Source organism: Spermophilus citellus, assembly GCF_964194105.1.
Source record: "Spermophilus citellus genome assembly, chromosome: 4".
Taxonomy (NCBI): domain Eukaryota; kingdom Metazoa; phylum Chordata; class Mammalia; order Rodentia; family Sciuridae; genus Spermophilus; species Spermophilus citellus.
The window spans coordinates 226,150,360-226,294,538 of record NC_138185.1 but is presented as its reverse complement, the minus strand read 5'-3'; the positions used below and the strand labels follow the sequence as shown (position 1 = coordinate 226,294,538).

At 45.5% G+C, this 144,179-nt stretch overlaps 5 protein-coding genes across 9 annotated transcripts in view; 3 read left to right on the top strand and 2 right to left on the bottom strand.

The window, feature by feature from the left end:
• The window catches only part of ASPG (asparaginase), a gene marked incomplete at both ends in the record, with an annotated part of 22,675 nt that extends 11,120 nt beyond the window's left edge, over positions 1-11,555 (bottom strand). For both annotated transcript variants that reach the window (XM_081290846.1, XM_081290847.1), the window contains 6 exons: positions 121-247; positions 1,136-1,219; positions 2,862-2,987; positions 4,401-4,512; positions 5,209-5,317; positions 11,474-11,555. In XM_081290846.1, coding sequence (XP_081146972.1) covers positions 121-247; positions 1,136-1,219; positions 2,862-2,987; positions 4,401-4,512; positions 5,209-5,317; positions 11,474-11,555 — 640 coding nt within the window. The remainder of the gene's footprint in view (positions 1-120; positions 248-1,135; positions 1,220-2,861; positions 2,988-4,400; positions 4,513-5,208; positions 5,318-11,473) is intronic.
• A 23,033-nt stretch (positions 11,556-34,588) lies between these two features.
• Positions 34,589-139,523, bottom strand: TDRD9 (tudor domain containing 9). 4 transcript variants are annotated; one of them, XM_081289637.1, is made up of 36 exons: positions 137,840-139,523; positions 111,777-111,883; positions 105,853-105,950; positions 104,294-104,515; positions 103,658-103,780; positions 100,410-100,490; positions 97,383-97,547; positions 89,745-89,848; positions 82,765-82,829; positions 80,444-80,498; positions 80,213-80,297; positions 79,345-79,402; positions 76,844-76,948; positions 74,278-74,375; positions 72,700-72,831; positions 71,632-71,797; positions 71,489-71,552; positions 71,353-71,416; positions 70,515-70,559; positions 69,601-69,654; positions 67,294-67,410; positions 66,207-66,314; positions 64,092-64,192; positions 60,263-60,475; positions 58,307-58,418; positions 57,098-57,310; positions 56,776-56,865; positions 56,024-56,284; positions 54,835-54,990; positions 54,146-54,216; positions 52,601-52,710; positions 51,992-52,088; positions 44,489-44,627; positions 40,549-40,667; positions 36,185-36,257; positions 34,589-35,294 (listed from the first exon to the last, which is right to left on the bottom strand). In XM_081289637.1, exons 2-36 carry the CDS (start codon positions 111,856-111,858, stop codon positions 35,193-35,195), a joined length of 3,948 nt encoding a protein of 1,315 aa, XP_081145763.1. In that variant the 5' UTR covers positions 111,859-111,883; positions 137,840-139,523; the 3' UTR covers positions 34,589-35,192. The 4 variants fall into 4 exon arrangements, with proteins under 4 accessions (XP_081145763.1, XP_081145764.1, XP_081145761.1 ...); XM_081289638.1 differs by having other exon boundaries at positions 138,909-139,523; XM_081289635.1 differs by lacking the exon at positions 137,840-139,523 and adding an exon at positions 131,857-133,390 and having other exon boundaries at positions 60,263-60,436.
• On the top strand, positions 91,423-91,880 carry LOC308647389 (protein yippee-like 5; the record flags this gene model as incomplete). Its single annotated transcript, XM_081291434.1, has 1 exon — positions 91,423-91,880. The coding sequence occupies exon 1, from the start codon at positions 91,509-91,511 to the stop codon at positions 91,878-91,880; it is 372 nt and encodes a 123-aa protein (XP_081147560.1). The 5' UTR covers positions 91,423-91,508.
• RD3L (RD3 like) lies at positions 120,890-123,977 on the top strand. Its single transcript, XM_081289639.1, has 3 exons — positions 120,890-121,342; positions 121,462-122,297; positions 122,652-123,977. Exons 2-3 carry the CDS (start codon positions 121,999-122,001, stop codon positions 122,947-122,949), a joined length of 597 nt encoding a protein of 198 aa, XP_081145765.1. The 5' UTR covers positions 120,890-121,342; positions 121,462-121,998; the 3' UTR covers positions 122,950-123,977.
• Positions 139,524-139,568: 45 nt separating the features above from the next.
• Positions 139,569-143,293, top strand: ATP5MJ (ATP synthase membrane subunit j). Its single transcript, XM_081289640.1, has 4 exons — positions 139,569-139,713; positions 141,592-141,715; positions 142,423-142,446; positions 143,119-143,293. Exons 2-4 carry the CDS (start codon positions 141,592-141,594, stop codon positions 143,151-143,153), a joined length of 183 nt encoding a protein of 60 aa, XP_081145766.1. The 5' UTR covers positions 139,569-139,713; the 3' UTR covers positions 143,154-143,293.
• The last annotated feature ends 886 nt before the right edge of the window (positions 143,294-144,179 follow it).

Below are 144,179 nucleotides of genomic sequence, written 5' to 3'. Positions count from 1 at the left end.
GTGCCCTCTGCCAGTTCAGGGAGCCCTCGCCAAAGCCCAGCATAGCCTCCCCACAGCAGCCCACACAACCCCCATCCAGGGAGCGCTGCGGCCAGAGGCCCTGCCCCCGGATCTGCTCACTTGTGATGTCCACACCCACCGTAGCTAGTGGGGGCAGGTTGGGGGAGCAGAAGGCTGCAAACCTCCGATTGTCCACCTTCGTTGCCCGATTGCCCCGAAACAGTTGATTCTGGAAGAACAGGCATACCTGCAGGACAGAGAGGCAGCAGCTCGGAGCTGGGGGGACTGTCTCCTCCCAGCGCTCCCCACCACACTGCCATCCGCAGGGATGCTCAGACCTGGGGGCCAGCAGAGACCTGCCCGGGAGCAACCTCTGCGGATGGCTGCTCCCCTCAGGCCCCTTCCTGCCCCACCAACTACCCATGGGAAACAGCAAGCCTGCAGGGCCGGGCAGCATGCGCAGAGGGTGAGCAGGGGCTCCAGCTGGCTTCTCCCCCAGGAATGCAGCCCACAGGGGCACGGGGCACAGGGACTCCAGATACCCCTTCCAGGGCGCACAGGGAGCTGCCCCGCCTCTGAGCGGCTCAAAAGCTGCCCCCAAGGAGGGGCTGGACCAGAGTGGGCAGAAAGATGGGCCTGGAGATGCTACACTGTGGAAAGGCCCTACCTCTAACCCCACCTGCCCGGGGAACCGCTCAACAAAGGCAGCTCCTCATCCTGGCCCCAGAGGGACAGGGAAGCCTGCAGTCCTAACACTGTGGGACGGGAGAGGTGGCCACCTGGGAAAGGGACGGACTCCCGAGCTATGCGGGGAGCCCTCTGTGTTCGTGGGAACCCACACACACATCTGCAGCACAAGAATGGATGCTTGTGACAAAGACTGGAAGCACACGTGCCAGGATGATGACACTAATGTCTCTGAATAGTGACTCTGGGTGATGGTCTCCTCCAAGGCTCATGACTTGTGCTTCTTGGAACATGAGGTAAACCTCTAGAAACCTACCCGGCCCCTGGCCTGCAGGTGCCGTGAGCGCCGCACCACAAGCCCCTCTCTGTGCTCCTCAGAGCTCCGGGGCTGCCTCACCCACTGTCCCACCTTTGACCTAGGCAACCCCACACCAGGCCAGGCAGGTACCTCTGGGATGATGTACTGGCCAGCCATGAGCAGGGCCCCCAGTAGGTTCTCCCGGCCATCGTTCCACAGTGCATGGATGGGCACCTGGGGAGAGCCACAGGTTGGGGCTGAGTCTCAGGAAGCACAGGGCCACCTGGCCCCCCTCCCCAGTCAAAGTCCTCCAGCCTAGGGGAAGGAGAAGAGTGGGCAGGTGTGGGCTGGGGGCAGGGACCTCTGGAGAGGAGCAGCCCATTCCATGTCCACCAGCAGTGGTTCCTGCTACAGTGCCAGCCCAAGCCTAGGCCTTGCTCCACATAGATCAGATGCCCAGCGGGTAGGGGACACTACAGCTCCTGAGGACACTGCAGCTCCTTGCTACAATAGGAGCCATGGGTGGGAAGGAGCCAAGGGTGGTGCCCTGGCACAGTCCAGCTCATCCTTGAGCTGCCAGAGTCTACTGTGGACAGTTCCTGGGGGACTCTGAGCAGTGCCCAGCTCCTCACCACTCCTGACCAGTAGTAGGTGGGCAGGACTGTTTTGGGGTGTGCAGAGGCCAAGGTCTGCTGGGGTGTGGTCATCTGGGAGTGGTCAGCACAGGGCCTTTGGAGGGAGAGACCACTGGCCCAGGGGATGTATGGCTGTGGGTGAGCCCTGCCCAGAACCTCAGTTTCCCCTCCAGTACTCCAGGGACATAGATGCCTCACGACAGGCTGGTGTGAGCCTGAAGAACATGCTGGGTGCTCCTGGGGCGGCAGTGCTGTCCAACCCTCCACACCCCGAGAGCTGCATGGCACTCACCCCCTGGTCTAGGGAGCAGCTAGGCAGTTGGCCCAAGTCCCATCTGCCTAACAGGGATCCAAGCTAGGGACCTAGTTGTGGAAAGGAGCCAGACAAGAGCAGAAGATGCCCAGCAGCCAGAAGGTGTGCTCAGTGGCCTGGGGCCTTCCACACAGGGCACCAGTACCCCAGGAAGCCTCCGCACAGCCAGGGAGACCAAGCTGGGGGATGGCAGAGTCACCTCAATGGCACCTGGCAACCCTGGCAAGAGGGTCTCCCTAGAGCTTCATCAGGTTCTGCTGACAGGGACATAGGGACTGGCTCCCAAGCCCAGGCCTCAGCCTCCCAACAGGGACGGATGCTGAGGGGCTTGGCTAGGATTGGCCCCAAGAGCCACTGGGGCTCCCTCTTATGAAGCCATCTAAAGGCAACAGGGACCCCCAAGTCAGTGTCTAGCAGGCCCCAATGGAGGTGCAGACCTCCTCTGTTCCCTGACCTCAAATAGAACCATTTTCCAGAACATTCCATCAGCCTTGGCTTTGGCGGGGGTGTGCTAGCTTAGGGTAACAGAGGAGGGGGCACCCTATGTTGGGTCCATGGTAGCAAGAAGGAAGAGAAGAGCAAAGGCTGGGAGTGGCCTGTCCTTGGAGTGGCCACCATGCTGAGTGGACAGCAGACTTGAAGCCCATTAGCAAAAAGAGAAAAGGCTTCATTGAGGGCAGAGCTGTTGTGGGTGGGCTCTGGGTGCTCCTGAAGCCTCACAGCTGGACAAAATCACCAGCAGGCCATGGACCTCCAGCCACAGGGACTGCTGAGATGGGCCCCCGGAGATGGAGCAGAAATAAATGGGCCATGAACGGGGCACATAGGAGCAGTCCAGGGAGCTGAGCAAGAATGCTGGGTTCCAGCGGGGCCTTGCTCTGTGGCCTCAGGAGGCCTGGGCACAGCAGGACCTCAGGCCCTAGGTTACCTGGGCACCAGTGAGGATGACGGGCTTCTGCAGGTTCTCCAGCATGAAGGAGAGCACAGAGGCAGCAAAGGCCATGGTGTCAGTGCCGTGGATGACCACGAAGCCATGGTACTGGTCATAGTGTCTCTGTGGGGGAAGCAAGCTCAGGGCAGGTCCAGGCCTTCCCCTGTCAGCCCTGCTCCTGGGAACAGGTGCTCAGGTCAGGGCGGCAGCCTGTCCCCTTCAACCTGGGAAAGAAAGGAAAGGGCCCAGAGGCAGGAAGGACTCAGGGAGATACCAGATGACCACCCCCTGCAGGCCCAGAGGGCCTTTCTGGAAGGCCAGCCCTGGCCTGGGCCCTGGCTTGTGGCTTGCCTCAGAGCATGGGAGAATGTGGGTCCTAGGGAGCCCTGGACTTTCCCTAGACTCCAGTTAGCATCTCCCCAGGCAGGGCTACCTCAGAACTGGGCTCCCTAATCCTGAGTGCTGGCTGAGGGCCCGCTGCCTCCAGGGCCACAGTGGACCTTGCTGCTTAGAGAGAGTCAGCATGAGCACAGACAACCAACACAAGGCCCACCCGACCCTGGGAGCCAGCAGGTGGTTGGGAGGAGCGGACCAGTTAGGCAGGCAGGAGGCTGGTGGGCAAACGACCAGGGAGGGCCTTCTAGGCTTAGCAAAGGTCAGAAGCCCTCCCAAGCACACTGGCCACTCAGCAGGAGCAAACTGGCCACGAGGGGATGCCCTGCAGAGGGCAACTGCCCAGGCTGCGGCTGCCAGGGGCACAGCTCTGGCCACACAGGGCCCTCCTGGCCCACTAAACAGGAAACGAGGCCAGCCTAGGGATTGCAGAGCGGCTGGGAGTGGGGCGGGCGCCCTCTGCTGGCCAGGCCAGGCTACAGGACTAGGAGGCCTTCCTGAGGCTGTGGGGTGCAGAACCTCGAAAGACCACAGGGCACCATCTGGACCTCAGCCCAAATCAGGCCTGTCCCCAAGGGTGCTGCAGCCACAAACAAGGGACACGGTCTGGACCTCCACAACCTAGACCAGACGTGCCCATTGGCAGCCCCTTTCCTGGAATGGGACAGACCCAGGGCCACATACTATACTGAGCAGCTCGCAATTGGTGGGGGTCAGGGTCCTATTGTGCTTCAGATAGAAGGAAACAAGCGTGTGACCCAAGTGACCCCACACAGGGGACCATGGGCTTCTTATGGGAGGCAGGTGAGAATAGGGACTGGTGGGATGGCAAGACCCCAACCCAGGGAGCCCAGGACGTCTTTGTGCCAGGAACTGAGGCTGTGATGATGGGGAAGAACAGACCTGGGTTGTGACAGTGTGGGGTTGTTCTGGCCTCAACTCCCTCACCAAGAACATGGACATGGCCTCCATTGCAGTGGAGTGTTCTGCGAGAACCTGTCCCACTCCGGGGGCTGCCATTCCCTGGTACCGCCCGTCTCAGGCTGGGCCTGCCTACTCCACCATACAGCCCCTGTCCTCACCTGCCCAGAGTGCTCCTGCAGGTGGGCTCTGCCCACCCCCAGCCCCGTTGGCACTCCCTACCTCTATGGTCTGGGCGATCTGAACCCACTCGGTGATTGTCATGTCACTGGAGTCGAAGAGAGGCTGGCACTCCAGCACAGTGTAGATGATCCTCTGGTCCGGGCTGACAGGGCTGCAGGAAGCAGAACTCCGGCTCCCACTCCGCCCCTCTGGATCCTGACCTGCTCTGCTCTCCTCTGGCCTGGCACTGGCCCCTGCACCCAGCGACATCTGTCCGCGGGCTCTGCATATTGCTGAGGTCCCAGTGACCTGAGTACAGGGTGCAACCTTCCTTCCATCTGGAGTCCCCAGAGGAGGCAAGGATGTGGCCCAGGACAGGATGCCCCCAACAGGATCACCTTCCCATACCAGCTCGGAGAGGCAGGCTGGGATCAGCCCACCAGCAGCCAGAGTCCATGCTGGGAGAGTCGCACTCAGGGAGACCAGCCACCACAGGGAACTCCCAGCTCAGCCTTCCAGCCACGGAGGGCTCCAGGCAGTCAGACTGGAGCCAGGAATAGAAGGACCGCCACGCCCGGGAGGGAGAAGTCACTGGGCCAGCCATGAGACAGGGGTGCCCCCATGCTCAGTAACCCAGTGGGCTGAGCAGGCACCAGGAGCAGGCTGGGGAAGGTGGCTCCGTGAGCCCAGGGCCCAGGCTCTCCTGGAAGGCAGCCCGGGCAATTGTGAAGCCCGCAAAGCAAGGCCAAAGACACCTCGTGCAAATGGCAGGTCACTGCCGGGGAAACCAGAGCCTGCTCCCTGGCCCCCGACAGGCACGTCCAGGCTCAGGGCCGCCCTCCCTGTCCCCTGGAGGACCCATACTCACGGCAGCACCAGCGTGTCGTTGGGGAGGCTGCAGACCTGGGCGTGCTCCTGGTCATGGAACATGGGCAGTGCCCTCAGGATGGTGGCCAGGCCTCCCCCTGGGACAAGCACTGCAGGTGGAGGCCAGGCAGAGTGGGGTCAGGGCTGGCGTTGCAAACAGCCCTCAGCCCACACCCTCCCCTCCTGAGTGCCAGGCCCTGGGCAGGATCAGAGAGCAGGACCAGGGTTGGCCCAGGAGGCCAGGAGGACCCGGACATAGCTGCCACTAGAAACCTTGGGAGCATGGCAGCTGGCAGCTGGAGCCAATGCTGATTCCTTCTTTGGAACCCAGCCCCAGGGCCTCTGCTGCCACTCTGCCCAGGTCCTATCTCTACTCATACTCCACTGAAAATATATCCACTGACCCCCACTGAGCTAGGCCCTCTCCTAAGGCAGCCATGTGTGCCCACCCAGGTCCACCCCACCTCCACGAATGCCCAGGATGCTTTGCTGGTGCTGCCTCAAAGCCCTGCCCCAGCCCCACTTCTCACCCAGCAGGTGCTCTGAGGCCCAGCCCAGAGTATCACCTCCAGGAAGCCCTCCTCAATGCCAGGTAGTGTGCCCTTCCCACAGGCTGCCCTGCTGGTCCTCACACTCCCTCAGGGCATGCAATGTGTGACTCCTCAGGCTCCAGCTTCCAGCCTAGTCCCTGCCCGTCCCAGTGAATGGGAGAGCCTGGCACACAGCAGGTGCCCAACAGGTAGGCCCCACCAGCAGCCGTCCCTGCCAGCAGCTTCTGCCTCTCAGAAATGTGCACCTAAAGTGGCACTGTGCAGAAACGGCATCCTGTCCTACAAGGTCACAGGTATGTTTTCTGAAAACAAAGGCTCCTGGCCAGTGCCCCGAGCTGCTAGCCCTGTGTCCTTGGGCAAGTGAGCTGGCTTCTCTGGGCACGTTCACTCCTTATAACAGTCTGTGAGCCTCCCCTGTGCCTGGGCACTGGGACACATTGGCAAGGACAACAGGGTCCTCCAGAGAAGCCTCCTTGACTGAGATGTGAGGTCAGGAGGAATCGTGTTCCTGGGCATCACCTGGTCCCTGCTCTTACCCTCAGGTGGCTGGACAATTCCCTGTTGCTAATCACACATGGCCACAAACAGGGTGCCTTAAACAGCCTCCCTATTATCTCCAGCTCTGGGGTGAGAAGCCGGGCAGGCTCAGGCATCAGCAGGGCTGTGCTCCCTGTTGGAAGCTCTGGGGAAGACACTCGGGGACCTGGTGGAACTCCATCCCATGTGAGGGACAGCAGAAATGCTGCATCCCTGGGGCTCGTTCGCAGCACACTCCCCGCTGTGGCCCTGCGCTCCGTCTCCAAAGCCAGGCCTCTCTTTGGCCTCACCCCCCTGGCTGCCTCCTCCTTGGCCAAGGGAGGAATCCTCTGGCAAGGGCTGATGGGAACTGGCAGGCCCCCCCAGTCAGCCCCATTGCACCTCCCATCACAGAGTCAGGACCTTGATCACACCCTGCTGTCCTTTTGCCATGGGAAGGTCCCCACTCACAGGTGGGGGGTGAGAATGTGATTCAGTCACATGGGACCTTGTGGGGGGACAAGAAGAAGGAGGAGCCCCCATCTCTAGCCCCTGGAATGGACCACAACAGGCCTGGGGTCAGTTGGCCCTGGCCTTCCTTCCATGTCCCACGCCCTGACCCTCCACTGCCTTCAGAGTGCTCTTGGTCATTCATTCGCAGGAAGTGCTGCTGGCACCCACGGGGCACACAAGGAGAATGACTGGCACCCCAGCGTCCCCTTAAGCAGCTCACAATCCCACTGGTCTCACAGAGTGGAAGCCTTGCCAAGGTGTCAGGGTCGGGTGCCAGCCTCAGTGCCCCCTCCTCCGATCGCTGTGACACGGAGTGCCCAGCCTTTCACCCAGCTAGACCTGGCCCTCTCTCCCCCATATATAGCTCTGGCCACAGACACATGCCCCCTCCTCCCCCAGCAGCACCTCCCTCTTCCAGGCCCAGCGCTGCCAGCCTGTCACAAATGAGCAATGGACTCAACTGATCCACAGCGCCCCAGCTGGGAGCCAGGAGCCTGGCAGGCTTTGGAACTGGCGGCTGCTCCTCATCTGCCCCACCACAGCTTTCTCAGTCCATTCACATCTCCTGCCAAACCTCTGGCCCCAGCCCGGCCCCTCCCCGGCTCCCAGGCCCGGAGGCCTGTGGGGTGTGTGGCGCCATCTTTCCCACTGGAGAGGAGCACTGGCATGGCTCCTCGCCCACTCGCTCTCCTGGCCTGGCCCGCAGCCCTGCAGGCCCCAGGCAAACTGGCCGAGGTGTGGCTGCTTGCGAAATGTCACGTGAACAAGCCTAGCAAACAGATATGGAAACCCCGGCCGGTGAGTTCATCAGCCCTGCTGACGTCCGGAGACACCTCAGGTGTAACCAGGATGTGGCCTGCCGCCACATTCAGGGGACACTCTGGCCACCAGCACTGGGGCTCAGTGTCCCTGTCCATGTGTGGTGGGGTTGAAAATGAATCCTATGAATGTCCTAATCCCAGGGCCTATGGATGTCATCTTCTGTGACAAAGTCTGCAGGTTCCATTATATCAAGGATCTAGAGAGATGATCCTGGATATTTCAGGTGGGCCCTAAATGCCACTTCAGGCGTCCTCATAAGAGGGAGGCAGAGGGGGACCAGACCTATACGGAGCAGGCTGTGTGCTGGTGGGGAGACGGGAGACGCTGGCCTAGAACACAGGAGGGATGTGGCCCCCAGCAGAGGACCCCACAGCCACCAGATGGTGGGGAGGCCGGAAGCTCCTCCCTGGAGCCTCAGGAAGAAGTACAGCCCGGCTGGTGCCTCAGCCCGGCCTCTGAAACAACTCAGTCTCTCCCCTCCAGAGCAGAGGCAGTGGACTCAGGGGCTTTTAGCCACTTGGCTTGTGGTAACTCGTCACAGCACCCACAGGAACTAAGGCATCCCCTCTGACGTCTGGAGACACCCCAGGTGTGACCAGGATGTGGCCATCTCCTGTCATGGCACCATCCCGTGGTCCCATGGGGTGCACCATGATGACATCCACAGTGGGGAAGGTGAAGCAGAGGACACCTGGCATGGGTTGGTGGGAAATGCTCACACAGGACAAAGGGAAGACCTTACAGCCTTTCTCTCCAGGCAAATTCTGCAAATGCGCCCTTAGGCTCTGAGAGCCAGAACAGGCTGCCAGGAAGCACCGTGGAAAGGAGCCTGGAAGGCAGGCCTGGGGCTTACTGGGCCACGCTCATCTCTGCATTCCAGGGAATCCCTTCTGATCTGTAAGTCGCTGATTTCCTTACCACTCTAAGTCAGTATCGCTCTCACCCCCAACTGGGACTTCATAAATCTAATTTCTCTTCTTGCTGAGGGTCTCCCAAGAGTGTCAGGCCTGGGCAGCCTGGGCCTTGCCCCTGCTGGCCCTTCCTGTATGGCAGGCACGTGACTGACCTCACCAGAATCTCTGGGCTCCTTCCCCACATGTTCAAGTGGGGATGGGGTTTGCTCCCAGGGCAGTGGGGATGGGGTTTGCTCCCAGGGCAGTGGGCCTGCTCAACCACCCAAATGTGAACTGGAACACACGCAGCCACCAATGGGAGGGAGGTCCAGACCGTGGCTACAGATGTCATGCTGCGGTGACCATGAAGCTGTGGGCATTGCCCCAAGGCTCAGCTGCGGCCAAAGGTGGCCACAGGGCAGGATGCCACTTATAGGGATGCAGCCTTGGACCACTGTTCCCTGGAGCTTGGCTGTCCCCCTGTGTTCACAAGGAGCCAGCTCCCAAGTGCAGCAGGTAAAAGGTGCCACAGCTGGACATGGGAGCCTCTGGGTTCCCCTGTGGCCTCTGATGCAGGCTGGACCGAGGCTAGGGTTGCTGGACTATAAAGCCTCTTGGCTAAACTATGAACAGAACTAGATACAGGGTGAGCACTGTACCATCACCTCTGCCGTCCCAGAACTCTGGCAGGGCTGGGGAGCGTGCTCTGCCCTGCAGGACATTGTGTACACCAGGCGCAGAAGCTGTTACAACAGCGACAACCCAAACAGCTTGGCTGTGGCCATGCCCCCACTCCCACCCATGCCCTTCGTGAGGCCAGGGCCCAGGTCAGCAGGGCTGAGCAAGTTAATCATTGGTGCTTGTGGGGCCGCGACTCCAGGGCAGGCAGGCGGGCAGCTACCAGTTCAACCCCTTCCTCGCGGATCAGAAAAGGCTGGGGCTTGCCTGAGGGCTTCTGCCCAGAGCCCCTCCAACTGTCCCCACCTCCCTGGCCTTGTGAGTGCTACCTCATTCCTGGAAGTCTTTCCACTTCATACACATTTTTAGGCAAAAAAGCCAAGGTGCCCAGTCACATCTGTATGTCCCTGAGGCCCAGAGTCCAGGGCCTGCTGCAGCGCCCTCTAGGGGTCACCAGGGGCCAGACCTCACTCTCTTCCTCCTCCTCTGGGGCGAAGCTCCCTAAAGCCTTTCTGAAGGAGAGTCACAGCAGCAGACCCTGGGGCTGCCAGAAAGGGGGGGGTCCTTTCTGGAAGTGGCTGGTGTGGGGACCAGAGCCCTTACCGCAGTCAGAACTTCCCTGCCACCTGCCTGCATCTTACCAGGGCTCCAGAACTTGGTTCAGGCAGGACGGGCCACTGCTCTGAGCTTGCAGGGTGGGGTAGGCCCCCCAGGAAGGGGTTTAGAGCATGGGTATGTGTCTGCTGGTCCCCCTTTATCACCAGGCCTTGAGGATCCCAGGGCCCAGAGCTCCTGGGAATCTTAACAGACTTTTACCTGCCCGAAAATCGACACCTGCTATACCCCATCTTTCGGGCTTCAAAGTCTGGTTCACCTCCAGAAGTGTGGCTTCATACCTCCTGCAGAAATGTAGCATGCTCCTGGGAACAAGCCCATGAGGCTGCCAGATGGGCACAGGGAAGAGGGTTCCTTCAGGACTGTGCCTCAGCTTGAACCACAGGATAACCATGTGTTAAGCTCCAGAGAACTGGAACTGGCACGTGTGAAGCCTGGAGAGGCACACCAAGGCAGTGGACAGTCCACAGGGCCAGCCCTGCTGCCTCTTCTCTGCTCTAGCCCCTCACACTGCAGCTCCTGGCCTGGCTGGTTCACACCCTGGCCCAGGGGCTACTCCTCCCGCATCCCTCGTGCCCTCAGAGGGGCCCTCTCCAGCAGCCCCAATACAACTCGACCTGCGACCCACTGGCAGAACCCAGCCCTCCTGGGTCAATCTCCCATATGTGTGTCATGACTTTTTTTTTTGTACCGGGGATTGAACTCAGGGGCACTTAACCGCTGAGGCACAATTCCAGCTCTTTTTTATATTTTATTAGAGACAGGGTCTCACTGAGTTGCTTAGGGTCTTGCTAAGTTGTTGAAGCTGGCTTTGAACTCACAATCCTCCTGCCTCAGCCTCCTGAGCCACTGGGATTACAAGTGTGCATCACCACACCCAGCTGAGTGTGTCATGACTTTTAATGTCAGCCTTGCTCTTAGTGCGAGTAGTGATCCCTGTCACTCCTTGTCCCTCAGTGGCATCTGCCAACCTGTGAACCATGTCCCTGGTGCCTGAGTCCCTGGGGGATAGGCTCGACTCAGGTCTGTGTCCTGGGGCCTGACACAGGAGGGGCCTTCAGGGATGTCCATGGATTCTGCAGGGACAGAAGACTGAGAAGCAGCTCTTGGAGCCACTGGGAGAGGGACAGTGGCTTCTGAGTACCCACTCCAGTGGAAAGGGGTAACCAGGAGAGCGCTGAGTGCCCAACGGGCAGTATCAAGGTCTTATAGAGAAAGGCACTGAGTGCCAGGTGTGTGGGCTGCACCTGAGCTGCAGGCATCAGAGTGGACCCTTTTCCAGGTAGGGGCCTGGAGCTGGCCCTGAGGGGCCAGTGATGAGGGAAGGCTGGAGCTGAGGAGGCAACAGAGGCTCCTTGGGGAGAGCGAGGCAGGGGGCAGGCCCAGGTGCTCTGAGGCTGCAGGGTGGTCCCAGCTCTGGGAGGGACACTCACAGGGGACACGTTGTGCCCCAGCTAGCGGTGGCAGCGAGGTCCTGCGGGATTTCCCTCTCTTTCCTCTCCAGGTGGCCGACCCTGGGCCTCCCGAGGCCTCTTGGAGCCGGAGCCCGACCCCTATGCACACATGCCGCACAGCTGAGCCCTCCACCCGCGACTTCTGCCAGGACCCTTGCGGGCGGGCAAGCAACCCGAGGCTCCCAGTCCAGGCTCAGGACTCAGGGCGCCAGGCCGCGACTCACCGCCTTGCTCGCTCCGCATGCCGATGGTGCCGCCGGTATAGACGGCCAGCACCCGCCGCTCGGGCCCCGCAGCGCGCGCCATGCTAGGACCGAGGGCACCGCTGGCGCTGGGGACAAGTGGGGGCGGCAGGATGGTGACCGCAGGGGCGGTGGTGGCGAGGGCATGTGACGGCTGGTGTGGCCTGGGGGCGGGGGCGGCGCTTTCCGGGGCGGGTCCTGAGCAGCCTTGGCTCCACTCCCGGCGCCCAGGCTCTGGTGCAAACGCCGCCGCGAGCCTCGCGGACCCGAGCGCCCAGGACCTCCACAGCCCTGCTGCCCCGACGCCCCGGAGCTCCCCAAAGCCCGCACCTCCGACCCGGCCCTGGGAGGCTACTCAATGGCGAGCTCGGGAGCAGGCAGAGTCCGCCAGCGCACTGTGCAGGAAAAGAGCCGGGACACAGGCAAGTTCAGGGTATCATGAGGTCTCCAGCAGCAGGCTAGGTCCCCGATGCAGAGAAACCTACCCTGGCTGTCTTGGGGATGGCAGGCTTGGACTGCTGAGAACAGAGCACAGCACTGTCTGCAGGAAGAGCCCCTCCAGCCTCTGATTCCCAGGGGAAATCATGGAGAGGATCCTGCCACTGACAGGCTGGGGAGCCCAGTCCCATTAGCACTCTGTGCTTATTTGTTTGATCTACCCAAACATGTAAGGAAATACCACAGCCTGCAGGCTGCAGTGTGAGGTTCACCTGTATTCCCAGTGAGTAGGGAGGCTGAGGCAGGAGGAATGTAAGTTGGAGGCCAGCCTCAGTAACTTAGTGGTGCTCTAAGCAACTTAACAAGACCCCTATTTTAAAATAAAATAAAAGGGCTGGTGATGTAGCTCAGTAGTAAAGCATCCCTGGGTTCAATCCCTAGTACCTAAAAAGAAAGAACAATTTCACAAGCTGGGTGGCTCCAGCATAAGGTAGTGTGTCACAGTGCTGGAGGTCAGAGGTCCTAGATCTCAGTGGCAGCAAGTCTGGTTCCTTCTGGCTCCTCTCCTTGGCTAGCAGATGGTGCCTCTCTGTGTCCATGTTTCCTCTTTTATTATGACAGCAGGCATACTGGGTTAGGGCCACTCTGTGGGCCTGATTTTAATTTAATCATCTCTTAAAGACTATTTCCAAATCGTCACATTTAGAAGTTCAGGAGATTACTACAACACAGAAACTTGAGGTTCAACAAGTAGCAGCCACCCCCTGAACACCCAGGTTGGCCTCCGATGGCCCATCTTTGACTCTCCAGACCTGCCACTGTCCATCTCAGGCTTCGACATTGGCCTCATTCTGACTGGAATACGTGCTCATTCTCCATTTGGGCAGGCAGCTTTGCATCCCTGTGACCAAATACCTGACGAAAACAACTTGGAGAAGGAAAAGTTTATTTTGGGCTCATGCTTTCAGAGATTCAATTCATGCTCAGTCAACTCCTGTGGTCTGGGCCTGAGGGAAGCAGAATGTCAAGGCAGAAGGCCTAAAGGAGTAGCTTTGCTCAGCTCAATACAGCTGGCAAGGAGGGGTGGAGGGAGGGGTGGAGGCCAGCCTCCACAACTTAGTGATGCCCTAAGCAACTTAGCAAGACCCCTATTCCAAAATAAAAGGGGGAGGAGGAGGGAGGAGGAGAGAGGGAGAGGGGGAGAGAAGGGGAAGAGGGAGAGAGTAGGGGGAGAGGGGCGGCCAACAGCTTCTCCTGTGGCACCAGCTGGTCCTCGGGCAGTTCTGCTGTTCCGCTTTGTGTGACACGTGCACCTCCACCCCAGGTGTTCTCTGGTTGCCCAGCCATGCCGTGGGCATTCTCAGACCTGCTCTCCTGGTCTTTATCCTCTGGCAGGGAATCTCTGGCAGAAGAGAAATAGAAATGCTAGTGTCTGGTAGGCTCAGTGGCAGAGGAACAACAGGGAACAGTGACAGATGGAGGTATCTTCAACAGGGTGGCCTGAAGGGCCCTCTGAAGGACTGCATTCCTGCAGAGCCAGGGCAGAGCACAGGTTGCCAGGCAGAGAGGAATAAGTACCCAGGCCTGAGCCAGTCCACACGGCGGTCAAGTCAGCAGGCAGGACATTTGCAGGGAGAGTTCACTGGCTAAGAAGCCATGGGGCCAGCCAGAGACTACGACTGTAACCCTGAGAGTGACTGTCAGTCCCTGGAGGACTTTGGCAGGTTTGTCACAACCTCTGACTGCTATGTGGAGAGAGACGGGGCAAAGTGCAAGGCTGACCCCTGTGTTAGTCAGCCTTCTGTAACTGTGACAAAATACTTGAAATAAATCAACTTAAAAGGCAAAAACATTGTTTTGCCTCGTGGTTTCAGAGTTTTCAGTCCATAATTGGCTGGCCCTGTTGCTTTGGCCCTGTGGCATAGTGGAGGAGGCTGTTCATCTCACCGTGGCCAGGAAGCAAAGAGAGAGAAAGGGGTGGCAGTCCCAAGTCCCCACTGAGGCACACCCCTGTGACCTAAATTCCTTCCATTAGCCCCCACCTCTTGAAGTTCCCACCACCTCCCTCCCGATAGTGCCAGAGGCTGAGAAGCAGACCTTCAATTCAGGGGACATTCCAGAGCTAAAATTTAATAGCTCTTAAGTCTTTTTGGCTAGAGCACCTGCTTGAGAGGACCAAGTTGAGAAAACCTGGGCAATAATTTGCCCCACTGGTCCTGCAGCCCTGTCTGCCTGGCTCCCTCTCCAACCCACTTTCTTGAGCTTGGAGTGCAGGCTCAGGAGCATGAAGTGCAGCCCCTGGTACAGCAGAAATACAAGAACTTGTGGAAACTGCAGAATGTCCAGGCCCTTCCCCAGGCCCCTGCCTCAGCGACGCCAGCAGGCCCAGGAGCGGATGCTCTGGCACCCTCTGGGTGATTCTGACACAGCTGTGAATCTGAGAACCAGGGCCCAGCAAGCTGTGGCTCTGGGGAAAACTGGCCCTGCTGTTTTGTAAAGAAAGTTTCATGGGAATAGCTGTGCCCGCTCCTTTGTGTTCTGGGTGGGGAAGCCCAGGTGATGGCCAGTGTAAAGGACCTGTGGCCACGTGGGTAGAGAGTGGAGCGGGGCAGGGACACTCAACACACCCAGTGTATGTCTGCACAGGCAACCTTTGTCCCTAGGGTGTCATCTCTGCCTCGAGGCTCAGGTCCCACTGGTCACTAGCAGTGGTCTGGTGGCCCTGCTCGATAGGGTCAGCCCACAGAGACTCCATGAGGCGTGAACTGTCCACACACACACAGCTCCCTTGTGGGAGTCCCTCATGAGGCACACACAGAGGTCCTCTGAGCTGTGGCTTCTTCAGGCAAGCTCTTCCTCCTGCTGTCCAGCTTCTGTAGAGCCCCTGGGGCCAGGCACGTTCACAGCATCTGTGCATGCTGATTCCATCACCCTGTAGCCACTGTCTGGCAGGTGAGGGAGCTGAGGCCCACAGAGGGCTCCACAACACTGACCGGTGAGCTGGGCTCGGGGACCCACAGGGGTGCATAGTAGCTGTGGGGAGGCCAGGTTGCTGGGTCCTGGGCTGGGATTCCTGTGTCTGGAGGGGAAGCCAGGAGAGGTGGCAAGGAGGGAGGAGGAGGGCCAGGGGCGATGGCCGTGCTGGGGACCCAGTAGAGGGAGGCCTAAGAACCCGAGTGGGGGAGAGGGCCTAGGGCCAGGCAGGGAGCAGAGAGTCTTGGGCTGAAGGCTGGCTGGCAAGGGCGAGAAGAGCCCCCAGGTCTGTGCAAAGAGACCTCCGTGCTGCACCTCAGCATCTTAGAGGTCACGGTGGGCACAGAACTGAGCAGTCAGGGCAGCTGCTCTTTAGACCTGGACTTGACCACCCACTGGAGGGAGGGCAGGCAGCTCTGGAGCAAGGCCACCTAGCCTGACCATGACCTCAGGGCACTCTGAGATGTCTCACAGCCTGGCAGTGCCATGGCCTCTGATACTAGCTTCCTCTGAAGGTGGGTGAGGCACTGTCTCTCCAACAAGAAAACCTCCAAAGATCATGACAACTGAGGGCTGCTGTCCAGCAGCCCCAGCAGCAATAGGACACTGTCATTTCTGGGGGGAGCCGGAGGGGCACCACGACATCCACCATACCACTCAGCAGCAACCGGATGTCTTCTCAATAAATGGGGAAAGGGAAGCCTCACCCTCACCTCTCCAGCATGGCTGGAGCCTGAGAGAGGTCCCAGCCCAAAGGGAAGGCCAAAGCCATGACATTTCCAGGAGAAAAGAGAAGATTTCAACCAGAGAAGACAAAGATTTCTTAGTTAGGAAACTCTGGTCACCAGCCATAAAACAAAATTTAAAAATCAACAAAACAGACTATTAAATCCCAAACTTCTGGCCAGGAATTGTGGCACATCCATAAGCCCAGAGATTTGGGAGGCTATAAAACGGTGGTCTCTGGGGCCAGGAAAAGCAGGGAACAGGGCTGTCCCACGGGCACTGTCCCACAGGCACTGTCCCACGGGCACTGTCCCATGGGTGTGCGTGCAGATCCAGGTGTGCCAGATGGAAAGGATCTGGAAATCCTTTTGCAACGACTAGAATACACTCAACGCTAGTGAACCACACGCCTAAAAATAGTTAAGGTGGTCAATTTTCCATTACACACAAAAAAGTGAATAGGCAAGGCTGGCCCGGGAGAAAATATCACAAAACACGTATCTGATGAAGAACTTGAATTCTGAATAACTCCATAATGAAAAGGCAATGAGCCCCCAAAATGGGCATAAGACTTGAACAGACACATGGCAAAGGAAGACGTGGGCGCGCTTAGATACAAAGAATCCTTAACTAGCGACGGGGAGAACTGTGCAGGGGGAGAACTGTGCAGGGGGAGAACTGTGCGGGGTACAGGCCCTACCTCTAGGACCCCTTGGCCGGACAAAGCCCAGGAGGACCGGGGTGCTCCTGGAGGCTGAAGCCCCCTGCGGGCAGAAGGCACAGGGCCACGAGCCACTCCCTGCTCTGTTGGCAGACCTGACACTGCTCAGCGGGCAGAGGAACACCTGCAGGGCCAGCGCCTGCACACTCATGGCCCAGGTGGACTGGGGGCAGAGAGGGCAGCCCCAGCCACACAAGAGCAAGCCTGCAACACGCAGAAAGTCGGCAGTTTCCTAAGAAGCTAAGTGGCCACCTGCTCAATGGTGCAGTGACCCTATAGCCCCAGGCATTCGCCCAAGAGAAGCCAAAGCGCGCACCCTAAAGGCCAGTTCAGGGCAGCGTAGGCGGAACACGCAGAGTGGACTCATCCAGCTCTTCAGGACCGAAGCCAGACCAATGGCCAAGGACAGTGAAGGACAACCGACTCACAGGGGCCTAAGGAACCTTGGGAACCCTGCTGGGCACTAGCATCCCCACATGGACATCTGGCTCCCGCCACACCCAGAACACTCCCACAGAGACCGCAACCCCTGCAGGCCTTGTGGGGACAGGGGACCCTGGTGGGGAGACCACCAAAGCTCTGCACTGGAATTCAGGTCTGCTCCTGCCCTGCCTGGAAGTCACACCTCAGATGATTTTAAAGGGGGTGGGGACTCAGATTTTTCAGTGTTTCATGAAAAAAGAAGGGGATGCCAGAAAGGCCAGCCATGCTGCTGTTGTGTCTCTCATCCTGGTGGCATCTTTTAGTTTCATATCATCCCAAATCGAAGTGGTTTTATAAGCCCAAGCAACCAATAATACCAAACGACAACCTGAACTCAGCACCACCACCCACCCCCCCCACACACACACACCGACCCTGCACCCTGCCCTGTAGGAAGGCCTGGCGCTCTGCCTGCTGGGGCCACCAGGGCGGAGGCAGGGCCTGCGGTTCCCGGTGGAACGGGCTAGATGGCAGTGCTGTGCTCACTGCCAGCTCCGTCTGTGAGGCAGAAATTGTTCCCCAGTCAAAGTGGTTCACAGCAACTGGAGCCTGAGTAGCTCTTTGTGAAGCACAATTTCAGCAGAAACGCAGAAACGTCGTGTAAGCGACAGCATGCCAGTTTCTAATTACAGGTCTTCAAAAGCACAGTCTAATTTCAGACTCTTCTAGAGCCTTTGTCTGTGGTCTTTTAATATTACACTACTTTTCTGAGGTTAAAATGGTAATTTTCTCTTTTACTTACAAAAAGCCTTTTCAAGTTAATGTACTAAGTAAGATAATTATTCCAATACAGAAGTGAGTTCAGAAATCATCAAGAACATGCCCAAACGCAGGGTACATCTCTGTGCCCTTTCTCACCACACTGTGTAATTACCTGCTCTCTCACTGGGCTGCTGCTTCTTCCTGAGCCCCACACATCCTTTTTGTTCCCTAGAGTAGTGCAGCTACTTCATGGTGGGGAGAGAAGGCGCTTAACCTCAGCTTGCTCAGATCTGCGTGACCTTGAATGGCATGGAGACCCACTGTGCTTCTAAAGGAAGCAAGCCCAGACCTTTCCGAGTGGCCAGCTGGTCTGGGTCAAGAATTACTTTGAATTTAGGTGAGTCTGAATAAATAGCCTACAAGCATGTGTTCATGGCCACACTTCATCTAGGATATATCTATGGGCTTTGGTGTCTAGTTTTGACTCTGAATATTCTCTCTGCAGCGTAGCGCTTGTTAATTGAGCACAAATCCTTTTACTCTCTCTCTCTTTCAGTACGTACTCTATCAAACAGGATCTATGAGTGATGGACTCACCTATCAAAAATAACGAGGCAAAGGCTGGGGATGTGGCTCAAGCGGTAGCGTGCTCGCCTGGCATGCGTGCGGCCCGGGTTCGATCCTCAGCACCACATACCAACAAAGATGTTGTGTCCGCCGAGAACTACAAAATAAATATTTTTAAAAAAATTCTCTCTCTCTCTCTCTCTTTCTCTCTCTCTCTCTCTCTCTCCTCTCTCACTAAAAAAAAAAAAAAAAAAAAAAATAACGAGGCAAGCCTGCAGCCAGGCAGCCAGCGCTGGCAGGAACTGGCTTCTGCTATCAACTGCGAGTGGCTTCCATCCTCCAGCTCCCCTTGGCTGGTTTCAGTCAGCTTTCTGACAAGAACAACTCAGAGGAGGGCAAGTTTATTTGTGACTCAGTTTCGGAGGACTCAATCCATGGATGGCCAAATCCACTGCTCTGGGCCAAGATGATACCACACATCATGGCAGAAGGGCCCAGCGCAGGGAAGCTCCTCACTCATGGTGGGGTCAGGAAGCACAGAGAGCCCCACAGGGTAGATGTACCCTTCCAGGCAAGCCCAAGGGACCCGCTCCTCCAGCCACACTCCAGCTGTCTACAGTTAAACCAATCAGTCCACTTCCAAATATTCCTGCACCAAAAGGAGTTTCAGGGACACCTCATATCCAACCCATAACGTTCTGCTCTGGCCCCCAAAAGTTCATGTCCATCTCACAATGCAAAATGCATTTAGTTCAACTCCAAGAGTCCCTAGTCATAACAGTTTCAGACCTGCCCAAAAGTCAACGTTGAAGTCTTTTCTGAGACTCAAGACAAAACTCCTGGCTGTGAGCCCTGTAAAACTCAAAAACAAGTATATATATCCAGTGTACAGCCACCGAGGGTAAACAACCTCTCTCCAAAAGGAATGGGGTCTTGGAAAGAAAGGGTGCAGCCAAAGCAAGGCCAAAATCCAGCCAGGCAGATATTATTTGTAGCTCCACCTCTGCATCTGGGGCACACGGGGGACAATGTGCTGTCCAGGGAGCCTGGGCAGCCCTGCCCCTGGGCCTTGCTCTCTGCAGTGCACACAGGCTTCTCTTAGCCTGGTTCTCTATGTAGCCAGCAGCTTTTCTCAGCAGACAACATGTTACTGGCCTCACTTAATTCCTGGGGTCTCCATTTTGGCTTCAGCTTCACCTTCAGAGTTTCATAAATCACCCTCTCGGCTGACCACAGAGACTCTGACCCTACACTTTGCCTGGCCTCCCAGGCCTTCCTCTGAAATCTCTGTGGGAGCCTTCATGCTCCCTTAACTCCAGCATCCTGGATCCCTGCAGAACCAGCACCATGTGGAAGATACCACCGTCTGCCACCAGCTCATCACCCCCAGAACCATGGCCGCAGTGACCTCCGAGTGCCGGTGTGGCTCTGCCTGTGAAAGCAGGATGCCCAGAATCTCTTAAAGGGATCTTCCCTCCTACATCCTCGGTCCTGCGGTGGGTACAGTCTCATAAATTGCTGAGATGCCTTCAAGGCAAGGCCAGCACCCTTCTAGCTACTGTTGACAAGCTCATCACCAAGTGTCAAAGGGCTCCAGTTCTCAAAAGTTTTTGAGGTGAATTATGGTGCCAGCCTTCACATCTCCACACATTCATGACCAAGAATGGGATCTCACTGGTTGACAGTGTCTGAAAGGACAGGAAACAATCCATTTCCTCATGGAGACCACGGGAGCAGGGTGCAGTTTTCTGATACTGTCTCCAACAGGTCTGCCATCAAGTTAAAAAGCCAGCTTAACTTTGTACCTTTGGTTCATTTTAAGAACTGAAGGCTCCTGATAGTTTTGTGGCCTGGGAGAGGTGAAGCAGAGTTTGAGTTCTCTGTTTTCTCAAGACTATGAACCTGTCTGATGCTCTGCCATTTCTGGTGGTGGGATTGTGAGGCCTTCAGCTCATCTTGTTTTTTGTCTTAGATCTGACTTATAAGAGGCTTATTTTTATGGATGCAGCTTTTGGACTTATTAATCCTGATAAATTTCTTTTTCTTGATGCTATAGGTACAATACATTTCTCCTCTAAAGCCTTTGTTTTCTGATTTGTTATGAGTACCTGCTGCTTTTTTTCTCACAGTTGTGGTGTGAAGTTCTCTTTGCTGCCTTGGGGAGTTCATAGTTACACTCTTATTTTCTTCTTTGATCCAAAAGATGTTCAGGAGCATTTTTTTTTTTAACTTTCAGGAGTTAAAACTTGGAAGAGGGAGGTCAACTCAGTGGTGTCATTTTAATGAATTGTGATCATAAGTTTAGCCTTAAAGTACTCTTATTTTAAAAATGTATCTCTTTGTAGTCAAGCACCATCTATTTTGTGAATTCATCATAAACTAGAAAAACATGGCTGGGTGCAGAGGTGCATGCCTGTAATCCCAGTGCTTCAGAAGGCTGAGACCGGAGCATTGTGTGTTCAAAGCCAGCCTAGGCAACGGCGAGGTGCTAAGCAACAAAGTGAGACCCTGTCTCTAAATAAAATACAAAAAAGGGCTGGGGATGTTGCTTAGGGTTGAGTACCCCTCAGTTCAATCCCCAGTACCCCCCACAAAAATAATATACTTTTAATTCAAGAGAAATTGACTTCTATTGCTACATTATATCAGCTTTACTGACTACAGCATTCAATCCCTGGTCCTAAGTGGGTCTTATAAGGGAAGAGAGGTGCACACTGAGGTCACCCTTATCCCTGTTCTGCGCAGTCCTGTGTTTCTAGCCTTCTGTGTATGCTGCTCCTCACAGGCTGCTTGGCACACTGGTGTTCCCAACAGGAGAGGAGAAGTGATGTTCAGAGCTGGGGTGTGCAGGATCAGTTCTCAGGGTGAAAGTGGGTGGTGCAGGGCAGACGAAAATGTGCTCTCCACCTATCAGCTTCCCTGCCTGTGGCCCACAGCCTGATACCCTGACCACAGCTCGCAGAAGGGCTGCAGTGCCTGGCCCTCCCCAACCACTCCTTACCTGACCCTCTTCGTCCTTCAGAGGTCAGATGAGACGCTAAGTCTCTTAACAAAATGCCCAAGAAAGGTTCCTATACATCCTACCCCCATGGAGGCAGAGACCAGGCCATGGTCAACAGCCCTATGGCATGATTTTTGTGTGTCTAGGCAAGAGGCTCATTTCTGTCTCTAGCATTTGTCCAGTAACCCAGGACCCAGCTGATATTCAATTATTTACAAAGTTTTCCCCTAAAAATATTTACATTTATAGTAATTTATTCCTGCATTTTGAGACTCAAGTGCTGTCATTCCAACTCAGCAATCCATTTTACATTTAACAGGTCGCTCTCACATCTGAAAGCAGCACTTTGACATTGCCATAGCAACGAGCCCCATGACAACCAAGGGGCTGGGGTGGGTGTGCAGGGTTGAGAGGCCTGGGAGCAAGGCCTACTTTTGCCCCCGTGGTGGGGTCATGCTGTTCCCCTTAACTCCTAGGCTCCCGCCCCTCCACTCTGGTCAGAAATCCTCCAGGCTCTCAGGACACACATCCATACAGACCAGCAAACCCCTTCCCAGCTTCTGAGGATGGATCTATTCAGACCATATCTGAATATCAATTAGGTGTCGGGTTCCTCAGATTCAGAAATTAACAAATTGAAGATTCAGCCCTCCAGAGACCTACACAGCATGAAAACCACTATCTCAGGAGGCTTAGCCCCAGCCCAGGGGCTGGGACACTCACCTAGAAACCCTGCTAACCATAGAAAATGCTTGGTGAACAAATGGATTGATCAGCACACACAGATTGTACAACAGGAAAGGGGTGCTTCTTTCTGTCCGGAGGCCCAGAGCAGTTGGCAGAAGTGATCCTTCTGGGGGCTTGAGGAGGAAGATGAAGACTCAGGAGGGGAAGAAGTCCAAGTGCAAGGGACAGAGTGTGCAGAAAGGAGCAGCTTGCGGGTACCAGGCTGGCAGGAGATGAAAGGCAGCCCCAGTCCACCCTGCCAGCTAGAGCAGCCTTGTCCATGCTGCGGTGGTGCTGGCCTCATGTGCACCCAGAAACAGGACAGTGGCCACAGAGCAGTGGGAGGGAGGGAGACATGCTTTCAGAAATCAAGTTGGAACACTTCAGCTACAATGTGTCCTGACTCCAAAATTTCCACCCTGCTATTTTAAACAAGTGATATATTTTAGAATATATCAAGTGGTACTATATCTATAATAATGAGTTTTCACTGAACAAGTATTTTCTGGAATGAATTTCACTAAATCAGTATAAGTCCTTGTTCAATTTCCTAAACAAAATAGCTTCTGCTTTTTTTAAAAAATATTATACCAGGGATTGAACCTAGGGGCGCCTAACCACTGACCCATATCCCCAGACCTTTATTTAGAGACAAGGTATTGCTAAATTGCTTAGGGCCTCACTAAATTGCTGATCCTCCTGCCTCAGCTTCTGGAACACAAGCCCAGTTAACTTGTTTTCACTTTATGCTTAATCTTTTCTTTTGTTCTATCTCCTGCTCCTTCCCTCCCTCTCATTCATTTATTTATTGGTTCCAGGAATTGAACCCAGGGGTGCGTTACCATTGAGCCACATTCCCAGCCCTTTTTATTTTGAGACAGGGTCTTGCTCAATTTCCCAGGCTGGCCTTGAATCTGCAATGTTCCCACCTCAGCCTCCTGAATCACTGGAATCATAGGCATGTACCACCACACCCAGCTTTTCTTGGCTTGAATTTTCTAAAACATTTTCATCAAAGTTAGTTCTCTTCCAGACAGGTTTGGGGGAGTGGTTCTCCCTGTTTTTGTGGATGAGAACTCGCTCCACCGTGGGTTTTTTTTGGAGCCACTGTTTTCCCAGGCAAATGTGACACAGTGGGTTCTTGTTTGTCTTAATACTAACATGGTCATGAAGGTGCTTTTGGATGGACTTCTTCTGCCAGGTGAGCAATGAGTGTTTCCACTACCACTGATCAGAGACGACCCTGCAGTCCCATCTACACTGCTGTCTTGTCACATGCTCTACTGACAACACTCACTCTAGCTTTCTCAGCAACGGTGCTGCATTACTTCCCAGCTGATCTGCCAGTGGGCTGTGCCAGGTGCCAAATACAAGGTGTTTGCTACCTTCAGCAGAGCCAAAACTAGGGCGCCTGCAAGTGGGTTCACCACCTGTCCCCACAACATCCCCCTGCCAGCCAAGCCTGCTCTGGAAGAGCTGTCATTGTGCAGGACAATAGCGGGGGACACCTGGCCTCCAGAGCTCCAGGCTGCAACCACATGCGTTCTTTTCACTCACAACCTTAGTTACTTAGACAAGATCAGGGGCTCATGGCTCCATACCTCACCACCAAGTGTATAATGTCACCACCAATCCTCATCCACAAAAAACCTCTGGCTGAATTATGACACACAAATGCTGTTTTGAAAAACCAAACCTACACTGGCACCAGTCTGTGCTCCAGGAAGATGCAGACCCTGCTCCACGCTCTCCCTCATCCTGGTGGGTAAGGATAGCCACCTCACCAGCACACTGGGGCAGACGCAACCCTGGAGCCACAGCGCAGCCAGGCATCGTGGTACCCAATCTTCTAGGGTGCTGTTGGCTGCCATCTGCCAGCTTTCACTGGGGACTTCTCCATCTCGGTCCACGGAGGATAAACAGTGTCTGTCTGGCACAGAACAGCTCAGGATGGGTGCCTGGAAGGGACGCAGCAGGACTGCTGTCAGTTCCTCTTAACGCTTTGCACGGCCACCTATTCCTGACTCTGGTGTGAGGTTCTGACCAAGGATCCAGTTCTCTTTTCCTTGCTACAAGTCTGTTGAGATTTTGTTTCTTCTTCTCAGCATTGGCAACTGTGTTCCTGAAATCTGTCCACATCACCTGTTTTGTCTAATCTGTTGGCATACACCTTCCTGGCATCTTCTTGCAGTCCTGGTAGTGATCCTTATGGGTGGTGGAAAGGCTCCCATTAATTTCTGATTTGAGCTATTCACATCTTCTGTTTTTCTTAGTCTAGTTAAAAGTTGGGATCCCTACCTCATCCAACAAAAATTAGCACAAAATGCCTCAATATAAAAGCTAAAACTATAAAACCATTATAAGGAAAAAAAAAACAGGAGTAAATCTACATGACCTTTGATTTGGCAATGAATCTTATACCAAAAACATGGATGACAAAGGCTAGATGAATTGGACCTCACCAAAACTAAAGAACATAGGTGTACCAAAGGGCATTATCAAGAAGTTAGGCCTGGTACAGTGGGACATGCCTGAAAATCCCAGCAACTCAGGAGGCTAAGGCAGAAGGATCATAAATTCAAGGCAAACCTCAGCAACTTAGCAAGGTCCTAAGCACTTAGTGAGACCCTCCCTCAAAAAATAAAAAATAAACAGAGCTAGGGATATAGTTCAGTGGTTAAGCACCCCAGGTTCAATCCCTGGTACAAAAAAAAAATTTAAAAGACAGGAGAAAATATTTGCAAATCACATATCTGATCTGTTTCACATCTAAAATATATAAAGAACTCCTGACACTCAACAAAAACACAACCCAATTTAAATCCACAAAGAACTTATTTTTTTTTTCTGTCACGATAACAGAGTAGCACAATCTAGGTAAATTATAAGATTTTTAGCTCATGGTGGAAGGTGCAGAACCTCCTGGGGAGAGATGCACCTGGCTGGGAACTTGGAAGGGCAGGGGCAGGACAAATTGTTTAGAGATTAAACCTGAAACCAGGAAATTTGGGGTTTGAAAGTGACACAGGGACTAAGAATTGCATCCCCCACCACGAGTGGAACTCAGGGGAGATCACTGGGGTACAGTCTTCCAGTGTGGACCAGCAAGTACTGGGCACTAGAAGTGTGCTTCTTTAAAATCTCCAGACCAGTTAGCATTCAGCAAAGAGCCTGGAGCCTGCCTAAGCTTAAACCCTGCTTCCAGGAATTCCACCTATGGAATTACTTTTCTCACTCCAGGAATCCTGAGGGTGGAACGTGGCACTCCAGGAGACCCCACCTAAAACTGCTGAGAAGAGAAGCTGAGAATATTTTGATTTCCAATGGAAAGAATTCTTTAACTTTTCATCAGGATTTTTTTTTCTTTTTTAAAATTCTTTTTCACTGTTTAATTGTGACCTTAATGGTACATGGACATTTATTACATTTAGTTTTTTTCTTATCTCTAGCATCTTGAAGCCAGTTATTTTACATGGATTAGTTTTTTGTGAACTAGGATGTTTTAATAATATATTTTAGTTTTTTTTAAATTTTTTGTATCTATTTTTAATTTAAAATTTTTTTTTAGTTGTAGTTGAACACAATAACATTTTTTACTTATTTTTTATATGGTGCTGAGGATTGAACCCAGCGCCTCAATATCCTAGGTGAGCACTCTATCACTGAACCACAATCCCAGCCCTGTTTTTAATTTGTAAAAAATTTTTGCTTTATATATATTTTTCCTCTAACCTATTTCCCTTGATTTTCTCTTTTCTTCTGCTAACAGCCAATCTCTATTGTTCTCTTTCACTCTTAATCTTTTTCTTCTGTCTTCTCTCCTAATAATCATAATCCCTCATAATCATCACATCCTATATCACTTCTGTTTTCTCCCTGTCCGCCATTTGAAAATGTAAACCCTTTCACAAACTTGCCATTTTATTATAGGCAATAACTGATCATATCATTTCTGTTTATTGTGATAATTAACATTGTAGACATCATAGTAGGAACTATTTGGTTTAATGCTGTAAATTGTTTGCATTGGTTGCTATTATTTGTCTCCCTCTAAACAGTGATGTACTGGAAACCTTTAGGGACACTATTAAGTCCACAGGAAAGAAACTCTACTGCCTCAGATTCATACTGTTAGATGGGTAGACAGACAGACAATATGAAAAAGCAAGGAAACAAATCACTCCAAGCAAACCAAGATACGCCAATAACAGAATCCACCAACACCACAGTGGAAGAAATGTCAGAGAAGGAGTTTAGAATGTACATAGTTAAACTGATCTGCAAAGTAAAGGATGATGTAAGAGACCATATACGGGTAGCAAAAGATTACTTCAATAAAGAGATAAATTCTGGGGGGGGGGAAAACCAGAAATTCTTGAAATGAAGGAAACAGTAAACCAAATTAAAAATTCAATAGAAAGCATCACCAACAGACTAGACCACTTGGAAGACAGAACCTCAAGTGATGAAGACAAAATACAAAATCTATAAAGTGGACCACGGACAGAAGATATTAAGAAACCATGAACAGAACTTATGGGATAGCATGCAAAGACCGGATTTAAGATTTACTGGGTTAGATGAATGCTCAAGAGATAGAAACCAAAGGAATGCACAATCTTTTTTGATGAAATAATACCAGAAAATTTCCCAAAGCTAAATAATGAAATGGAAAATCAAATACAAGAGGCTTACAGGATGCCAAATGTACAAAATTACAACAGACCCACATCAAGGCCCATTATAATGAAAATGCCTAAAATACATACAGAATAAAGATAGAATTTTAAAGGCTGCAAGAGAAAAATATCAGATTATGTGTAGGGGGAAACCAATACAGCTGATTTCTCAATGCAGATGCTCCAAACTAGGAAGTCCTAGAATAACATATTCCAAGTTCTGAAAGAAAGTGGATGCAAACCAAGAATACTATATCCAGCAAAATTAAGCTTCATATTTGAAGAAAAAATAAAAACCTTCCATGATCAACAATTAAAGTAAAAGGCTACCACAAATATTCTCAACAAAATATTCAATGAAGATAAAAATGGAAAAAAAAAAAAGTGAAGACCAGCAAAGGGAGAAACTAGACTAAAGGAACAGCCAATAAAAGGAGAAACTAGGGCTGGGTATGGCTCAGTTGGTAGAGTGCTTGCCTTGCATGCACAAGGCCCTGGGTTCCATCCCCAGCACCAAAAAAAAAAAAAAAAAAAAAAAAGGAGAAACTAATTCAAATTAAAAATTAAAAATAAGACAAAATGACTGGGAACACAAATCATATCTCAATAACATTAACTGCCAAAACTCATCAATGAGAAGACACAAAGTGGTAGATTGGATTAAAAAACAAGAATCAACCATATGTTGTCTCCAAGAGCCTCACCTCATAGGCAAAGACATCCACAGACTGAAGGTGAAAGGATGAGAAAAAATATACCACTCAAATGGACCACATAAAAAGCAGGGGTTTCTTTCCTCATATCAGATAAAGTGGACTTCAAGCCAAAGTTAATCAGAAGGGACAAAGAAGGCCATTTCATACTGCTTAAGGAAATTATATATCAACAAGACATAACAATCACAAATATTTATTCCCCAAACAATGGAGCATCTAAGTACATCAAACAAACGCTTGTCAACTTTGAGAATCAAACAGACTACAACACAATAATACTGGGTGATGGGCTGGGGTTGTGGCTCAAGCGGTAGCGCGCTCACCTGGCATGCGTGCGGCCCGGGTTCGATCCTCAGCACCACATACCAACAAAGATGTTGTGTCCGCCGAGAACTAAAAAATAAATATTAAAAATTCTCTCTCTCTCTCTCTCTCCTCTCTCTCTCCTCTCTCACTCTCTCTTTAAAAAAAAAAAATACTGGGTGACTCTGACACAACTCTCTCACTACTGGGTAGATCTCCCAAACAAAAACTAAACAAAGAAACTCTAGAACTAAATAATACAATCAATAATTGAGACTTAACAGACATAGAATATTTCATCCACCAATGGCTGAATACACTTTCTTCTCAGCACCCCACAGATCCTTCTCTAATATAGACCACATTATGTAAGCTATCACATATGTTGACATACAATTGTAATATCAATATATTTTTAGCATTTGTAAGGTTACTTTGATAGCTCCCTTTCCAATGATATTAAATTTTTGTGTTCTTGCTTTTTTACTAATTAGACTTGTTTATCAAATTTTAGCTGTGTTATTTCTTCTCTGTTTCATATATTTCTGCTCCTACTCTTATTTCCTTCCTACTACTTAATTTAAAAATAATTTGATTATTATTCTAGCCTCTTTCTGATATAAGCACTTTAAGTTATAAATGTTCATCTAGTACTGTTTCATCCCGGGGATCCTGATATTTTAAGCTTTTATTATCACTTAGTCAAAAGCACTTTTTATGTACTTTTCTTGTACTTTATTCCTTGACCTCAGGGATATTTATAAGTGCACTATTTAATTTTGAAATAATTGACATGTGGGGGGTGGGTTCTATGAATCTTTTTTTTTAAAGAGAGAGAGAATTTTTTAATTTTTTTTTTTTTTTTTTTTAGTTTTCGGTGGACACAACATCTTTATTTTATTTTTATGTGGTGCTGAGGATCGAACCCAGCGCCCTGCGCATGCCAGGCGAGCGCGTTATTGCTTGAGCCACATCCCCAGCTCCGGTTCTATGTATCTTAAAGTGATTTATTTCTAATGTAATAAATCATGTAGGAACATAGTCTGCACGACTTCAAATAAAAAAGTAATAGAAATGCTTTTTATATTGGTTGTATTGGTTACATGTCAAAACTGATCAAATTGCATAACCTCAAATATGAGCATTTTATTGTACTTTGATTTTACCTCAATAAAGCTGTGGAGTAAAAAAACAAACAAAACAAAATATATAAAATCAAGAAGTTAAGCTTCAAGCTGGGAATGCAGCTCAAAGGTGGAGCACGTGCTTCACACACGCCAGGCCCTGGGTTCCATCCACAGCATCTGTGCACATGTGCTGCACACACATGGAGAATTTAAGCCTCAGTTTTAGAAAACCAGAGAGAACAACAACAATATAAACCTAAAGTAAGCAAAATAAAAGAAAATAAAAATTAGCACAGAAATCATAAAATTTAAAACAGGCAAAACCAGAGAAAAATCAATGAAACCAAAAGCTTGTTCTTTGAAAAGAGCAATAAAATTGATAAAACTCTAGCCAGTCTAACCAAAAAAAAAAAAAAAAAAAAAAAAAGGCATGGAATATAAATTATAAAAACCAGAAATGAAACAGGGGCCATCACTACTGATGCCATGGACAGTAAGAAAAATTTTAAAAAATAACAATCCTGTGTCTATTTGATATCTAAGATGAATTCCTTGAAAGACATAACCTGCCATGACTCATACGGGGAGAAACAGAGATACTCTGTTTATGCCTATATCTACTAAAAAAATGGAATAAATAGTTAACAACTTTCTTTTTTTTTTTTAAAGAGAGAGAGAGAAAAAGAAAATTTTTTAATATTTATTTTTTTTAGTTTTTCAGCGGACACAACATCTTTGATTTGTATGTGGTACGGATCGAACCCGGGCCGCACACATACCAGGCGAGCGCGCTACCGCTTGAGCCACATCCCCAGCCCAAGTTAACAACTTTCTAAAACAGCAAGTACCAGGCCCAGATGGTTTCAGTGACTTCACCCCAGCATTTAAGGAAGAAATGGCACCACTTGTTTTTATCTCTTCCAAAAAATAGAAGAACACTTCCTAACTCATTCTATAAGGCCACTATTACTCTAATAGCAAAACCAGACAAAGACATCACAAGAAAGGAAATATACAGACCAGTATCTCTCAAGAACACAGATGTAAAAAAAAAAAAAAAAGTAGTATTACCAAACAGAATCCAACAGTGTTTCAAATATCATACACCATGATCAAGTATATTTACACTAGGTATGCAAGACCACTATAACACTCGAAAAACAAATAATACATACCATCACATCAGTAGGATCAAGGAAGAAAAATATCACACAATCAATAGATGCAGAAAAAGTATTTGACAAAATCTAACACATTCATGATCAAAACTCTCAGCAAACTACAAATACAAGGGAATTTATATGGAAAACATTCATAAAAAATACATTTAACATTAGACTTAATGGTAAAGGACTGAAATTTCTGTCTCTGAGACCAAACATGAGGCATGGGTATCTCTTCTCACCACTATTTCACATTGTACTAGAAGTCCTAGCTAATACAACAAGACAAGAAAAGGAAATAAAAGACATGCAGCTTGGGAAGGAAGAATTAAATTTGTCTTCATAGATGTCATGATTGTTTATATGGAAACTCCCAAAGAATGCCCAATTCCAGGAAAAAAAAAATCTCCTAGAACTAATAAGCAAGACCATAGGATGCAAGGTTTATAAACAAAATTAAATTGCTTTTCTATATTTTAGCAATGAACCATTAGAATTTGAAACTTAAAATATACCACCATTCACATTAGCACTGCCAAAAAAGAAATTTTTAGATTCAAATCCAACAAAATACGTATAAAATCTACCTGAGGAAAACCACAAAGCTCATTAAAGATCTAAAGAAACATAAAGATACTACATGTTCATGGATAGAAAGACTCAATATTGTTAAGATGTCAGTTCTTCCCATTGTGGCCTATATATGGAACACAATCGCAGAGTTATTTCATGGATATTAACCTATTATGGAGAATAAAAAGACCCAAAATAGCCAACTCAACACTGAAAAAGAACAAAGTTGGAAAAGTGACACTACTCAATTTTAAAACTTAATATGAAGCTATAGCAATCAGTACCATATGGTACTGGTGACAGAACAAATAGATCAATAGAACAGAAAAGAGGGTACAAAAATAAACCCACACGGGCTGGGGATGTGGCTCAAGCGGTAGCGTGCTTGCCTGGCATGCGTGCGGCCCGGGTTTGATCCTCAACACCACATACAAACAAAGATGTTGTGTCCACTGAGAACTAAAAAATAAATATTAAAAAAAATTCTCTCTCTTTTAAAAATAAAATAAAATAAAATAAACCCACACAAATATTCAATAGGGAAAGAATATGATTTTGAACAAACAGATGGAAAAACCAAGTCTCAACTTCATGTTAACACCCATCTCTCCCTCTGAAACAAATGTGGAAAAAATAAAACATAGAACTTGAAATGGATTATAGAACTTTTACATCAGTAGTGATGTAAAAGCTCAAATGAAGCAGGCAGGCAACCTGTGCAATCTTGGCTTGGCCAAAAATTTCTCATACAGGACTTGAAAATAACAAACCATAAAATAAAAGTCAAATGTCATCAAAATAAAAAAATTTTAGTCTTCAAAACACACCATTAAAAAATGTAAAGATAAAAATGAGAAATTATATCCCATCTATGTATGACATATCAAAGTATATAAGTGCATTCTACTGTCATGTATAGCTAATTAAAACAAATAAAAAATAAAAAAAAAAATTAAAGATAGGTGTGGGGTTGTGGCTCAAGTGGTAGAATGCTCGCCTAGCACATGAGGCACTGGGTTCGATCCTCAGCACCACATAAAAATAAAATAAAATGGGGGTAGGAAAGATGGTGGAATGAGTTAGACATCACTACCCTAAGTACATGTATGAAGACACGAATGGTGTGAAAATACTTTGTGTATAATCAGTGACTTAAAAAATTGTGCTCTACATGTGTAATATGAAATGAATTGCATTCTGCTGTCATATATAACTAGAATAAATAATTTAATAAAAATAAATAAAATAAAGATATGCGTTCTTCCTAAAACTAAAAAATAAATACTTTTTTTGAAATGAAAAGATAAGCCAGACTTGGAGAAAATATCTGCAATGTACATCTTTGACAAAGAACTTCTGCCCAGAATATCTAATAAACTCAAATAACTATAAGACAGCAACACTGTTCTAAAAATGAGAAGACTTAGAATAGACCCTTTACAATAAAAGTTATACAAATAATAATCACAAAAAAGGTGCACAACACCAGTATTCATCAAGGAAATGCAAAATTAAAATCAATAGGATACAGTCACCCAGTATTTTTGTTCAAAGACAAAACTCCAAGACTGCCAGTACCAAGTGCTGGGGAGTCTGGAATAACTGGAAGAAACCCAAAATGATTGCCAGGCTACTTGGAAGGCTGATGCAGGAGGATCTCAAGATTGAGGCCACCTTCTGCAATTTAGCGAGACTGTATCTCAAAATAAAAAATAAGAAAGGTTCGGGGTGTAGCCCAATGGTAGAGTACCCTAGGTTCAATATCTAGTATTGAGAAAAAAAAAGGGGGGGTGGGGGAATGAAATATGACAAAATGGTGCTGTCACTCTAGAAAACACCTGAGACTTTGTAAAGTTAAATACTCAGTTGTCATCTGACCCACAGTTCCATTCCCAAGAGGAATGAAGGATGTCCACACAAAGATCAATACAAAATGATTCAAAGCCACTTGGTAATTAAGGTATACCTGAAAATGACCCAGATAACCACTGAGAAGTGAATGGATGACCAAATTCCAGAACCATGCTGAGCACAGGGGTCCAGAGGCCATGCCTGGGGAAGTCCAGGGACATATTGAGGGAGGTCACTGCTGACACCGAGAGGGCAAAGGCCAGGGGTGCTGCTCATACCCATGGGGCATAGCCTCCCTGCCTCTCTCTATCTTCTGTGGCAAATGGCATAGCACCACACAGTGGGTGAGTGCAAAGGGAAGAAGTTGGTTTGGGCTCTCCATCCTGGTCCAAGGTCGGGAGGAGGACACACCTGGTGATGGTCGTCCAGCCAACAGTCTGCATGTGGTGAAGGCATCATGGTGGCACGCTCTGTCTTCCCAACTCCCCACTCTGGTCACTCCCTCTTCTCATAAAGCCATCAGCACTCAGCCAAGTCAGGGCCCACAGCCTACCTGTGAATGCCATCCTAGATGGCACCCTGCAACCCAATCACGAGGTGAGCACACCCAGCCCAACAGCGCCAGATAGCACCTTGGCTCTGGAATGACAGGAAGCAAGCCAGTGGTCCCTAGTTGCTGTGCTAGGGGCATGGGGCCAGGGTGGGCATGGGGAACTTTGTAGGCAACAGGAGTATGTACTTCCTTTCTCATGGTTTCCTGGGTGTTTATGATTGTCAGAACTCACACTGACACTCAAAATGTTACTCAGTCACGTGCAAATGAATGACAAAAAAGAAGCTGAAGGGAACAGGCTATTTATACTTTGAGAGTCATAAAGGAGGCACCAAGTTTGACTCCACGGGAGGGTAAGAGTTAAAAGGCAAAAAGAAAATGTGATCAGGAAATTGCATGGAAATGGAAGGTGATCCTCAGGGTTATACAAAATTACATATAAGAGGAAGTGAGGGGTAAGAGAAGAATAATACAAGTGGAAGAAATGATTTATAGTAGAGGGGGTAGAGAGAGAAGAGGAGAGGGGAGGGGAGGGGAGGGGAGGGGAGGGGAGGGGGGATAGTAGAGAATAGGATAGACAGCAGAATACATCAGACACTAGAATGGCAATATGTAAATCAATGGAAGTGTAACGGGGTAAAAATGGGAGTTCATAACCCACTTGAATCAAACTGTGAAATATGATATATTAAGAACTATGTAATGTTTTGAATGACCAACAATAAAAAAAAATTAAAAATAAATAAATAAATAAATATTTTTTAAAAAATTCTAAAAGACAAATGACACAAACTCAGCACAAAGAGCTGCTCTCACATAGAGCAGTTTCAAAGCACATCTGGGCCCCGAGTTCCACCCCCAGCCCTGGAAAAAACAAAAATAAAAACATTAGAAGATATTCAAGGGGCTGGGCTGTAGCTCTGTGGTAGAGCACTTGCCTAGTATGTGTGAGGCACTGGGTTCAATCCTCAGCACCACATAAAAATAAATAAATAAATAAATAAACAAATAAATAAATGTATTATGTCCATCTACAATTAAAAATTTTAAATTTTTTAAAAATAATAAAACATTTAAATAGTACCAAGAGGTTAACTATTTGCAAGGAGCAAACAGCAGTGGAAACACCTGCAGCCTGTGCAGCTGTCCTTTTGGAAAGACATGAACCCTTATCTTTGAGGCCAGGTGCTAACACAGTGCTGCCACCTCCTGCCTGAGACTGGGAAGCACAGCCCCTGAAATCCCCAGACCCCAAGGGCTCTGTTAGAGCAAGATGGGGACCCGAGAGCAGGCAGGAAGCAGAGGCCAGGCCAGTGACACAGTGACATAAGCCTGTGGCAGCCACAGTCTGTTTCAGCCTCTTCATACAGAATCCACTGGCTTCCTGAGCTGGCCCCGCTGACCAAATGGGGCAAGGCAGCTGCAGACACACGACGTGGCCCCCATTCCACGGATGCTCCCCCACAGGGCACTGCTCACCTCCCTGCGAGCTCTGGAGCCCTCGCAGATGCCTGAGCACACACACTTCTGCTTCTATCTACTCAGCTCCTACTCAGCTCCTAGGTGTGGCCTTCATGAGGTAGCCAGCAAGGGCTCCTGCTTCCTCCAGCGGTCCTCTCCACTTCACTTCAGAGCCAACGGATGCACCAAATCCCTCACACAGGTCTTCCTCAGCTTCTTCTGACAAACCCTGACTGATGATGAGTTGAGAAGCCCACATGGGTCCACTAGGTTATCAACTCAACTCTTTATGGCATGACGTACTTACTAATCTCTAACGAAGGACAGTCAGAAACATCGTCTAAAGTTTTTATTGTTTGAACACAGGTATACCAGTTGCCAGGTAGGTCATCTCTCTGACTCCTAAAACATGAGCTAAGAACTATAACCTAACTAAAAAAATTCTAAATATACAAAACTGAAGTTTTCCAAAATTAGGTATTCTCCCTCATGGGGAAAAAAATGAGAAAACAGCATGTTTTTAAAGAACCACACATAGTCCCTGTGATTAACTGGCAATCCCGCTCTTTCCTGCCACAGGACAGGGCACACAGCACGCTCTGGAACCTGGTATATAAGACTGGTCACTCACGTTTACCTTAATACATTTAAAGCAAAACACAGCTTTTTCCAAACAAAGTCTTCTTTCAGAACAACTTCTTCCAAAATAGTCAATACAGTGATTTTTCTGTTTCTAGAAAAGACTAGACTTCCCAATCCTTCCCACCTGAATAGAACACCACCCCCCCCTTCTCCTAAGAGAAGGCAGCAGGAAGGAGGAGACTCTTCAGGGGCCACAGACCAGGATGGCAATGCTCAGGCATGGGAAGAGGGTTGCAGGGGAGCCCTGACTGGGCTCTCACGGCTCCCGCAGGGCAACTGGACACAAGCTGCCTGCCTCAGGGGCTGAGCACAACAAGCTTGTGCAGCTGGTAGAGAAAGGTGTTCTTCCCTCGGCTGCCTTCATGGTCAGCCTGCTCCATGACCAGCTTTGGATCAACCTAGCAGGCAGACAAAAGAAACAGTCAGACTTGCAGTGAGCTTGTCCAGAATTACAGTAAGTAAAGCCATGCACATAGGTACCAGGCACTGTAACAGCCAGTCAGATGCTTCTCCACATTCACACTTTGTACAACATGAGCTTTTAAATTCATGTTTAATAACAGGGTGACCTTTACTTGGAAAATCCCCACACTCTCCTACATAACTGTGGATAGTGACTTCAGTGGAAGTATTCATGTAAACATATAAGTTTTCTAAAACACAACCTCAAAATGAAATTCTGCTTTCAAATGACTTCCTGCTGTTTTATAAACCCCACACCCCCCAACTGTCTGACAGGTACAGTGGCTGCCTGCAGTGACAGCCCAGCGGGAGCCAGCTGGGGCAAGTGGGGAGTCCTGCAGTAGCTGGGGATGGGAACACAGGCCTGGGAGTGAGCAACATCACCTCAGCTGGCTTAGCATTAAAACCTAAACCTTCTCCTTGCATTCCTTTCCTGAAAATACCTCTTACTCAATTTTCTAAGTCTTACAGAGAAGAAATGTCACTGGCCGAGATGAGCCCTGCCCTGCTTCACAAGGGAACTGTGTCCCCCAGATTCCTATGCTGAAGGTAGCTGGGTGGGCCTGTGGAGATGACTTGGCTTGGCTGGCACAGTGAGAAGATGAGCACCACAGCCAGGAAGAGCCCTCGCCAGGACTTCCAGCCTCCAGCACACAAAAGATCAAGGTCGGCTGCAGCTAACCCATCCCTGGCAGTCAAGGCGACATGGCCTAAAGCCAGCAAGCAGGTCGTCCTGTCCACAAAGCCTCAAGGCTCTGCACCCTCAGCCACTCTGCAGCCTTGCCCTGGTACCAGCAGCAGCTGCCCACACATGGCCACTTCTCACCTGATTCCACTCATAGGGCTTCTTGTGCCACTTGGGAACAGTCTTCTCCCTGGGCTTCAACTGGCAGAACAAACTAAAATTGAAAAAAAGATCAAGTTATCTTAATGATACATTAGTAACTTAAAATACTAATGTGATTCTTTTCAAAAATATTTAAATCCTATATATTTCCCTTAAAATTAGAACTACAATAGGTTTTTAAAAGGTCAAAATTTATGTAGTTATGATCAGGGAATAATTTATAACACATTTAAAAGCAGAAAGAAATGGAGCACAGCAGACTTGGATGTTATTATTTACATTATCTAAAATGTCTAATTTTTTTTTTCAAAAATTCAGGAGACCTGCAAAGACACAGAGACATGTGACCCTGCTCAGCACAAAAAGAGCAGCTGACAGAAGCTGACTGAGTGGCCAGGGGGGCTTAGCATGCAGACACCTCAAAGCAGCCACTGCACACATGCTCAGAGAATCAAAGCAAGCCATGTTTAAAGAATTAAAGGAACATCTGGTGGCAATGACCCAAAGATAATCTCAACTAAAACTAAAAACTATTGGAAATTCTAGAATAGAAAAGTACAATAACTAAAATGGAGAATTTCCCAGATAGCAAAATAATCAGTAATAACAAAGACTGATCAATACAAATTATCCAACCTGAAGAACAGAGAAGAAACTGAAGAAAAATGACCAGAGCCCAAGAGACCAGGGATGGCATTGTGTGAATCCATGAGCAAGGCAGGCTCAGGAACACATGTGACACGGAGCAGAGAGAACATTTAAAGAAGTAAAAAAATGCAAATGGGTTGTAAGGAAAAAAGAACAGAAAAAGGTATGCCATTCCAACAGTAACCAAGGAGGGTTGGAGAGGCTATAGTAGGAATCAGACAAAATAGGCCCTACATAAGAACTGTTCCTAGAGATGAGGAAAGACACCTCACATAACGATAACCACCCTATACACAGGAAATCCTAAGGAATGTACAAAAGCTACTAAAACTAATCCATGAGCTCAGGAGGTCACAGGGTTAAAAAAACAATAGTCACAAATCAATATGTGACAATATTTAATAATGTTCAATATCAAATGAACAATTCACAACTAAAATTGAGAAAACAATTTCATTCACAATAGCACCTAAAACACTCAAATATATGGAAATAATTCAACAGAAGTACAGGACCTGCATGGTGAAAACCAGAGCTCAGAATGAAAGGACACCCAGAAAGACAGCATTCCCCCTCACAGAGGGGTGGCTCCACGTGTAGGTGCAAGTGTCCCCAAGTTCACATGCAGGTTCAGCACAGCCCTGCCACCCCTGCATGGGGCTTTCTTTTTTTTTTAAACTTTTTTTTTGAGAATTTTTTAATATTTATTTTTCAGTTTTTGGCGGACACACATCTTTGTTTGTATGTGGTGCTGAGGATCGAACCTGGGCCGCACGCATGCCAGGCTTGAGCCACATCCCCAGCCCTGCATGGGGCTTTCCGCTGTAGCTGACATGCTGGCACTGGAAGGGATGTGAGGAGGAGAGAAAGGAGAGAAAACAGAGGAGTGAGATTCCCGGGAAGGGAGTGATCTCCAGACACACCCTTCAGCCTTGCACAGCTGGAGAGCGCACAGGCTAGGCCGTCAGACCCCACACCACAGCCAGCTGGTCTGTGGCCCTGGTACTTCAGCAATTCAACAGGGGAAGGGAAGACGTTTGAGGGGATGTGGAAACCATAAAGGGTCACACACAGGAGAGTAACCCTTCAACTCTCACACTGCACACCACACACCCAAGTCGCCTCGAAATGGCTCCACACCTGCATATATAAGAGGACAACATTATGACCTTGGGTTCACAAAGACTTTTTCAATTGTAACACAAAAGCATAATCCATTTGGAAAAAGAGAAAATAGATTTCATTGAAATTAAAAACTGTGTTCTGTAAGCACTATTAAAATGAAAAGACAAGCTGCACAATGGGGAAACTATTTGCAAATTACATACTAATAGAGGTTTGTATCTAGAATTTACAAAGAATTTCTACAACTCAGTAGTGAGAAGACAAACATCTTTAAGTAGGTAAAAGATCTCAACAGATAACTCACCAAAGAAAGAAAAAAGATACTGGGAACATAAAAGGAGACTCCAGCCATAGTCATTAAAGAAGTGCAAAGTAAAGCCCCAGTGAGAGGTCACCTCACATGGGGAGGGGGGGGCACACCAAGACAGCACCCACATGTGGCCCATGGGAACTGCCAAGGTACAGCCAGACTGCAAAGAATCTGGCCCTTTCTTTGAAAGTCAATGCAAGCTGGGCGTGGTGGTGCATGCTCGAAATCCCAGCGGCTAGGGAGGTAGGAGGATCTCAAGTTCAAGGCCAGCCTCACCAGCTTAGCAAGGCCTTAGCAACTTGGTGAGACCCTGTCTCAAAATAAAAAATGGCTGGGGACGTCAACCCAAACCTGGCACAACCTACAAATTCCAACCTGGATATCTAGTCAAGAGAGATGGAAATGTATATTCACAAGAAGAGAGAGCACGGGGATTCTTACAGCTTCATCATAATGGCCAAATTCTGGCAACACCCCAAGGACCTTGCAACTGTTGAGGTGACAGAACAAAACATGACACACAATACAGCAGGACAACATCTAGCAAAAGGGAATGACCGTGCTACAGCATGCAGGACCCTCAGAAACACCAAGCCAAGCCAAGTAAGCCATCTTTTAAAAGAAAAATGTCTGTGTACACACAAATGTCAAACAAGGCAGGTCTACTACAGAAAGCAGCTCAGCTGCCTGGGTCAGGATGGGATGGGAAGTACTGCACAGGGGCAGGAGAAGCTTAGGTTTTTACAAACAGCTTTACTGAGGTAGAGTTTACAAACCATAAAATGTACCAATTTGAAGTACAAATTTAATTAGTTTTAGTAAATTTATAGTTCTGCAAACATAACCACAATGCTGTTTATAAATATTTGTCAAGCAAGTGGCATCAGAGACCTATCCTCAGGAGCCCCTCGTGCGCACTGTTTTGGTCTCAGAATGGTGAAGAAAAACCCTGGCCAAACACTGAAACAAAGCTTCCTGCACGCAGAGAAGGGTCAGGGCAAGATCAGCTGCAAGGGCAGGTGTTTGTTCCCATGGTGGTGGGGGGTGGCCCGCCACCTGTCTTCAGGTCCTAGCACAGAGGCCCTCCCGCTTCCTACAGTGTGGGGCTGCCACACACAGTGCAGGCTGTGAGCACTCAAGATCCCTCTGAGAAGGCACGCCAGGCCAGGCCTCTCCCTGGGCAGACTGTGTACAAGACCACTTCCTTGTGCCACGTAGAAGAGTGGACTTCTGAGACAACAAGAGCACTATAGTGTTGAGTTTGCTGATGCTCTGCACAACTCCACAAATTCACTAAAACCACTTGACCATTTAAAAACACAAACACAAACCACCCATCGCTGGCCTAACACATCAGGATAGCTACCCTTGTTGGGAAGCCAGGGTGACAGTGGTTCTAAGGAGGCCCAGGGACCATCAGGTGACTGGGACCACTGCTCATGACCTGGGGGCTGGCCCCATGGGCTTATGGTCATGTACTTTATGTACACTAAACTTCAACACAAACTTCACATAAAAATATTTTTTATAAAACTGAAAGTAACTAAAATTTGCCTTTCCCACAATCTCTAAGTCAGTTTCATATATTCAATACCTTTTTGGAGGTGTTTGTTAAACTAAGGAAAACCCTTCCCAAGTGGGTGGGACTGTGTGGTACCAGCTGTACCTGTTCTTATGCAGCTCCAGCTCCCAGCCAGCACAGGACCACGGGGCAGCAGGGATTGGCCCCTGGCCTAGGACATTGACTCCAAGACCGGAGCAGCCCTGGGTGTGGGACACATTCTTTTCTCCCTTTCCAGGTGTGCCCACTATTCCCAGCCTTCTCCAGGCTCCTCAGGCTGACTTCAGCCCCTGGGCTGCACCAATGGCATCCTTACCCTCTTTACTCTGGCTGGGTTTGGCCATGCAGAGTCCAGCAGGAGGAGAAAGGGGCAAGGGAGCTGCAACCAGGAGACCCGCCAGCCTCTGAGGCCCAGGCACACTCTCCAAACTGGTCCTCCTGTGCCCACTGGTGATGGGACACTGCAGCACCACTGTAATGACCCTCTGCCACACCACTTCTGGGCTACCTCTGCCACTGCACCCTCAATGGCATGGGGGCACAATGCTCATGGGCCAATGCCTCCCAGGTGCCTTAGCACTAGTGTCCCACTTCAGGTGGTCAGTGTGGTACGTCTTCTGAACAACTCAAGACATCCATGATCCAGGCGGCTGGGAAAGCCAATCGGGATTAAAGAACCCGTGTCACTGCACAGCTTACCCGAGAAGTTTCTGGCGAGCATTATCCTGTAACTGCACGATTCTTTCTGGCCCAAGATACTTGGATCCATTTGGCCCATCACACACTAGTTTATTGATGGCAGCCCGGAGAATATTGATCTGTAAACAAATGGGGACATAAATACTGACATGGCTCCATGTAGCTGAGTTTCATCTCACATTGAATAATTCATACATAGCATTCAGAGTGACACTCTGTGACTATCATCAGTATGGTTTCTAGGAGGATTATTAAAACAACATGAATAACATCAATAATCATTACTATCATTTAAGAAACACCAGCAGAAGAAAAAAAAATGAAGAATCACTAAGAAACACACTTCTTCCACCACAGTCTTACTTCGTGGGGACACAGCTGTAACACAAGTGTGCATCCTCCCTGGCTTTTTAATGATGCTCCTAAGGAAGCCTGAGAGGCCCCCACCCACGGAACCAATGCCCTGCTTCATCACCAGCCTTTGTCACAGTTATTTAGAAAATAAACTTTAGAAAATAAACTTGATTAGTTGTTAGGTTTACCTCAGAGTTGCAAAGGCAAAACAGGCAACAGAACGGGCAGTTCTTGCAACTCCAGCCAGTCCCCCTTACATTTGTCACAGTTGAGAAACCTACTCCAGGCGTTGCTATCAGCTAAACTCCAAGCAGTTTCGATGTGACCATTTTCCCATTCACATCCCACTTCTACTTCGGGACCCGGTTTCCAGGCACCACACTGAACTTGTCATGTCTCCTCTGCGAAGAGGGCTTCTCAGCCTTGTTCTTTAAGACCCCAGCAGTCTGTGGAGTTCTGGTGGGGTATTCTGTAGAATGGCGCAGTTTGTTTTCTTGAGACAGGAGAGGTGCCCTCTCATTACATCCTACCATGCGCCTGCCACGATCAGAACCTATCGCTGGGGTGTGGATGCTCAGCTCAGGCACACTCTCCCAGGCTCCTCCGCTCCCTATCCCCTACTATTCCATGGTTCCCCTGCCTCTCCCACACTCAGGGGCAGAGAGCACCTACCTACCTGCACTCTCGGCAAGTATGTAAGGGAGAGACATCTTTTTCCCATTTGGGTATTCAGTCATTTATTTCTAACCATACAGACACATGGATATTTTACACTCTGGGCTATAATCCAATTTTTGTGGCTCTAATTGTGCTAGCTCTGGCCACTGGGAGCTCCTCTCATTGGCACCCAAGTCCTCTGACTCATCCCCTCCCTGGGTGCTCAAGCTGCCCTAACTTCCTGGCTCTGCGCAAAGCTCCAGACTCATCCTGTGCACTTCCTGGCCCAGCCTTGGCCCCAGGTGTCCCCCCAGGGAGCCCTGGCTCCTCAAGCGAAGGACCTTGTTAGACACCAAGACATGGGTGCTGGGCATGTGTGCTGCTCCTGGGTGTCACTGTTTCCCGCCCTTCCCAGAGCTAGACATAATCTGTGTGGACAGAAACCTGTGTCCACAGATTGGAACTGCTTCTTCTTCTATCTATCCCTAGGCATTAGCTAACCGTGAGTTCACGCTGCAATCAACTCCATTCCAACACCACAGGGTCACTCTGGCCTTTCTTTCATGCTTATTTGTAACTCTTCTCCCACCAAAGGAGAACCTGGCTCCCGCATCTACTCCCTCACTGTTCAACACCAGGAGCATGTGAAACAGGGTCAGAACTGTTGCCAACTACAGGTCCACGTTCACATGCAGCTCTTCTCTGTAATCTTACTGTGCCAGCCAAAACTGGTTTAAGCTCTTTTCCTCCTCACACCTTTGGGTAAACATGTACCACACCAGAACACAGATTTGGGGGGCCCTGACACCCTGCTGGGGTGTCTGTGTGGGTGGTGTGCATCAGCACCCACTCTTTGGGCACAGAAAGTCTGTGGGTCTTGGCAAATGCAGTTGTGTCTGGCACCTCTGCCCACAAAGAAGAGCTAGCTCATCTCTCCCAAGCCCGCGGGTGCTCTCTGCCATCATCCACTTCCTCGCCTCTAGCAACCACCCATCTGCTTTCTGTCCGGAGTGTCATATGAATAGCAGCACACACACACAGCCCAGGGTCCTGGCTTCTTTCATGCAGAAAATGCACTTATGATGCACCCATTCTATTGCATGTATCAGCCCCTCCTATTCCCTGCTGAGTAGTGTCCACTGTATGGCCACACCAGGTGGCTCACTCATTCTCTGGCTAAAGGACATCTCCATTCTTCCAGTTTTATAATCATGAATAAGTTGTAGCTGATACTCACACAGGCGCTCCCTGAGGGTGCTAAGCCTTTAAATCTCTTAGACAAACACCTGTATGGTGGGATTTCTGCAGCCACCCAGTGAACTGAGGATCCTCAAGCAGCTCCACACTGGCCCCACCATGGCCATGCTCCTGGGTGTGGTGGTGCCTTGTGAACCTCAGTTTGCACTTTCCTGTGCTGAGCATGTTTGTGTTCATTCTTCATTGTCACCCGTATGTTCATCTAGTGGCTTATTTTTTGCTATTGAGCTTTAAGAGTTCCCTGCGTATTGTGAATATAGTCCTATATCAGATCTATAATCCACATATATTTTATTCCAAGATGCAGCTTTTCTTTCCACCCTCTTAACAGGATTTTTTTCATCTTTTTAAAAAAATTTTATTAGTTATTGATGGACCTTTATTCATTTATTTGTTTATATGAGAATCAAACCCAGTACCTCACACATGCTAGGCAAGCACGCTACCGCTACCACAGAGCTACAACCCCAGCCCCCCCCAATTTTTTTTTTAAATACTAGGGATTGAACCTAAAGGAGCTCTATTACTGAACTACAACCCAAACCCTTTCTATTTTTGAGACAAGGTCTTGCCAAGTTGCTCAGGCTGGCCTCAAACTTGCAATCCTCCTGCCTCAGCCTCCTGAGTCACTGGGATTACAGGTATGCATTTTTAATTTTTGTAAAGTCCAACTTATCAAGTTATCTTTCACAGATTGTGCTTTTGGTGTTACATCTACAAATTCATGTCAAACCCAAATTCGTACAGATTATACAGATTTCTCCTATTTTTGCTTACAGAATTTTATATTTACAATTAGGTCGGTGATATAAGGAGTATTTTCAATCCCTTAAGCCCTTTCATGTGAAATGGTAGTTAATACTTAACAGCTAAACTAACAAGTCAAAACGCCTGGGGCAACCAGGCCCTGTCCTCGGCCTGCTGTCCAGCAACTCCTTACTCCCTCTCCCCTGCTGCAGTGTCAGCCTTGCCTACTTCATGGAGCTTCTGGAGGGAGAAGAGTCTGAGTGCTCTGGAGTAGCGCCCTTCAGACTATCTGTGGTGAAGAGTGGGTTTTTCCCACTTTGAAAAATGCAAAACAACAACAATAACAAAGAATCACTAGAATAATGAAGGATAAAAACAAAAACATACAGAATACAAGCACACATTTTTCACTGTTAGATTCAAAAGACAAACTGGTTTGTTCACGAGTTTCGTAAAAGTCCTGAGAAGTCTAGCCTGAGCCTGCACCTGCCTGACCCCAGTGGTGCTGGTGCAGCGCTGGACTGCTGTTGAGTGTGGTCCCCATGTACCATCCCTGGGCCCAGCAGGGTCAGCCAGGACAGGCAGGGGAGTGGTGGGGATCCTGCTTCCTCATTTCCCTTTGTGAACCAGTGAAGAGGTGATGGGAGAAAGACCCATGGCTCCTACTGCCCTGGCGTTTCATCTGACTGCCCAGAAAAGCTTCCCATGCCAGCAGATTCCAAATGAGAGTACCAGTGATCAGGAAGTGATGTCCCTCAGCAGACACCAGCAGGCCAGTCGAGGAGTGCTCCTTCTGCACCCTCCAGCAGTGCGGAGGGCCTAGGAGCAACAGGCACCTCAGAGACCAGGCATATGTGTCTGTGGGCATGGTGCCGCGGCACACACCACAGAAACACTGACGCTGTAAGGAACACGCTCTGCTCACCTCCACAACGTCCTCCACGTTGAACTGCACATCAAAGGCCAGCTCGATGTCGTGCTCTGGCAGCACAGGGGCCTCTGTGGTGGGGTTCCAGCCCAGGCCACAGAGCACGCCTGTGTAGCACTTCCCCTCCCCATCAACTCTGCAAGAAACATTGAGGAGGAGTCGATTGACTTTTTTGTATTAGAGAATCGACGGATAAAATTAAGCCAAGTTCTGCCAGCATTTGTTTAGCAACTTGTCTCATTTGTGCACTTATTCCAATTGTCACATTAGAAATACAGACTAAACATTGTCATAAGATAAAATAAATATTTATGTTAATCACATTAACCTTCTAATTCTCACTACCATCGACAGGATAGCGAATAGCTCATTCATGTGTCATTCTGAACTCTTTCAGTGGGTTATGTTCTTACCAAGGAGATTCTAGAGAAAGGGTCATTCACATCTGTGACCATGACACAAGGCCAGCGCTGTAAAAGCCTGAGAGTCTGTCCTGCCTTCCCACCCTACACAACCAACACACAACAGAGGCAGAGGGCTCTGCACCTCAGCTCTGTCCCAAACTCCCCAACCCCACCCACAGCGCATCCCAAATCCACCACTCCCATCTCTCATCTTCCCCCCAAATCCACCCAGCTCCCCACTCCTGGTCCACAGCCACTCTGTACCTAGCCACATGCCAGAACTTTCAGACCAAGCTCCCCAACTCTACCCTGCTTCTGCCAATCTTTTTCCATGTAGCAAACAGTGGGAGCTTTTCAAACAAATCCAGCAACGTGACTTCCTTGTTTAAGGGCTTCTGTAGTGTCCAGCCACCTCTGCACACCACTGGGCACACAAGCCACAGTACAGCCCAGTCTCTGCTCCGTCCTTCTATGGCACCTCCGGCTGACTCCTCTCTGTCCTCCCTGCAGGCCTCTCTCCACCTAGGAACATGGCCTCCAGCTGCTTCTCCAACACCAGCCCCTCCCCACCAGCCCAGGCACTAGTTTAAATGCCAGTGCCTCCACCCACAAAAGGCCCAACAAGTAATTACACGACACACACATGCACGTATACATGTTAGCACTGAAGCCTTTAAAAATGCTTTGCTAATTTTCTTAACGCTTCACTCAAGACTTTTACCATCATCAGAATGGATTAGTCTTTTCCAGCTTCACATGGTATAATTGACAAAAATTTCATGTATTTAATTGGGGTGCACAAGATGTCTTGATGTACGTGTGCTTTGTGAAGTGAAGCACAATCAAGTCTATAAACACCCCCGCCACACACACCTTTTCACCTTTCTTGTGTGTGGTGAAAACTCACAGGATCAGCTCACAGCAAACCTCAAATAAACAACACAGTATTATTAACCACTGCCGTGGTGCTGTTGTGCAATAGGTCCCTAGCACTGACTCGACTTGTAACTGCAAGTTCACAGACCAATTGAATTAATTTTCTAAGCTGGAGCCTCACTGTTGCCCAGGTTGGCCTTGAACTCCTGGACTTAAAGTGATCCTCCTGCTTCAGCCTTCACAGTAGCAGGGACAACAGCTGCATACCATTGCACCCAGCCTAACTGAGTTTTGTTTTACTGTGTGTTTTGTGTTTTTTTGTTTGTTTGTTTGGGGGTGGTCTTTTTGTATTGGAGGTTGAACCCAGGGGTGCTCTACTCTGAACTATATCCCAGCTTTTTAAAATTTTGAGATAGTCTTAATAAATTGCCCAGGCTAGCCTCAAATTGTAATTCTCCTGCCTCAGCCTCCCAAGTAGTAGGATTATAGACATGTGCCACCATACCTAGTTCCCTCTTCCCTTTTTCTATTGAGTAAAAGTGAAAAAAAAAATCCTGTTTTTAAATAGACTCAAAGAACAGAGACATGGAATTCAGACTTACAAATTAGTTGCTGAGTATCTACTTTACAAAACAGTCTCAAAATGTTTCTTTTTTATTTACTAAACTCCCAGGACTACACTATTAAGATAATTCACACTGCTGTGAGCTCAATTCCTTTAAGACCCTTCTAGAAGATAAGTGAAGGACATGAGAAGCTATCTCATCACTTCTAGTGGCACAGCACGGCTCCTCGCCCTTGCTCTCTGGCCACGAAACAAGCCGGCTGCTTCAGCGAGGACCGTTTGAGGATGTGCCTTGGACGGATCTGTACAAGGATGTGGTCCGCTTCCCATCAGCTCTAAGTCCTAAGTGGATAAGGCAATCTAAGCAGAGTGTTATGGTTTGAACCCAGGTGTCCCTAAAGGCCACATGCTGAAGTGCCTGTGGCACTGCTGGGAGGGGGTGGAACCTTAGGACGCAGGGACTTGTGGGAGCAACTAGGTCACTGGGGACATGCCCTTGATAGGCATGGTAGAACCCTGGGCCCTTTCTCTCTTTCTCTCTCTCAGCATCCTGGTCCCATGAGGTGAGCAGCTGTGCTCCACCACATGCTCTCACTGGGCCCAGCAGCCAGGACGGAGACCTCTGAGACTGAGTCGGAATGCATACTTCCCCCTTATAAGCTGATTGGCCTCAAGTGTTTTGTCACAGTGGTGGAAAGCTGAACGACACACAGTGGGTCCAATTCTCTCTTAAGGACCCTGTGCGCTGTGAACTGAAGAAACAGCCACTGAGATCATGGAAACATGTTTAATTCATCTATAATACCTGCTTTCTACTAAAGCTAAAACCACAAAATCACGACAGAAACAAGAGAAGCAGGTGCCATGCAGAGCTCAGCAAGGGCAGAGTCCGAGCAGCCAGCTCCTGTGAAGGAGGAGGAGTGGTAGGCACGAGCTGACTGCTGCGTGTTTGGAGAGTGACTTCTCAGACACTCAGGTTGAAGACAAAGCAAGAGAGAGGAGGAATACCCACTGCAAACTAATAGGTTTCCCTGCTGGGCTCAAATAAGGACATACACTTCCTCCAAAGTTAAATGCTGTTCAATCTGAAACAGCCATGTGAAAAAGCCCCATTAACCATTCAGAAACAGGCGTGGATTAACCTGCCAAAGCTTCAGCCAGCAATCTCTGCGAGAAGTGGTAAAGCACCTCCTGACTCTTCTCTCTCCCCTTGAGGCCGCAACACTTGGGCTAGCACATGCACAGGAGCAGGGAACAGCTCTCTCAACCCCCACAATAGCCCTGGAGAGCAAAGGAGCTCTTTTCCACAGCTGGGAAGGCCTCCAAAGCTAGAGGTGGCCCCACCAGTCTCTCACCCAGCAGGACTGACCTGCTCCCATGGTCCCCAGCCATACTTAAGGGCATCCCTCCCCCAGCTCCATTTGCAACAAGGCACCTTTGCATTATTCTTGAATTTTGTCCAAGTTTTTTTTAAGACACAGGTTCAGGTCAAGGCTTTTTAAACTACAAAGCAGCACATGAATGCACTGTGAAAACTTCAAGCAAACAGGAAGGCAGTGCACAGCTGGACAGATGGTCCCTTCCAAGGAGCAACAGCACCCACTCCCACCCATACTCTGTCCTTATGGCAATGGTGGGCTCTATCCAGGACCATTGGGGTCAAGGATACTGCACCTTGCTGCTAGGCGGGTGGTGGCCATGGCCAACTCACTGTGTGACACAGCTTCCACCTGGCTCTCAGAACACCGACCCTTGGCACCAGCCATCATGCTGGGACATCCAAGCTAGCCATGGAGAACCCCCTGGGGGAGTCCTTGGCAGAGACAGAGGCGCCATCAAGGCATGGGGCAGGGCCAGACCCCTCCCACCCCTACTGAAAGCCTCCCTACCTAGCCTCCTGCCCTCAGGGCAGAGGCTGCTGTCCATTAGGACTTGTTTCAAGGCCTCATTCATAGAGCAAATTATGGTTGCTATACCCCCCTCACTTGGGATAACTTGTTTCTAGCCATAGTTGTTGGAACATCTGGTCAAGCAGTGGAAGTCAAGTTACTCATTTAATGTGTAACTGCTTTAAGGTCAGAATTTTCTGTTGTTGCCGTTTTGAAAAATCTCTTTGCCCTGCAGAACGCATTGCTCTAAGCCTGCACCCACCTAGCACAGTGTCCCCACAGTGCAGACAGAGGGCGCTCACGTGGCTATACAGTCACACCATTTACTCAGGTGTGCCCTTCCCAGAACACTTTCTCACCCAGGAGGACACCACCATTAAGTACATAGTAGTGACACCACTGAGCTGAAGCTGACACTACAGGCAGCTCCTGCTTTAGGGAACACACTGTAGGAAAAGGGGACTGAGAGAGGAGTGAAGCCCAGGTGGTAGGATGGGGTGGGCAGGGCCAGCTCCCAGGGCAGCTCCCCCAGAGGACCCATGGCAGGGAGCTTGGAGGGGTGCAGCCAGGCAGGCCAGGGTGAGAAAGGCCTAGGGCCTCTACTTGGATTTCTTGGCTTGCCAACGGGGCGGGAGGGGGGAATGTATGCCCCCTCCTCCTCAAATAGAAATAGGTGTACTGGGTAACAACCCAAGCCTGGATGCAAACTAACTAGGAACACTGTCCTGAGAGTAAGTGCTTGGGAAAGGGAGAGTCTCCTCCGGTTTCTAGTCAGGGGAACTGATCTAACTACTTTCCTTTGAAGTGTGAAGGCCCCTGTGGAGGCTCTGGCCCAAGGCTAGAGATGTACCCAAGGCCTTATAAAAGGAGCCAGTTCCTCCCCTTACTCTGCTGCTATAAACATGCTTCTCACTTAAAACCCCATTATCATTTAGACTAGAAAAATTTATGACACTAGATAACCTATAAACATTTGGAAAACTGGTGAGGGGAGCTCACAATCTGGAGTCTGATCTCCTCTGGGCCCACCAGCGTAAAATCAGGTTTGAGTTCTCCCACTCTTCAAGTGCCACCTGCCACTTCTTGCCTGATTTTCACAACAAAGGCAAGAGCTTAATTCTTCATTTATCTTATCCTCCTCCCACTCTTGTACAGGGAGCAGTTCAAGGTGGCAAGATATCAAATCTTGGAGTTGGAATCAGCTATGATAGTTCAGGATGGATGTGGAGGCAGAACAGAATAAACAAGAGACACGAGTCTTGTGCTCTGTTTCCACAAATGGTCCTGGGGCAGTCTATAGAGTAGCAGCCAGATGCCAATCTGAACAGGGGAGAAGACCCCCCTGCAGGTGGAAGAAAGGGATGCAGGTGGCACACAGCATTCTCTAGGAGCTGAGCTCCAGGAGTGCCTTCTCCAGGGAGTGTTGCAATACAACTCATGAAAGGTCCCGCAAGGCCAGAGATCCCATCCTGCTGCCTGAAAGACACCCTGGGGTGACGGACAAGGAAACCACTCTTCTCAAACTTAAGGCCTCCCTCACCTTTCAAAAGTCTCTCAAAAATAGTTGCTATGGACTAAACAAATGGGCACCTCTTCCCTTCCTGATGGCCACTTAGCTGAGCCTTTGGGTTCAAAGACTACAGATGGTCCCTGATGTAGGAGGTTCCACTTGGGATTCCTCAGCTTTCACTAATGCACAAGAAGTATGCATTCAGTAGGAATCTACTGTGATTTTCACCTCTCCTCACACCAGCACGGTGCTACAAAGCCACAGGTGTCAGCCCCACCACCATGAAGGTAACTACTGACACCGCTAGCACCCTGTGGCTGAGGTAGCATGTGAGGCAGGCTTGGGGTACTTGATGCACTTTCCACTTACAATGGGTTCCTCGGGATATAACTGCAGTCACATACCCTGTTCCACTTCTGGCTCATTTCACTTAAATTTAACAAAATGACTATACATCATGATAGTTTACACTTTCTTAAGGTCTGCAATAAAACCACTTGGCTCTGGAGATTAGAAAGTAATACACTGCTATTTAAGTCCTCAAAAAGCTTTCATTTAAAAGAAAAGAGCTAAAGCAGAAGCATGGTCTAGCTAAAGGGATCTCCAGGCATCCACCCCCATACAGGGTGTGTCCCTCAGGTGCCTGCATGGCGCTGTCTTACTAACAATTACACTCTGTCCTAGGGCCTCACCTATCTCCTCTACAAAACTCTGAAGATGCCTGATTTCAGAGTCATTACTACAAATAAGGGCAAGCCGTACTCCAACTGAAGGGACCAAGTCCTGTTTGGACAAGTCAGAGCACACAGGCAAATCCAACAGGGTAATGTCTGTCTGGTCACTAGACACCCAATCTGTGGTGTATGACGCAATTACCAAAATGGATGTTACAAAGATATAAAATAGGAGAATGCTTCCATATGGGTGAAAAAGTTATGATGAAAATCTAAAATCAAAATACAGTGTTTATAGAATTTGACATCATATGTAAATAGTTAAACATATAAATAAATTTTAAAACAATGGTGTTAATTTTCTCCCATTCAGCTTTTTTCTACATAGCATATATTTTAATGCAGAAAATAAGATACACAATTATTTTTACAACTGAAAATAAAATACTATTCTAAGGCTACGATGTTAAGATTCTGAGCAGGTGTCATCACAGAGGGAACCAAGTAAAAGGCAGGGACCTTGTGGCTCCCTTCACCCAACTCAGCCAGCTCAGTCTATCAACTGAGTCCTATGGTCAGCAGAATAGAAGGGACAGAAGGGGAAATACCCACCCATGTCCCCAGAGTGCCCTGAGGCCCCTGCTTCAGTGCCTGTCAGGGCCGATTCCTCTGGCCCACCAGAATATGGGTCCTGGTGCCCAATCTCCTTCTTCCCCAGCCCCTAGCCCCACCCACACCTGTTAGTACTTCACCATCAATGAAGGCTCTGCAGCTCCTTGTGTTCAAGCTCTCCGAATTAAAGTCTGAGAGAGAAATCCTGGTTTGATCTTGGCACAGAAGGAGCTACAGTTTGCCAGACGGTCCATCTCCTGGCCTTGACTTACTCATGGAAAAGGTGGCTAATGAGGTTCCCCAGAATCCACAGCCTGGACAGCAGGATGTGGCCAACATGCTGCTATGGGAGGACCCTAGCCCCCCTGTGATATGGTGTGCAACTTCCCAAGCCCTCTGGGCTTCCCTCTGATGTAAGTCCAGCACATGTACAGGTATCCCCCACTTTCAGAGCTCCTCCACTCTCAGCCCTGTCAGCACCCAAGCTGAAAGCATCCCATGTCAAAGGCCCGAGCAACCTGAACTACAGAGCTCAGCTCAGCAACAGCAGGACAGTGGGGCTCTTTGGAGCTGCCTAGCATTGCCAGAGGACCAGGCTGCATGTCACTAGCTCAGGGAAACACCAAAGTTCAAGATGTGCAGTGTGAACGGGCACCTCTCACACCACTATGAAGTCAAAAGCCAGAAGCCAAAGCCAGGGGAGGTGGCACAGACCAGTAGTCCCAGCTAGTCAGGAAGGCTGAGGTGGGAGGACAGTGAGCTGGAGACCACCTGAACCTTATCTCAAAGGGGTGGGGGGGAGATAAGAAGTGGGGTTCACATCAGTGACAATCAGGTTGAGCACACTGAAGAATAGAGAAGGCTGAGCACAGTGGGGCCGCCGCCCACCTCTTTGGTGGATGCTTTCTTTCAAAGGAGCAAGGAGATTGCAGAAACCCGTATAGGGACACAACAGAGGCCCACACCCTACCTTAACTCCATCACAGGCGCAAACAGCATGCTGAGGAGTGCTGGGAGGCCAGGGATGGGAGGCATTAGAGAGGTCTCTCTCAGAAGCATGGTAGATCCTGTTGCACATTGGGATGAAAGTCAGCGTCAGGCCCACCATCTGCTACTCAGGGTACTGTTCCTACCTTGCTGGTCCTACTGTTCACAGTGCCTCTCTTCTGCAAAGAGGTCCCCACAGAGCCCCCTAGGGAAGCACTTCCCCCTAGGGAAGCACTGCCTGTTTCCAGTCCCCAAAGACACCTCATGAGGACATGTAGGTGTTCAACTCATTCAGTTGTTCTTTTCTTCTCTCTCCTCCTCATTATATGATCAGGTTTTCCAGGGCTAAGAATTGGATTTATTTTCCTTTGTAGCCAAGCATGGAGGAATGAGGGAATGATGAAAGTATAGGTTAGTTCCCACATTCCCTGTACAAAGAGTGATAGTGCTCCATTTCTTAAATGTGCATCAGTCAATGTACCCAGAAAACAGTCTAAAACTAACACATAAGGAGCAATTGTTCCTAGCAACCAAAGTCAAGGAAAGGAGAAGAGAGGAGGACCACAGATGAACTGGTAAGCCCTTTGCTTACCAGTTGCATTGACTGAGAGTGAGGCTGCAACTAGCATCCTCTGGTGCAGGTCTGCAGGGGCGTCACTGATGATCACAGAGTTGATGCTCTCCTTCTCAATCCAGACACACCTGGAAGAAACATGGGCTCTGGACCAAGCAAGGGAGCATGCCCAGCCTACAGGAGTGCACCTCAAACAGATGGTCCAGCACTCGAGTGTGACAATCCACGGGTGCGTCATGCAGGGCTTCCCAGGCTCCTGGCCTGCTTGTCTGGACCCTTTCTCCCACTAAGCCTTACCTTCTTCCCACCCCCCACGTGGTCCAGACCTCTCCTTGGCATTAATTACCATATGCATGTCCAAACGTGCTCCTACATCCAGAGTCTGTCCTGCACTCCAGCCCACATGGCTGTCACCTGTATTCTAGCAGAGGGGACACAATGTGGTCCACCCCATTCCTCCTGTCGCTTCTCCAGAAGCCAGCCCCACTCCACAGGGAATCCTGCATTCCTCCTCATCCTTCGTCATTGGCCCTAATCAAGCTCCATCCTGCTGCTCCCATTCCTGAAGAAGGTGTTTATTCAGCTGCCCTGGCCTTGGCTACACCAGTGACCGGCATCAGAGGTCTGCTCCTGCCTGAGGGCTCTTCTACTTGGAAATGCAGTGGGCTCTTCACATGGGGCTACTCAAAACTTCAGTGCACACACAGATCTCCTGGAGAGCTTGTGACAATGCACTCTTCCTCTCAAATCGGGATGGGCCTGAGCATCCTTATATCCATTAGCTCCCCAGGGATGCCCAGCTACTGGTACTGGATGAACTTACAGAGGCTTGAACTCACCCAATGTGATCATTTTAGAATGCACATTGTAAGGCTTCCCATCTGTGTTTGGAGATGAAATCTAAACATGGCTTATGAAGCTTGCACTCCTCTGCCACAAAGTCTGTAGTCCCTGCCACCACCACCCCCCCCAGCCACCAATTCTCCATCATATTAAACTATTCACAAGTACAACCCCTCAGATTTAGGCCTATGCACTTATTACTAGAACTATCCCTAACCTTCTTCTTCCTACCCCAAACACCTGTTCCTCTGCAGTCTTCTGGTGTCAGATTTCTCTGGAAGAACTCCATGGCCTTCAAAGCATGGCCTGGCCCCAGCCACTCTGATGATGTTCTATGGCCCCTATCAAGACCTATTCACCCGATGTTGTCAATGTCAGCCCCCCACCCCCACTGAACATAATAATCCTGGCAAAGATGACAAATGTATCCTGTTCATCACAGTCCACTAATTCTTACTCTGTTCCTGGCATAGAGTGGCACTCACAGACCTGCTGAGTAACGATTAAAATGAGAACAGAAGAAATGAAGTCTGATGAAAGACACTCAAAAGTGTGATCAGAGAATGGCTTTCATAGAACACCTCTGAGATGGAGCTAGGAAGGAAAAGAGGACAAGGTAAAAATATTCTAACAGTTTAGATATGAGGAAGACTAGTTCCTGATGAGGGCTATAAATAGAGGAACCGAGAAAAATTTATGGGAAAATTAATTCAATCATACCTGAACTTGGATATTCTGGTCAAACTATGACACTTCAGTTCGTAAGGGTTGAAAGGTCCATGGAGCACCGCCTGCACACACGAAACAGTGTGACCAGTAGCCAAAAAAAAAAAAAAAAAAAAAGTCCCAACCTCAGCCCATACTTTAAAAGAAGCTCAATCCAACCATCCTCATGTTTCAGTAAGGAAAACTGTGCCTTGAAGGAACACAACCAAGCCCATGTGTGATGTGTGAAACACTCCAAATATATTGGCAAAAGTTCTTCTTTTAATGGCAGCAGACCAGTGAGTAGGTTGAGTAGGCAGGCCTGAGGTCCTGCAGGGCAAAGGCCAGGGAAATAGAAGTGGAGAACCTGAACAAGGAGGGGACCTTCCAGCCAGCCCTCTTCTGCAAATGGAATGGGCAGCACCAGCTCTAGTCCAAGCAGATGGGCTCATGAGCTTCAGGAAACCTAGCCTGGCAGCTCACTCAGAAGCCAGCACCACATGCCTCAGCCCAGTGGGAACCAGCAGCACTGATTCAGAGGGGGAGGTCAGCACAACAGAAGCCAGGTGGAGCACTCTCTGCACCTGCCCAGACTACATGGGGAAACCAAGGTAGAAAGCTACCGGGGCTGCCGCTGCAGCCTCAGCCTGCAGTGTGGAGTGGCACAGTGTCCAGATCATCTTTTACTAGCTCCTGAACATCACCTTGCAGTTGGGGGCACCCAGTCTGTTGGAAGAAAAGCTCTCCTGCAAAATCCGGATCAGGTGCTTCTCGTCATCCTTCCCAGGAGAGGGAACAGACGCATCCACCACATTTTCTGCTGATTTGGAAAAGAGACCCTTGAGAACTTCATGGCTTTGCTGAACAAAACAAAAGAAAAAGTTTCTTTTATTAAAAGGAAAAAAATCATACTAAAAGCACCCTATTCCAACTTAACCAAAACATTTCATGGACATAAGATCTGTACTATCATTAAGATACAGGGAGTGTTCATCAAATTCATTTTCAAATTTAAACAAATAAGAAAGCTTTTACAAAAATCAGCCATCACAGAATACTTCTTAAAAAACAATTTTAAAAAATTTTTTTAAAAAACAAATTTTTGATGAAAAATTTCAGTTTTACATGATGAATATTAACACTGTTTCTGTTTTTCACATATTAAATAATGAATTTCAGTGAATTCCACCTTTATGTATGTATATCTATAAAGTACCAATCAACAATAAATAAATGAGTGAAAGAGAAAAAACAGAGAATTTAACTGGATCTTTAGTTAATATTTTGCTGGATTGTTTGTTCTTTCCAAATTCCCAGCATCCTTCATCCCCAGTAGAATTATAGAAGTTCAATGCAAGATCTCAACATCAGACTCAAAAGTGACCTCTTTGTGACTGATTTTTGAAAGAAATAGTTGGAAGAAATTTTAAAATGCTTGAAATATTTGAAATAAATATTTTGTTAACTACTTCCATTATGGAAAATAATTCTTGAAATTCATTTTAAAAAATCTAGAACATTTTCTTTTTTTTTATAATTTTTAATATTTACTTTTTAGTTCTCGGCGGACACAACATCTTTGTTTGTATGTGGTGCTAAGGATCGAACCCGGGCCGCACAAACGCCAGGCGAGCCCGCTACCGCTTGAGCCACATCCCCAGCCCAAATCTAGAACATTTTCTAATCTAATTTTCAATTTCAAAAGTAATAGCTTGAGTAGGAAACCAAGAATAATAATACGCAGCCACCATAATTTAGTCTCAAAGGAATCAAAAGATATTTTAATCACCACCACGGAAAAAGAGCAACTCCTCCCACCCCTAGCCCCCTCTGGGGACCTCAGAAGGGAAGAAAGGGCCCCTCCTTCTCTCTTCTACAGCAAGAGGACTGTACCTTTGACTCATAGGACTCCTCCGCGAGTTCCGCATGACCCTCTCTGATGAGGACATCTCTGATGTTGACGACATCCTGCGCCCCTGAGTAGCAGTATACGTCCACGTGCAGGATGCTGTGCACAACTGAGAAGACCTTCACCAAGAGGGCTCGGCCACTCACGAGGGAGGCAAAGCACCCACTGGCTCCACTGCTCCAGTGCTCGCCACAAACAAGAGACTTTGAGGAGGGTCGCATTTTGCAAATCTTAAATTCCAGAGCCTACAGGACACAGATGCACACTGAGACAGTTTCATCAATGAGCGAACACTCACCCAGATATGTGACCCTTGTTTCTGGACCTCATTAAGGTGTGCACCAGGCTTTCCCAGCTGAAAAAAACTCGGCTCTGCTTTCACCAACAGCAGAAATGTGGAGTGATTGAGACTGCACTCACACAGATGGCCCCCTTACACTCTGCCTGGTGCCAACAGAAGCCTTAGCATACACCACTCAATTACAACAACATGTTTCTTTGCTCAGCTTAAGATCCTCCATATATATTAACTCACTCCAAAAACAATAATGGCAAAAACACCTATGGTGTTGGACCTTTTGTGAGTAGAAACCAGGTTTGGCTAGTATGACACAAGTCTCTTCCCCACTCTGGGCTGTGGCTACCCTATGGTAAGCTGAAGGGCAGGGGCCCCATGACCTCCAGCAAAAGCCCTCTAGCATTCAGTATTCATGCCTCAGAATCTTCTCTACCTTACCTGGAATGGAAGCTCAAGAAACTGACAGGGAATCTCCATTAGAAGATCTAAGTCTACATGAGACCTATTGCCATAGTCTACAAAGAACACCTACAAGATAAAGAGAGCAAATGCTCAGACACAGTGTCCACAACATCATCTGACTTGATGCTAGCAGCACAGTGGTCTTCTCTAATTCTCTAATCATAGAATACCCAGAGCAATCTGTTCTAGTTGTAATGATTTCCCATTTAATTTCCACCTGTAATTACCAGATAAGCTTACAAAGTAGTTTATAGACTATCTCCTTTCCCTTTGAGTGATTTGTTATGAAAAAACATACCTCAGCAGAATTTCCAGAAACATAAAGGATTTGAGCTCTAAAGTAGTTTTCCTTATCAAAATCTGCAAAGGGTGCGAGGCAGACCAAGTCTGGGTGCGGGTGAGCGGGCAGGGGTGCCAATTCCAGCTGGTTCATCTCAGCAGTCAGCTTTCTCAGAAGCTCTGCACTCTTTTCATCAGTCCTGTACCCCCAGAAGTGGCCCACTTCCACCACCTGGAAAGCAGGGAGGGCAGAGGTGAAGCCTGGAAAGTTCCAGCAGGTACCTCCCAGCACTCCTGGGTGCATGTGCTCTCCATGGGTTTGTGAGGAAATAAGAAGGGTTCTGGCTATCTGCAGTGAAGAAATGTGTGTGACACAGCTACTCTTGGAGGCACAAGACTTTCCAGCATGCCCAACTACTCAGGGCTCTGGGAGGCCACACGAGAGGAGTATTCCTTTGTCTCCAGGTCATCCAGAGGAGAAGCCACACACAGGCCTTGGATGCCCCCAGGCTCACCTGGCAGGTGCACAGCCCACCAGCTGAGTAGCAGCAGGTGGACCTCTGTCAAAGGGCACTGCTACACAATGTCCACCACTGCTGCCACAAACCATGAGGGCCCATGACCACTAGTGTTCCAGTCTGGCTGGAATCCAGACTTCCATGTGGAATTTCCCAGCGAGGAGTGGCTGTAGACTGGCCAGGAAGCATGCAAGTATTTTAACTGAAATTTTATTTTTCATTTATTATTTATTGCTGTACTGGGGATTGAAACCAGGGGCTCTCTGCCACTGAGCTACCTCCCCAGTCCTTTTAGACATAGTCTTACTAAGTTGCAGGCCTTGAACTTGCCTTTCTCCTGACTCAGCTTCCCAAGTCCCTGGAATTACAAGCACGTGTCGCCATGCCTGACTGGAATTTTTTTTTAAAGAGGCAAAATATATACCCAAATAATACTGTTGCCAACCTATTTTGTGGATATAAACTGAATTATACAAGCACATATCATCATGCCAATTAATATTTTAATGTGTCTTTTTAAATGTCTGTTTATATTTGCTTCACTTTCCACCTTAGCCACATTCCAATTTAATAAGAAGAGTAATTCAAGCTTGGCCACAGTCACTAGATGATGAAGGTGTACAGTCAAGTGTGAACTTACTTCCTGTACACACATGGTGTCTGTGGGTTCTGAGGAGAGAGGCTCTCATGACTCATCACACTGTGCTTACCTCTGTGACATCAATAGTCAGAAGGAGATCTGCCACTGTCTGGGACCTGTCCAGGGTGCTGAAGGAGACTTGCATGGGGTCCACTGTCTGCTTCTGGAAGTCCACATTCACCCTACACAACACATGTGTTGTGAAAATACATAAAAATCAAGTGTCCCTCAAAATGTTTTCACTTCACCTATTCCTATATTTTACAAGAAAAGAACATTTTTAAAAAATATCTAAGCCAGCACTATAGTTTTGATCTTGGGGCGGGGAGTACTGGAGATAGAGCCCAGGGGTGCTCTACCACTGAGCTATATCCCCAGTCGCTTTTTTTTGGTTTTTTTGAGACAAGATATCACTAAGTTGCCCAGGCTGGCCTTGAACTTGCATTCCTCCTGCCTCAGCCTCCTGAGTCCCTGGGTTATAGGCCTTTGCCACCACACCTGGCTTATAGTTTGGATATTGAATGTCCCTCAAAGGTCCATGTACTGTAAGGCTTGGTCCCTCCTGTGGCAGGTGGTGGAACCCCTAGGAGGTGGGGCCTAGTTGGAGGAAGTTATGTTCCTAAGGGAGGGCATGCCCTTGAAGGGGAGCACTGAGCACAGCTCCTCTCTGTTGCTGGAAACCATGAGGTGAACGGTCTCCTCCACCACGTGCTCCTGCCATGGTGTACTATGCCTCCAGATCCAAGCAACTGTGGGCTGAAACCATGAGTCAAAATAAACCTTTCTTTTGGAAGCTGATTACCTCAGGCCTTTGTCAGAGGGATGGAAAGCTAACACAGCCAGAGATCCTGAGTTTGATCTCACCATAGAAGTCAATTTCTGGTGGCTTTCTGAATAACCCTGGAAGGGGCGCATGCCATAATAATTATGTACCACCCTGGGAATATATTCTAAAAGCCAAGAGTCTTACAGAATATCTATTTTCAAGGGTATAAATTCTAAATCTAAGTAGGACCTGCTATGGTTCCTACCTTGTGACTTCAGTAGTGGCTTTAACTTTAAGAAGCTAAGAATCCATGCGTGGTTCAATGCTGAGTTAGAGCACACACACACAACTGTCCAAGAAGCCCAAGACAAGTCACTCATCATTTAGGGCAATAGGACAGCAAGTGCCAAAGATCTGGGACATGAAAGACAAATTCAATACACCCAAGACTTTCCTTTTCTAATACCTGGTATTCTAAAATGAAGGGAAGAATTATAAGACAGATCTGATCCCACTCTTTTTCCTTTACTGGTGTTCAGGTACTAATGGACTCTGATAGAGCAGGGCAGTATTCTCTAAGCAGAGGATGGAACCCACCATGTCCCCATGTGTTCAGCAGCCAACACACCAGGCACTGGACGAAACCAGCTGAACATACACCCCTTCTTTCACCAGCACTCAGATCATTAACGAGCTCCACCAGTTAGGAAGGCCACAGTGAGAAATGGTGGGACTTCCTGCCCAAGTGGCAGTGAGGAACCATTGCAAACACTAGAAGCTGTTTTAAGAAGGTCCATAAGCCTTACTCTGAGCCAATGGATATAAAGCAATCCCTGCCCACACCACATGGCTGGAGGGAAGGACACCACTGGCAGCTGGCACTTCAAGCAACAAGTGCTCCCAACTGCACCTCCACTATGTCCCACCCTCTCTCCACTAAAACAAAGAAAATTCCACTTGGCTTAAAAGAGAACTATCACAAGGAAATGCACATGCCTAAAGAGGAAGAAAGGGAATTAACATTAGGTTCAATCTGTACTATTTAAACTGAAAGCCTAATACAATGGGTGTCATACCTTTTAAACAGATAAAAACATGAGGTATAGAGAGGTTAAGTAATGCGCCCAAGCACACACAAGGAAGTGATGCAACCAGCATTCAAACCAAACCTGCAGCATAAGCTACAGCACACACCAGGCTGCACAGCCCTAGGAAAACATTATCTGGAACCTGAGTCCAGGCAAAGTCTTTGAGAAATACCTGGTGTTCCTGAGCTTCGACACCGTCCCTCCTTGCACCTTCCCTTCGATCTCCTCAGCAGCATGTACACTGAGCTCCAGCGACACTTTCAGCTGGGACATCTTAACTGCCATATACACTGCAGGAAGGGTTTTAAATCTCTCTGTCGGATTCCTCGAGAACTCCACAAAGGCTCTGCTCCCCAAATATAAAGCAAGTACATTCATCAGGCATCTGGTAAAAAATAATCACATACAATTTATCTAGAAATTATGTAAAAATTCTCACTGCACAACTCTCCTCTCAACACCAGTGACTCTTCATTCTAATTAATCAATAAGAAGTACTAGATGCAGAGTGGAGTGACACACACCTGTGATCCCAGTGGCTCTGGAGGCTGAGGTAGCCTCAGTAAAAGCAAGGTACTAAGAAACTCAGTAAGACCCTGCCTCTAAATAAAATACAAAATAGGGCTGAGGATGTGACTCAGTGGTTGAGGGCCCTTGAGTTCAATCCCCATTACCCACCCCAAAAAAAGAACTAGATTGATTTAAAGAAAATTTATTCACTAGGGGAAATAAAAATTACAATGATAAACCATTACACTGAAACCAGGTGTTATCCTTATATAATATAACACAAGACCATTTCACCCAAGAAATCTTTTTTAAAATAATTTTTAGCTACCAGTGGACCTTTATTTTATTTATTTATATGCAGTACTGAGAACTGAACCCAGTGCCTCACACATGCTAGGCAAGCACTCTACCACTAAGCCACAACCCCAGCCCCAAGAAATCTTAATTTTCAAAATGATAACAAAATGATTTTTTTTAACTATTACACATAAAAACACAGATTCAGAAAACAGCACAGATGCACAGCTCAGAGAACTTAGTGATCTCTCTTCAAAAACTACTAAGTTTATTACCCAGTGATGGTGATGAACATCCTACCCCCATGGCCCCTCATGTATTTTGGGACCATAGTCCATCCCCTTCGTTGGAGGGACAAGAACCAAGCATGAAGCAAGGGGACCTGCCAGCCATCCATGCTGCAAGTTCACACTGTGCTATGAATGCCATAAATGTAAAAAATTCTCACTGTACATCTCTCCTCACAACACCAGTGACTCTTCATTCTAATTAATCAATAAGAAGTACTAGATGCTGGGTGCAGTGACACACACCTGTGATCCCAGTGGCTCTGGGATGTGTTCACATGGCTATGCAAAGAGACTTACAACCCCTCCTGCCATACGATCAGTGAGTGGTGGGCTGTCACAGACCTATGTCCTCCCCGCTGCTGAGGAAGGACACTGAGCCAACCAGAGCATCGGTGGGTATGTGACTGAGATGGCTAACTTGCAGCAGCCTGTCACTGTATGCCCTGCTTCCCTGAAGCCAGAAGCTGCTGCCATCCCTAGCCCCCTCCTCTGCTCACACCAGCATACCCTCCTCTCCCTCAGCCCTCCTTAGTAGCCCCTGGGACTCCCGTCACTACTACACATGCACTTTCTGCCTACCTACTGCCCAATGAAGCATAATTGCCTGTATCACCTTTCTTTAGCAGGCTCCTAAGTACCTCTTTAAAAATGATTTCTTTTAAGCTCTAGACCACATTTCCAAGCCTCTAACCTTCCAGGAGCACATCCATCCTGACATTTCCACAAGCCTGCATGCTCCCCACCTCCCACTGCCCCAGGCCACCCCATCCCTGAGCTCAGGGCTGCATCAAGGGCCCTCAACATCCAAGCCCAAACCTGAGCCTCCTCAGCTCCTCTCTCCTTTGTCCTCCACAAGCAACCAATTGTCAAGTCCAAGAGCTACACCTACCACCTCCTCTTCATTTCAAACACACTGGGTGGACCCTGTCAGTGCCTCTGCTATGGCTCCTTCAGTCTCCAGACTGCTTCCTCTCATGTCTTCATCTGCCTCCATGTAGTCCAAGTGAAGCTCCAAAGAATAGCTCAGAACAGGACATGCAGGGTCTCCAAGTGCCCATCTCTTCATGTTCACACTTGTCAGTCTGTGACAAAAGACCAGCCTGACCCGAACCCCAAGCCCATCTGATGCCACTTGACACAAAGCCAGTTCCTGCCAATACAGCTGTCACGCAGATCTCATCAGTCCTGTGCTCTCCGTAGCCACTTGGCCCTAACTCGTTCCTGTTCCACCACCTCCTCCGTCTGCTTGAAGTCTTGTCTTGAACTCTCCAACACCCACCCAGATGGTCACTGCCCCCACTCTGGGCCTATACACAAGGTTTCCAATCTGGGCCTCTCCCATGATGATTCTTCAGACACCCTAAGTTCAATTCATTAAACCTGTAAGACTGTTAAGTATACTTTAAAAGGTTCTGCTTGTTAGGATTATGACTTTGCCTCAGAAAGTATTCACAGGCCTACAAAGAAAATGTATATATTAATCACCAAAAATGGAACTTAAAATGTTGGAAAGAATAATCCAAATTAAAAATGGATTTGATACGTTCAACCCAATTAGCAGGATGTTAGTCAAAGAGAAAGTGTTCTTATTAACTAAATTTGTCAAATTAAATAAAAATTTTAAAACACTGAAACACTAAAAGAACTTTTCTGAGTTCAAAAATTTAGTGAATTTATATTGTTTACCTTAGTGATGTATTTGTTTAAGTGGCTAACATCCAAACAATTGTTTGAAGGCATCAGTGACCTTCAGTGTGGAATGTTAAATAACGCTTTTATACTGTATTTTGTACTATGATGTAACTCCCTTCCTTATGGCTAGGCTGCTGTAACACTTGCCTGTAATCAGTGAAGGGCTGTGCACCTTGTACTATTTCTCAATAGGTTCTGCTGGACAGATACTGGGCCAGTGTTATTGAGGTAATCAAGCAAGATCTGTTCCACAGGGCTAATGCCACCATCTCCCCTTAAAATTTTGTAGAGGTTATAAAAAGAAAGTGGTATGTTGTGTGATGATCAGCACTAAGTCCTGCATTCCCATGTAAGCCACTTGGGTCATAAGAAGGGGTGTCAAAATGAAGTCTGATTAGAATTTACTGCAGAGGCCAAGTACATTTAGTATGGCTTGAGTTGTGATATAGTTTTACTTTGATGTGCATTTTGAATTTCAGCTACACCTAGACAGACGTAAATTGATAATTAAAATGCTGTAACCAACTTGTCTAATAAAATTGGCAACCAGCCACTATTTTGTTGACTATGAGAAAGTTTAAATTTATGTTATTTTTTAGGGTCTGACAGAATATTTCATGTGTATTACAGTGGTATTCATATGCTATGTCTCTAAACTTTATTTTCAAAAGCTCAAGGCCCAAATACAAACTTCTCTGGAATAAAAAAAAAATCGTTTTGCATGTAAGAATTTCCTATTAAAAATAAAAACTCCCAGTGATACTCCGTCAACTATTCATTTCTGACTGCTGACAAAATAGGGCCAAATAATCTGAGCTTCTGCAAGGACTACAGATCAAAATCATTCAGGAAAGATATTTTTAATTAATTAAGAGCAAATAAATTCTGTTCGGGGTGTCCTCATGGTTATAAAATAACAAATTCATGACATTTCATGAAAATCTGGGGATGAGGCACTTGAGTGAGGGCACCTGCAGAGAAGCCCACTGTGCCACAAACTCATCTATGCTACCAGATTCCAGTGCTCCCTTTAAGAGGCCACTCAGGTAAGAGAAATGATGAACCCTACTGACAAGCTAGAGCAAAGCTGCATTCCAAGAGCCACCTGCAGCAGCCCCACAAAGACCCACGTCCATGTGTAACTGGAGTCTGAACACTTAGAATGTCATGCCTCCCTCACAAGTGCAATTGATTACAAAAACATCTACTTACTTTGCACCATCAAATACGATGGATTTGACTTGACCACACTGTCTAAACAGAGACTGCAGTTGTTTATAGTAAAGGAATCCATAGGGAGGAATGTGCTTCAACTGTAAGACACAACACCACAGCAGTGGTTAGAGCTGTCACCGAGGGCTGATGGAGCAGTCACCGAGTCTGTCAGCTTCAGGCTGCTGCTTATCTCTTAGCTCACAGAAGCAGGTCACCACCTTCACCCATAGTGGGTATGCTACGGGTGAAGGAAGCCAAATGATATTTAATAGCCTAATATGATTTTTAATCTACAACTAAGTTTAAATAACAAAATATGTTAAAGGCTCATTCTTCATTATAAAAATAGGTCAATCTGGGGCTGGGGTTGTGGCTCAGCATTGGAACACTTGCCTAGCGTGTGTGAGACCCTGTGTTGGATCCTTGGTACCATATAAAAATAAATAAAATAAAGGTACTTGTGTCCAACTACAACTAAAAAATAAATGTTTTTTAAAAAGGTCAATCTAATATAGGAAAATTAATATCAGTTGACTTCTGTTTTATTTTGCGTTAAAATAATCAAGCTAAACACATCTTTTTAAAAACATTGTATTTCTACATAAGGAAAAATTGGACCTAACAAAAGAAAAATGTACTAATAATGAGAGAGGGTGACCCCTCATCACAGCAGCCAGAGGTGAGCTCTCAAGGAAACTCAGCTGCTGCAGGGCTCTGCCACACTTCATGCCCTCTGTGCACACCAGGGCCAGTCATGTTCCTAGCTCTGGCTCCACATGGGCCCTTGCTCAGAAGCCAAACCCTGATCTCAGGCCCACACCAGCTGCAGGAGGGCAGCAGGCAAGGGAGGGCATGGCTTAGGCCACGTTGTCCCATCTCATCCTTCCCTGAAGCTCATGTCTCCTTAACCAAGTTATAGAATGGCCACTTCATGAAATTAGGACAAATCCTTAACTCAAAATTGTCATTGTGAGGCTCAGGGAAGAATGAATAAAAAGTATTTAGTTCAAGGCTTCTTACAGAAGAACTAAGACAAGCCAGGCACGATGCAGCTTCTATGATGCACAGTTAGTTCTGGACCCCAGAGTGCATGAGGAGTAAGGCAGCCTGGTGACAGAAGGAGGCATTTAAGGCAGGGTCCTGTCCCTAGGGCCCTTCCAGAGTGCAGACCCAAAGGAAGGACACCACAAAGGGGACAAGGGGAGAGAGGAAGCCAAAAGAAGATCTCAGTCATCCCTGATGAACAACAAAATCACTGGTCCTCACCTAGGGCCCCACAGTGCTCAGCTATAGCTCTTCACAGACTGGAATTTCTAATGCTCTGGTAGAGTGGCCCTTCTCTTGTGAACCTTCATTTCCTCAGCAGTAGCACAAGTGCCACAGCAATACCCAGAACCAACACAGGCAGTGACCATGTGTGCATTTGCTCTTCACCAAGTGCTTCCCACCCTGTGCCCAACTCCAGCTCACACCAAGCAAGGAGCTCAATGAAGTCCAGTTCTCCAGTGCCTCCCTCCAGCTGTGCATCACCCTGCTGCTGGGGTGCAAACAATCCACAGTGTTGACCCAATGGTCAGTGCCTGTGGCTAATCACTAGATTCACCTACAGTACATGTTATTTAAATCCTGATTTCTAGGCCATACCTTCTAGCTCAGACTTTAAGAGGCCCTCTAATCTGAATTTTAAAATAAGTAAGTGTACACTCCCTAAGACTTTCTGTTGGGCATCCAAGTCAGGGGATCACAGTACTAAGCTGCTAATCAACATTTAATTTTGTATAATATTTAAGTTACTAATTAACAAAATGTTCTTAAATTTATGGAAAAGTGCCTCAAATCCTTCTAAACAGCTAATGATCAAATCACCATTTGCCATGAACACATAATTTCTTCAGGCTTTCTTGCAAGCCCAGATCTGCCAAAAAGGACCAGAAGTCTCTGAAAGGCCAATCAAGGCTAACATTCACTCTAGGGAAGATCCACACAGAAGCTCAAGACAGAAACAATTGGAAAGGCTCGTGTTCTGCACTGTCCACAACCAAAAGGCAATTCCAGCTGGAAACCAGTGACTCAGTCTACACCCAGGGACAGCCTCTCGTTCTCTGTACCCACCACGATGGTCGTCTTTGGGTCTTTGCCAGCCAGCTCTCTCACCGCCATCTCCTCATCTGGTTGTCCAAAAGTAAAGTAATTTGGATAAAAAGCACCTGCCAATACAACCTGAAAAAGAAGCTCATTTTCATGAAGAAACTGCACACTTCATCAGTTATTCTCACCAGTTTTCTAATCTCACCCCAGCATTTCTGGGCCACCCAATATGCAAAAGATAGGTGTCATCTGCATAAAAACAGGACCTCTCCCCCACCAGGTAGAAGTCACACACTGGTTATTTCCCCACAACAGACGCACTCTACTCACCCTTTCTTCAAAGGAGCTGAGGCACTTCCCAGAACACTGCTGGGAAAGGCGGGGAGCTGAGCACAGTCACCACACATAGCCCAGCCCCACACTGACTTCCACTCTCCCAGGTGTGCAAATGAGACTCCCAGCCTCCCATCTGGACACCTGACTGAGGGCAGCAGGTTGGCATCTAATACTCACCTCTCAAAGGCACTCTGCAAAGCATCCTTTTGGTAAGGACACACCCATAGAAGACTCTCCTGCCTCTTGGTAACTTTACATCCAGAAAAACATTCCCATTCCCACAAAGACAGCTGTCCAAGGCTGCATGATTAGCCAGTGCCCCTCTCAAAGCCCACAGCAGAAGCACCCTCCACCTGCCAGGACCCACTTCCCTACCTTCCCTACAGGGATGGTTCCAGTTCACGGCTAGTCATCTGAACCCACAGCCCCAAGAGTTAAAATGTCCCTGCAGGGTAAGAGGACAGCTCCCTGTGCCAATGATATCACGGACACTCTCACTTTCTGAAGCCACAACAGACTCGGTGACAGCTGGTACTCCACACAAACATGCCCTGGAAGATGCAGGTCTGGGTTGTCAATTCAGTGCCAGGAAGTGGGAAATAAGGAAAGGTGAGAATGGCTCCCAGTCTCCATTCATCTAGGCATGTACAGGTGGCCCTGAGATCTCTGAAGCTCAGCTAGGGCAGAAGTGCTGACAGCTGGAGATGGGAGCTTCTCAGCCAAACCCAAGCAAGCAGGAAGAGTCGGGAAAGACTCCCAGGAAGCCCCAGCGCACCTGTAGGATGAAGCGCTGCTTATGTGGATACTCTTGGTCTAAGACGGGCCGCCGAGGATCCACATACATATTGAACTGGGAGATTCTGTTTTTCAGTTCTTCATACAATTCAGCCACCTGAGAAAACACATTGAAATCTGGTGTCTCCCATGCATATGCTCCTCAGAGCAAGAACAGCAGGGAGCAAGCGCACAACGGAATGCACCAGCACCCACAGGGTGAGGCACTGCAGCTGCGCAAGGCATCCTATAAGCCCGAGATGCTCCACACAACATTAGTAGGAAACAGGAAATGGCCTGTACCTCCACCTCAGCTAGTGCACACCAACAGTAGACCCAAACCAGCCTCACCTGGGAGTGTCCAGTATGCAGGTGACCACAACTACACCCCTGAAATCCTTCAATTCCTTCCCCAACCTCTGCCATGAGCCTGTTCTGCTTTTGTGACTAGAAACAAGACAGCTGACCAATGGTCAAACAGTCCTTCCAAATGAAAAACAATTTAATTAAAAAAATCCACTTGTAACAAAAACTGTTTTATACAAAATGTCAAACTTTAAATGTACACACAGGGAGCTGGGCATGGTGGCACACACCTTCAATCCCAGTGGCTCAGAAGGCTGAGGCAGGAGCCTTGCAAGTTTGAGTCCAGCCTAAGCAAATTAGAGAGGTCCTAAGCAACCGAGCGAGAACCTATCTCAAAATAAAAACTAAAAAGGGCTGGGGATGTGGCTCAGTGCCCCGGGTTCAATCTCCAGTACAATAAATAAATAATAATAATAATAGGTCAGCCAAATTGGAAACCTAGAGCACAATGCATTTTAAAAAAAAAATTAAATACGTGAACACATATGAAAACACACAGCTCCAATCCTATGAACTATCAACAGTCACCTCAACATCATCTCAATGTGTTACAAAATGTAAAAACATACAGTAACAGGCATGAACACAACTGAGGGGACAACCCTACAAGTGGCTGGTGGAGGTTTGTGGGCAGTTTACAGGTAGAGTATATACTTGGCATGCCGAAGGCCCTAGCACACATTCACACCAAAAAAAGGAAAAAAAAAAGCATTGAAAGGACAGAAGAAAGTCAAAACCACTATCTCTGTGAAGGGAGGAGAAACTCAGAGCCCTGGGCCACAAGGGGCAGCACGTCCAGATGCCAGCCTGATATCTCCCACAAGAGCATAATTGTACACACTAGAGCCAACTGGAAATCATCCTGAAGTGATGACAGTCACTTCCTTTGACTAAAATCCAATAAAATCAGAAATTAATATAAAGATATCTAGCAAAATTTTTTTCTACCTTGGAACCATACAAAAACTCTTCTAAAGAGCTGAGTCAAAGAGGAAAACACTCAGGAAATTATGAACAGAACAGCAGGATGTGGCCAAAACTGTGCTTGTAATCAAATTCATAGCTTTAAATGTTTTTAATTAGAAAATATCAATAAATTAAATATTCATCTCTGGAAGACTAAAAAAGTTAAATCAAGAGACACAATGGGGATAGGGGGGTGGTTCAGTGGTACAGCACTTGCCTATCACATGTGAGGCACTGGGTTAGATCCTCGGCACCACATAAAAAAAAAAATAAAACAAGATAAAGATATTGTGTCCATCTATAAAAAATAAAAAGATATTTATAAAAAAGCGAGCAACCAGATAGGATCAGCAACTACCAGAGAAACTGAAAATACTGTTTTTAAAAAAACCTCTCTCTCAAAAAGGCAGAGGCTTTCATGGGTGCGTTCTGTCAACTTAAAAGACACATATTCCCAGTTTGCATTATTAGCTTCCCTGGGCTTGGAAGATGCTCATCCCACAAGGGTACGCAAACCTAACAGCAAAATCCACTCCCACTGTGCCTGTGCGAGTCCCTGCGCATGCACATCTACACACACTCACACACCACAGGCCAGTAGCACAGGACACACTCACAGGAGAAGGCAGGCACCCAGGACCCAGGGATGGCACGACAGTAGAAGCTAGAGTGCTTTCAGTCATGTCAGTCAGTTAACAATGAAGAGACCACATGCCATCCTGACAAATTCTGAAAGGACACCTGATAATATCACACATCCGTTCCTCTTATACTAAGCATGGGGGAGTCCTACCCAGGAGCCTAGGCAACAGCCATGTCTGGATGAAGCCACCAAGGCAGCCTTGCTGGACATAGGATGGGTGGAGGAGCCACCTCTCAGAGCAGTCAGGACCACCCTGTGCATTCTCAGTCCTCAGTGAACATTTGCTAAGCCAGTTTTACCGGTGTCCATTTAGTAAAAGAACTTAAAACTTACCTCTCTAATTCTCTTGATCTGAATATAATTCAGCCGTCCCCAGTCAAGTTCATCCTTTAAATACATAAAAGCATAATATTCAATGTCAAGGTAATAAATAAGAGTTGAACTTGGCCAAGTACAGAAAATAGAGTTGAACTTGGCCATGTACAGAAAATAAGCAAGTGGCTGGGTCCTTTTCCTGGTGCCCCTGGGTTCAGTCACTGTCTACAAGCCTGTACAGAAGTCTTGGCACATGAGCAACTGTGCACTAAATAGCGTACTACAGTGACCACAGCACACCCTCTCCAGGGCTTCTAACTGCACATTGAGCACCACACAGGAACCACTCTTATGGTTCACCTGTCCCAAGCATTAAAGGCAGAAATACCCTGACTAGCTTGAGAAAGAGCACAGCTCCAAAGCAGGTGACATGGCTGAGTGTACAGAAGACAGCTTCCTAGGGCAGCTTGCACACTTGGTAGAGACTCACCTAAGCAAAGCCAATCTATACAGACCTGCCAAAGTCTCTGAAGCCTACCTGGTTTAGGAAAAGAAAAAACTTGACCAAATTAAAAGAAACGAAATGCAGGCAACCAGATTAAACTCCTCTGAAGCCTATTATCTACACTTAGCTGAAGTGTAGGTCAGAGGAGCCGTCACAGCGACCCCAAAGAAAAAGGTATCCTGAACTGGCAGGAAGATCAGTGCACATGGAGCTGTGGAGCCAGCAGCTCTGTGCTCTGTAGGATGCATGGCTTCCTACCCAGTGACTAAAGCCAGGGGCACCGGCAAAAGGATCCAGCCACTTAAGATCACAGCTGCCCGTCCCAGAGGGCAGCACACAACAGCTGTCCACAGCTCCTGAGCAGTGAAGAAGCAGGAAACCTCGTCACTCATGCCACCACGAGGAAACAACAGGGAACATGACCAACCTTGGGATGCCGCAGCTCTCCACGCTGTCTGCAAGCCTGCCACATCTACAAATCAATGATCCACAGTTTCAGAATAATTTATTGGCTACCAGATGTTTTAAAATTCCAATTTCAACACATTGTGGCCACAGGAAATTTGCAAATTGAATGTTTTCAATCACCTTCGTGACACTGGTCTGTGGGAGACCCACCTTGCACTTGACTGAGTCACACTCCCTGGCTGGGTGCTGAGGCACTCAGTCGCAGAAATGTGGCAGAGCTTTCCCCACCCTTCTTGGGTTCGAGGGTAGGTGTCTTGTGCATGGGTGTGTCTTGCTACAGCCCCATGGGTGGAGCTACGCTCACCTGTTCCTTTGTAATATAACCCCTTGCCCTGTTTAGGATAGAATCTTCCATGGAAGTGCCTTTGTGTGGTCTACCCAGATGTCAGTCAACCTGCTGACAGTGGACATCATGAAGATAGACTCAGCCCCCTGAAACCTGACCCCTTGACTCATTTGAATAGCTTCTCAATAAAAGGGGTCAGCATGTGCTCTCCCTCTCTTCCTGTGGACCCTTTAAGATCAGAGGAGCTGTCACAGCGACCCCAAAGAAAAAGGTATTTGGGTCTCTTGTGTGGTTATTTTGTGCAGCCCAATCAGCCCAATTTAACTAGAGTGACCCCTGAGCCTTTTAGTGGCGAGAATAGAAACCCAGCACTGGCCTCCTGTCCCCACAGCCCTTCCTCCAATAGTTAGCTGCTGAATGGTGGACATTCCTCCCTCCACCCCTGCCTCCATGAATGTGGACATGCTGGCAGCCTGTGGTGCCACCTCCATTGGCAAGCACAGGGACTCACCTTAAAGGCCTCCACAAGTGCAAGGCAGTCACTCTTGCTGCTGCCAGAGAAGTTCACTTTGTTCCTGCAGAATGACAACAAGTGTCACTCAACACCATTAGGACCAGGTGACCTCTTAAATATGAACGTTAAATACCTATATCCATCAAGATGCTGCCGAAAAGGCATGGCAAAAAAATTCTTCAGTGAGAGCGCTGCCGCTGAAAACAGAAGACACAGAATGAAGACTGTTAGAGTGTGGCACCGGAGAGCCGCCCTGGGCTTGCTTCCCACACTCACCTATGATCAGACACTCATCCAGGCATCCAAACACATGTCCCAGCACTATGAGTTTACCCAGCTGCTGATTGACAGGGAGCTGTGCTAGTACCCTTCCTAAGAAGGTCAATTCACCATCGTGGGGGTTTTCATCTTCTCTCTGACCACTAACGGCAAGTGCTCCAACCTTTACAAAATAAATCAATGTTATTAGCAAGCATGGGTGCATTCACATCCTTTTCATCCTTTGGTGGAGAGTGCAAAACAAGAAATAAAGACCTAATTTTGGTGAATAAGATTCTGAAAGATATCCAAGTCAAGTTATAAAAGATTAATGCTCCCCAAAACCTTTAATTCTCTCTTGAAACTTTGACTTTTATTATTTCTTTTAAAACACATTATATGTTTTATATGGGAGGTAGCACTCAAGGATTGCCATCAAAGTCTACTTAACAAATACAGCACACACAGTACTGAATAAAGGGTCTGCAGCCTCAGCCCATGGCACACCACAGATACCTGTTATACCCACCTATGAATAAAACCTCCTCAGTTTGCAGAAACCCAAGCAGGTACCATATATAAGAGTAAAACACAGGCAGCTCCTCAATCTCAAGAGTCAGAAGCAGAGCACACACAGACTTTGGACAAGGACATAGCTGGTCCCATGGCTGGGGGCTGCAAGCTCCAAGAGCAGAGTGTGAACCAGGAGTGGGCCGTGGAACTCAAGTAGGAAGGGCAGGGTCACAAGCACCAAACAGAGGGCTGGGCTAAGGAAAGGACCAAAATCAGAGGAAGAGCAGCAGGAGAGAGACTCTACCATCAACACACAGCAAGCAAGGGAGTGCTGGGATCAGGGCACAGATGAGCAGCACAGGTGGTGCGTTTCAGCAAGACCACCCACAAAACCAGTCTAAACCATGGCTATGAAACATGGCATTACCTGTTAGTCGTTACACAGGCTTTTTCAAGCACATGTTGAGCATTTACAACAGCCAAATACACTGAAGATTATGAAATTAAGGTTCCCCCGGCAAAATAAGAAAACCTTAGCTTTCTCCACCACTGATAAACTCCAGAAAACCCTACCTCCTTTAGTAGAAGGATGGTACGCTCAATGTCACTCAGGCTAGGTGGAGAAAGGGCGGTTGCCAGGAGAGCTCTGGGCTCACCCATGCCAAGCAACTTCACTTTCAATATTGTGCTTCCCAGTGGACAGCGCTGAAAAGAGCACAACTTAGATTCAGGGATAAGACAACCAGATTAACCTATTCACACAACTAGTATTTTAGAAACAGAAAGCAGGAAAAACAAGATCAAGAGAAAAAAGGGTAAAACAAAAATGGTGGAACCTAAGCAAAGTAAGGAGGTCATTAGAAGCCTGCCCTGATGAGAGGTCAAGGGAGTTCTCATGGAACCTGGTCAGTTATCCAGAGACGGCTTTTACAGAAGAGTCAGACTGGTCCCTCCTGTGTTTCTGGCTTCCTGTCCCCTCAGGTGCAGTCTCCCTCCTCATGTTCTCACTATGATGCCATCTGCCATGATGTGATCTCACCAAGGAGACCCTCATCAGAGGTAGAATAAGATGGGAAGGACCAACCCATGACTTTCTTTTTTTTTCTTTTTCTTTTTTTTTTAAGAGAAAGAGAGAGAGAGAGAGAGAGAGAGAGAGAGAGAGAGAGAGAGAGAGAGAAGAGAGAGAATGAATTTCTTTTAATATTTATTTTTTAGTTTTTGGCGGACACAGCATCCTTCTTTGTATGTGGTGCTGAGGATTGAACCCGGGCCGCAAGCATGCCAGGCGAGCGTGCTACCGCTTGAGCCACATCCCCAGCCCCATCCAACCCACGACTTTCAGTTTCCAGAATTGTGAGCTAATAAATCTCTTCTCTTGGTGAGGGAGGAAGGAAAGAAAGAAAGAAACAAACAAACGGGTGAGAGAGAAGGGAGATAAAAGGAGGAGGAAAGAGACAAAGACAGGGAGAGGAAAAAGGAAGAAAAAAGAAAGCAATGGGAAGAGAGGGGCAAGAAATAGAAGAGACAGAGTGGGGGGAGAAAGAAGAGAGACAGAAAAGCAGAAAGAAAAATGCTGATGAACAATTACTCACTATAAAAGGAATAGAAAACAGCAGCATATAAGGACAATGCCACTATAGGCCAGTAGACACCAAGAAACATTCCTCTCATTAGGATGTAAATCTGGTAAGAGCCCTAGAAGAATTTGGTGCTTAATAAATGATAAGCTGGTTTTATGATTAAAAAGAGCACAGCAGGGCATGGTGGTACACCCCTGTAATCCTGGCTGCCCAGGAGGCTGAGGCAGGAGGGTGATAAGTTCCAGGCCAGCCTGGGAAACCTGGCCAGACCCTTACTCACTAAAATAAGATATAAAATGTGCTGGGATGTAGCTAAGTGTCAGAGCACCCCTGGGTTCTATCCCCAGTGCCACAAAAAATAAAGATGAGCAGTCAGTGATTTTCTTGGAATCAAAAGTATATGACAGGGCTGGGGATATACCTCAGTTGGTAGAGTGCTTGCCTTGCATGCATAAGGCTCTGGGTTCAATCATCAGCTCCACACACACAAAAAAAAGTATATGACACTCATAATTATATTACTTAAACCATTCAGTAAAATTCAACTTTGAAAATAAGCAAAGCACATTACCAACATCTCAGGAACAACATGATCAGGGATGGAGCTCTCCCAGAAATCCTTATGTATCAGCCTGTAACAGTACCCCTTAGACACTCGTCCAGCACGGCCTGCAAAAGAGAGAAGCTCAGCTACACCTGGCACCAACCCCTTCAGCATCAGCATGAAGAGACATGTAGTTAGCCATCAGACCTGGACTAGGAGAAACTTAATCATCTCCCCCAAACTAGGTCAGTGAAAACTTTAGGATATGTTAGTATATATGCTTCATTAGGCATATATACATACTTACTCTAAAAAATATCCTAAAAAGCTGGAATAAATCAGAGTTAGTGCTGACTTCTATTCAGTGAACAACATTATAGAATCCAGTGCATGCTTCTACAGAAAATAACATTGGCCCAACATACAGGGGAAACCAAAACATTTTAAATAACACTCATTTCCTGCAAACGCACTGTTCATAATAACAGAAATGCAGAGGTCACTAAAGGAAAGTCATGCAACTGGTGATAGACACTGCGCTCACCCAATGCAGAGATGTGGAGCTAGGCCCAGCTACTCAGGCCTGTAGCTTCTCCTGCCCCCATCCTAACATCTCAACAAAGGCATCCTTCAAAATGGCTGCTTCATACTAAATGAGTGAGCAATACACACATCAGGAGTTCAGCCCAAGTCTAGACCACAACATAACCTGTTATCCTTCTGTCATTGTATCACTTATGAAGCAGAAACAAAATCTTCTAAGGATGGGGGAGTCCTTAATAAATACCCAGTTTTTAAAACACAGTGTTGGGGCTGGGATTATGGTTCAGCGATAGAACGCTAACCTCACACATGCAAAGCCCTGGGTTTGATCCTCAGCACCACATAAAAATAAATAAATAAAATAAAGTTATTGTTTCCAACTACAACTATAAAAAATATTATTAAAAAAAAAAAGAAAAAAACAGAGTGGCCCATAGAGCTTTTCTTCTGCACCTGTGCCATCAGGAGACTGAAGCAAGCTGGACTTCCTCCTCCACCCTCCCCACCCTATCAGCAAATGACAGGACTGGCTGGACAGAACATCCCAGGGCAATCACAAAAATATCTCCCAGAACTAATTAACAAATCCAGCAAAGTTCCAGGATAAACACCCAGGAGGCTCTGTGAGAACATCTAGGGACTGGTACAAGGCAAGGAGGAATCACCGTGGGAACCAGAAGTCCACCCGTGTTATTCAAATTAGCCAATCCTATGCTGTCCACCTGCCTGCCTTGCCTTTCCCCCAGAAAGCCCAACAAAGGCATGGCCTCAACCTTCCCTCACTGCTTCATGCCCCTGACCACTGATGTATCTCCATGTAGCCCTGCAATGGCAAGCCCTCCCCCAGCATCTCCTGCTGTGGCCACACCTGAATGACCATCTCATAAAAGAACAGACTCAACTCAAGGATGATTCCATGAAGTGGAGCCCCTACATGGCCACAGGCAGAGAAGCACCATGACCTAAAGCCACACTTTGTGCACAATTGGCTGTGATGTGCAATGGATCCTGGATGTAAATTTAAAGCATAAAACTGAAATTTCTATAAGAACCAACAACAAAAACAGATAACACTACACCTAACTTTATAACAATACACAACCTGAGGCCTTCACAGCAATCAAACACCCTCGATAGCCAAGTTGGAATGACGCCTTTGTCAGCTCTCAGTCCCCTCTGGATGAGGGATTTCAGGAGAGAGAACTCAAAAGAGCAGTCAAGAATGAGAACTGAGGTTGTGGCTCAGCGGCAGCACACTTGCCTAGCATGTGTGAGGCACTGGGTTTGATCCTCAGCACCGCATAAAAATAAATAAATAAAATCAAGGTATTGAGTCCATCTACAACTAAAAATACTTCAGAAAAAAAAAAAAAGAATGAGGACTGAAGTCAGATTTCTGGATTGAATCTTGGTCCTACCACTCTGTAGGAGAAGCTCGGGCCCATTTCTCTGCATGTCAGATGCTCTGAGGACTAAATGGGTTATAGTGGGCACACATAAGCACAACCTTTAAGTCCAAGCAGGTACCTTTGCTCCTACCTCAGAACACACCATAGATACTGTCCCCAAAGCCAGTTCCTGCCACAGGAGAGAATGACACCTATGTCAGGCATGTTGTGAATGTACTTCCATTGTGGCCAACACATCCTGCACTTAAGAGTGACACCATTACCTCTATCAGGGATACTTGCAGATGTGCGGCAAACCCCGAGCCCCTGTGGAACCCATTTAGGAAAAGCACCTTAGGAGCATCAAGATTCGAGGAAGGCTTGTCAAAATAAGTGAAGTGATCCACCTGGCTTCTATGACTGTTCAACCAAAATGTTTAAATTTTACTATGAAAAACAACAGTATTGAAATAAGATCCCTTAGGCATAAAGATGCCCCCACCACACAGCAAGAAGAGAAATGTGGAGTTAAGAACTGACATCATGCAATGCGGATAAGCAGACTTAAAACTATCCCAATAAAGGAAGTAAAATGCAAAAGTAATGTTTTCAAAGACACCCTGTCACCACGAAGTCCTCAGCGTACACCCAAATTGCCTTACCTTTTCTCTGGTTGCAACTGGTCTTAGAGGCCCAACTCAATCGCAGACTCTGATAATTCGTATCTTCATCACAAACCAGAGTTCTAGTCAGACAAAAATCTATAACTGTCATTTGAAAAAAAGGAATGTAAACCCCATGTGAATACAAGACTGCTACCTAGTGAATCACAGTGCACAATGGTTCAGTCAAAGCCCCTGGAGTTTGTGTGCTCACAGGAACCTGGGAACATGCTGACCATGCACTACAGTCAGGACAGAAGACAGAGGACTCTTTCTTGCTGAGGACTGAGAGCCTCTGGGCACAGAGAATAACCTGTGAGACCCTATGTACCATGAGAAAGGCCTACCTGGATGTACCCAAAAGATGAAGGTTACCCAAAAGGGCACAGCTGCAGGAGGACTCAACAAGAGTGGCTGATGCTCTGGACTGCCAGGATTCAAATCCTGAGTCTATCTGTGTGTGTGAGTGTGTGGCGGGGTAGGGGTGCGGGGGATCTGTGGATGGTTAGGGCAAGTTGCCTGGTTTGTCTGTGCTTCAAGTCCTCATCTGTGGAGCACAGGTGACAGAGCCCCTGGTTTGTCTGTGCTTCAGGTACTCATTTGTGGAGCACAGGTGACAAAGCCCTCTCTGGAGACACACACAGGCCCTCCCTTAATGGTGGTTGGCCACCTTTCTCCCATCCTCGCATGCTAAGCCCAACCTCTTACTGCTACAGCCTCAGGGATGGAGCCATGAAGCACCCCACCCTGCCCCTGGCTCCCTGGTCCTCTCACAACCCCAGTCCCGACATGAGTTTTGGAGATTTCAATACCCTTAAGAAAGGCACCAGCTGCATTAACCCTCTCAGGGCTCAAGCCCTGTCCCCCACACCCTGGCCTTCCACCCAGTCAGCAGCTTCCTCCTTGCAGTGCCCCTTCCACCCACATGGTGCCAGCAGCACCTCCTCCTTCACCATAGCTTCAAGAACCCCTCTCTGAGACTGAACTCCTGTCCTCCCTCTCCCCTGCTCTGGGACCCTACTTCAGCCAGCCTTCACCCACTGGGGCCTTAAGCTGCCCATCTATGCCCTGTCACTGTCCCTTACCTGACCTCTTGGGCCTTACTCCCTGCTGGCCACCAACAGCAAGTCCAGGCGGCAGCTGGGCACCACCTTGCTCTGTTCTAGTGTCTGATGAAAGCATGGCCCAGGAGCATAGCAACTCTCTACCCCCACCCAGCCCCCTAAGCCTTGGGGAGGGAAAAGCACTTCCCTTGCCAGCGGATGGCCACCTCATCTGCTCGAGCCTCCCAGGCTTTTTGTCCTTTCCCCACAGAGGGTCCTCCTCCTAGCTCATCACACAGGCAAAGGTGCTGCAAGGACCTCCTAGAGCTTCCAGGCCAGGCCATCTCTGCCCCCAGGCAGCCTCAGTCTCCACACTCAGCCTTCTCTCTGAGACTATGAATGGTTCCTCACATGTCCACATTACCCGCTCCTGCTCCTCTCCCCTCACCCAGCAAACGCACTGGAAGTGCTTGTCCAGGAAAATAGGCTCTCATCCTCCACTCCCAGTACTGCCGATTTCTAACCTTCCCTTTACAGCAAAACGCCTCAGCAGTGCTATCTGGCCAGCATGGTGGCACACATTGTAATCCCAGTGACTTGGGAGGCTGAGGCAAGAGGATTGCAAGTTCAAGGCCAGCCTCAACAACTTACTAAGACTGTCTCAAAATAAAAAATAAAAGGGCTGGGGATATAGCTCTGTGGCTGAGCACACCTGGGTTCAATCCCCAGAAACTCACACTCACACACACATGCTGCTTTGTGATGCACCTCCTCTGTTCCTTCTCAAGAGCCCACTGTAAGCACTTCTGCCTCCACCAAAACCACCCTTGTCAAAGTCACTGAAGATGTCTGCATTGCTAAAAGATCTTTCTTCCCAGCAACCATAACCCTCTCCTGATTTACCTTTATCTATCACTTTCATCTCTACCTGAAATTGTTATTTTTTACCTGCTAATTGTCTCTTTCCCACCAGAATGTAGGCACTGTGAAGACAGGGACTGTGTCCTACTCACTGCTGTACTCCTAAAGCCACACACATCGGGCATTCAACCACAACCAATCCACCTAGGACACTCATGAGGGAAGAATCTGCTATTAAGGGCACACAGGCAGAAGGCCAGATGGAGGAGTGTGCGGCATCCTTCAAGACACCTTCAGGACCAGAGACTACGTGGGCTCCTCCCTCACGCCTGCCTCCCTCCAGTCACAGAATTCCACCAGGGCACCCACAACACTCTGCTCCCACAAGCCCCCACACCCTGAGGACACTTCTGCTCCAAGTGATGTGGCACACCATAAGGAGGACTGGGGAATTGAAAGGATGGGGAACCCACATGACCCTACTTCTCTGAAGCCTCAAGGAAGTGATTAGCTTGTGTGGGGGGAGGTGTGTCCTGAGGAGACAAAGAGGCCAAAGGAAGCCATAGTTTATGTGGAGTTGAGCGAGATGGACCTTACCATATTTGACATCCGGGACGGTGACAGAGCTCTCTGCAATGTTGGTAGACAAAATAACCTGTTGAGCACCAAAGAGAGAAGTAGAGCTTGAAATAAAATAAAAAATAAGCAAATAAATCTCCATCTTGAAAATTTCAAAGCTCCTTAAATACTGAACTAAAATTTTAACTTTAGCCATTTTCCTATTTTATGCAGATCACAACTGATCAAGAAGCCCCTAATATGTGGAAAACCAGACACACAGAGGCTTAAAAGCATAAGGCAAGTACACAGGGCAAGTTACTGCTCCTAACCCTGCTTCTGAAGTTTTCCAGGGCTCCTGAAATTATCAGGAGCAAAAGTACAACCAGGTCAAATCCAGAGGAAGAGCTATAACCATGAGCCTTGAACTACCATCCAAGGTCTAGGTTGCCTCCAGAGATTCCAAATAGTCCCATGGAAATCAGGGAGTAGGGCCACCAGCTCAGGGTCTGAAAGGTCATGGTAAGGCAATCACAACACTCATACATGACCCAGACTAAACAATGTCTCAAGGAGGACTTCAACTAAGGCATCTAACCAAGTCACCAGAGTAGTGCCAAAGACATCAGCACAGTCCCAAACCTAGAGAGATGCCCAAGAAAAATTAAAAGTCATCAAAACCCATTAGCAATAATGCCCCGAGTTAATGAAATAAAATTTTTAGCTTTTAGCAAACTGATTTACAAAATAAAAGACAACACCAAGGGACATAGCTGGGTTATCAGCAAGCATTTGTCCAGGAGATGTGCCTAGAAAGGGCAGGCAGTGCCAGCGTCCTTCCTGGAAAGTCTCCACAAAAGGGTGCCTGAGGTGCCAAGAACCTAAGACGTCTTCCCCGCCTTCCTACCTTTCTGTACCCAGGGACTGGACTTAAGAACACATTGTTCTGTTCTTCTAAAGTCACACTGGAATGGAGTGGATAGACCTGTAACCTAAGAAACAAATTCCTAAAGTAGAATATCACATGATACACATGACATACAAAAACACTTGTTCACTCAGATAATCAAAAATATGCAAAGCATAAACAACACAATGGTCTGAAAGTAAAACGAAAGCTGTGTCAACTTAAACTCACCTTTTGTGAACCATGTTTGTGAGAAGTTCATGCATATAGTTTATTTCACCCAGACCTGGGAAGCAGGGGGCAGGGGAAGGAGGGGAAAAAAACAGATTTGTACTTATTGCTATAAATCCAGTCTTTTAAATGACATCTTTTTCAAAGAAAGCCTTTTTATCTTTATTACCTAAATATATCAGATGACAAATAAAAATGCACAAGTACATTAAAAAATAGTAACTCGAAATTATGGGGAAAAGTCTTCCAATGTTTTCTTTCAACAGAGGTGACTACCTATAAGCACTGACTACATGAGCAATATTATATTTCTTCACTCAGATTTCCCAAATGTCCTACAATGAGCATGCAAGATATTTCCAATCAAAAAAATAATATTTTGAGGGCTGGGATATAGCTCAGAGGTAAAAACACTTGCCTAGCAATGTGGAAATCCCTGGGTTCAATCCCCAGCTCTGCCAAAAAAAAAAAAAATTATACACACACACACACACATTCTGGGGCTAGGATACAGGTCAGTGGTACAGTGCTCACCTAGTATGCATGAGGTCCTGAGGTCTGATCCTCAGCACCACATAGCACCACAAAATAAAGTGTGTGTGTGTGTGTGTGTGTTAAATGTGTGTATGTGTGCGTGCGCACACATATTAAAGACATGGTAATGTTGGGCAAGGTGGCACATGCCTATAATCCCAGCAACTCAGGAGGCTGAGACAGAAGGATTACAAGTTTGAGGCCAGCCTCAGCAACTTAGTGAGGCCCTAAGCAACTTACTAAGCCCCTGTCTCAAAAAATAAAAAGAGATGGGGATGTAGCTCAGTGGCAAAGCATCTCTGGGTTCAACCCCCAGTAATAAAAAACAAACAAAAAAGAGAGAGAGAGAGAGAGAGAGGGAGAGAGACTTGGTCATAAAGATACACTAAACCTTTTTCATTAGGTTTTTTAAAAATGTTTATTGATCTATAACAGTTGCATGTGCTTTTGCCTTGTCTTGAATTTGAGTCAGATACCGGCTGAACTGTATTCCCCTCTAAAATATATGAAGTCTCAGCCCCAAAATGTGACCTTATTTGGAAATAGTCCCTGCAGATGTAATCAGTTGAGATGAGGTTCCTGCTCATAATCCAACAGGGCTGGTGCCCTCCTAAGCAGGGAAGAGTCTCAGGCCCACACAGAGAATACCATATGACAGCAGCAGAGATGAGAGCGATGCAGACACAAGTCAAGGGATGACTGATGGCCACTACAGGAGGCCAGGGCTGCTGGGAAGGAGGCTATCCAGAGCCTGACAGGAAGCAAAGCTCTGCAGGCACTTTGGTTTTGAATGTCAGGCCTCAGAACAGTGAGGAAGAAGTCACTGTTTTATGGCATCCAAGCAGTGGCGCTGTAACAGCAGCCCTAGAACACTAATGAAGAGCGGCTCTCGACAGAACATTTAATGGGATACATAAACACAGGTCAAACTTCAATTTATGTAAGCAGATATCAGACACCAAAACTGAATTAAAGAAACACTTTATAAATATTTTGTTCAGGCAATGTTCAGCAGTTAAAAAGCATTTATCTCATTTGCAGTATGAAGTTAGTTTCAATATGGCTCTGCTTTGGTGATCTTTTCCCTTAATATAATATTATATACCTAGTACTGATAGATACTTAGCAAATGGAACTCTACTCCATTGTCAGTTAATGGGTTGTTTCTTGAATATAAAATAAATCCATACCCTAAGCAAAATGTGACAAAGATCTGAAACTCACATGTTACATTCCAGAGTTAAACAAATTTTTTCTCATTGCAAAGCTTTTTGTTCTCCATCACTAAAGCATTCACATGCTCTATTACCGTTCGACAACAGAAAATTTTTGAATTGTTATGTTTTCTCAAACTATACTACTTGATTAAAATAATTTAAAAATCATTTTGAAAAAGTACAATACAAATTAATGTATTCAAAAAGGTATAACTAAGAGCCTATCTTCCCAAACACTGACAAAGGAACTCAAAGACTATGCTGATGATTCTTATGATGTTACATGTTACTGTTACTGAAAAGTTTTAATGCAGACTGATGACAATTACCTCACATTTACAGCCATATAAATGAATACAAGTTAAACAAAGCTAAATATCTTACTAAAAATCTTGAAGGTGGCAAGACTTCCTTCAAATAGTTAAATTCTTCATTCTCGTTAAGAAATTAAATTGAAAGTGATATTTGTTTATATTCTTGGTGGCTAAAAAGAATGAAAAATATCATTTTTCATAATGTGTGCTATCCAGAGTATGATAATTTCAGGTCACAAAACCATGACATTCACACCTGGCAAAAACACCAACACGCTGCTCCGCTCTGACACAAATTGGGCCCCCGACCAGGTCTTGTTCCTGTGAAAATGAGAGTTATGTAATGAATCAAGAACTCTGACACTACCAGCCTTGACCCTTAAAGCACTCACAGAGTTTATGCAATGCTCTTTACTTCACATAAGAAAACACAGGCCACAAAGACAACACCCTGGGCCCCTGGAACCCAGGACTCTTCACTCCCATTATGCTCACCTATAAGAAGCATGATCTGCAAGTTTTCAGAAAATTTAATTACTATAATCCAGAACCCCCAAACACAAAACATTTAAAGTAACTACAAGAAAACTATTATTAGAGACCAAATTATTATTGGAAAGCATTTCTTCTTTAAAAAAAAAAAAAAGCATTTCTAAAGACTAAAATCTCAAATCATCCCCTTATCTTCTCATTGTAGTGGGTACATTTGTGCGTGAAATTAGAACTTCCTTTCCTCCACAAACCTGCGAGTCCTCCATTTGTGCCAGACCCTCCTCTATGCAGTTAGGATACTACAGTAACGAGGCAGACAAGTGTCCCCACCCTGCTCTGGAGCTTGTACCCTAGCCAGAGAGACAGACAAGAGGCAAGTGAACAAAGCCCCTTCAGTGTAGCCTTAGTACAATGAAGGAAAGAAATGCGCACACAAGGGAAAAAGCTGGGGAGGTTTGTGTGTGGAGTGTCTGTGCAAAGGGATGATAAGGGAGCCTCCCTGAGGCTGTAGCAAGGGAACTATATGAAGTCAGTCTTGGGAAAGCCTGGAAATAGCAACTAGAAGGAGGAAGGGCACAAGAGAGGTGGACCAGTGATGGGAACAAAGGTGGCTCAGTGCTCCAATGGTGCCTGCTCCTGCTACTCAGCCACCTCTCTGAGCAACACCCATTGCCCAGACACTATGATATTAAAAAAAAAAAAAAATAGGCCTGGTTCGTGCATAGGCCTGAAGGAGATGCTAGTAACAGCCAGGACTGGACACCTGCTGCATCATAACCCCATTCAGAGATAACGAGGAAGGAAACTCTCCCCAAGAAGGAGGGCAATCCATGCATCTGGTAGTCCACCCCAGGTGGAAGCAGACTTGGCCATTAGGTTGGGTCTATCCCATAAAGAGGTGGAAGCTAACTGGTTGGCCAGTTGGTCTAGGACTTGGAAATGACAAGACAACAATAATTATGATAAAGAATCTATAAAGAGGCATTTGAGTCTCTTGGAGCAGGTACCAAGGAAATACAGCCATAGGGCAGCAATAGTGAAGGAGACTTATTTATTTTTAATTTTTTTTAGTTGTTAATAGGTCTTTTTTTATTCATTTATGTATATATGTTGCTGATAATTGAACCCAGTGCCTCACACATGCGAGGCAAGTGCTCTACCACGGAGCCACAACCCCAGCCCATGAAGGAGACTTTTAATTGGCAGATGAACCAGAGGCCATGTGGATGTCTGTGGTCTCCTCCTCCAGTCCCTCAAGAGCTGTTCAATGCAAAGTGCCCAGGGCAGCAGGAATGATGGCTTAGGTATAGAGTCAATTACATGCACCTTCAAAGGCTGATCTGGCTACTGCCACTGCTGGCCACTAACCTGCAGAAGGGGCCAAATGCTAAGTCCCAAATATGGTGCCACTTGTAGGTAAACCAGCCCAGCCCATGATTTCATCTTGAAGGGATGATGATTTACCCTTGTGGAAACAGACACAGATTTCAGCTGAGTTCCCTTCCCTGCACCTAAAGTTCCTGTCGCACATCTACTCACAGACCTATGGGTACTCTTTTCAATCCCACAGTCTTCTGTGTGGTATGGCCGCCAGCCAAGGAGACCAATTTAGTGATCAATGGGCACATAAAATTGATGTGTCCCACAGTGGCTGGCTTTGAAGAATGATAAAAAGTCCACTAAAGGCTCAGATACTACACCAGCCCTACAGGAAATGGCAAATGTCATGGATGATGAAAGCCAAAGATAAGGGAGTAACTTAAAAGCAGCAGGAAAAAAGTGGCACACTACATACAAAGGAAATCCCAATAACATTAACAGCTGCTCTCTCAGTAAACCAATGGAGGCCAAAAAACAGCAGGATGGCACACGCAAAGTGCTCAAAGAAGACACTGTCAACTATGACGTCTATATTCAGAAAGCTCTTCTTCAATAATAAAGGCAAATGCAGACTTTCCCAGGTGAACAAAAAAATGAGGACTTTTTTCCAGCAGACCCATGTTACTAGAAATACTAAAGGAAACCCATGTGAATGAACACAGAGCACTGATAAAGACAACTGTGTAATTATAAAAGGCACTATAAAATCTAGTTTGGCTCTTTTTTCCCTTAGATGATTTTAAAAGCAATCATACACACACACTGCTGGGCCTATAACATATAAAAATGTAACATGTAATATATTTGCCATAACAGCACAAGGGAAGTAAGTGGGAGCAAAGCTATCATGGGGGCTGGGGAATAAGCTCCAGCGGTACAGTGCTTGCCTAGTGTGTGGGAGGCACTGGGTTTGATCCTCAGCAACACATAAAAATAAATAAATAAAACAAAGGTATTGGAGGTCCATCTACAACTAAATATATATATATATATATATATATATATATATATATATATATATATATTAAAAAAGCTATCAAGGCCTGAGGAAATGATAATGAACACTAAGGTAATGATTACACAACTATGTTTTTGTGGGTTTGTAACATGTAAAATATATAAAAATAATCATGAAAAAAAGCAAGAAAGAAAATAGAGTTCTATAGCAGTAATGTTTCTATATATTACTAGTGTTAAACTAGTATAAATCTGAAGCACTTAATAACTTAAAGTACATGTTGCAAACCCTAAAGCAAAGCCTAAAAAAAGTGAGGGGAAAAAGCTAAAAAATATTTATTGAATACAAAAGAAAGCAGTAAAGAGGAACAGAAGAACAAAAAAGATATGAGACATACAGAAAACAAAAAGCCAATGGTCACATAAATTCAATCATGTTGATAATGATATTAAATGTAAATGGATTAACAGTCCAGCCAAAAGACAGAGACTGTTAGACTATATAATGTAATCCCACTTAGGATATGTTGTGTAAAGGAGATATACTTTATATTAAGACACAAAGAGATTGAAAGTGAAAGGACAGAAAAGATCTGCCAAGGAAACAGTAACCATAGAAAAGAAAAATGGCTACACTGATATAAACAAAATAGACCTAAAATTAAAAAAAGTGTTACAGGAGATGAAGACTTACCATTTTATGATAAATGGGTCCATGAGTCAGAAAGATTAAAACAACCGTAAACATACATGCACCTAACGCAGCACTAAAATACACAAAGCATTAACTGACAGAAATACACAAAGCATTAACTGACAGAAATGACTGGAGAAACAGGCAATGCAATAATAGTGAGAACTTCAATACCTTTTTTTCAATCATCACTGGAACAACTAGGCAGAAGATTAAGGAAACAGAAGACTTGAAAAACACCATGGCCGACATGGCCACCTATAGAACAGACCACCCAAGCACAGCAGAATATGAATTCTTCTCAAGTACACATATAATGTTCTCCAGGATAGACTGTATTCTAGGCCATGAAATAAATTTCAAAAAAAAACTTAAAAAGAAAGAAAGAATGCAAAATATGTTCTTCAGCCACAATGGACCAAAATTTGAAATCAATAAAAGGGGAAAAATAGGACAACTCATCAACGTGTGCAAACGGAATAACATACTCTCAAAGAGGCAACAAGCCAAGGAAAATATCAAAGGGAAACAAAGAAAATACTTTCAAATGAAAAAAAATTAAGATATAACACACCAAGATCTATGAGACCCAACTAAAGCAGAACTTAAAGGAAAATTTACAGCTGTAAATGCCTATATTAAGACCCCCAAATCAATAACCTAATGTCCACCTCAAGACCCTGGAAAAAGAAAAGCAAACTAAACCTAAAGTAAACAGAAAGGAACTATAACAATTTCAGTGGAGATTAATAAAATGCAAAAGGAAAAACAATAGAGAAAAGTGAAAAAAAATGCAGCTCTTTAAAAAGGTCAACATAATTGACAAACTTCTCAGGAGTTTTACCAAGGGAAAGAAAAGACTCAAATTACTGGAATCAGAAAAAAAAGAGATACTACCACTGACTTCACAGAAAAGGAATACTATGAACACCACCAACAACAAATTAGATAGCTTAGACAAAATAGAAAAATTCCTAAAAAGATACAAACTACTAAAACAAACACAGGAAGAAACAGACAATCTGAACATAGCTATAACAAACAAAGAGAATGAGTCACTAATCTAATAAATACCCCTAGCAGGCACAGTGTCATACACCTGTAATTACAACTATTCAGGAAGCTCAGGCAGAAGGATCACTTGAACCCAGGAATCTACGACCAGCCTGGGGAAAATAGTAAGACCCCATCTCAAAAAATTTAGATTAAATTTTTTAAAGATACCCATACAAAGAAAAGTTCAGAAACCAATGGCTTTCCAGTTGAACTCTACCAAACATTCAAAGAATTGATTCCAATTCTTCACAAACTCCTCCAAAAAACAGAAGAGGAAGAAACATTTCCCCCAATCATTTTTATAAGACCAATATTACCCTAATATATCAAAACCATAAAAGAGACTGCAAGAAAAGAAAACTAAAGCACAATGTCTCTGAGCAACAAAAATCCTCAATAAAACATGATCAAACCAAGTCAGACAACATAATAAAAGGACCATGGCCAGGTGGGTTTATCCCAGCAATGCAGAATTGGTTTATCATCCAAAAATCAGTAATTCATTATATCAACAGAATAAAACCAAAAATCACATAATTTCAACAGACACAGGGAATGCACTGACCAAAATCTAACACTCATTTATAATAAAAATACTAAACTAACTAGGAATAGAAATGCACTTCTTCAGCCTGACAAAGGGCAGCCAGAGAAGCCCACACTAATACCGCACTTACCAGTAAAAGACAGAATGCCTTTCCAATAGGACAAGAAACAGACCCAATGTCTGCTCTCACCACTTCTATTTGACACTGTACCAGAAGTTCTTTCTAGAGCTATTAAGCCAGAAAAGGAAATAAAAAGTATCCAAACTGGAAAGGAAGAAGTAAAACCATCTCTACTCAGAATTGACATGATCTTATAGATAGACAACCCTAAGGAGCTCTAGTTGAATAATGAGTACATTTGTTATATGTACTTATTTTATGTATGTACTTGTGTGTGTGTGTGTATATATATATATATATATATATATATATATATATACATGTTATATGTATTTGTATATTCCTCAATAATATTATTTAAGTAAAATTAGAAAAAGGAAGTGTATGGGGGGGGTGCCTGGGGCTCAGCGGTAGCCTGGTATGTGTGAAGCACTGGGTTCAATTCTCAGTACTACATATAAATAAATAAAATAAAAGGTCTATCAATAACTAAAAATAAAATTTAAAAAAAGAAAAAGAAATGTATGAATAGAAATACATAACAACCCAGAATTCATACATTTCATAGTACAGCTTGAACATTCTTACTCCAAAAAACTGAAATATGAAATGATCCAAAATTTGAAACTTCACTTTGAGCATCAGAAAGTTTCGGATACTGGAGCATTTGGGATTTGGGTTTTGGAATTACAGGTGCTCTGTCAGTGAAGCCTATGAAAATTTCAGATAAGGGATCTTCAATTTGCACCTAACAAAATTCCATTTCAAGAATGAGAGTGAATGGTTAAGTCAATAATTAGAGTAAGTCATATGTCTATGATTCAAAACATCACACTGTATACATACAGCCATTTTATCTTCAATTTTTTAAAATTTAAATGAGTGTGAAACAAGAAAATTTTTAGCTAAATGAAAACTAAGAGGTGGGCACAGTGGCACTGTAATCCCAGAGATTAGGGAGGCTGAGGCAGGAGGATAATAAATTTTAAAAAATAAAAAAGGCTGGGGATATGGTTCAATGGTCAGGCATCCCTGAGTTCAATCTCTAGAACCAAAAAACAAAACAAAACAAAAAAGATAACATTTAGCAGCAGATTCTTTGAGGGGTATAATTTAGGAAGAGTGAGAGTGCAAGAAAGTCCGATTTCACAACTAAGGACAAAAACAGGGAGGAGGCCTTCTAAGCCTAGAGGAGAAAAGCCACTCAGGATCCAGTCCTGGCCGCTGGGAGGTGGGATCTACATTCTCATTGCTCGTCATTCCAACACACAAGTCCTAAATATAAACTGTAAGAAAATTACAGAGTACTCTTTTTAAATCATGGGCTCTAGCCACCACTTAAAACCAGACTGTCCTCAAGGAAAAATGTCCCAAGTTTCAAAGAATCTGCCAAACCATAAATATTTGGATTACAAAAGGAGCCTGCTGGTCCACAGGAATACATATTTCTAGCAAAGGCAAAGAGAGGCTCCCAAGGGTTCCTACTGGGCACACTTATGAGTCTTACTGGAGGATTAGGAGCCATGTGATTTGGTGTCTAGAAAAGCTATTCCACCTGCAGGGTGTATGTAGATCCTAGCTCTAAAACTACCAGTCCTGCCAGGTGCAGTGTCATAAGCCTATAAACTCAGCAAGGGAGGCCAAGGCAGGAAGATCACAAGTCTGAGGCCAGCCTCAGCAACTTTGCGAAACCCTTTCTCCAAAACACAAAAAGGGCTGTATCTCAATGGTAGAGCATCCCTGGGACCAATTCCCAGTACAAAAAAAAAAAATTAAATTAAATAATTAAACTACCAGTCCTAAAACCACTCAGCTTGGCTTTGACAACTCTAAGTAAAACATTTCCAAACTAGCCTGAGTATAAAACATATCCAGTGACTACTCAATAGTTTGTGCTGCTGTATCTTAATGACGTGAAAGCACTAAGAATTCCAAGTGAACAACACGCATCGCAAGGCACACACTGAAGCACAGCTGCATTGCTCTTACCCACTCTCCTTCATGTCCAAGTCATCAAACATCTGAATTAGGGAGATGGCAACATCATAGACATCCTTCGTTATCACTGGTTCCTCCAGGAGATGGGGAGAGAGCTGGAAAGAGAAAAGAAGAAAATCAGACACCAAAACAGGGTGCAGGGGAAATGCTGGGATGGGTGGGCAATTCTCACCTTCATGTCATTCTAACAAATACCCAAGTGAACGCAACACCCTCTGCAGCAACCCTTGAGCACTTGCTGTGGCACACACTGCCCAAGGGGGACAACTTGGCACATACATCCTACATTCATCAATCGCCTGACCCAGTTGTCGGAGCAGAGATGGAGTCAAGAGAATTCAGAGATGAAACGTTTGGCAGGAAATCTATTTTGAAGGTACAGGATAAGATGCATCGAAAGTCTAGGGACCCAAAGCCTGCCTTCAAGAGCCCTAAGATTCCAAGGTCCTCAAATGCAAAACATACCAGGAAATGGCACAATCATATTCCTACCAATGTGCTAAAGGAAATGACAAGGGAGTGATCTGCCAAGCCTTCAGAGCTCACTAGACTACCTTTCACCATGTGTTAAAACAAAGCCACGCTGAGCCCAGATACTATAACACTTCCCTTAAGGAGCCTCTACAGAACAATGGGCACCAGCTACACAACAACCATCTCCCCAGCACTGCTGGAAGGACCATTTGTGAGCATAGCTTTCCAGAAATTGAGATCGAGCTATCTAAGTGTCTACAATATCCACAGGACAGATACAGCACAATTCCCACAGTCTATTTTATGGCCTTTCTGAATTTTTTCCAACAAGAATAGACAAATTCTAGATAGGGCAGAGGGGTGAGAGGGGAAAAGAGGGGGCAGGGGGTTAGCAATGATGGTGGAATGTGATGGACATCATTATCCAAGGTACATGTATGAAGTCATGAATTGGTGTGAACATACTTTATAAACAGAGATATGAAAAATTGTGTTCTCTATGTTTAATAAGAATTGTAATGCATTCCACTGTCATGTATTTAAAAAATAAAATCAATTAAAGAAGGAGGCTTTTTATATAATTAAATTTTTTTAAAGAGAGAGAGAGAGAGAATTTTAATATTTATTTTTTAGTTCTCGGCGGACACAACATCTTTGTTTGTATGTGGTGCTGAGGATCGAACCCGGGGCCGCACGCATGCCAGGTGAGTGCGCTACCGATTGAGCCACATCCTCAGCCCCTATAATTAAATTTTTTGCTTATCAACTACTATATGTAAAATACTGCATTTGATTTTGTGAAAAACACATCAAAAGAAGTCTTCAGGTAATCAGAAGTTAAGCCCATATGGAAATTATTTTTTCTAATTTTTACTTAATTAAATCAGCTAATAGCTAAACTGAAGTGATGTAAATATGACAAGTTGACTGTTCCCTAATAACTTTGAGGAAGCATGCCTCGTACATCCATTCCTAACATACAACCTCCACATATAAGAATTTCATTCTCTAGCCAACAATAACCAGCGTTTACTATAACACAACTGTACAGAAAGAAAGAAAGAAAGGAAAAGAAGAGAGAAGGCTATGTTCCACAAACTCCAATAGTGGCATGCAACCCCACCTAGAAGTCTTCCTATAAACAAGCCATGGAAAAGGAGTGTCAGGAAAAACTTGGAGACTCGGGTGGCTGAGGGGCTTCGTCCCAGCTGAAGAGCAAAGAGCCGCTGGCAGCGCTGATCTCACCGCCACTCAGGGTTTTTTAGAACTTCAGCTATCAAAATGGGCAGAATTTTTCTTGATCATATTGGTGGTACCCATCTGTTTTCTTGTGCAAACTGTGACACGATCCTGACTAACCGCTCAGAACTCATCTCCACTCGGTTCACAGGTGCCACTGGTAGAGCGTTTCTTTTTAACAAGGTAGTTAACCTACAGGACAGTGAAGTTCAAGATTGGGTCATGCTCATTGGCCGCCACATGGCTCGAGATGTGAGCTGCAAAAACTGCAATAGCAAACTGAGATGGATCTATGAGTTTGCTACTGAAGACAGCCAGCATTATAAGGAAGGCCATGTGATCCTGGAACGTGCTCTAGTTCAAGAGAGTGAGGGCTTTGAGGAGCACGTACCATCTGTGAAGAAAAAGAGATAAATCCATCTTTTCCCAGGTCTCCTTCACTGAAAACAAAAATCTACTTAAATACACCTTAGCATCAGAGTCAGATTCATGAACTGCGGAACAAGAGGTTGTGAGAATCTAAAATGGAACCTTTCTTTTCTTTTCTTTTCTTTTTTTTTAATTTTGTATTTTCCATCCAACAGCAGTGTGTAGAGAGAATATTATGCAGTTGCTGTTAATTTTTTTCCCTATGTTTACATCTTGAGGCAGAAGAGTCTCCGCAGCTAAATGGTGGGCTAGGTGAGGAAACAGTGGGCTATTAGAGTGAAAAAAGTGTGTTTTATGTAAATTTTGAATGGCGAATAAGTCAAGAGCCTGGTTTTTAAACTTATTTGGGCTTCATTTTAAAACCTTTTTTTTTAAACCCAGTTATTTCACTTGATTTGCTAGCTTCAGAAAAGAGATCTGAATCTGTGCCCAGCACTAAAGGCTCAGTGTTAGCATGGCTTGTGCTGGCCCATATTCTTGCTGGAGATGAACGTAGCACCAGAGCCCATTCTTCCTTGTCAGTCTTTACCCAAAGATGTCACCATTCCTAGTTACTTGTCACCACATAACTGGTGTTGATTGTAACCTTTTTCTGAAATGGGCCAGAACTGCTTGGTTGTCTTTTTCCATGTAACTTAAGCATAGTAATATAAATAAAGTAATAGTTGGATGTTTAAAAAAAAAAAAAAGAAAGAAAAGGAGTGTCAGTGATTCACAAGTAACTCCACTAAACTCTAGGAGCTGAGCCCCATGAGTATTTTTAAACACCTTGGTAGGGGCTGGGGTTGTGGCTCAGCGGTAGAACGCTCATCTCGCACATGGGAAAACCTGGGTTCGATCCTCAGCACCACATAAAAATAAATAAGTGAAGTAAAGGTATTGAAAAAAAAACCACCTTGGTAAGACACCAAATAGAGCCATGCTTTCCAAGTCAGCACTTGGAAAGGTCATGGGGACCCCTGCTGTGTATGGACTGGACAAAACATCGGCCCACATCACTGTTTTCCTGGACCAAGATACCGACAGTGAGCATGGGTGTGTACATGAGGGGATGGCATGAGAAGGGGCACTCCAGGGCACTCTGTGTCCCTCCACTCAAGTGGGTGGTCCTTGTGATTCTCTCCCCAGAATGAGGCAGTAATCACAGTACTTCTGTCCTAAGTGCAGGTCCAGGAGCCTTACACATCTGCCATTACAAGGACATACCCAGGCTGGCTAGTGGGTCCAAGAAGAAAGGAGGGATACGTGTGGCAAATGAGAGAACAGCGCTGCAGACAATGGGAAAATAAATGGTACTAAGACATCTAGGAATCCAGGTTAATTGGATTAAATACCTAAAAATAAGGAAAAAACCCTATCAAGGATACATAAAAGGTATGCTTTAGGGTGGTCCAAAACTGACACACAGTAAGTCAAGGTACAGGATGCTCTACTGCTGGATCTGAGCTAAGGATCATGGAAGTTTTCTCCACAATTACATTTACATGCTAAGCATGAGAAAGGCTCTGAGTTCCATCTCCAGCAGCCACCCCAACCACCAAATTTAAAAAAAAAGAATATAAATAGTTAAGTCTTGTGTGTTCATTCATTAAAATAATCAGGTACCAAAGTCAAGCTGTTCAGTCAAAAATGCCAAACAGGTGCTCCCCAGCCTTCGGAACATAAGACACCTGGAGCCAAGGCGATCCTGGCTCTCTGGAAGCTGGGTGGTCCCAAGCAAAGGGGCTTAGAGAGCAAATGGCCATACCCAACTCTGCTCCTCAGCACAGCCACAAGGAATCATCTAAATAATTTGAGAGCTCTGACACATAATACAAAATAAACACCAAGAGGAATTAATTAAACTTTAGCCAAAGACCAGAAAATCATCATTACTCTCATAATCCAAAACTATCGGGAAATGCAAAATGTTGAAATGTTACAAATAAGTGCTCCTTCCTCCCTGCTTCCCTTGAATAAGGGCTGCATTTGGTGACTAGTTTCAGAGAAAGAACAGTGTAGAAGGAAAAGAGAAAGTGATGCTATGATGGAGAAAACCAGCAAAAGATGAAGATCAACATCATCAGTGATGTCATGATATCTAATATGACAAGAACAGCATTTCACCTGTGTGGTCCTCTGCCACAAAAAACCATAACCAAATCTAACCATGAGGAAAAAAATAAAATAACCATCAAAAGCCAATAGACTGACTGGGGGAGTAGCTCAGTGATAGGGTGCTTGCCTAGCAAGTATGAAGCCCTTGGTTCCAACCCCTGCACTGCAAAAAAATAAAAATTAATTAATAATTCCAATAGAGGTGCATTCTACAAAACACCTGACCAGGATTCCTGCAAACCATCAAGGTCATCAAAAGCAAGTAAAGGGGGCTGGGGATGTGGCTCAAGCGGTAGCGCGCCCGCCTGGCATACGTGCGGCCCGGGTTCGATCCTCAGCACCACATACCAACAAAGATGTTGTGTCTGCCAAGAACTAAAAAATAAATATTAAAAAAAAAATTCTCTCTCTCTCTCTCCTCTCTCACTCTCTCTTTAAAAAAAAAAAAAAAAAAAAAAAGCAAGTAAAGTCTAAAAAAGCTGTCAGTCAGAGGAGCCTAAGGAGACATAAAGACTAAATGTAATGCAGTATTCTGGATATGGTCCCAGGACAAAGGACACACTGGAAAAACTTGTGCAAACAATCAGAAGGAAATTCAATTAACAGAGATACACCAATGTTTGCTTCTTAGCTTTCCCAACAATGAAAAGGAAGATAGGGGAGACCTTTTCTTTCTCAGATCTCCATGTTCTAAAGGAAATGCTGACTATAGACTCTAGGATTAGAATAGGTAAGTAGGCGTTCACTACAATATTCTTTCCACTTTTCTGTCCTTTTGAAATACTGTCATTTTAAAATTGAATAGGAATGCTACATTTAACAGCCAGTGCTGGCCTGCCTCCAACATGATTCAATTTGACAAACTGTCTCTTATGTCAGGTGAAACCTAGTCAACCACGTCATTGTGGTAGAAAGCATAGTTCAACATCAAAAATATTCCAACACGTGGGGCTGGGGATGTGGCACAAGCGGTAGCGCGCTCGTCTGGCATGCGTGCGGCCCGGGTTCGATCCTCAGCATCACATACAAACAACGATGTTGTGTCCGCCGATAACTAAAAAATAAATATTAAAAATTCTCTCTCACTCTCTCCCTCTATCACTCTCTCTTTAAAAAAAAAAAAAATTGGATCTGTGTTGGCACAGATCAAACTCCTACACAGAGCAACGCACAGAGCAACGAGCAGCATCCACCAAAACCACAAATGCATGTGTTCTTTGATCCAGCAGGGTCCTCAGTGCCAGGACCAAGGCAGAGTTATTTCCCGGGAATATTTAGCAATGTCATGGTGTAAGGGCATGAGGAGCACTGATTCCATTTGGGCATGGAGGCTGGGACTGAACTCTTGACGATGGACAGGCTGCCCCCACCACCTGGCCCTGAATGCCAACAGTGCTGAGGGTAAGAAGCCCCGGCCCACTAACATGCTCTCAGGGGTGCACTAAGGTGTAAGCAGCAGTATTTGTGCTAAGACTGAAACTGAACCCCTTTAAGTTAAAAGCAACTTCCTGATAACTGCTTTTCTACATCCTCCATTTCCTCCTGCTGAGAATGAAAACTGAAAACTAACCCCTGGCCAAAGTTACCCCTAAGGAAACATGTTGGAACATGTTGGAACAAACATATTTCTTATTAGCATGGCAGAATTGAATCTACATGTGTATATACCCTGCCTTTTGTCTCACTGCCCCCTCTCCTCTTAAGAAAGCTGTTCCTGCCCCTGAGCACCCCCCAACATAGAGATTTGAGAAATAAAAGTTCTCCCCTATCTTCCTCAAGGTTGCCTTTTGTAAGATTAGTGTTTTCTTTTCTATGAAAGTTAAATCTAGGGGCTGGGGCTGTAGCTCGGTTGTAGAGCACTTGCCTCACACGTGTGAAGCACTGGGTTCGCTCCTCATCACAACATAAAAACAAATATTTTTTTAAAGTTAAATCTATAATGTAACCCACAAATATTTTTATAGTAACTTAAATCTGACAATGTATAATAGAGCCATTTTAAGTTAAGAAGCCATGTGGTCAGAATGTACCTAAATTCCCTAAGGGGCATCTAATCACAGCTGTAGCCTTTTCACCATACTCTCCCCAGTTGTAAATTAGCTAATCATGTAGACTGTGAACCAGAATTCCTACCAGAGCAAGGGGCAGAATCCTGAACTCCTATCAGAACAAGGGGCGTACTGCCTGGCCAGGTGTGCTTGCTTGTAGAATTCCCTCTGGGGGCACACCCTTTACAGGGTACCTTGCCAACTCACTTCCTAGCACATTTGATTTCTTGCAGCACCCTGGTATTTCTAAAACTTTGAATAAACCTGCTTTCCTTCATCAACCTTTAGTAGAGCCAAGTGGTGGAAACTCCCTTCCAGTACCAAGACCAGAAACATTAGGGCTTATTTAAAAAAAGAATGGCGGGGCTGGGGATGTGGCTCAAGCGGTAGCGCGCTCGCCCGCTCGCCTGGGACGCGTGCGGCCTGGGTTCGATCCTCAGCACCACATACAAACAAAGATGTTGTGTCCGCCGAGAACTAAGAAAAAATAAATAAATATTAAAATTCTCTCTCTCTCTCTGTCCCCCCCCCTCTCTCTCTCATTCTCTCTTAAAAAAAAAAAAAAAGAATGGCATACATCCATGTGAACAAAGGTTACTGCAGCTCTCAAGAACACTACACACTGATATTAAAAGAAACGAACAAGTAGATGAGAAAGCAGAATGAGTACAGAATGCTGCTGTTTCAGTGAAAGGTAACGCAGCATGCTCTTATTCATCCTCAGGAGTAAGCCTGGGGGAGATTTCACAAGAGGTCATACAGAGTGGCTTCCACTGCTGGGTGCATGAAGACAGGTGAGAAAGTGCACATGAATGGTGCTGGGTCCTGAGCCCAGGCCTCTGGCATACTGGCAAGTGCTCCAACACTGAGCTGCACTCAGCAGGAATAGGAAGGAGAAGGGTCAGGTCTGCTTTCACTTTTTCACCTCAGAGTCTCTGAATGTTCCACCAAATGAAAGCAATTTCACATCCATGGCAACCTTCATGAGAATGTTTGCCCCAGTTTGTAAGTACAATCAAAATTTTATTTAAAATAAAATTACCTCTGACTCCCAAGTGAATCTACAACTTTGTACTGACCAAAATCTAACATTTTATTTTCAACATCAACAAAGTATGAAATCAACCCCACTAATTTTCACTGGGATGTGCAATATGAGTATTTATGGTTCTCAGTTTATAACAACCACCTGGGAGTTTCCCTCCTTTGCTCTTCTACCTGCTCTGTCCCCTCTGCTCTAACTTCAAATTCTAATAATGCCTTGCAACCACAGATGGTAAGTGCAGGTTTGATCACATACAAAAGACCAATCATTGCATAAGAAACAATCATTCCAACATACCACACTATGATAAATGTGCTCCAAATCATTAAGATAATACTCTTCAATTGAATAGGGCTTGCCTTCCACTTCAAAAATATATGCAGGATTCATCTTGTTCTGAACAGGAACTGCGAAGTAGTCTGCAAACTCCTTGCAGTTGATGGTAGCAGACATCAGGACCACCTACAGATAAAAGACAGAACCACCTACAGATGAGAGACGTCGTTCCAGTAACAAAAAATGAGAATAACAATCACTGAAATGAAGCTCAACTAAAAGTCCAGGTTTGTCTTCTGCTTCATTCCTATATTTAATAACATTTAGATATTAAATAATAACCTTTATCTAATGTCATGTATTATACATATTATTATAAAGAATGCTCAGATACTAACTTTTACTATTCCTCCTATATTATTTCATCAATTGAGAAATCATATGTCTCCAATAAAGCTACAGTATTTATCTAAAAGGAAATTTTCAATCAAGGAATTTTTTAAAAATAAGTTATTAGATAATATGCTCCAGAAAACTGAGGCAGTGGACTAGCAAAGAGGAAGAGAAAGAGATCCAGAAAACCTTGACTATAGCCCAAGAAATTGCATCAAAGCTGTGCAGCAAACACAAGGCACTAGCCCAGGCCAGAGTAGGATGATGGACACTCAGGAGACAACTAGTTGTAAGGTTTGCCAAAAAGCAAATGTCAGATGATACCCTTAAGAATCCTGGTCCCAAATGCCAGAAACAGTGTCCACAGCACATCAAACGTGCCTGGAGAACGTGGCATCATTATTGAGGACTGCCAATTCCCCAGCACCCACAGGCTAAGTGGGCAACACAGCTCTCTGGCTGCCAGCTGACTACCTGCTGCATCTGGCAATAAGGGGTCTGAATCTTGGCATAAAAGTAAAGACTTGACCTCGGCACAGTTGGTGCAGTTACTGGTGGACAAACACTGGTTTCCCCCTTAGACATGAGACACAAATGGTAAAATCATACTGCTCAGAACTCATTTTGAGAAGGTTAGAAAAGCAGGTTCTGAGAGGCCACTTGGGGTGAAAGAGTGGCCCCCAGGGACACACCCAGTCACCTCACAAAATCCCTAGCCGTCATCTAAGGAGGGCAGGCTAGTGAACTGCAGTGCTTTTGGTTTCTGTTATTGTCTTTTGTTTGTTCTGCAGTGCTGGGGATCAAACTCAGGGCCTTGACCATGTCAGGAAAGTGCTCTATCACTGGGTACACTCCGCTTTTGTTTGGCGGAGCACACTGTGCCCAGCCATACTGGACTCAGCACAGCCCTGGCCTCCCCAAGCAGCCCAGCCCCTCCTGCAGACAAGACAAGGTGGCAACCTACTCAAGACATGTTAGTTCAGGGTGGGCGGGCCAGAGGACAGCAAGCGGGGACAGGGGGGAACCCTGATAGGAGAACCAAGGGACCTCTACAGTCTGGGTAGGGGGATGCAGTCTGGATATCCTTTCTCTTATACCCATATTCTCTAACAGCAGCACTCGCATAAGAAAGAAATAACCAAGGATTTGATGAGTTTTTTTTTAACTTTATAGAACAATCTAGAACTTGACTTCTAATTATTTGGCACACATACATGTCTATATATTTGGAAAATATACTGCTTCCTATATTTTTAAATAAATCATGAACACACTGAAGCTGAAAAACCTCTTGCTTCTTATTGGACAGGTTCACATTCCTCAACAGTCCCACAGTGTGGCAGAATTTCTTCTTAAATCCACCAACACTCTTAACTCTCCTTGCCACTGAAAACTAAAAAAACCTATATAATCTAGTCATTATTTTGATTTGAGTAAAAGAGAAAAGTCTTCAGATGACAATCACACAATACCTCAATTTGTTGAATTATCTTCAATGCCATTTTTAACCTAAGGTTCCTAAACAGGAACAAAAGCCCCTTCTCTCACTCATTCTCCAGTCACTCAGAGCACCAAGAAAACCCACAGTGAAGGTCAGGTTGTATTTCTTTAAAAAAATCACCAAGCTGGTGCTGGGGTTGTGGTTCTGTGGTAGAGCACTCGCCTAGAACATGTGAGGCACAGGGTTTGATCCTCAGCACCACATAAAGCATAAATAAATAAAATAAAAGTACTGTCCATCTACAACTAAAAAAAAAAAAAGTCACCAAATTAAGGTGTGGTCACCTTGGGGGTGGGGGAGGAAAAGAAATGCTTTCCTAATAAAATGAATAGATTTGAGACTCGGAGACAAACACTTCATGATTTAGAAGGCAACTGTTTTGCAGTAACAGCGAATCCTTTAGCAGTCCCACACTATAATACATGCATATCCCAAACACTTGCAAGGTGTCTCCCAAAGACCTCTGCTCAGCACAGCTGAACAGAGGGGTGATCCATGTTTAGATGACATAATTATTGTTTTTATTTTTTTTAATTGAGATGGGGTCTCACCAAGTTACTCAAACTGGCCTAGAATTAGCCATCCTTTTCCTCAACCTCCTGAGTATCTGGGATTACAGCCATGTGCCAGCAGATGCGCCCAGTGCAGATGGCATAGTTATTCTAAACCCTTCACTATTTTGCCCACATACACACCTTCCTCCTTTGGGTTCAAATAAAAAAGGGTGTTTTCCCTCCCCACAGCCATCAGTACCTCTGAACAGCAGCACATCTGCTGTCCTCCAGCTCTAGCACCTCAGGACTTTAGTGCTGTTTCCAAAATAGGGCTTCAGAGAAACTCACACACCTTTAAACCACAGTCCCCGTTCAAGGACCCAGCATTTCACTGCAGCCAACTACTACTAGGTCATTTTTTAAAGCCTGGAGAAAGTGTGAGAATTCAACACAACACAATAACCAAAAAGTGTTCCCCTCTATGCATATCAGAATGCCCCTCAGTCCACTTCCTGGAAGACCTGGAATATACTACACATAATGATGAGTTTTAAGAGGCTGGATCGAACTGTTTCTGCTAAAATAGGACAGGGAAAAACACAAATAAACAATAAGTCTTAACTTTATAAATATTCCTGTTACTCATAAAATGAAATTTACCTTCACAAAACGTGAATTTGTTCTTAAAAGTTTGCGGACTACCAAGAGCAGGAAATCCATCTCTTCTGTTCGCTCATGTACCTACAAAATAAAATAAGGGGGCGTCCCCACATGGCAACAAGCAAACATGTCACTATTAAATGAGAGGGGAGAGGGGACTTTAGTGCACCCTTGGGAGATGGGCTAACCCAGCTGTCTGTCAGCACAGCTCTTCAGGGGAGTGACAGCACTCCTGGCTCAGAGAAGGCAAAGAGCATCTGCCCACAAGCCAGAGGCTACCACGTAGGCCACTCTTACCTCAGTGTGCTCTTGAGGACCTACTGGCATTTGGGCAGAACAATGTGAAGAATCTTTGGCCCTGTCCTCTGAATGCCAATAATACCCCCAGGTCACTGGCAAATAACAATATTCCCATTTTCTCCAAGCACAGAGAACCACTGGGCCAACCCCTCATGCCCCTTGCCTCCCCTCAGCCATGGTCTAAAGGCTCACTGTTATTTTGGCCAAGTACAGGGACAAAGACGTAGCAGTCTAATGATGGCTGGAGAACCACTTGTCATGCTCCATGATGTGCAGGGAGGGCAAGGGATGGCCCTGGAAAATCTGGGCTGGTCAGAGCAAGGTTAGGGTGTGAGGCCAACAGCAGAACTTCAACAACACCAACATGGAAGTGCATTCCAGGAGACAGCTGCCTCCAGCCCTGCTCGAATGTGCAGACTTAGCCACCCCAAAATCCATGGCAGCGCCACCACCCTCCCCTTGGCCCTTCTGAACAAGCCAGGGACAAAGGGCCCCTTTGCAAAAATAATCCAGTTAACCTACACTTGGTTAGGGTATCTCTGCACACAAGGGGGTGGCAAGCTTCCATCTGAAGACACTTCTCTGTCAAATAAGAGAGATGGCCACTACATTTGAAGAAGGGGGCACTCTCCTCAGGATAAAAGCCCCAACATGTCATTTCATAGGCACTTCTATTCACAACCCGACTCCTGGCATCACTCCCCACTGAAGCAGATGTGCAGGGAAGTGCTACAGAGAAAGCATTTGTCAGCATGTATAATAGCTGGAAGTCCTCAGCCCACCACAAAGTTTCATTCTCACCTTGTCCTATCACCAACCTTGAGACATCTCATTGCAAGCCTCCCATATCTTACTTAACAAAGAAAAACCAAGGCTACAGCCAGTAAAGGACCCCCAGAGCAACCTCCCCCCCAACCACAGCCCCACTGCAATGTCCACCACTGCTCCCAGCATGGAAACCTTTCCTCTCTGAACTCTGACACTCATCTTTTACCATTTGCCCACAGATCTCACCTACCCCATCTCCAAGCCCCTGGGGTCCCCCACCGCAGGCCTCTCCCCGTGACACAAACACACCCCTCAGGAGCTACCCATCTCCCTAGGCAGCAAGGGGCTGAGAGCAGAAACTAGGCACCAATGAGACCCCTCTTTCACAGCAGGAACTCAAAACATGCTCCCTGAACAAACAACCTGCCTAAAGTGAGCTTATTCTTTTTCAAGAACTGGAAGCTAAAATGTTATCATTCCATCTTAAACTGCCTATCTTCAACTCTGGCGCTTACATTGCTTCTAAATCTCAAATCATTCCAGAGAATGTGATCAATTTTATCTATAAACCTAATTCTCCAGGCACATTCAGTATATTCACCCTGGATGCTGGCAACTCGGTGCTGCATCAGGCAGCTATGGCCATGGGGTGATGGCACAGCACACCCCCGCCATCCCTTCCACTACTCCTGTAGGGCGAGTTCTTGCAGAGAGCAGCCACCTCTGTTCAACCATTAGAAAGAATGTGGTCAAGGATGCAGTGTGTCTGTTACTCACCTATGTATATGCACAGAGAGCTACTTAGTGAGCAGACATCAGACGAAAAGCAAAGGTGGGCCTCAGCACCACAGGCTCTGGAGTATGCTCTGGGTGCTGCAACACCATCTGTTCCAGCAGCCTGATCACTGAGCATTACTAAGCTTCAGGTTCCTTTCATGTAAAATGAGCTCTCGACCATAGTAGAGCCCAATAAGGGACAGCCTATTGTGACTACTTATTAAATCTGAATTTTATTTCTACCTAAAGACACTCAAAATTGTCAATAAAAAAAATTCTGAATCACGCTGTCCCCGACACTACTTTGAGGGAATGCCAATCACTTCCACCTTCTCCTATACACCCACGGTGCTATAAAGCCAAGTAAGCATGTGCAAGAGCATAGCACACCAAACAGCCCTACCTATGGTGCCCACTGTTTTCACACCTCCAAAGAGTGGCAGGGCCTGGTGGCAGTGGCTGCCCAGTCAGCTGGACTTTCTGAGCGCCAGGCTCCCCTCATGCCTTCCACAGAACTATGGACTAGCAGACATTTCTACCCTCTAGAAATGAGCCAAGCCTCTCAGGACAGAATTGCTGAGGAGGTTTAAAACACAGGAAGTTTTGGTGGAGCCATTTCCAAAGCTCCTGGGAAAATTGTGGTATTGGAAATATAAACATCGATTAAAATATCCCATTCTACTGAGAAATCCAAAATGTACTGAGAAGGAGAAAAATAAGAAAGCTAAACCAGGCACAAAGACAGGGTTCACAGTGCTTTATTAGGGTTTTGGGTTTTTTGTTTTATGAACAGTAAATAGAGCAATAATTTCTATTTTATTGTGGGTTTTTTTTGTTTGTTTGTTTGTTTTGCTTGCACTGTTAGGGGCTGAATCCCAAGCCTTACAAATGTTAGGTCAGAGCTACACACCCAGTCCAATTTATTAAAAAGTCCTTGATTTACTAGATAGAAAATGCCTGTGATGTGACTGAAAACATGCACACACCACATGGTTCTCCTAACTGTCTTTCTGTGGCAGGTGTCTCCCCTTACAGAAGGGGAGCGGTGAATAGCCCCAGCCTGGAGCCCATGTGGATGGTCTCTGCCCCCACAGCCAGGGCACCAGAGAGAGCAACACATAAGGCAAATAGCTCCAGTAAAACCTCCGCTACAAAATCAGTTCCAGGCCTGACTAGGCTACAGCCTGCCAATCCCCAGTCCTCGACAAAGCAATCTTTTCCTAGTCCTCAACTTTCTGCTCCCATAATTTGAAACGAAGAAGGAAGAATTTAAAAATTCACATTCATAAGTAGAAAGGGCAGTTGTAGACACAAAGTACTCGAGGCCCCATTACAGGAGGACACACTGCAGGAGACCTGCCCGTGTTCTGCACCTGAAGGCCCACTAAGGGCAGAGAACTCACTTCATCAATGAAGACGTGTGTGAACTCCATCAAACTCTTGGCACTGACTATCTTCTGAAGCAGGACTCCAGTGGTCATGTAGATTAACCTGGTATCTTCTGTTGCTATTTTCTCTAGTCCTACCTAAAATTGGGGAAGGAAGGGAGATGGGGGGAAAGGTCAGGTTTAAATGGCTCCCATTAACCACCAAAACAGGGTATGTCCATTTTATAAGGACGGTAAGGAATTTAAAAGGATTATATTTCAGAAGACGGTCCAAATTGAAGTCAAGTCCTCAATTTGATTTCTTCTTCCTTTCTGGGTAGGGGGGCTGGTTTATCTAGTCATACTGCCTAAAACATTTTCATGTTATGACTACTGTGTATGAAAACACCTTCTAGACAACAGTGGTGTAATTAAAAGAATAAAATTATAAAAGCTAAGAGCCTGAGTGAGAATCCTCACTTCTCTCCTGTTCAACAGGGTAAGAAATTAAAAATTACTTTCAAGAAATTCTTTTTTTTTTAAATTTATTCCATGGTTCCACTCTAAGTAAATTGGCTTCATTTTCAGTGCTAGTAGAAAACAGTCACATACTATCATCAACTTACATAGAAAACACAGCAGACAGAGCTCAGTTCTCGCTCCCATGCTCACCTGATAGCCCACCAAACCACCGAGAGTCCAAGCACGCTCTTTGCTGATCCACCTGGCAATGCTGCTGGCACCTATCTTCCGTGGCTGGGTGACCACAATGTTGCAGTAGGCACTGCGCTGAATGTAATGGTCCAAGATGTACTGCGGGAGCTGAGTGCTCTTACCACTTCCAGTGGCACCATGTATAATTACCACAGAATTGCTTTCTATCAAAGAAATAACCTGAAATTTTTAAAAAGTTACCTTTCAAAATTGGCACAAAATTGACAACAATGTAAAGTATTATTTATCTTAAGAAGACTTTTTGTCTTCCTTTAAATAAAATTTATTAATTAACCATCTAGACATCACAAGAGAAAGTAAGAAGGCTATAAATGGTTGCCACCTTTAAACCCAATCTAGATTTCTATGCTCTTAAGTCTAAATTGCTATTGATTCAAAATTTTGTCATAAATCTGAATGTGATTCTACATGAAAACAAAGCTGTTATTATACTCAAGTGGTTTTAAATAAACATCTACTTCTCCACTTACAGATTATACAGAACATTCTAAACTCCAATCTGATTCCTCCCCACCATCCCCCCACTTCAAGCTCTCTTATGCTTATAGCAATATATATCGTTAAAGAATACAAATTAGAACTGGGGATATAGCTTAGTTAGTAGAGTGACTGCCTTGCATGAACAAGGCCCTGGGTTCAGTCCTCAGCACCACCAAAAAAAAAAAAAAAAAAAGAATACAAATTATTCTGAATATTGGCCTCTAAAAATTAGTAAAGTATGGGCTGGAGCTCAGCGGTAGTGCACTTGCCGGGCATGTGTGAGGCATGGGTTTGATTCTCAGCACTACATAAAAATAAACAAAAAAATAAAAAATAAAAAATAAAGGTCTACCAACAATTTAAAAAATTTTAAAAATTAGTAAAGTATATCTACTCAACAAAAAGTTACATGATTGAATCTTAAGCAAAATAAAAATGAAATCTGGAACATTTTTCACTGTTTTTCCCTTGTAACTGCTTTATCCACTAGGCTAGTTGGTAATGGTTTCAATATACTTCCTTTTAACCTTATTTAATAACAGGTAAGTAATCAGAAACTTAACCATCCTCCTGCTAGAATTGGCCTGGCATCCATAACAAAATGATCTGTAAATGACTGACAAAATCAATCCTAGGCACAAAATGGGCCAGTACTACAAGGAGAACCCAGTAGAGATGCTGAGCACAAACTTATTTCTAAGGAGACCTGGTGGTGAGTTTCTTAAATCAGCTCTGCTGGGGCGGGGCCAACAATAACTGACAGCTACTGCAGAGGCTGACAAGGCCATCTGGATGGAGGCTAAGCACAATGAGCACAAGCCAACAGGAAAATCAGCAGCATGGTCCTAGGGAGCCACCTCCATGGAGCCCCAGGCTAAGCTCCTCAGCCTCTACCCACAGAGCCTTGCACACCATAGGTGGGCTCATCTGCTCACTCTCACATGGTAAACCAACAGTGTTGGGCCCCAGGCATCTATTCAACAAGCAAAATTACATTATGACAAAAATGATTTTACCTCTTCCTTACATCGATTTATAGGCAAATCAGGGTATTTATAAGTTGTCTCTGGGATGCATGTTGCATTGCTTAATTTAGCCAAAGGCGGCCTTGGACCTGGATTCAGACAAAACAAACAAATACAATGGACTAGCTTATCTGAGAAAATACAAAGTACAGAACCCAATGTTATTCTGATCTATCTATATGGCATGTATATGTACACATGCAAATAAAAAAAGCACATTTCCTACAGGTTAATACGGCCAGCAGGCACATTAGAAACTTCCCTTAGATTAAAATAAAAGAAGAAAACAGTGAGAGGGAGAGAGGGGGGGAGGGACCTAGAACAGCGAGGACACTTCCATCACAGTAAACCATACTTCTTCCCAAGGTAATCTCCTGCAAAACAGGACAAGTCACTTATTAAAAGGTGCTTAAATGGTTGGCCTTGGTGGTACACGCCTGTAATCCCAATGGCTCAGGAGACTGAGGCAGGAGGATTTTAAGTTGAAAGCCAATCTCAGCAACTTAACGAATCTCTAAGCAACTTATTAAGTCCCTGTCTCAAAAAAAAAAAAAATTTAAAAGGGGATGAATGTTGGGGTGGGGCAGGGATGTGGCTCAATGGTTAAGCACCCCTGGGCTTAATCCCTGATAACCAAAAAAAAAAAAAAGTGCTGAAATGGAATCTTAATAGAATACACCCACTTTACTACTAAAATAAGCCAACAAATAAATCACACACTACTTAAAACTCCAGGCCTGGTGAAAGGGACTACATCACCCTGCTGAGGGTGCCCTTCTCAATATATGCCCTGCTGTGGCTGCCCTAAAACCCTGAACGACTTCTGGCCATCATTTGGCAAGCTGACCAACTATCAAATTCTTGGAGTATAAGCATTCGCTGGGAAATAAATTTTATCTCCAAAATAAATAAACTCTTTAGGCTTACTCTCTCTCTTTCCTAAATCGCTCCCCTCTCTGGATGCCCCCTCCTCTTGGAGCCCTTTTCCTCCCTCCCCAAGCTGGCTCTTCCTTTCTGTTCCAGCGGCTCCTCCCTATCACTGTCCCACCTGATAAACATGGACCCAAGTTTTTCTTTCATAATTGGTCTAATAACATACAATTAAGATGTGGCTATTTTTTTTTTCATTTTATTTTTGGCCCTGCTGGGAATGGAGTCCAAGGCCTCCCCACACTGAACAGCTCTACCTGTCTTAACTCTGCAATGAGAGGAGCCAGATCTGTTGTAATCACTCAGAGCAGAAGAAAAAAAAATGTTTCTTTGTGGAAAACAGTACTCTTCCTAAGGGGTCTCTGCACTGATGGGGGATGTTCTCCAAGTCCCACCCTGCACAGCTTCCTAGGCTTCTCTAAAGCAGGGAATTTTTTTTTCTTATTATCACACCTCGCTTTCATCCAGTACTCCTCCCGGCTTTTAAGAGGGTCACCGATACTTCTTGCCCTCCCAGTCTATGTGCCTAGGCCCTGGAACACAATCAGGAAAGGGAGAAGCCACACACTCTGAGTAAGGACACACACAGCAGGGGCAGAGGAACAAGCAAACAAGCTAGGGACAAAGTGGAGCCAGAGGCTGAGGGAAGAGCTCTCCAAGAGGAAAGAAAAAAGGTTCTTTGAGGAGAAAAAAAACAGGAGGCTTAGAGACTTAGAGACTATCTTTCTGCTTAGAGACTTGAAGCCCTAGTTCACTGTGCTGCTAAACGAACCCTGTTACTCTGACAATACTGATGTGACTTATATGACTTGATTACTTGCATTTTGAAGGTTGTTACTTACAGATAGAAATTTCACAGGGAAAAAATGCCAAAAGCCCTCATTGCACTGTCTAAACTACGGCCCTTCTCCTGGTGCCACAAAAACACCACCTGACGTTTTCAGGTCACTGGCTGAAGCAGACCCAGCACACAGGGAGCCGCCTCTGCACACACAGCTACAGGGCAGGCAGAAGAAAGAGAGCACGTGACTCCATCAGCTTCGCTTCAGCATCAGAACAGAAAGGAAAAGCAATGAGGGTAATCTAAGGCAACTAACAGACTACATGCAACAAAGTGAAGTGCAGAAGTAGCAGGACAAAGACTACAGCCTCAAAATTTGCTACTCTCCTTTTTCCATTGTCTCTTTATCCTAACTTGATAAGATTAAAATAGTTTATATAAACTGGGAAAATCCTAAAAATCACTAGTTCTCTTTCCAAAGCAATCCTACAATTTAAAATATAATCCAAAGTTTCACAATTAGAGATTCCAAAGAGTACACAAAAGATTTTAACTAATGAGTGGCACCCCAGGCCATATGGAGAATATAATGGCATTTGCTTTAAAATCCAAACAGTGGACACTACAGAAAAAAAGATTGATGCATTTCTAACTTAACCATAAAATTAAATCTTCGAAACAGCTAATTACATATCAAGTTCTTCAAGGACAGAATGGTTCTGCACACAAAACTAGCCCAACTTGACAGGGGGGTTCCCTTCTCAGACACTCTACAGAGGCCAAGCTCTTAAAAGCTCAGAGAGCTACTTGGAGGTTGAACAACCACTAAAGACACCCCAAATTAAAAAGGAGGCAGAACTGTGGCTTTTCATCACCACCCAAAGATACTACCCTGGACAAACTCAACTGCCATGAAAGAGCAGAAAAGTCCCCAAGGAGATCTGAACCTGGAGCTGGGCTCTTCAGACAGGAGAGTTTCTGCTTACCAATGCCATTCCAGCTCCAGCTCTAAAAACTGATTGACCTTTAACTATAGGAAATGATTCTAACGTAATCTACAGAAATTCACTGAGCATCTTTCCTTGAATTTCTATTTAGAAACAATTTTTAAAATACTTACAAATGAAACATCAGCAATATTTCACCAAATCAAAAGTATTTTATAACTAGATATAACACAATGTTCAGATGAAGCCTGCAGGGCTGGCTAGAGTTAGGGGTAGCAGTGTCATCTCATGGTTTTCATATAAGGAGACAGAAATAGAAATCGCCCTGTGTCTATGTATGTGTCTATCCACACTGCATGTCCACAAAAGGTCCCCCCGGTCCAGGCAGTATCTCCCAGCTGCTTAAGTCCACTCTCACCACTCCAATCAAGCCTTGAAAAAGCCACAATGTTCTTTCCCCAACACAAACCTAAGCATGTGACACCCTTCCTCCCTTCCCACTCATCTCCCCTGACAAGAAAAAAAAAAAAAATTGAACCTTCAGTAGCTTCCCACTGCTCTGCCCGTTAAGACCAAACTTCTTGGCCATGGCTGTGGGTCCCATCTCTGGACACGCCATCTTGCACAACCTCATTCATCCAAGGCAACTGCATGAGTTTATGTTGCTGCTGTAATGCGCTTCCACACATATTCTTTCTCCACAGTTCTAGAGATCTGAGCCACAGTCAGTTGACTGGGCAACTTCAAGGCATGAACGTGCCCTCCTACGCCTGTGGGGAAGGCTTGTTGGCTTCTCAGGCTGCCTTGCACTGCTTGCTGGTACCTGTCCTCAGAGCACTTCACCTATAGCTCCCCCACTGGCTCTGACCCTCCTGTTTCCCTCTTAGGAAATCCCTGGGTTGAACAATAGCTATCTGCAAAACCTTCCCACCTCAAGATCTGCAACTCACATCTTCAATGTCTCTTTTACCATGTGGGTAGCACTTTCACAGGTTCTAGGAGTAGGGTGTGGACCTCGCTGGGGCGCTAGTATCTAACCTACAGAGCTAACCCCACTGGCCCTCCCATCCCTCCCTACTCTCTACTCCCAGCAATAATGGCCTCCTCCTTCAGGGCTGGCACCAGGCTTCCTCCCATCACAAGCTTCCCTCCATCCTCTCCCCACATTGCCACTGAGCTTAATTCTACCTGCCCTTCCACTCTAAGCCCAATTGTCCCTTTACTGGTAGCATTTTATGCCCCCCAGAGCTCTTTTAAAGTACTTAACTCCAAAAGCATTTACTTATGCAACTCCTTGACCTCAATAAGATCTGGAGGAGGAGTTATTCCATTGACTTCCCATGCTGGCTCACACACGCCTCAATGGCTGCTAGTGGCTGAACATACCCTCCTCAGGTAGCCAAAGCTGCAGGTCAAGTGACTGCCCGGTAAAAAACTCCAAGTGTATTAAAAAACCACAGACAGAAAGCAAAGAGCAGTTTCAAATATGAGTCAAAATCGTAAATTGGGAGAACAGACACTCTGAACTGCAGGCATTCATTTGTAATCTAGCAACTTCTTAACAGTTGAAATCCCAGATGGCAGACTTCGGGATCACATGCAGTATGCAATGGACTGTGTGTGTGTCCCAGGCCAGCAGAGGTGTAATAGGAAGGACTGTATCACATAGAGTTATCTAGAAACTAACCAGCATGCTTCCCCAAATTAAAGCATTAGATGACAGACCTCTCTCCACAGTAACTCACAGGGCTCCTCCACGCCCTAACAAGGCTGCACAGCACCTCACCACCCCTCTATTCTGAGGAGGAAGTTCAACACTTCCTAGACTTCCCATAAGTAAGCAATGATGCAACAGACATTCTTGTGTGCACAACCTTGTACTGCTCTTAGCATAAGGAGAAGCTGCATCAAAGGGCACAGGTATTCTGAACTATCACTTCTAATAATAATGCACTCAACTATTCAGACAAATCTCTCTCCTGAGGCCACTTAAAGATGCTAGGTGACATACACAAACATCTCCTTAAAGGCACTGCAGGGACAATGATCCAATGATCACATATCAGGCCAATGTCTACACTAAGGCAAGAACACAGAGGAAGGCAAAGGAGCCAAGGCTGCTTTTGCCTTAAGGTGAAAGATAAATGAATTAATCAGACTAGAGTACAATGACCCCATGCCTCCCCAAAATTAAAAACACAAAACTAAATAAAATGTGTCATAGATAATAGTTCAGAATTTTCTAAAACTGATAAAAAATACAAATAAATCCCAAAAAGGATAAGGATTTATATAGTAGTACCCTCATTGTACGGATGAGATATCACCATTATTAAAAAGGCTTAAAAAAGAAAAGGGGCCAAGCACTATGGTGTATGCCTATAATCCCAGCAACTCAGGAAGCTGAGGCAGGAGGCCCACAAGTTCAAAGCCAACCTCACCAACAGCAAGGCCCTAAAGCAACTTAATGAGACCCTGTCTCCTCTTAATAAAATATCTTAAAAAGGGGTGCTGGGGGGGTGGGGATTGTGGCTTAATCCTCAGCACATCAAAATAAATAAATAAATAAATAAATAAATAAATAAAAAGTATTGTATCCATCTACAACTAAAAAATATTTTTTTAAAAAAAAGTGGGGGTTCTGGGGATGTGGCTCAGTGGTTAAACACCCCAGGTTTAATCCTTGGTACAAAAAAAAAAAAAAAAAAACAAAGAAAAGAAAAGGGAAATATTCGTGTAACCCCAACTTCTATTCCTAAGTCAGAGTGTGAGTATACCAGATAGGAAAAGGGAAGAGGAGCTTCCTGGCTGGATCAATAGGAAGTGCACCACAGTCAACCTTTACAAAGCAAAAACTCAACAGGGAGCTTCCAACCACACGAACAGGGCCTGACACTACAAAAGCACTAAAGCAACTTGTTCCAAACGTTACACATCATGCTTTGTTAAATTTTCATTTTAATGTTCATTGTTAAAAAAAAGCAACTCCTACAGTAAGTAATAGAAAAAATTAAGTAGTTTTAATTAATAATAAAGCAAAGAATCCTTATTAATATTCAAAAAACAGACAATTTAGGAACTATAAGAAAAAAGTGAGCATTCTATAATCTATCATACACTCATGCCCCAAAACATTAACAAGTAATGTGATTTCTTATTTTAACAAAAACACCATATTTTTTAAACTTTTAAGAACATAATGTGTGAACACTAACACATCATACTTTAAATATACATATTTAAAGATGCCTGTTTACCTGGCCCACAGGTTGGTTGGTCGCTGTTATACATATCAAATTCTTGTGCTTCAAGTTGTCTGTATTTGTTAATATACTCCATTTCCGAGCTCCTCTGGCTGAGTGACCTGAAAAGAATAGTAAAACATGGATACTATTCCCCAAAACCACCAGACCTCTGTGTGCCAGAGTTCCTGTCTCCTTAGTTTACACTAAGTTATAGGGGAACATGCAAATAGCCAAGAAGCAAACTAAGATACACTCAAACTCACTGCTACCAGGCAGATGCAAATTCAAACAATGAGAACCTGTTTTTCACACACTAATGTTGCCAAAAAAGAGCAAACAGCCTCAGAATATTTAGGGGGAGGTTGGGTGAGTAGAATGTGACCATTTATCCTAAAGGGAAATCTGTGGTATCTCCTAAAATGTTAAACACACAGCTCCTACAATCAAAACTTCCCTGAGTGAAATACTCACACCTGTAAACACTCACATGCATTCAGCAAACACCAACTGAGCACCTGCATGTGTGAGGTGCTCTCAAGACACCAGGTACAGCGCAGCGAACAGAGCCACATCCTCGCCCTCTCAGAACTACCATCCTGGTGAATAAGACCCAATATGTAAGATGCTATGAATGCAGCTGAGAAAGTAAAACTGCCAGAGTGCGAAGAACTCCAGGGAGGAAGAGCACTTTTCATGATATTCATGATGATTAAAATTTGAAAAACACATCCTTAATGTGCATGGTGTTTAAAGATTACCACAGCTCTGTTCACGTCAGTTGATAAAAATGCTCAGGACATTAAGTATCATAAAAATGGCAAGTACAGTGACATCCATAACATGCTATCAATATGCATGCTAAATTGTATTGTGCTTTTGTTCCCACTGACTAATTTAAGGCAACTGTTGTCAGAGAATGAGTGTGTATTGCTACTGATTCACTCAATATGATGGATAACTTGACTGGGCCAAGGGATGCCCAGATAGCTGGTAAAATACCATTTCCAGCTTCATCTTTTTTTTTTGAGAGAGAGAGGAGAGAGGAGAGAGGAGAGAGGAGAGAGGAGAGAGGAGAGAGGAGAGAGGAGAGAGGAGAGAGGAGAGAGGAGAGAGAGAGAGAGAGAGAGAGAGAGAGAGAATTTTTTAATATGTATTTTTTAGTTTTTGGCAGACACAACATCTTTGTTTGTATGTGGTGCTGAGGATTGAATCCAGGCCGCACACATGCCAGGCGAGCACGCTACTGCTTGAGCCACATCCCCAGCCCTCCAGCTTCATCTTGTGAAGGCACTTCTGAAAGAGATCAGCTTTTGAACCAACAGACTAAGCAGACACTCCCCAACATTGGTGAGAAGTCATCATCCACATGAGGCCTACCCAAACAGAGCAAAATGAAGGGAAGGATATAATATCTCTGTCCCCTGAGGTGGGACCACCATTTTCTTCTGCCCTCAGACACAGAAGTACCTGGACTTTGGGCTCCAGTACACGCACTAGCAGCTCCCCCAACCCCAGGTTCTCATATCTTCAAACTTCAACTGAACTATACCACTGGCTTTCCTAGTTCCCCAGGATATCACCGGACTTCAAGTCTCCATAATCCCAGGAGCCAATTCTCACCATAATCATCCATTTTATCGGTCCTGTTTCTCTGGAGAGCCCTGATACACTTTAATAAAATGCTATTCACTTTAGAGCTTTCTTTTGCCTAATGCTAATAATTATAGCACCATTCTTTTGGTTACTGTTTGCCTGATATTTGTTCACTAGTTCACTCAATAAGTAAGTGAAATCTGACTTTGTGCCTGGCACTCTTCTGAGCACCTAAGCTGGGAACGGTCACCAGCACAGACTGCCCTCCTGGAACTTACAGTCCAGCTGGGGAAGGAGTAAATGAGTAAAACCAAAGAGGGTTAGATAAGGGCATAGGGGGAAATAAAACCAGAAGGAAAGATTGGGCAAGAAAGACTGCAACATTAAACACAGTGACAGATGACATTGAAGCAAAAGTCTGAAGAAGACAGTTGTACAGCTACTCACAGAGAAAGCTCTCCTCCCCAAGAATCCTGGGAAGCCCTGAGGCCAGAGTATACCCAATGTGAACAACAGAGCCTGCAAAAGGACAACAGGAAGGTGATACTCAGAAAGGTACAGGGGAGAACTGGGGATACCTGGGGAGGGTCGGGGAGTAACTAGAAAGATATTGACTGCTGTTCTGAGTAAGATGGGATTTGAGCACACAGAGAGGTATAAATATCTGACTCCTGCTTTAAGGGTGAACAGGTGAAGAGGCGCACAGCAGACCCCCACCATCAACACTGACTGTTGCAGCAATGAACCAGAGTGGCACAAAGATCAATGGAAACAGGACCCTGGGAAGACTGCACAGGCAGGGCCAACCACACTTGTGACAGAGTAGAGCATGGAAAATTAAAGCTAGCACCTAATACCCTGTACAGAGTGTTTCCCAATGATCTGGGGCCTCTGACAAGCCAATAGCAGCAGGCAGATGAGGGAAGAAGGAAGGCCAAGATGCAAAGCCCCACCAAGCCAGGGGTGTTTGTCCCTTGTTTCTTCTGGTGTTCCTGACCTGTACTCACTCCAGGGCAAGGTCCACACAGGAGCACTGTCCAGGCGGAGGGCCAGGAGAAACCTTCAGCTCTGCCTCAAGGGGCAGCAAAAGGGCTGTCAAGGGTTCGCAACCAGGGCAACTGCCATTTTGCCTCTTTTCTCCATTCTCTCATTCTGGCCCACAAGCAATACCATGGCAGGCAACAGCAACAGCAGCACCACGGGGCCAGCAGGAACCTAAGCCTCCCTTCCCACGGAACAGCTGTGCTAAGGGAGGATGGGCAGTTCCTACTGCCCCTCTCCTGTTCAGCCCTCCCCCTGTGTGGCCCAGGGTGTAGGTGCAGTTGGATGATGTTGGCTACAGCTGCAGGAAGGAAAGGGCTTAGAAAATGAACCCGAGGCTGTTCGTAGAGTGCTGGGGTCAGCACTGGGCTGCTCATGCTCTGACCCTTAAGAGCCATCAGACTCAAAACAAGGCTGAGGGCAGAATGACCACCAGGGGGCACATGTGCTGGACAAGAGGTAGGCTGCACAGCAATGGCTCTGAAAACCAGCCAGATGCTGGAGACCGTAGCCTGAACACAAATGGGTCAGCTGCACTCCCCACAGGATTTCCACAAGACCCAGAGACCCTTAATATAATATTCACAATGCCCAGAATATATGTCAAAATTACTTGGCATATGAAGACCAGGAAATTCTCCTGGGTGGAGCAATGATCACTTGCTTATCCAATTTGGGGACCAAAAAAATCTAACCCCTATCATCACACCAATTTCAAATCAAGTGCAAACCAACTACATGTCCAGGTACTTCCGTTTTTAAGGCCATAAAACCAATATTCTATATTTGATAATTTGGAATAGATTATACTTCAAGAGACAGAAAGTCAAAAGGAAGGTATGAGTAAGCTAAGCTATATTATAATTTAAAATTTATGACAAATACTTCTATGAAACATAAAAGGCAAGAACTGTGGTCACATGCCCATTTGCCACACATTACAAAGAAGCACACCATGAACTCCTGTAAATCAAGAATATATAACAACCCCACAGCAATGTGACAAAAAGTAAATATATTGGTATCAAGTAAAACATCTCAAGAAGGAAATACTGAAAAAATTGATATCTTAGCTTCTTATCAAACATTAACTATAGTTTTCAGTTTTCCTGTTGTGGTATATCTACCAAAATGTACCACTCGACTGTTAAGGACTCTCATAATGTGTAACTGTGGCCACCATCCAGCTCCATGACTGTTCCCATGTTACAAATCCAAACACCATACACACTACACAGCAACTCTCCATTTGCCTCTACCACAGTGTTGGCATGACCCTTCTACTTTCTACAATTTTGACTAGTCATCTCATTTCAGTGGAATCTCATATTACTATTTTGCAACTGGCTTATTTCACCTAGCAAAATATCTATGTTGTCACAGGTCATAATTTCCTTCCTTTTTAAGGCTGCAGTATTCCGCTGCAAGGAGAAACCACATTCTGCATACCTATGCTATGGTTTAGAGATGAGGTATCCACCAAAAGCTCATGTCAGACGAAGCAAGAAAATTTAGAGGTGAAATGATTGGGTTATGTGAGCCTTAACCTAATCACTACATTAATCCCAACTGGAAGCTAGGGTGTGGCTAGAAGAGGTAGATCATTGGGGGTGTACCTTGGGGTTTATATTTTGACCCTGGGGAGCTGAGCTACTTCTCTCTGCTTCCTAGCTGTCTTGTACTGGGCTGCTTTCCTCCTTCACACCCTTCCACCATGATGTCCTGCCTCACATTAGGCCCAGAGCAACACAGTCAGCCATCTATGGACTGGGACCTCTAAAACCATGAGCCCCAAATAAACTTCTCTTCCTTTAAAATTGTTCTTGTCAGGTCTTTGAGTCACAGCACTGAAAATGATAACTAAAACACCATTCACTGTCAATGGACATGACACTGGTTGCCTCTGCACTTAGCTCCTTGAATGATGCTGCTGACGAATGTAAGTGTAAAAACATCTCTTTGAGACCCTCCCATTCTACTCTTTTGGATTTAAACCCAGCCGCAGAATTGCTGGATCATATGGCTAATTCTATTTTAAACTTTTTGAGGAACCACCATACCGTCTCCCATGAAAAGCACACAAAGGTTCCAGTTTCTCTACCTCCTTGTCTTTTTGATAACAGCCATCCTAATGAGTTTGAAGTAGTATCTAATTGTAGTTAAAATCTGCATCTTCTCATGAGCTTATATATCATCTTTGGAGAAATATCCATTCAATTTCATTTGTTTTTTGTTTTTGTTTTTGTTTTTTGTTTTTTTTTTTTGCAGTGCTGGGGATGAAACCCAGGCCCCAGTTCTCCTCTGCCCATTTTTGAATTGAGCTTATTGTTGCTGCTGCTATGGAGTTTTAGGAGTTCTTAGACAGTGTGTGTATTAATCTGATGACTCTCAGATACTTTTTCCCACTCCAGGAACTGCTTTTTGACTGTGCCAATGGTCTCTTGACGTACAAATGTTAATTTTCCTGAAATCCAACTTACCAATATTTTTCTTTTTTTCTTTGGGTTTTCAGTGTCATATGCAAGAAATCACTGCCAAATCCAATGACATGAAGTCTGAAGAGTTTCAGTTTTAGGTCTCACATTAGCTCTTTCATCTATTTTTAGTTAATTTTTATATGGCAAAAGGCAAGGATCCAATTTCCTTCTTTGCCTATGGATATCCAGGTGTTTTTTTTTTTTTTAACTTCATTTGTTGGGAAATAAAACTGTCTTTTCACCTTAAATGGTCTTGGCATCCTTACAGAAATAATTCCACCATATATGCAAAGGTTTATTTCTGGGCTTTCATTAATCTACTCCATTGGAATGTATGCCTTTATTCTAGCACTACAATTTTTTATTTACTATAGCTCTGTAGTAAGGTTTGAAATTAGGAAATGTGAGTACCTCCAGTTTTACTTTTTCAAGACCAATTTAGCTATCTGAAGTCACTTAAGATCCCATATGAATTTAAGATGGGTTCCTATTCCTGCAAAATACATCACAAGATTTTTTGATAAGAGATTGCAATAAAGCTGTGGAACTGACATCTAAACAATATTAGATCTCCCAACCCATCAATATGGGGCATTTCCACTTGTGTTCCTTCTTTAAGCAATCTTTTGTACTTTTCATCAGATGAGTCTTTTGCTTTCTTGGTTCATAAGTATTCTATGCTTTTTGGTGTTGTTTATGTTTATTTCTAGTGTATACAAATACAACTGACTTTTGTGTGTTAACTTTGTATCCTGTTACCTGTTATTAGTTCTCACTGGTTTTTGTATGTGTGGATCCTTTAGTGCTTTCTCCATGTAAGATCACATTAACTGTAGAGAGATAATTTTACTCCTTACTATTCAATTCAATGACTTTCATTTTGTCAACATAAATAACAAAAGATTTTCCAATGATAATGATTTCAATTTGAAATGAGCATAGCAAGTGCAAATGAAAAAATGAATACACAAAGTATGGGTCTACTTAGGGAGATGAAGAAAAAGTTTTTGTTTTCATTTGGTTTGGTTTGGTGGCACAGGGGATCAAATCCTGGGCCTCATGAATGCTAGGTAAACACTCAACCACTGAGCTAAACCCCCAGCCCAAGACAAGGGTTTTTAAAGATGAAAAGAAGAATACATGAAAGTTATTTTGTGACAAAGAGTACATGGGCTACAGGCAATTATCATAGGAAGTGACTTAGTTCATTAGTGAAGACAGTGTTTCATTTCAGGTGTGTGTTCTTGTGCATCTGGCTAGCCGTCCTTGTGACTCGTGTAGCAAGCTAAAATTTGGAAAAGCCTTGGCAAAAGCTCTTATATGCATAGGAGCCCTTCAGATAATCTTTTACAGTTCTTATCTGTAGGCATGTGCACAAGGGCTCTCCCTTCATACAGAACCTCCTGACTCTACTTTGAGTTTGATACAGTGACTCCTCCTTGGTATTAACAACTTTCTCTATTCTTTTTCTTGCATAGTTGATCTAGCTAGAACTTCCAGTACTGTACTGAATAGAAGAAGTGGCAGAGGCTGGGCTATAGCTCAGTGGCAGAGCACCTACCTAGCACATGTGAGGCACTGGGTTCAATCCTTAGCACCACATAAACAAATAAAATAAAGGCATACTTTCCATCTATAACTACAAAAAAAATTTAAAAAGAAGTAGACATCCTTGCCTTATTCCTGATCTCGGAGAAAAGTTTTCAGTCATTCATTATTGATTGCGACATAAATTATAGGCTTCATATGTAGCATTTTTTTATGTTGAATTTCCTTATACTTGTAGTTTAAAGTGTTTTTATAAAAACAATCCCTCATAAAAATGTGGGATTATATTTTGTTTTTATGGGGCTGAGGATTGAACCCAGGGCCTTGTGCATGTGAGGCAAGAGGTCTACCAACTGAGCTATATTCCCAGCCCAGAAATATGATTTTTAACTTGGAAAAAAAAAAGTAATCCAGAACTTTTAATCTAATAGCAAAGGAATTAAAAAACAGAAGTTTAGTCTCCCCATAATGAAAATTCTTTATTTGCAATCTAACAATTGAATACTTTATCCAATGACTTTGATTATATCATCTAAAAAGCTGTTCCTGGCTCCTGAGTTTGCCTTGCAAGGTTCCCTAATTTTATTTTTCCAGACTTACCTTTCTGTATAATTCCTTATACCTCTAGAAATTTTACATATATACCCAGCACAAACAACATGGCCCTATTTTACTTGGACTCTTTAAAAAAATTTTTTTTGAGAGAGAGAGAGAGAGAGAATTTTTCAGTTTTTTTTTTTTTTTTTTTTTTTTTTTTTTTTTAGTTATCGACAGAACATCTTTGTTGGTATGTGGTGCTGAGGATCGAACCCGGGCCGCACGCATGCCAGGCGAGCGCGCTACCGCTTGAGCCACAACCCCAGCCCCTCTTTAAAAATTTTATACCATTTAGCTTAACAAGATATGCCTAGAAAACTGTGACAACCAAAAGCTGGTTTTTTTTAATAGTTCAAGCTCTGTCTTCCCATAAAATATCCTAATAGTGTTATAATTCATTGAAGTAATTCATTTAACTCAATAAAATATTTAATAAATTCCAATGTTAATCTGATTTTACCTTTATAAACAGAAAATATTCATTAAAAGTACTTCCTTATTTCAATCTTCAAACACACATGTTCTTGATCTACATATTAGTAGGAGGAACACTAGAGATTGATATGTGGTCTCTACTTCAATACAACATCAGGAGAAAGAAAGAAATTAATTTGGAACAATACAAGTAGCATACAACAAGTGCTACAAAAACTGGTTTATATGAGTAAGTTCAAAAGAAGGTTACTCCCTGTGAGCTGAGGTGAAAAGAAAAGAACTGTGAGCCTGGCATGGTGGCACACGTCTATACTCCCAGCAACTTGGGAGTCTGAGGAAGGTGATCATAAGTCAATTTCTGCAACTTAGACCCTGTTTTGAAATAACAAAATAAAAGGTCAGCGGCATGGCTCAGTGGTAGAGCACCTCTGCGTTTGTTCAATCCCCTGTACTGACCAAAAATTTTTTTAAATTGGAATTTGGTATTCAAACTGACCCCTGAAAAAGAATTATGGTATGGCTACATAGTTGAGAAAGAATAAGCATTTAAGAAGAGTCAGTGTAATTAGAGCTGAGGGATCAAAAGCAAGAAAAAGTGTGGGACAGTCAGGCCTGGCACTGGGATGATAGCAAGGAAAGAGCCAGGTGGGAAGGGATAACAAGGCTGCATAGAGCCTCAAATGGAAACCTGGTTTCTGTCCATATTCAATATACTCTGTTATATTTTCATCACCATTTCAGAAGAAAGACATTTTAAAGCGGTAACAAGAAGGCAATTCAAAGGAAGAAGGCAAGAGTCATTGCAATTTGAGTATAAAATCAGGCAGGATGTTTCTATCACGATAAACTTCATTCTTCCCTTCTCAGAGTGCTGCATGCAGCACAAGGTGAAGCCTGCTAGTGAGGGTAATGGATCCTGACATCCAGCTTCTCAGGACCATCCCACACACGCTTGATCACACACACGGAGGTCTGATGTGAACAGTGTCTGTTCTTCACAGCTCATTGGAAACAAAAGCAACAGAAAAAAAACCAAAAATTATAAAAAGAAAAATCACTGTGTAGTTGCTTAACAAAGAGCCAGAGACCTTTCTTCTCTATCTACTCTTCCCCAAGATGAATACTGAATAGAAAATCAGCACAATAAAAAGCACTGCCTACCAATACTCACCTAACCCATGCTTCATCAGCAGCTCTAAGATAAAACACCAAAATGCTTTCTATGAGGAACTATAAGATTTCACTTTAAACTAAATGTTCTTACATCTATTTCCTTTTTTCCTAACAACCGATTATTGCCTTATGATGTTATATCCAGAGATTATCAAGTGCATGTTAAAGTTACCTACTTAAGTGTTTATAATGTCCTCTAGCATTTAAACTTGCTTTAGTATACAAATCTAACTATTCTGCAAGAAAAGTAATATTGAACATAACATTTGCTAAATATTTCACATGACTGATATCAGCATGCTTTACCTATTTTATTCAATTACAACAAAACTTCTTGGAGTGTGTATTTTGCAGATAGCCAAATCTGATCTATTTTTCCTGCTTTCATTAGAGGGGACAGTGACCTGGCTTCTAAATGGCCTGAAAGTTAAGCTGAAGAATAAAAGCAACATGGTTATTTTTAGAGCTCTACAGGCATAAAAATACAGCACTAAACTGTGACCTACAGCTATGCACAGCAAAGCATCACATCATGCGACAGTCTTCACTCCAGCTAGGAGCGCATCTGTGGTGCTTCAGACGATGTTCTTCGTCACTACCAAAGACATGTCGGAATGCATTTGGGACCAGTATCCATAGCTGCCGGCATCTTTTTCAAATAGAATGAGCTGCATTCAAAAGGCAGGCCATTATATAATTTGGGAAAATTAAATAGTAAGTTATTTTTGTCATTTCTTCTAGCTTACTTACAAGGTGAATTAATGAGCAGTCTCTCCAAAAGAAGACATCACAACCTCATTCCTAACACAGAAAGTTATTTATTTCAAATACAGTTTCAGGGGGCAAATCAGGAGGCTCATTCGACAGAGGAAAATCCAGGAGAACGAGATATGCCTGAATGAGACACAGCTTCATCATCAATTTGAGTACACTGTGGCAGCATCCCCACATCAGATCCATCAACTTGGCAGGTAAGCTTTAAGCTTTTTCTGTATAAAGCATAGACCAAAAGTATGTCTTTGACAGCCCTTTCCAATGCATTGGTATTTTAAAGCCTCTGAAGAACTTTTAATAGCAAGTGTTACTTTCAGATATTATTCAGTTTGTAGATTATCTCTGACTTTATGTATTTAACTTCTGCTTAGCTACATAAAAGTATTTTCAAAGCTTGATTTTTGGCACTGACCTAGTTAGAAATTTGAAGACTTTAATCCATGTTCTAATCTTATTTTGAATGCATATCTAGCCACTGAAAAACTTACGCACTTTTTTGACAGTTTTATTGTTCAAATAAACAAACAAATATTTGCTGATCAGAACTATAAAACTGTATAAACATAAACAAGTGAGACTATTTCCACAGGTTAAAAATGCCACTCTTTGGTTGGATGAAATGGCCAAAAAACAATTCCTACAAACCTACACACTATGCTGACTCAGATATAGTGACAAAGACTCTGCTTCGGGAATTAAAATGGCATCTAAAGGAGCGAGAAAGATTCATACAAGAGATTGAAAATGAGCAAAAAGTGAAAAAAACAGGTGTGGATTATAACTGGCTTAGAAACTACCAGAGTCCCCATACAACCATCCCAGCTGCAGAGCAAAGACAACTCGAAGTTCTTTGTTCACAAGTTCATCCTTGCCAAACTGGAACTATTCTCAGCAGGTAAATATACTGTGTTCTCTTCTGATATTTGCTACACCCAGGTCTAAGCTCCTCACGTATTTAGACTGGAAATTGTAACCTAATGCATAAATTCTTTAATCATGCATACCAAATACCCACATACCAAAATCCCTAGAGATAAGCTGGATAAAAATATCTGTGGATATCTCACTGGTAGGAAATTCAATTAGAATCAAAATTTCTTTACTAGAAGCATAACTTTAGAGCTACGTACAGATTACTCAAAAGGTGGGTAACTAGTATCGATCACATTATGTAAGCTATACTTGGAGTTGCAGGGACATGACAAAAAAAATTGTCTGAATTGGATATTCATTCCCGCATTCCCCCTAGATTTCGAGAAGTTCTAGCAGAAAATGATGTGCTGCCATGGGAAATAGTCTACATCTTCAAGCAAGTTCTGAAAGACTTCCTCAGTAGTCCTGACAAAGGGACTCAGCAGGAGGGCCCACAGCACTCCTGGGACACAGGCTGTCCCCCCGACTCAGCACTCCCAGGTGAAAGCTCCAAGAGTCCAGAAAAAGATGAAATACCCACCATCTCAAGTTACGTAGACAGGAACAGCAAGAACAGGTTCCCAGCATGCTCGTACAGAATATGGAACCTACCGTACTACTACCCACCAAGTTAAGGTTCCTATAACCAAGCTTCCGTGTGCCATCCAAGAACCATTAACATTAAACAAAAGCGATGTGACTTCAGTTTTCTTTGTCATGAGGTCAGAAGTTAAAATTCCCATGGATGAGTATCCTGTTTTAAATTGTTCTTTTTTAACCACTCTAAACATGTAATGTTCTCACTGAACAGTATGCTTCTAACTAAATTATTTCCTAAATATTTTTTTAAATGTTTAAAGTGTTTTCTTATCCTTCAAAATATTTTTATTCTAAAATAGGCTATGTATAAAATAAATGATTACTGTGAATCCTATCTATACAATATAACAGTGGAATGATGTAAATATCCCTTGATGTGATCTCATACTCGGCTGGGGACAGGGGAAGGGGGCATTGAGGGAGGAAATAACCTGCAGTTTACAAACAAAGTAGTGCTTTATCCTGACTCAGATTCATTTTTAATTACTTATTTTCTATCTTAACATTAAAGGAAAGTATTAAAAACATCTCTACAGTGTATCAGTAAAAATAAATGGATTTTTTATCCTACTTCAGAAAAACTTTCAATCTTGACAATGTATACTCATTTAAAATAGCAAATTAGGGCTGGGGATATGGCTCAAGCAGTAGCGCGCTCGCCTGGCATGCGTGCGGCCAGGGTTCGATCCTCAGCACCACATACAATCAAAGATGTTGTGTCCGCCGAAAAACTAAAAAAATAAATATTAAAAAAAATTATCTCTCTCTCTCTTCAAAAAAATAAAATAGCGAATTATTTAATATATAAAGATTTTACATTTTAATAATTTAATTAAAGTAGAAAATGATGCATTAGTCAAATTTATTATTTTGTTAAAGAACTGGAACCCTGGGGCTGGGTTGTGGCTCAGTGGTAGAGCACCTGCCTAGCATGTAAGGCACTGAGTTTGATTCTCAGCACTGCATATAAACAAAGTAAAGGTCCACTAACAATTAAAAATCAAAAAAAAAAAAAACCTAGAATATTAAAACCCTTACCATTTCTTTCCTCCCCACCTTGAGGTACTGGGGATTGACCTCTACCAGTGTGGGATACTCGACTCCACACCCTTTGCATTTTTTATTTTGAGGCAGGATCTCACTGAGCTGCCCAGGCTGGCCTTAAACTTGACCCTCCTGCCTCAGCCTCTTGAGCAGCTGGGATTACAGGTATATACCATCATGACTGAAGAGGTAGAGAGCTGTGTCATTCCAGGATGAGAATGCATGCCAGGCCATATGTCACCCAAAATCCATCTTACAACCAGATTTTAGAAGAGAATAGAATAATACACTGTTTTGAGTTTCTCTCATTTTATAATTGGCAATAACCTAATAACAGTGCTTCTTAAGAAAGTCTTAGCTTATGAAATTTAAAACTATAGAGTTGTTTCTGGAAAAATCAACAAATAAAATAGAAATTTTAACACAAATAATTTCCTGAATACTAATAGATCAAGGTTTTTATTCACTGACTATTTATAATACCTAAAGCTGACAAAGGAATTAGGGTCAAAAATACAAAGGACAGGGCTGGGGTTGTGGCTCAGAAGTAGAGTGCTCGCCTGGCATGCATGAGGCACTGGATTCGATCCTCAGCACCACATAAAGTAAAATAAATACACTGTGTTCACCTATAACTAAAAAAATAAATATTAAAAAATACAAAGGACAATAAAGGGGGAGGATGACTGGGAACTCTGCAGGTATATTTTATCAAGAGAAGGTGGTGTGAGCAGTCACAGAAGCATTTAGCTAGGGAACAATGAGAAGTAAGTAAAGACATTCACGGGAAAGAGCTCTACACAGGACTCAACACAACAGACTCTCCAACCACAGCACTCCTGACCAACCCAACCCATGGAATAATGTTAAAGTAAGTCCTCTACATACCAGGAACATGTGTGCCTTCCCATTCAATCCTACCCTTGTAAATCAGTGATATTATTCCCACCTGAGAGAGGAGCAAGCTGCCTCAGAGGGATTAAGTGGCTCACCCAGCAAGAGCTAACTAACTAACAGAAGGGAAGCACACCCACTCTATCTCACCTGCCCTGCCCAAACCTACCTTCTGTGATCCAAATGTAAAATAACCAGTTGCTTACTCAACATCTCCTCAAAGTCAACATAATTACCACAAGGCAAGGTAGTAACACAGGCCTATAATCCTAGCAACTTGGGAGGCTGAGGTAGGAAGATAGCAAGCTCAAGGCCAGCTTCAGCAACTTGACAAGGCCCTGTCTCAAAATTAAAACAAAATGAAAATCAACATGCTCAAAACCACCAATCATAAAGGTTTCTTTTCTAAAAGAACAAAAATCAAGGGAGAAATCAGCCAAAACATACACCATTAAGACAATGCCCAGGACACACACAGTAAAAGTACAGCTCTTCAAACACTTCATCAAGTAGCACTGTCCAGAGGGGGGTTGTGGCTCAGCGTACAACGCTTGCCTAGCACATGTAAGGCCCTGGGTTGGATCCTCAGCACCACATAAAAATAAAAAAATAAAGGTATTGTGTCCAACTACAACTAAAAAATAAATATAAAAAAAATAGCCCTGTCCATCTTAGTAAATGACAACACTCTCTAACCACCCAAATCTACAAGCCAGAATCTTTCTGGTCTCCCTGGGTAGGGGAGGGGACCAAGTCATAATCATACAAGTGCAAAGATGATTGGCAGAACTAGTTTTTGGCTATCACAAACAAGCATTTGGCATGTGATAAGTACTTAGAGGAAGAAAGATGAAGGCTAAGATTGGAAAAGAAGGTGGAGGAATTAAAGAATATGGGAGTCATATGAAATTTCTCTGACGAGCAGATATTTGTGAACAGGGCCCCAATGATGCTAGGAGCCTGTCATGGGGGGAAAAAAAAACAGGAAAAATAAAGAGGGAGGACAATCGACACAGAAGGAAGAGAAAATGCACAAGCTGAGTGGTGGGAATAGAGTTGGAATCTTCAAGACAGAGAGAAAAATGCAAGTATAGCCCTAGTGCAGGAAAGAGAGCAGCAGATGACACAGGTACCAATTAAGCAACACTGGGCAAGGCAGTCTCCCCACCAGAATCACACAGGTACTCAAAGACCGATAGTGTGATCATTCCACATGGACCTCATGCCAAGAATTCTTGTAAGTGCTAAACAGATCATTAGTAAGCAAGGATGCAAAACCAGAAAGCCAGAAATGGTTGGCTTTTATAATAATCCAAGCAAGAGATGACCATGGTTTGGCCTAAATTGGTGGTATGGAAACAGTGAGCTGCACTGTAATTCTGGAAATAAGTACAGCACAATCGTCAGGATCCCCTAGTTTTCAGTAGCTTACTCACACATACAGCCAAAGATCAAGGCACAATGCAACTCTCCTGGCATACTGTAAGCACCCAGTACCTAGGACCTACTAATGCAGCTCACTCATTCAAACAAATATCTGCACTAATACTATGTGATAGGGACTGCACTAAGTGGTAGAGATTTAGTGACAATTTGTCTTAAATAAGTTCTTCTGCAGGGAAATAACCCATATAATAACTCCCATAAAGTACAAAGAGATTCACACTCAGGATGTAAAGCAAGCCACTGTCTCCTGGGGGGGGGTCTCACTCCCTGGTTTTCCTGACCCTCCCCTTAGCTCCTGCCCAGTCTTCTTTGCTCATTCCATCACAACCTCTGAACACCAAGCACCATGGCATGGGCTGTGGACCTCTTCTCACTCTACACCCACCCACCAGGATCTAGCACCTGCAGTCTGAGTGGTCTCACCCCACTAAGCCCAAAGCCCTAACCTTCAGATGTCTTAATTCCAATCATACTTGACTCAACCTAGACTGTCTGCATTAACTGCCAACAGGCATTTCAAAGACAAACTTCTGGTATAGCCCCCCACTCCCATACAGAGCAGATCCTCCTGCAGTTTTGCCCTCCTCATTGATAGCAACACCTTCCAGTTGCTCAGCCAGAAATCTTCTTGCCACCTACAACACTTCCCCACTCACATCCTGTATCTGGCCCAGCTACAAGGTCCTCACCTCTATCTTAAGAGCATATCCCCAGTTCAACCATGCTTACCACCCCTGACTACCTTTCTGGTCCAACCCACCATCCTATGTCTTGCCTGAACGATGTACTAGTCAGTGTCCTCCAGAGAACCAGAACAGGACATCTGTACAGAGAGATTTACTTTTAAGGAATTAGCTCACACCATCATAGAGGTGCAAGTCCAAAATCTGTTGGGCAGACTGGAGACCCAGGAAGAGCTGCAGCCCACATCTCATGTACCAGTTCATGTGATGACAGAATTTCTTCTTGCTGAAGTGAAGCCAGTCTTTGATGTATGCAGGACTTCAAAAAATTGGAGAAGGCCCACTCAGATCATGTAGGGTAATCTGCTTTACTCAAAGTCCACCAATTCAAATGTTAATCCAAAACACACCTTCACTGAAATCCATAGCAGTGTTTGACCATGTGTCAAGACACTGTGACTCTGCCATGGTGACAAACAAATTAGCCATCACAGATAATATCCACAGACTCCTTCCTGATCTTATTTCTACCCACTTAAATCATGCAGCAGTGATCCTGGTGCAGCCATAAGTCAAACCATAGTACAGCTCCACTCAAAACCCCAAGTCTCCCCCAGTGGCTCCCAGCTCCCACAGATGAAGCAACAAAGTACTCACTATGATTTAAGAGACAACACATAATCTCTGTTACCTCTCTGGCCTCATCTTTTACCTCCCTTTCAATATACTCTAGCTGCACATAATACACACAGGATACTCCAGTGTTTTTTTAATCAATAGGGAATATTGTTTACCTAATAAACCATCTGTTAGTCAAAAGATCTGTTTTTGATCTAAAAAAACATGGACTTTGTGGTGTGTTAGTCAGCTATCCAATGCTATAACAAAATACTTGGGGTAATTAACTTATAAAAAGAAAAGGTTTATTTTGACTCATTGTTTTGCAGGTTTGAGTTCATGATCAATCGGCCCCATCATGGCATCATATCATGACAGTAGCACATGGCAGGGCAAAACCACTCACCTCATGACCAAGAAGCAAAAAAGAAATGGAGAGGGAGGGATTGGAATCCCATTACCCCATGCAAGGGCATGCCCCCAATGACCCGAGGACCTTCCAATAGGCTCCACCTCTCAAAGATTCTACCACCTCTAAAGCACCACCTTAGGAACCCAGCCTTTAACACATGGGCCTCTGGGAGATTTTTAAGATCCAAACTACAACAGTGAGTAAATAGAACACAGGAATTCTTGGAAGTTAACAGAGGTACACATTAACATCTGTGTGAGGCCAAAATACCAAAAGGCAATAAGGCAAAAAGAAAAAAAGCAATATACTTTGGAGTCAAAGATATGTATTCTACAATGTATGCAGACTGGTTGAGGTCAGTTTCTCAACTTCTCTGATGTTTGACTCCCTCAAAGAGTGAGACTTCTATCTGTGGGAAGGACTGCAACCTGGTACAATGTCCAACACAGCAGGCATTCAGCTTTCGGTAAAACAAAAAGAGGAAAAATGCGGAAGTAATCTGGGTGAAAGCTCTCTTCAGGGAAGCCTCTGGGTCAGAGCACAGTTTTAAGATGTTGAGTCAAAGGCACAACAGTGAGAATTATTCAAGAATGTCATGGACTAGGAGTTAATGTAAGCCTTGAAGACAGAGGAGGTTCCAACTCAGAAGGCACAAAGCAGCACTGGGCATAAGAGCCACAGCTGAGGGCAGACAGAGCAACAGCCCTGGAGAAGAATGCTCAAAATGCCCTGCACAGCCTCCAGGGTTTCCTTTCTCATAAGCCAAGGAAAGTAAGGACAACAGGGCATAATCCACAATCAAAACAAGTAAGCTCCAGCACCACACAAAGAAGAAAGGGGGAGCCCCGTGGCTGAGGGAAGCATGATTTGCAAACTACTCACCCTCACACACACACTGCACCAAGCCCTGTGAGCCCAGCACGCCAACCTCCCATGGCAGGAAAGCAAGCAATGTTTTACCCACTGAAAATAAACTTAAACTGTAGCCCTTTCTTCACCACCCACACATATCCCTCCCAGAGCAGTTCTCTGAACTACCTGAGATACAGTCAGGTTCACTATTTCAATGCTGGTGGCCACTGCTCATTATACTGATTTACCAACATTCTCACAGACAGGACGCCAGTCACTCGCTGCAAACAACCACTAAGTGACTAGCCCACACACAGTACTGTGGGACAGCCCCAGCTTGTGAAAGCCACCTTCCCATGTCAAATATTTTCTAACTGAAGCCCAAATTGCAGCCAGAACTCTCCTTTACTGGAAAGACATAGTTCAACTAACATTTGAACCGCACTATGGGCCAGGCTTCCTGAGTCAACTCACCCAAAATCTGCAACCCAGCTCTACCACTGTGTTGGTTTCCTAACTGCAATGGTGCTCCAACAAAAGATCCCAAGTTTAGCAGTTTAAAACAACAGAGACTGGGCTGGGTGTGCTCAGCGATAAAGCACTCGCCTAGCACACGTGAGGCACTGGTTTCGATCCTCAGCACCACATAAAAAAACTAAATAAACAAAATAAAGGTATAAAAAAGAAAACAGACTAACCTCACAAGTCCAGTCAAATTCACCTGGGCCCTCTGCTTAGGGTCTCGTAGGCCAAAATCAAGGGTTTGCAAGACTGCCTTCCCTACTGACAGCTCACTCAGGTTGTCAGTCAAAATCAGTTCCATGCAACTGTAGGACTAAGGTACTCATTTCCTTACTGGAAATGGTTTTCATAAAAAAAGAATCTGGCCATGTTTCAAATCTTTCAAACCTCTAACTTCAGTCACAGAAAATTCTCTGCTTTTAAGGGCTCATGTGTTTTTTGTTTGTTTGTTGTTTTTTGTGTGTGTATTGCTGGGGATTGTGCAAGTGAGGCAGGTACTCTACCAACTGAGCTATGTCCCCAGCCCTAAGTGCTCATGTGATTATATTGTGCTCATTCAGGTAATCTAAGTAATCTCCCTTTTGCCATGTAACATTACATATTCAGAGGGTATAGCATACATCTTTGGGGGTCATTCTGCCCATTATGACCATTTGCTACATGAAGTTGGGCAAGTTACTCTGCTACCCAAGTCTATTTCATCCTCTATAAAATCATAATAGGTGATTAATGATAATGCCAAACAATTGTTATGATGATTAACTAATGTAGCTGCATTTAGTTGAGTGTCTACTACATGATAGAAACTCTGGCATTGGATATACATGTTTAAAGCCCAGAAAGGTACTTACAGAGGAATATCATCTCAGCTAGCACTACTGAGAAAGATGTTTGTCGATGACTAAGTACAAAAGTTAAAACATTTATGACCATTTTATAAATTAATTTTACACATTAAATTTAATAGAATAAAATGGGGCTTTTGTCTTCCCATTTTATTGCTCTGAAAATTCATTTTGATTGATTTTTATAAACTTTTTAGTCCATGAAGAACTGGATTATTTATTTATTCTACAGTCCTTGGGATTGAAACCCCAGGGCTTCATTTGCCAGGATCTACCACTGAGCTATACCCTCAGTCCCAAGAACTGTAAATTTTTTAAAATGGTCCTTAATAGTTAAAATGACATTTAAATATGTATTTTTAGTTTCTGACAAAGTCAATAATAACTTAATAATTTAATTGTTACTTCAAGCAATTAGTTTCACCAGTTTTTTGAGTAGAGAAGGATCATTCACCACAGTCATTCAAGAAAAGAGAGTACAAACAGCAGCCACTTCTAAGCTGCACAAGGGGTCACTTTGTCCCTGCCATGGCTCTAAGAAAACAATTACCAAAGATCCCAAGATTGCATTTGAAAGGACCCTACAAAAGGCTTGAAGCAACACACAAGAACTTGACCCATAGTCTGGGCCTAACCATCAAATCAGATGTAACCTGCCAACAAGAATAACTTTATCCAAAAAAAAAAAAAAAAAAAAAAACACTTCCAACTTCAAAGGTGCTAAACTTGGGGTGCAGCAGAGTAACGGAGATTCCCCGCACTCAGCTAGGGGAACTTCTCAGGCTGTTTTTATTAAAGACACCATATCTAGGTCTCCTCTGAATCAAAGAGACTATCCTCCTGCCTTGTTTCCAACAAATTCACGTGAAGCGAATAACTTACAGTAGCTCTTAAGCCAAAGAATCCTGAGAGGAGGGTTAACAAAACTGAACGAAGATCCAGCATTCACAAACCCTTGGTATTTACCCAAATGAACATGTCCACAGAAAAACCTGCATAGAATCTTTACGAACTGCTCAAACTTGGAAGCAGCCAATCTTCAGCAGGTGAATGTGGTACATCCCATGGAGGACCCATCAGTGCTAAAAAGGGGAAAGCCACCGGGCCGAGAGCAGGCTGGAAGGTCAAGCGCAGGAGGCTAAGTGAAAGGAGGCAGGGCGAAAGGGGGCACACGGCTGCTGGCCACCGCAGGGCGTTCTGCAAAGGAAACCAGGGAAGCAGAAAAAAAGACCAGCGCGCAGGGCTGGGGGGGGGGGAACCCAGGCAGCGCGATTTCTAGGCAATAAAACTGCCCCCGGGACGGCAGCGCACCCGTCGTCATACGCTAGTCGCAGGCCACGGAGCGCAAGGCACCAAGCGCGACCCCTAATGTACGCCACGGACCCCAGGTGACCGCGAAGTGTCTGGCGGGTTCCCCAACCGCAGCCGATGCCGGTGCACGTGCAGTCACGTGGGCGCTGGGAAGGGGGACACATGAGCACTTCGCGACGTTTCTGGAAACCCACAGCAGGTTCTGAGGGCAGAGCCCGTCGGTAAAGCAGAAACGCCGGCAACGCTCCGGAGGCGCTGTCTGTGCACAGGCAGCTCCTGAGGGCTTAGCGGCCTGCCCCGCTCCCCGCGCCCTACCTCCCGAGGGCCCCGGCCAGAGGGGCCGGGGCCGGGGCCGGGGCCGGAGCCGGGGCCGGGGCCGAGGGGCCAGCGCTGGGGGCCACGTCCTTGCGCTGAGCCTCATCCCTGCCCGCCTCGGCTGGGAGGGCGGGGGGCGAGCCCAGCAGCTCCACATTGGTCACGGCCTTGCCAATGGTGAACCAGTCGTTGATCTGGTCGACCGTGAGTTTGCGCAGCATAGTGGAAGCCGGCGTCGCGCCTCCTCAACCGCCTGCCGAGCGCGGGAACAGCCAGAGGCAGGAACTCCCTGCGCAGCGCCGCCGGCGTTCCGGAAGCCCCGCCCACCCGCAGCCCTCCAATCAGAGCGCGCGGCGGGAGAGCGGGGCCGCGCCCTCGGCCTCGTGCTGCCCGCCACGCCCGGCCGTGTGCGGCGTGTCGGGAGCCGCTGCCCGCGGGTCTGGCGCGAGGCCCCTGAGTGCAGGGCGGGTGGCCTTGAGATTCGGCCCTTGGGAGCTGGACCGCAAGCGCGCAGGGACTTTGCCCCTGGCTGCTGGGCTCAGGCCTCCGCACACCCATTTTGGGGAGAGGGACAAAGAGGGGGTCGGGGAAGGTTTCGTGAAGAAAGGACGCCTCGGCTAGGCCTTGAAGGGTAAGCAGTGAAGGAGGTCTCAGGCAGGACACGGGGGCCGTTTCGCACGGCGCCCAGTGCGGGCGAGGTGGGCCTCGCCCAGACCCATCCCAGAAGGTCCCCGGTATATGAGCTTCCTGGCCGAGCAAAGTGGCCCTGGACGTTGGCCCGGGGCGCAGTCAGGTGCAGTTGCGTACTCGTGGACACCTGCGGGCGTCCGGTAGACTAAAATCGACGTGTGGGCACGGTACTGGAGAGCGGGGAGGGGACGGAAAGCGAAGGAACGCAAAGCGCACCAGCGGAAGTCAGGCCCTCCGTCCGACTCACGGCCCTTCTCCTGGTAGAATTCCCCACTTGGTTACTTTTGCAGTAACCTGCTGCTTGCTGCCTGTCTTTGTGTCCTTTCTTCAACTCTGCTCAGCTGAGACAAGCAATGGGATTTATCCTCGTCCTTACTAAACCTGAGTCTCGGGTGGCAGTGTCCTGACATAGCTGGACAAAACAGGGGTGGGCCAGATGTTACCCCCGTAGAGCAGCCAAAATGGTCCAGCCTGGCTCCAGGAAGTGGGGTGGAGGGCCGCTGGCGCAGGCTGGGTCCTGCTCCGAGTTACTGCCTGATATAGATCAGCAGGTCCAGGCTGTGCCTACCTCTGAGTTGCCCTGTATCATATAGAACGGTTTGCCATGAGTTTCTCCATTTCTTGAGTACAAGTGCCAAGGTGGAATGACTAAACCTTGTTTCTACACCGCCATCTGCCCAGCACAACCATAAGGCACAGATTTTAACTTATTTATACCAATAAAACATGACCACCTGGAAACCATATCAAATTAAATCAGAAGCACATGGACACCTGGGCATAATCAAATCATCAGAAAGACCAGACACAAACTTACCAATCACACCAGATGTAAACACCCTGCCCCCATTTAAGACCCTTAAAAGGAGGTATCTCAAACTGGCATGGCAGCACACTGACACATCACCTGGTCACCTGTCAAGAGCCTTGCCCAGGAAAATCACCACAGTGACAAACTTCCAATTCTGCCCAGGCTTTAGCTCATCACTGTTCCTCCTGCCTGTGGCACATATCCCACCACGAGCTTACTTAGAACTGCCTGCCATCAGGACAGTTCTGCCCCTTGACACCTTCCAGACTTGGTTTTTTAGTGAAGGCGGTCCTACATCCGATGTCAGACAGGGTCACAATGTGGGGGATGCTGCAGCAGGGCTGCACCATCTGGAAACCAAAACCATCAGGAATGTTAAGTGTTTTGTTTATGATACTCATGATATGGATAACAGGGCATATATCAATCAATAATAAAAGTACATATTGCCTGAGATTGCAGGAAAATTCCCAGAATGAGACTAAGGATACGATGGAGACATGCCAGGAGGTGCATTTCAGTATCTCTCAGGATACAAATAGTGTTATTCCCCAAGCCTAAGCAACAAGAAATACTTATCCCATGGTTAACAATTTACACTACCCCCCCAACCCCATCCTAAAGCCTCAACCTGTACAACATCTAGCTACAGAAAAACAATTGCTGTGCCAACAATAAGGACCACCGTATGTAGCTTATGTTATCCTCCTTGAGGACAAGAGGTTAATAAAAATACATTCCCTCCACTAACACATTCTCCTTTGCCTTACACAGAAATTTATGATGAAAGTGGAAAACACATAGTTAATATAAATGACAAATGGGTTGAGGTATAAAGCCTGCCCTTCTGTTAAAGATTACAAGACATAAGAATAGATGTGCTTTGACCAAGGATCAAGAAAATTCTGTAAGAAAGCAGTCAAATAGGTTATATGAAAAAAGGAAATTACCTTGGAAATTAAAAATAAAATAATGTAAAATTAACAGATATATTTTAGAGGCACTTCAGAGTAGTGGGTTTTTTTAAGTAATAACTTTAACTACTTTAAGTGTGTTTTACTGGGATTTTAGTTTAGAAGAAAGCTTACCAATAATCATAAGTATGCTTTAAAGGTTAGGGCTGGGGTTGTAGCTCAGTGGTAGAGCACTTGCCTCACAAGCGTGAGACCCTGGCTGGGTTCAATCCTCGGCATCACATAAAAATAAATAAAAATGAAGATATTGTGTTCATCTACAATTGTAAAAATATTTTTAAAAAATAAAAGTTAATGAAATAATTATTGGTATGCTTTAAAATTTAAAGTAAATAATAGGTCAGGAGTCATGTAGTCTAGTTGCGCCGCCTAGCACCTAGTGATTGAGGTGAAAACGTAAATGCTTAATCATGATTGGCTAAGGTTATAGAAAAATATTTTGAACAATATACTCAATATCTTAGGTAATTGGTGTATGTCAAAAAGATTGTAACTCTGAAAATTATGTAAATCAAAGAAGTTTTGGCTTTGAAGTTATCCATTAACTATCTGAAAAAACACCTGTAAAAAAGGTATGAAGGGCTGGGATTGTGGCTCAGTGGTAGAGCGCTCGCCTAGCTACAGGCAGGACCCGGATTCGATCCTCAGCACCACATAAAAATAAAGGCATTGTGTTGTGTCCATCTACCTAAAAAATAAATATTTTAAAAAAGGTATGAAAATAAAGGCCCCTCTAGGGGCAGCAGATTTCTTCTGGAGACTGCTCGTAACTTGCAACCTGTTGTCCCATCTCTTCTTCTTTCGCTGACACCACTCCTCCTTCAGGACCCTTGGACTCCCCCGCTGGGCTGGACCCCAGCAGTTTTTAATCCCTTGATGGCCACCTGCGGTGACTTGTACTTTTATCTCTGCCTTTGCTCTTAGTGCAGCCCCTTGGCCATCTTAAACTTTCTTCACCTTTTTGTAACTCACACATATTATGTGAAGTGTGACATGGGACTTGAGTATTATGGATATTAGTAATTAAGATCAGAATGGGATAAAAGAACTTGTGATTGCTTCGGTCATGATACCAAGTGAAACCATGTGTAACTGGTGAATTAAAGTCTCTGAAAATGATGTAGTTTATGAATTTATTCTTATTTATTAAGTTCAGACACATTGTAGAAAGATAAAAATGTGTCCAGTCTATATGGATGCCATGGCTCACTCCAACGCACCTTGAGAAATACCCTCAAAGATGGGACGGGATGAAAACCCCAGCAAACGTATACAAAGGAAGACAACAGAAAGAACTGCCCACTACCATCACATCCTCAGTGCCCAGTGCAGAGGCTGGTATGTGGGCTCTCAGGAAAGAGCCACATGTATGAATATGTAAGGGACATGCAGATGGCATGGGTCACTACTGTGAAGCCCAGTTGTACACTGGAAAATGTCCCAAAGTGAGGCAAATAAGAAGTCAGCCTGCAAACCGTGCAGACAGAAGCCAGGCTAGGCAGAGTGGAGCGCCTAGTGTCTCAAAACATGAACCTGCTTCCTCCCAAGCCAGGAGTCCTTGCTCCAAGTCCCAGTCCTGCCACTAACTTATGTTACAATTTTGGGGTCTCATATTCTGACCATGTGACTGGTGATTGGATTGTAAATACCTGTCCCTAGGAGTTTGACTAGACTTGAAAAGTAAACACCCCTGTGCCAGGCTTTCAAGGCCAAAGATTCAAACACTTTTCCAAATACTGAGGTCTCTCAAAATTACCTCCCAACATACAAAGCCATTGAGGCTCAGTAGGTCATTCAACACTGATTGGAAAATATTACAACTCATGCTTCATATAAAAGCTAAGACACAACTCCAAATTTCAATAAATACATCAAAAGCACATCAAGCAATTCCAGAACTCGCTGACATTTGTACCCCTGGTGTGTTGCTCTTCCAACATGTTATCCTTTGTCCACGTCACAAAGTGTTTTTAAGTGGAAGGTGATTTGGTTTTGATTTTTATTGTTTTTTGGTACCAGATATTGAATCCAGGGGCACTTAACCACTGAACCACATCCCCAGCCCTCTTTATTTTTTATTTTAAGATCGGGTCTTGCTAAGTTGCTGAGGCTGACTTTGAACTCTCTATCATCCTGCTTCAGCCTCCCTGTGATTGAAAAACCAGACTTGATTATAAAATGAAATTTTAAGAACATTATGATGGGGCTGGGGATGTGGCTCAAACGGTAGCGTGCTCACCTGGCATGCGCAGGGCGCTGGGTTCAATCCTCAGCACCACATAAAAATAAAATAAAGATGTTGTGTCCACCGACAACTAAAAAATAAATATTAAAAAATTCTCTCAAAAAAAAAAACCTTATGATGAAAAAACAATGCCTGAAGAAACGGTTAATTCCCTTCCCCTTCTGTCAACCTTTCTTCAGAAAACCTAATTAACCATGAGTCCCTACCCATTGGATTGTAAATACCTGTCCCTAGGAGTTTGACTAGACTTGAAAAGTAAACACCCCTGTGCCAGGCTTTCAAGGCCAGAGATTCAACTGATGAGTGTGAACAGAATCTTCTCTTCTGTAACTTTCTAAACTCTAGGAGCTACATCATTTAATTGCTAGGTCAATTAATTGCTGTCTAAACTATAACCTCATAGGCTTAGTTCTTAGAAATATAGCTCTTAGGAAGGTAAACTCAAGTCATCTTGAGTTGCTGCTGACTGTGATAAAAACTACTTAAAAATAACACTGGCAAGTGTTTTACTGCCTTTGTTCTGCACATGTGAACTACTTATTGTAAATCCCTGTGCATTGTCTTTGGTCACATAGGCCAAGAATTCAAACCCACCAATGTCATAATGGTTAAGAAATGATGTCAAATTTCCTATAAAAGCCCCATGTAACCTCAGCTCAGGGACCAGAACTTCAGAGCACTAGCTCATCTAAGTCCACCGAGTTCTCCAATCCTCCCAATGGTGCTTGGTCTCTTGCTGAGCGTGATTTCCAAAACATCCCCAGCTGCTGGGTTTAAGGCGGGCTATAAGGTGCTCTTCTGAAGAGAGTTCTTTTCACACAAACATTTTCTGGGAGGCACCTTTATCCTCTTTGCTACTATTTCATAAGGACACTGTCTTGATGCTTTTTTCAGTTTGGAATCTGCTTCTAGTTTCCTAACTAAACATTCTGTGTGGTCCTAAAATAGGGATTTAGTATAAAGAAAGAAAGAAACAGAGACGGGGGGGGGGGGGGGGGGGGTGTCAGAATCTTAAGGAAAACACTCTCAAGCTTGAAATGAAGAATCAAGCCACTGAGATGGCAGAAAACACAGTTGTAGACCTTGGCCCATACCCTTGTAAATGAAGGCAATATGCAAGCACAGGAAAACTGGCTGCTCCAACCTAGATCCACCACTAGTCCAGCCCCTGATACTCCCATTCTATAAACATTGGACACCCAGCCCAAGTCAGGACTTCTCACTCTGGAGACAGCCCATATTCCCCCTTAAATGGGTACCTACTTTCCTAAATAAATCTCTGTGTGCCTTTGTCTGGCTCATGCTGAAATTCTTTTCCATCGGGTATGCCAAGAACCCCTCTGGTCCCGAGTTAAGTTCTCCTCCTCCTCTGGGAACTCCTAGGACCCTTCTCCAGAGACATCTCTTTACCCTAGACAGTCCCAGATTCCTCCATGTGATTCAGTGGTTCTGGGTTGCTCCCCACTCACTTGGCCCAGCTCATCTTGCATTCCTGGCCAATGTTCAGAGTTAAAGGGGACAGCTTGACATCAGGCAGTTCTTAATAGGCTTGTAGACCTTTAGGCCACAGCACATGGAAAGATTGCTGAAGGCCTCTGGGCTTTGATATTTAAGGGAGGCTTGGCAAATTCACTGAGCAGAGTGAACTTCTGTCCTAAAGGGAAAACCAACAGCTGAAAGCATTTACAAATGCTATTGATGCCATTAAGTGGCCCTCTCAAAAAGCCAGAGAAACTGTGCTTGAGGCACTGTGTGTCTTCTCTGACCTTCTAGCCACAAAACACAGCATTAGATCCTTCAAACAAATGTGCTGGGGTGACCCTTTCCTTAAACATTTTGGGTTTTTTGAAGTGTTTTTCTTAGGATTTTGGATTTGAAACTAGCCATTAAAAACCTATTGATCTGGTGGGCAGGGTGGCACAGACCTGTAATCCCAGCGGCTCGGGAGGCTGAGGCAGGAGGATGGCAAGTTCAAAGCCAGCCTCAGCAAAAGCAAGGCGCTTGCAACTCAGTGAGACCCTGTCTCCAAATAAAATACAAAATAGGGCTGGGAACGGGGCTCGGTGGTCACTGTCCCTGGGTTCAATCGCCAGTACCCCTCCCCCCAAATAAATAGCTTATTGATCTCAAGTCTAGCTTGAAGTCCAACAGTTTTGTCTTGAAAGACCTTACAATGATGCCAATTTTTTTCTAAACGCTGTCCTTGTCTTTGTAAGGTCCTTGCTTAGCATCTGGATGGCCGTCTTAAGTGACAGTCACCATTTTAAGAAAAATTTCGCTTTCCGGCCAAGAGGCTCTGAGAAAGGCTCACCAGTCCTCATACCAAGCCTACCCTTAAGGACGCACTGGGACCGCATGTTCGGGGACCCGCGCGCTCCAAAGCCCGGCCTGCCCCGAACAGTCCCCACCGCGCCCTGTCGTCGGCTCTGGTCTCGCCCGTCTTTTCGCTCGCCCGGCTCTTTTCGCTCCGGTTTTCTCGGTCCTTCCGGGTCTAAGACATGCTTTCTGGCCGGGCGCAGTGGTACTAGCCAGCAAGCCCAGCCCTAGGGCGCCTGAGGCCGACGGCTCCCACGCTCAAGGCCAGCCTCCGCTCAGGCCCGGCCGCTTGGCCCGAGGCCGGGGTCGCCCGCTGACGGCGCCCCTCTCCCAGTCAGGTCAAGAGGCCGGGCCGCGGCTCAGCGGTAGGGCGCCGGCCTAGCCCGCGTGAGGCGCTGGGTTCCATCCTCAGCACGGGGCATAAACAAGGAAAATAAAGGTTAACTGACGACTAAAAACAAGGGTCCCTTTCTTCCAGGTTAGCAAGCCGTCTGGTTTGTCCAGAACCTCCCTGATTCAGCATTACAAGGCCTCCGAAGATCCGGACGTTTGGTCACGGGATAGGACACGCGGACACAACCCGGGCGCCCTGCTTCCCGTGGTGCGGCGCCTGGCCTCCGTGCCCCTCCTCCTGGCCGGCAGGACCCGCGCGGCCACCGGGGGCGCTGTGGGACACGGGAGCGATCGGACAGGCGCTCTGGCCTCGGGCGCCGCCGCTCCTTCCGCCTTCCCGGCGGGCCGCGCGCGGCGCCTGCGCACTCGGTGACCTTTGCGGGTGGGCTTCGCGGTGTGGAGCGGCTTGAGCTATTGGTTCTGGCGAGGTGAGAGCTGGTCCCCGCCGGCCGCAGAGCTCGCAACGCGGGGAGTGGAGAGGCGGCGGGTCGGAGGTCCAGGGGTTAGGGGCGGGATCGGGGCGAGGGACAACACGGGCCCGCTGACCTTGGGTCAGCCCCTTCTGCTCGCCCGCTACTTCTCCGGTCCCGAGGCCTCGCGGCGACACGGGTGCCGGGGGTTGGCCCTCAGACTGCGAGGGGGGCTCCGGGGTCGGGCCCCAGACTGCGAACGACTGGGGTTGGCTTCCGGATTGTGAGAGGGCCAGCCTTCAGAAGCGCGCCTCTGCCGGAGTCGATTTCCACAGTGGAGAGCAGGAAGCCGGGAGATTGAGGGGTGCCGGCCTAACGTTCTGGCCCTGATTTGTCGTGAATCCAGGCCCGCTTACCTGCTGTGCGATCTTGGCCATCTGACAAGGACCTGCTTTGTAGGGGTGGGTTGTAGGTGCAGGAAGTAAGTCCCTCAAACACTGAGTAAATGCTGTTAAACTTAGGGAACAGCCTAGAGGAAAAACTAGGCTTTACTTTGGCCTCCAAGGTGCTAGAGACCAGGCCGTCTTTTATCCTGTAGCTCAGCCACAGCGTTTTAGAAAACAAGCACTTAGTATGCAGTACCAGACACTGTAAGCACTTGGCATGCAGTGACTCACTTCAGGGTCAAAACGGCCCCCCCTTGAAGAGGTTACTGTTTATTCCTGTTGTACAGATGAGAAAACTGAGGCAGTATAAGTAACTATTAAGTGACAGCCAGGATCTGAATCTGGGCGGTCACTTGGCCTTCTTCCTTCCCACTCCTCCCAGCTATTCAAGTTTATTCTGACCTGGGGTGTCTTGGCACATCAGTGCCTCTGCTGAGAACACTTCTCCTTGGTATCCTGGCTCTTTTTTGTTTCTCAGCTCCCAAACAGTGGCACCTAGCATGTGCTCAGTACATATTTGCTGAGTAGGTAATGGCTGTGCAATACAGGTTTCCATAATTTGAGGGCAGCCATTGACCTTTGAATAGGTTGGGCTTTTGGAGAATCTGATGTTACAGAACTGATGGGGAGCTGAGAAATATGGAAAACCACAGCACTGGAAGATGAGAATCCTGTACGTGCCAGGTAGCAGTGCGGTATGTGAGGAGCAGGGGCAGGGCAAGACAAGATTTCAGCTGCCTCCAAGGGAGAGGTTCCAAGTGAGATGATAAGATCTAGTCGTTCCTGACAACCACTGCAATGATCCTCCTTTAATAGGCCAGATGTTACAGTGCCTCTTAAGATGAACACCAGGGCATCTAGTTTAGGGTCTCTGTAAATTGCAAAAGTAATCAAAAGCATTACTTAGATCTGCACAAAGCTAACTGTAGGTTCAGAATTTTGTGGCTTTCCCAATCAAATTCAGTAATTATTTAAACAATATTTTTTAAATAAATAAGTTCTGTCATATTTGGACCTCTAGCTAGTCAAAGTATGTACAGGCCCAGGTGTTAGTTTCATAAGGAAGTCACCATACCCTGACCCGTTCTTTTCAGCTTTGAATGCCGGCCATTCTCAACATGATGATGAAGCCAGTCTTTCCACTTAAAAGTCAGAAGAGTGGAATGTGACTTTGAGCATAGCATTAATGGAAGATTGGCTTGGGTATGGGCAACATGGTGGCAGAGTGCTGGAATGGGGGGAATGAGAGGTGACTGAGTGCCAAGTGACTTGCACTGTGGAGAGAAGGTGCTCACATGGGGGGACTAAACTAGGTCAAGAACAAGAGCAACTCCCTGTCAGGTGGTTGTGGGAGATGGAGTCAGACGTAATGAATAAATGAAGATTATCTTTTATGTGTTAGAGTTAGAGCAATAGTCACCTTAGTGTTTATCACTGTGTTCATTTTCAGATGCTTCAAACCATTATTAAAAACTACTGGGTCCCCTTGAAGCCCTACTATACCCAGGTTTACCAAGAGATTTGGGTAGGAATGGGGTTAATGAGCTTCATTGTTTATAAAATCAGGAGTGCTGGTAAGTTTACTTATGTTTGATTTATTTGAGGTCAGGAAGAAAAATGTTTTTGGAAAGAATCACAATTCATTTATCAAGGAACTATGGCTCTTAACCATAGCATAAGATGGCTCAAGCCACAGAACCGCTATGGCAGTGTGAATCAGCTATGAAGAGGTTGTGGGAACAGTGGGGGAACTTGAGCAACTCCTTGATATTGATAAATTGTGCATTGTCCTGGGTATTACCAATACATAGGAGATGTTCTTCATCTTCAGTGATGCAGGCTGAAGTATTGTGGGTATCATGCCCTGGTGTGCAGTACTTTATCATACCTTCTCAGTGGTTCTATTGGACATTTATTCACAATCAAATTTGGAGGGGAGAAATAACCATTTGGTTCTTAGTGGAGCAGAGATGAGGCCTAGCCACATATTGTTGAGCCATTGATTAAGAAGAGGAAGGAAAGAAGGCAAGACTGCAGTTGAGAGTGTGGTGGGGAGTGAGGAAGCCTACTCTTCACTGTCCGTAGATCTTCTTTGGTAGAAACTTTACGACTTCTTGGCTGTGGGATACTATAGTAACTCTGCTATTGTCTGAAAGCTTCCTGGAATGCTTTACCTAAGCTATGAAGCATTCAGCCAAATGTTGCTTTTGATAAATGAATCAATTATAAGCATTTTTGGAAAGTATTGATGTAACCCATTTTTTTCTGCCTTTTATTTTAGATAAAAGAAGTAAAGCTTTGAAAGGTAAGGGTTTGCTTCTTAAAGTGGTTGGGAAATGAAAAACACCATTATGTTCTAAACTAAATTTGATTCATGGTTCAGTTAAGTAAGATACAATGGAAATACTTCAGAACATGAAGTTTGCTATGCCTACTGAAAAGGAGAAATCTAAATTTCTACTTTTTATAATCTGAATGGTTAAAAAAAAATTATTCATTTTGTCAGTAAAACTTCCAGGAATAATAGGAAAAGAAGTAATCAGAGGTAGCTGATGCCACCAGCTGGGAAGCACAAGTTACTGTGTGAGCATGCTACCCTGTGAACGTCCTGATGGTGTGTTTTGAAAGAAAGCACCTAACAAATGTATGCCCTTGTATTAGATATTTGTTTCCGTAGTGGCCGTCAAACTGTAGTCATTTGAGTTACACAAACCCTGCACTGGTCCCATGAGCTTTGGGGATGAGGTATTTCTCTACCCCTCTCACCTTTGCCTGTGCAGGTAAGCTGCTACAACAGGCATCATTTACAGGAGCTTTTAAACCCATTGGGCATTCCATGTAGAAAGAATTCCCTGTGCTTTTTCATAGAATTGAAAATTGTCATTTATATTTTCTGACTTGTTGATGCTTAATAAATGACATTCTGCTGCTGCTTTCCTTCCTAAATTGAATCTATATTATGCATCTCTTTCAAAAGGTTCAAGTCCTGCACCTGCTCATGGTCATCATTAGCCAGCTTGCTTGAGTACAGAATCGTCAGCCTGTAAATCTAAGCAGGCTTTGTTAAATGGGAACACGGAATGTCGCCATACCCTTATATAAATACCACGTTCTACATGGCACGAATAAATGATCTGTGAGATGCACCACTACCATGCCAGTACTGCTTTGTGTGTTTCCCCCAAGTAGAGCCTTTGCAGTGCAGCAGGGGCCCTCACCCAGCCCGCCCTCCTGAGGAAACCTGAGAATGAGGAGTAAGTCTCCACTGCCACAGGGGTTGGTGATCAGAGTCTAGGCATTAACTTGAATTCTAATACTTAATAAATATTTGTTAAACAAATCAGCCTCTGTTTTCACACTGGGGAGATGGAGATATTAATTATGTAAATTCCAATAGAATTATTATGAAGATCAATAAGGGAAAGGAACACATTACTTAAATTGTGAACTGCTTTAGAAAAAAATAGCATTAGACCACATGGTAGGCAAAATTAGAAGCTCTGGAAGAAAATTTTATCAGAAATTAATGGAGGCAAAGTGAATAATATAAAACAATTGATGCTTCCTCTAGTTGGATTAGTATCAAATGAGTAGTGCATACTTATCTCCATCTAAATAAGGCAGTTGCCAAAGCCCCTAGAATCACATGCAGAAAAGATTGTAAAGCGGTAAGCCTGGGGGTGGGAGTAAGTCCAATTTGAGATCAGGTCTTTGCAAGTTAATACAAGTCCAGTAGTGAAATAGAAGTGATGACCCAGTGCTGGTCTCAGAAGCCTTCCTTTCTGATGCCAGAGACTTCCTATTTGTCATCTATGTCTCCAGCAGTTGGCATGGGGCCTGGCCCATGACAGGTCCCCCACAGATGACTGCCATTTACTGTGGATCTGAGCCTCACTTTGTTCTTTTTTAAGATGGGCATAAACCTGCCTTGTGTTCCTCACTGCCCCTCAGGGATGCCTTCCTAAAAACCTTAGCATCATATTCGGTGGCTCAGTTCTGATGCAGGAGTCTGATCTTCTGTTACTTCTTTTCTGTTCA

What these genes read in the sequence shown, in the direction of transcription:
- ATP5MJ (XM_081289640.1), top strand. Translation starts at nt 141,592, where the DNA reads ATGCTTCAAACCATTATTAAAAACTACTGGGTCCCCTTGAAGCCCTAC. An exon ending in TTATAAAATCAGGAGTGCTG is followed by an intron (nt 141,716 to 142,422) that starts GTAAGTTTACTT and finishes CTTTTATTTTAG; the next exon opens with ATAAAAGAAGTAAAGCTTTG. An exon ending in AAGAAGTAAAGCTTTGAAAG is followed by an intron (nt 142,447 to 143,118) that starts GTAAGGGTTTGC and finishes CTCTTTCAAAAG; the next exon opens with GTTCAAGTCCTGCACCTGCT.
- RD3L (XM_081289639.1), top strand. Translation starts at nt 121,999, where the DNA reads ATGCCACTCTTTGGTTGGATGAAATGGCCAAAAAACAATTCCTACAAA. An exon ending in ACTGGAACTATTCTCAGCAG is followed by an intron (nt 122,298 to 122,651) that starts GTAAATATACTG and finishes CATTCCCCCTAG; the next exon opens with ATTTCGAGAAGTTCTAGCAG.
- TDRD9 (XM_081289635.1), bottom strand. Translation starts at nt 132,077, where the DNA reads ATGCTGCGCAAACTCACGGTCGACCAGATCAACGACTGGTTCACCATT. An exon ending in ATGTTGTTCCTGAGATGTTG is followed by an intron (nt 72,832 to 74,277) that starts GTAATGTGCTTT and finishes TGCTCTTTTCAG; the next exon opens with CGCTGTCCACTGGGAAGCAC. An exon ending in ACCCAAAGACGACCATCGTG is followed by an intron (nt 64,193 to 66,206) that starts GTGGGTACAGAG and finishes TGTGTCTTACAG; the next exon opens with TTGAAGCACATTCCTCCCTA.